The sequence below is a fragment of the Chiloscyllium punctatum genome, chromosome 46 (assembly GCF_047496795.1).
Source record: "Chiloscyllium punctatum isolate Juve2018m chromosome 46, sChiPun1.3, whole genome shotgun sequence".
NCBI classification, from domain to species: Eukaryota; Metazoa; Chordata; class Chondrichthyes; order Orectolobiformes; family Hemiscylliidae; genus Chiloscyllium; species Chiloscyllium punctatum.
In genome coordinates, this window is record NC_092784.1 from 39,734,567 (window position 1) to 39,878,745 (window position 144,179).

The 144,179-nt window shown below is 46.8% G+C and overlaps 1 protein-coding gene across 1 annotated transcript; it reads right to left on the reverse strand.

The window, feature by feature from the left end:
* Nucleotides 1–1,379: 1,379 nt before the first annotated feature.
* On the reverse strand, nucleotides 1,380–80,832 carry LOC140467904 (CD209 antigen-like protein C). Its single transcript, XM_072563980.1, has 8 exons — nucleotides 80,717–80,832; nucleotides 79,895–80,014; nucleotides 52,436–52,510; nucleotides 45,186–45,260; nucleotides 34,405–34,476; nucleotides 24,195–24,343; nucleotides 10,244–10,356; nucleotides 1,380–1,610 (listed from the first exon to the last, which is right to left on the reverse strand). The coding sequence occupies exons 1-8, from the start codon at nucleotides 80,802–80,804 to the stop codon at nucleotides 1,469–1,471; spliced, it is 834 nt and encodes a 277-aa protein (XP_072420081.1). The 5' UTR covers nucleotides 80,805–80,832; the 3' UTR covers nucleotides 1,380–1,468.
* Nucleotides 80,833–144,179: the final 63,347 nt, after the last annotated feature.

Below are 144,179 nucleotides of genomic sequence, written 5' to 3' on the forward strand. Positions count from 1 at the left end.
AAGTGCTGGAGAAAATCAACAGGCCTGGTAGCATCTACAGCAAGCCATACAGATTTTGAGATGAGACAAAATATTTACACTCAGACAGTGGTGATCCTGTGGAATTCTCTGTCACAGAAAGCAGTTCTAGTCAAAACACTGAATATTTTCAAGAAGAAATTTGACAGTTATCAGGGCGAAAGGGATCAGAGAGTATGGAGTGGAAACAGGATACTGAATTGAGTACTCATCCATGATCATATTGAAGAGCTAAATGTTCACCTCCTGCTCCTATTTTCTGCATTTCTGTTTCTTGCTGTCCAACCTGAACTGTCCTTTGAGAAAGTATTGGTGAGTCACAACGAGGTCATATTAGAAATTAATTGATGAAGCAGCATCATAGTTCTTTGCTTGCTTTGAATATGAATTACTCAGCAAGGACAGGGTTATTTTCAGCAAGGACAGGGTTATTTTGCTCTCCCTTCCCTTGCTTTATATTCCCAGCAAGACAATGGACTAGTGGACCAATATCAAATCAGCATAGCGTTCAGTGAGTGTGTGAGATTCAGGATGAATTGATAACTCTCAGCCCTGAGTTACAGACCCATTGATCTAATTAGGTAACCTTGTTAAACAATGGTCTCCCAGGAAAGGGGAGGTGTTAGAGGACATGCAAGTGGCAGGGGCACAGAGTATGGGATTGGGAGGGCTGACAGGCATTGTGGTGGGGAGGAAGAAATGAGAGGCAGAGATGGAGGGAAGAGGGGGAGGAGAATGATACCATGCTGCAGCTCATCTCTCTGAGGTTAGGCTGAAGTAAAACCATGGCTGTGGGCATTTCAGTCCACATACTGAGAGCTAAAGGGGCAAGAATGTCTCATAATCCATTACATCCTTTGAAGGAGGAGGTGAGATGTCATGAATTCTAAACAGCCAACATGTTTAAGATCCCTTTAGTTCCTTTGCTTCAATGGGATTGGGCTGGTGGGTGAAAGGAACAGAACACTTACACTATCCCTTAAACATTGCAGAAATATGGAATAAAAATAGAAAGTGCTGGAGAAAATCAACAGGCCTGGAAGAATCTATGGCGAGTCATAAAGATTTAATGTTTTGAGTCCAGTGTAACTTCTTCAGAACTAAAATATTAACTCTTTGACTTACCACACACACTGCCAGACCACCTGAGTTTCTATGGTTTTTATTACAAATCTCCCAGCATCCACAGTATACCGTAATTATTGATCTGAATCAACATAGTACAGGAATATAGGGACAGTGCAGCATGTGAATCTTCACATCACTGAATTGAGATAAAGGGGAATAGCCTGATTGCTTTCAATGGGATTTTGAAATGTTACGGTCAGGAGAGTGAGGGAGATCACTTGCTACTCCCTTCTCCTGCCAATCCCAGCTTGGATTTACTCAATGTACAACAGACTGAACACTTCAAAGTGATTTACTTCCCTCCCTTTCCACTGGTGGAACATTAAGGAGAATTAAACTGTGCTGGCTTTTCACAGATCCAATGTTTAGAGACATTACATGATCGATCATTCCATCCTCCATTACTGTATATTTCTGCACAGTCTTCATCAGAAGCATTATTTGGTTCACCCTCAGACCAAAACCTAAAGAAAAGAGGAGAATACAATTCATGATAAGAATTCATACTGCAAATTAATGCAAAATCCCAGTGAGACTCAAACAGTTGAACTTCTAAGAATGCCTGAGTATGCCTGTCGGTTGTACTAAACCACAGTAATGAAGCCGAATGGATTAACTGGCATTGACCTGGCACCAGAAAAGACAATAGTTTACCTCACCTTACTAACCTTGAAAATTCCTCCTTCCTAACATTTGGGCTGAGGGTGTGGTGTGGGGCTGCAGACCCAAAATTGTCTCACAGACGAGTCAAGAAATAGCCTGTGACCCTCTTACCCACAGAATCCAAACATCCTAACACCACCATCAACAGAATAGGGTGTTTACCTGTTCCACAGTTAGGTCAGACACATTCGTGATGGCACACTAGTTTCTGGTTGGGAGGGAATAATCTTGGAAAGTCCTCAACCATTTGTCCAGTCAAATGTGGTCAAGAAAACCTCCTGCTGACCATCACCTAATGCCCTCTCTGGGCTAATAAGTCAGTTCTGCAGCATGCTGAACATTACTTGAACTCAAAGCTGAATGGCAAGAGCACAGAATATATTGTGTGTGGGGGAACTATGCCCAGCACTGAGAATGCTGACTGAGCTGGCCAGTGACATCGGCTTGACTGAACTTGAGGTTGAGATAATCAACACGAGGGAAAATCTACTTTTGGCTTTGACCTCCCCAAACTACCTATTGCGGATGCATCTATACATGTCAGTAAGTTAAGAGCAAAAGGATTCAGCACTCGAAACTGGGCATCATTGAGGTGCCATGGGCCATCAACAGCAGCAGAACTGTGGACGATTGTAACCTCATGGCTGGCAGAGCGAAGAGTGCAGGAAGGCATGCTAAGAGTAGCACCTGGTGCATCAAAAACTTGTCAACGTGGTGAAGCCACAGTACAGGGCACAGAAAATTAGAGAATTCAGTGCATGGTAGACAGTTCTAAAAGATCTCAACAACCAACAAATCAAGCAGTGGTTAGCACTGCTGCCTCACAGCGCCAGAGACCCGGGTTCAATTCCCGACTCGGGCGACTGACTGTGTGGAGTTTGCACATTCTCCCCATGTCTGCGTGGGTTTTCTCCGGGTGCTGCGGTTTCCTCCCACAGTCCAAAGATGTGCAGGTCAGGTGAATTGGCCATGCTAAATTGCCCATAGTGTTAGGTAAGGGGTAAATGTAGGGGTATGGGTGGGTTGCGCTTCGGCGGGTCGGTGTGGACTGTTTGGGCCGAAGGGCCTGTTTCCACACTATAAGCAATCTAATCGAATCAAAGCAAAGTACTAGAGTTGCTGGAAATCTGAAACAAACTGAGAGAATCCTGTATAAAGTAGCAACTATAACCCCTCCAGTCAAAAATGAAGAGAAAGAAAACATTTAATTTGATGTCTAGCATAGAGAAGGTGTCAGAATTCATCATGAAGGAGATTACTGCTGAGCATTTGCAAGAAATAAAACCAGGAAGTACTGGAGAAACTCAACAGGTCTGACAGCATCTAAGGAGAAAGAAATAGACAAGGTTTTTCTCCTTCTATTGATGCTACCAGACCTGCTGAATTTCTCCAGTACCTTCAGTACACACACAGATACTGTGCCCCAACTCTTCTGCCATTACATCGATAAGTGCTTCATTACAGCGGCCTGCAAGCAGGCTGAACTGCATGACTTTGTCCACAACTTACTCCCTGCCCTCAAATTCACTTGGTCCATCTCGGACACCTCCCTCCCATTTGTTGACCTCTCCATTTCTGTTTCCAGCGACAGTCTCCAGACGGATGTTCACTATAAACCCCCAAACTTCCACAACTACCTGGACCACACTTCCTCCATTCATTATTCCTTAAGAACCCCATCCCATTTTCCCAATTCCTCCACCTCTGCCACATCTGCTCAGACGAGGAGACATTCCACTCGTGAGAATCCCAGACGTCCACCTATTTCGAACAATGTGCTTTTCCTCCCTGTGATTCAGACAGCCGCCCACCACATCACTTCCATTCCCTGTTCCACTGCTTTAACAACTCCCCCCCACAAACGCAATAAAGACAGAATAACCCTTGTCCTCACCTACCACCCCACCAGGCTCCGCATCCAACGCATCATCCTTAAATACTTCCACCCACCCCAACTAGACCCCACCACCAAGAACATCTTCCCCTCTCTATCCCTCTCTGCCTGCTGCAAGGACAGACAGACCTTGGTTTGTGCCACTCTCCCCACCAACCATCCTGAACCCTTAGGTACCTTTATCTGCAACCGGAAAAGATGCAAAACTTGTTGGTACAGCACCTCCCTCATCTCCATCTGGGGCCCCAAACAACCCATCCAGGTGAGACAGAGGTTCACCTGCCTCTCTTCCAACCTAGTTTACTGCATCAGCTGCTCCCGATGTGGTCCTCTCTACATTGGGAAGACCAAATATAAACTTAGGGAACGGTTTGCCGAGCAACGCAGCCAAACCCGCAGGGGCCAACCTGACCTCCCAGCCACTGCCTATTTAATTTCCCCTTCCCATTCCTTCTCCAATTTCAAATAACCTCCATTCCAATCCAACAACTCCCTTCCTAGCCCCTCCTCCTCACTGCCAGTGCTCCCTGCCACCAACTGGATTCATTCCTCCCACTGACCAACCAGGTCGTACCCTGTACCTGTCGTCACCTCACCCCACTTCACCGCCCTGTCCCCACCACCCCCTTTATCTGCAGCTCCCACTGCACCCACCCCCACCCAAAACTTCAACTTCTCCACCTCCTGACTCTGCCTGGCTCGCTGTGTCCATCCAGTCTCCTATCTGTCTGCTGAATTTCCCCAGCATGCTTTGTTGCAATCAGGTTGAAGTTCTGTCAGCCCACCACATCCAGACGTGAATGGTAGTGGACAATTAAACAACTCACTGGAAGAGGAGGCTCCACAAATATCCCTATCTTCTGTGATGGAAGAGTCCAATACATCAGTGCAAAAGATAAGTCTGAAGTATTTGCAGCATTATTCAGCCAGAAATAGAGTGGATAATCCATCTTGGTCACCTGCAGTGGCCCCTAGCATCAGAGATGCCAGTCGGGAGAACCAAGATGGCGGCGACCTAGCAAGTCTGAGTCTGTAATGCTCTGCCCAAGACTCAGGAAAAATGGGCTTCCCACCTCCATCACATCTGCCAAACCATTCAAAACAAGTTTTATTCAACACATTTAATCATTTTGCATCAAACTTGAGTAGTTTGGTGCTTTGCCAAACTGACTAAGGGAAAGAATGCCCGCAGCTCGCAGCAGGCAAGAACCCCTCCCCCATCCCGCCCCCCAGCTGCAGCAGAGACGTCCGCAGCTGCCCTGGGGGACTTACCTATGGTGGCGAGCCTTGTTGCAGTAATTACCAAACTGGAAGAGAAGATCAACGTCTTCGTAGAGGAGTTCAGAAGCAAGTGGCAGTCGCTCTCGGTCGCGCTGCAAAAGCACGACCGAGATATTGAAAAGATTGAACATCGAATTGGAGGGGCAGAGCTAAAGGCCGTGACCTCTAAAGCTGCTGTAGAATTGGCCATGGGTCGAGTCCGGACTCTCGAACAGCGAGTCCGGGCCTTAGAAGATCACATCGACGACCTCGAGAATCGGGGTTGTCGAAAAAATATTAATTTGCTGGGCCTTCCCGAACGGGAAATGGAAGGCCAGCTTGCAGTGTTTCTGGACCTGTGGCTCCCTCAGATGTTGAAGCTGGAGGCTGGATCAGGCCAGGTGTGGGTAGAGTGGACCCACCGGGTTCCTATACCGAGACCCGGATCGGACCAGCGCCACCACCCGGTCCTGTTCTGGCTCCAGTGCTACAGAGAGAAGCAAAAGCTCTTGGAAGCCTCCAGAACCCTTGGGAAAGATCCCCAGGCCATGACATATAAGGGATCTAGGATTATGCTGTTTCAGGATTTCTCCCCAGCTTTGGTCCGCAAGAAGAGGGCGTTTGATGAAAGAAGTGAAACTATCATGGTATTCGAACAGATGAAAGACTTAACAGACAATCGAAGTATTTTTCAATGTATAATTTCAGTTACATCACACTGTAAATTTTTGCTTTAAATTCTGTGCCTTAGAATTGTGTCCTCCACTATCACCTGATGAAGGAGCGGCACTCCGAAAGCTAGTGTACTTCCAATTAAACCTGGTGTTGTGTGATTTTTAACTTCGTATAGTCAGGGCTGCCTCCCGCCTTCGGTGAGAGAAGCGAATATTTCTCTCATTCTCAAAAAAGGAAAGGAACCAGAAGATTGCGCATCATACAGACCAATATCCTGGGTAAATGTAGATTTTAAAATTCTTTCTAAAACATTAGCATTGAGGCTGGAGAGGGTATTGCTATATATCATAAAAGAGGATCAGACGGGGTTTATAAAAGGCCGTAGATCATCTAATAATATTAAAAGGGTTTTGAATGTGACTCAAGTCTGTCATCGGGAAAAAGTACTGGGAACAGTAGTCTCGTTGGACGCAGAGAAGGCATTTGACAGGGTTGAATGGTCATACCTGTTCTATACACTGAAAAGGTTTGGTGTTGGAAAGGTATTTGCTAAATGGGTCTCAACATTGTATAATGACCCCAAAGCAGCCATGATCACTAATGGTTTAGGCTCAGATAGCTTCAGTGTGGGTAGGGGATGCCGTCAGGGATGACCTCTCTCACCGTTACTATTCACGCTAACAATTGAGCCACTAGTGGAAGCTGACCCTAATATAACGGCCCCAAGGGTCGGCATGGGTAAACATAAAATTACCCTTTATACAGATGATGTTCTCCTTTTTCTTAGTAATCCTTTGATGTCTGTGCCCCGCCTGATCCAAGTTATTAATTTATTTAGTGCACTCTCAGGTTACAAAATTAATTTCTCAAAATCGGAGGCCATGCCGATGGGTGGTCTCGCTAGTATGTCCCACTTATTGGACGGATCTTATTTTCTCTTTCGGTGGTCTCTGGAGGGTTTCTTATATTTAGGTATTTTTATCACCCCAGTATTTGGCTAGCTATACAAGGTCAATTTTATGCATCTACTGGAAAGGATAAGACAGGACCTTCAACGTTGGGGGGATCTTCCAATTTCTTGGCTAGGTAGAATAGCTCTAATTAAAATGAATGTCCTGCCCTGTCTCTTATACCTTATGAGAATGCTCCCGGTGATCCTGCTGAGGCCAGCACTGTGCAAATTGTATGGTTGGCTTGGTTCTTTCATCTGGAATCATAGACGGCCCCTCATTAAGTTGCAGAAGCTACAGCTTCCACAGGTAAGGGGAGGGCTGGATTTTCCAGACTTTAGGAAATATCAGCTGAGTTCTCTAGTAAGCCGATTGGGTCTCATCTGATCCGCAATCACTCTGGCTGGACATCAACACTTCTCAAGAAAAGTGTCCTCTTATTAACATCTTATTTTTAATAAGATGAAAGTTATTATGGAGCATTGTAAAAACCCTATCATATTAAACATAATTAAAGCCTGGAAAATAATGCAGCAAAACGAGGGTAATTCACATAAAACCTCCCCTTATACCCCTATAGTGGGGGCATGGGGTTTTCAACCGGGCCTCACAGATGCCTCATTCAAACCCTGGAGGTCCAGGGGTATCTCCTGTTTAGGGGATCTGTTTGATGAGGGGGTCATGATGTCTTTTGAACAGCTGCACCAGAAATTTGGATTACCTAATGGAGACCTCTTTCGGTACTTCCAAATTCGAGATTACGTACAGAAGAAGACTACGTTATTAGATAGCCTTTATAAATCAGTTATGGAATGAAGAGTGTTGTGGCCAATGGGTTTACCCTCGGTCAGCACTCTCTATCATTTATTACATAAGAAAGTTTCAGAAGACATGTACAATTACTTAGAACATGGGATCAGGAATTGAGGTTGGAAATATCCACAGAAATGTGGGATGACATCTGGGAAAGTGCCAGAAAAATCTCCATCTATAATAGAACCGAAGCCATTCAGTTAAAAATACTCCATAGGACTCATATAGCACCGGACCGATGGGCAAAATTTAGGGCAGGAGCATCTCCAGTGTGTCCCAAATGTAAAATAGAGGTGGGCACTCTCACACACTGCTTATGGACATGTCATAAGATCTGCAAATACTGGGTCAGAGTAGCAAATGCTTTGACAGAAATCTTGGGAGCGGAAATTAGAGTAGATCCAATATCTCTTCTCCTGGGCTTTTCGAGCTTGCCTTCCCTGGATGTGCATGGGAGGAAATTATTTTCCATTCTCTCCTTTTGTGCAAGGAAAAATATCAATAAACTGGGTAGCTGAGGGCCCTCCAGGACTTTCGAATTGGTATTCGAATTTGGTCATGGAATGTATTCCCCTTGACTTCCTTACAAACATGGTGCACCAAAAAACTAAATTATTTTATAAAATATGGCGGCCCTTCCTGAATTATATAGATACAGATATATCAGCCATTTTGTCAAGGGCTTTCATCTAGTTGTGGCAGTGGTTCTGGCTGGTCCGGGGAACCCTGGGGGAAGGAATCCTGCACGAATATGGGTTTTATTATGACTTGATGTTAATTTGTTCTGAGCATGTACTTCAATATTTAATTACTATGTTATCCTTTTTTTTCTCGAGTAATGTAATATATTTTATTACACACTCTGGTTAGTTATAGTGATTAGTAGTTAGTTGAGTTTTGTTTTCTCTTTTTTTCTCTTTATCTCTTCTTTTTGTTTGTTAGGTTTAGGTTATTATTTATTTAATATTTAATTGTATATTAATGTTTGTATTTGTGTTTATTATTTTGTAAGTTTGTAAAAACATGTTGAATTTTCAATAAAAATATCTGTTGAAAAAAAGAGATGCCAGTCTTGTGCCAATGATTCACTCTACCTGAGATCAAGGAATGATGTGAGGCACTGGACACTGCAAAGACTATAGGCCCTAACATGCTGGCATCAGTATTGGAGACTTGTGCTGCAGAATTTGCCACTCCACAAGCCAAGCACTTCCAGCGCAACAATAAACATGGCTTCCAGTTGCAATAATTGTCTGCCAGAAAAAATGATGTTTGGTCAATAGCATTTTGTTTTAGTTATCTAATGCAAAGGTTATTTTAAAATATGAATTTTAAAGTAATCACTGATTTTCAAAGATTTCAAGTCATTATTGATGTCTACAAACATTACTACAATATCTAATCTTCCATCGATCATCTTCAAGTGAGTGGATGGTTTAAGTATCCATTTCTTATTTTCTCCCTCCCTGTTATCCAAAACGAACATTTGCTCTGTTTCATTTCAAACACCTAAATGCTGCTTCCTGCTCTGACAGTGAGCACGAAGACAGTCAAGCTGCACTGTCACTCTATCTGACAAAAACAACCACCAGGTCAGAGATAGATACTGTGAGCAATTTAAAAGGTACAAGAGAATTAGGATCTGCAAACATTGAGCATTGCTGTCGGGTCCGAGAGAATGGAAATCTCAGTTGCCAGCTCACCAGAAGGTGGGTTTACCCTCTGCTATGGCTGTAGAAGATGCAGAAGACAACTTCAATGCCCAGGCTATACAGGGAAGAGTGATGGGTATACACTCTAAAGTGCTCAGGGAATTGAGAATCTTGCCAGAAAGCCTGCATTGAAATTTCAAGGTACATTGAAGAATCTGGTACTAACTTGGCACAGGGCTTTGTGCAGAGATTGGACCCCATTTCTGTCAGCAAAGTTTGGATGGTCACCTTCGTTAATAAATGTGTGGAATTAAACAGGGTCCAGAATCCGTACAACAAATGCACCATTGTTGCAATATCTTTGTGTGGAAGTAGAAGTAAGACTGATGCTATCCCTCTTAATACCAGTATGTAATGCAATTTCAGCAAAACTTGGGAAAAAGCTGTTCTCTATCAAGTGTGCTCCCTTATAAGCTCTGCCATTGTGGTGCCTGTTGAGAATCACTACTCTTATTCTTCCCTTCCTCTTCAAGCAACTTGTCATGCTCTGCATGGCCTCTCCTCACTGTCCCAGTCATTCTCAATGTGAGGAATAAACTTTCCTCAGGCAGCACTGGAAGTAACTGGTTTATGAACAAATCCTTCAGTCACCAAAATAAAATCAGCCAAATTACTCCTTATACTCTATTAAAACATTTAAAAAGTCGAGATATGCCATGGAAAATACACAGAATTGTAGCAATGCGCTGAATAAATATTCCAGCAACTGACCTGTAACTAGTTGTTGGTCTTTTTAAAGAACACTGCTGGGAGGTGCTGCATGCCACTGAGGGTGTGCTCAGATGTGGGAGTTTGAGGTTGGAGGCTAGAGGTCTGGATGAGTTACATCAAGGTCTGCCTGCTTGAAACAAAGCTGGTGTACACTGATATGCGTGTACACAAACTCACAAACAGCAATCAGCACTCTCTACACTGCCCACACACCAGAGATGTCATTTTGCAACTTAAAGGGATCTCATAATGCCCTTTAGACAGCTCCTGTCCTGCCAGGCTTCACTTCAATTATCTCTAAATTAATTTTCCAGTTTAACTAAATAGCTGAAACTCAACATCAAAACACATTCAGCTTTTTGTTTTGTGTCTAATGTCCCAAATATTGTCCAAAATGTACAATCAGAAAATGAGCTCACATTACAGAGGAAGTGTAGTTTGTTCCATCCACCCAGCGCCAATCACCTTCAGAGTCAGAATCAGTGAGTCCAATCCAGTGATCTTTGTTTTGGAGCCACTTTTTTACAAATGCCTGTCAAGAAAATAAGAGTTGTGACAGGGAATAGAATAAGGCAACTTGCTGGTAATGGTAATGACAAGTTCTTTACTTCACAATCTTCCATCTGAGGCCTTAACCCATTTATTTCAAACTAGCTTTGCTCCCTCTGAAACAGCTGTGATTACCGTAAGTCTGTTTCTGTGAACAATTCAGTACTTTTTTCTTTTTATTCTATTTTCTATTCATTCAATGCACGTGGGTAGTAATTGTTGATCATCCCTAATTGCTGGTGGTGAGTCACCTTCGAGAATGGTCGCAGTCTAAGGGGAGTGGTTAAAGGATTTTAACCAAGCAAGAGTGAAGGAACATCGATACAGCTCCAAATCAGGACGGAGTGTTTCTTGGAGAGGAATTTGCCAGTAATAGTCCTGAAAATTTCACAGGTTTGGAAGATGCTGTTGAAGCAGCCTTGATGAGTATGATGTTAGATACTGTTCCCACTGTGCACTGTTGATGGTTGACTGCTGAAAGTGGTGATGTGATGTCGACCAACAACAACAAAGGCCACTTTGTCCTGGATGGTGTCAAGATTCTTGAGCACTGTTGGAGCTGCATTCATCCAGACAGGTGGGGAATATTCCATCATACTCCTGACTTGTGCCTCGTAGAGAGTCTTTGGGGAGTGAGGAGGTGAGTTATTTGCTGCAGGATTCATAAAGTCATCAAGCAAAGAAATAGGCCTTTTGGCCCACCATTTCGATGCTGACCAAGAAGCATAAAACTATGCTTATTCCATTTTCTCTGCACTGTCCATAGCCTACTACGCCCTGGTCCTGAAGTGCTCATCCAGGTGTTTCTTACATGTTGAAAAGTATCTGCATTCACCACCCCATCAGGCAGCATGCTCCAAATTTCTATCACCCTCTCGGTGAAAAATCTTTTTTGTAAAACCCCTCTAAATGACTTAGTCCTCACCTTAAACTTATGCCCTCTGGACTTAATCAAGTCTGCATAGGGAAAAATTCCCCTGTCTATGCCTCTTACAATTTTGTAAAGAGCCTCATAACTGGGATTTTCCATCCCCCAGGCAACATCCTGTTAAATCTCCTCTGCACTATCTCCAGGGCTATCATGTTGTTCCAATAGTGTGGTGATCAGAATTGCACATGGTATCGCATCTATGGACTAACTAAAGTGTTATAAAGTTGTAGTAAGACTTTCTTCCTCCTGTATTCTCTGCCCCAGCTAAAATGAAAGCAACCATCCCATATGTCATCTTCACTACCCTGTCTACCTGTGCTGACACTTTGTCCCTTTGTTTCTCAGTACTTCCCAGGGACTTACCATTCACTGTGTGTACGTTTCCTTGATTAGACTTTCCAAAATGGAATATCTTACACTTATCAAGATTAAATTCCATTTGCCATTGCTTTGTCCAATTTACCAATTGATCAGTATTAGGCTGTAGCCTGAGACTATCCTCCTCACTGTCAACATAACAACAATTATAGTGGCATCTGCAAACTAATTATACTTTCTATAATCACATCCAAATCATTAATGTACATAACAAACAGCAAGGATTGACATAAACCACATTTTCTGCACAACTTTTAATCAAGATAATTAGCCACCTTTTCAAAAAAGCTCAAGTTAAATCCAACCATTTGGAGACAGAACTGGATCGAAGGTAGAAGACAGAGGGTGGTAGTGGAGGGTTGCTTTTCAGACTGGAATCCCATGACCAGTGGTGTGCCACAAGGATCGGAGCTGGGTCCACTGATTTTCACGATTTGGATATGAACATAGGAGGTATAGTGAGTAAGTTTGAAGATGACATCAAAATTGGGCGTGTACTGAGCAAGGAATGATTTGGAGATGCCAGTGTTGGACTGGGGTGGACAAAGTTAAAAAATCACACAACAAAAGGATTCTGGGTAATCCAAGATGCAGGACGAGAAAAATTTCTGGCTGTAACAGTCGCTCCTTTTTTTTGAGGTATTTTTGGTGCTGGAGGCGATTTCCTCGAATTCCAGGAGCAGCAATTACTGTTTTGTATGTTGTTGCATTGTTTTAAACTTTGGGGAAAAAAAAGTCAAAACAACAGCAGTTTTAAAAGGGAGACGAACAGACAAAGGAAGCACATGGTGAGGTCAGTGCAGGAGAGAGAGAGAGAAAACCTGCACAGTTACTGCCTTTACTGTTTTTGAATTCATGTATCACTGGACATCGGAATGCGTCTGGGAAAATAAACAAACAGTGAATTTCACAACTAATCTTGGAGGAACCTGTTTGGGCAAAGTTCACAACACAGAATCGGATAAGTTAGTTGTTGTTTTAAGTTTGTCCAATAGAAAGACTGCAGTAGTGAGTAGAGTGGGTTCTTTCTTGATTATATGTCTTTGGAGATAAGTCTCTTGATTAAACTTAAAATATAAGCCATAACTATTAATTTAACCTGGGGCAATGTTTTGTAGAGGAATAAGACGGTGTTATTTTCTGGGTCTGTAGATTGTGAAGGAGCAAAAATGGCCTTTGCAGTGATATATACTTCTTGTCACATGTGGAAGTTTAAAGAGAGTTTAATGGTTACTGCAGATCATATCTGCCATAAATGTTGTTGGATGCGGATCTTACCAGATCAAATGGATTGGTTGGAGAGACAGTTAGAAACAATGAGGAATTTGCAACAGCAACAGTATGTGATGGATAGCAGTTATAGGAAGGGGGAAAGTCTCAGATAGAGTCGCATAGATGGGTTAACTCCAGGAAGGGTAAGAGAGGTCGGCACCTAGGGCAGGAGTCTTTTGTGGAAATACCAATTTCAAACAGGTATGCTGTTTTGGAAAATGTAGGGGGTGATGGATTGTCAGGGGAATGTGTCACCAACAGCCAAGTTTCTGGTATTGAGACTGGCTCTAATGTAACGTCGGCTTCCAAGAGATCAATTAGGTTAGGGGATTCTGTAGTTCTGAGGTACAGACAGACATTTCTGTGGCCAGCAGAGAAAAAGCAGAATGGCGTGTTGTTTCCCTGGTGCCAGGATCAAGGATGTCTCAGAGAGGGTGCAGAATGTTCTCAAGGGGGAAAGGGGCCAGCAGGAGGTCATTGCCCAGATTGGAACCAACGATATAGGAAGGGAAAAGGTTGAGGTTCTGAAGGGAGATTATAGAGAGTTAGGCAGGAATTTAAAAAGGAGGTCCTCAAGGGTAGTAATATCTGGATTACTCCCAGTGCTACGAGCTAGTGAGGGCAGGAATAGGAGGATAGAGCAGATGAATGCATGGCTGAGGAGCTGGTGTATGGGACAAGGATTCACATTTTTGGATCTTTGTAATCTCTTTTGGGGTAGAAGTGACCTGTACAAGAAGGACGGATTGCACCTAAATTGGGAGAGGACTAATATACTGGCAGGGAAATTTGCTAGAACTGCTTCGGAGGATTTAAACTAGTAAGGTGGGGGTGGGGGGGGGGGGGGGGGGGGGAGGTGTTGGACCCAGGGAGATAGTGAGGAAAGAGATCAATCTGAGACTATAACAGTTGAGAACAGAAGTGAGTCAAACAGTCAGGGCAGGCAGGGATAAGGTAGGACTAATAAATTAAACTGCATTTATTTCAATGCAAGAGGCCGAACAGGGAAGGCAGATGAACTCAGGGCATAGTTAGGAACATGGGACTGGGATATCATAGCAATTACAGAAACATGGCTCAGGGATGGGCAAGACTGGCAGCTTAATGTTCCAGGATACAAATGCGACAGGAAGGATAGAAACGAAAGCAAGAGAGGAGGGGGAGTGGCATTTTTGATAAGGGATAGCATTACAGCTGTGCTGAGGGAGGATATTCCTGGAAATACATCCAGGGAAGTTATTTGGGTGGAACTGAGAAATAAGAAAGGGATGATCACCTTTTTGGGATTGTATTATAGTCAGAGGGAAATTGAGAAACAAACTTGTAAGGAGATCTCAGCTAGCTGTAAGAATAATAGGGTGGTTATGGTACGGGATTTTAACTTTCCAAACATTGACTGGGACTGCCATAGTGTTAAAGGTTTTGATGGAGAGGAATTTCTTAAGTGCGTACAAGACAATTTTCTGATTCAGTATGTGGATGTACCTACTAGAGAAGGTGCAAAACTTGACCTACTCGTGGGAAATAAGGCTGGACAGGTGACGGAGGTGTCAGTGGGGGAGCACTTTGGGGCCAGAGACCATAATTCTAGTCATTTTAAAATAGTGATGGAAAAGAATAGACCAGATCTAAAAGTTGAAGCTCTAAATTGGAGAAAGGCCAATTTTGACAGTATTATGCAAGAACATTCGAAAGCTGATTGGAGGCAGATGTTCGCAGGTAAAGGGACGGCTGGAAAATGGGAAGCCTTCAGAAATGAGATAACAAGAATCCAGAGAAAGTATATTCCTGTCAGGGTGAAAGGGAAGGCTGGTAGGTATAGGGAATGCTGGATGACTAAAGAAATTGAGGGTTTGGTTAAGAAAAAGAAGGAAGCATATGTCAGGTATAGAGTAGATTAGATTACTTACAGTATGGAAACAGGCCCTTCGGCCCAACAAGTCTACACCGACCCACTGAAGCGCAACCCACCCTGACCCATTTCCCCCTTCACCTAACACTACAGGCAATTTAGCATGGCCAATTCACCTAACCTACACATTTTTGGATTGTGGGAGGAAACCCACGCAGACACGGGGAGAATGTGCAAACTCCACACAGTCACCTGAGACAGGAATTGAACCCGGGTCTCTAGCACTATGAGGCAGCAGTGCTAATCATGGTGTCACTGTACAGGATAGATCAAGTGAATCCTTAGAAGAGTACAAAGGAAGTAAGAGTATACTTAAGAGGGAAATCAGGAGGGCAAAAAGGGAACATGAGATAGCTTTGGTAAATAGAATTAAGGAGAATCCAAAAGGTTTTTACAAATATTGTAAGGACAAAAGGGCAAATAGGGAAAGAATAGGGCCCCTCAAAGATCAGCAAGGTGGCCTTTGTGTGGAGCCGCAGAAAATGGGGGAGATACTAAATGAATATTTTGCATCAGTATTTACTGTGGAAAAGGATATGGAAGATATGGAAGATATAGACTGTAGGGAAACAGATGATGACATCTTGCAAAATGTCCAGGTTATAGAGGAGGAAGTGCTGGGTGTCTTGAAATGGGAAAAGGTGTATAAATCCCCAGGACCTGTTCAGGTGTACCCGAGAACTCTGTGGGAAGCTAGAGAAGTGATTGCTGGCCTCTTGCTGAGATATTTGTATCATCAATGGTCACAGGTGAGGTGCCAGAAGACTGGAGGTTGGAAAACGTGGTGCCACTGTATAAGAAGGGTGGTAAAGACAAGCCAGGGAACTATAGATAGGTGAGCCTGACCTCGGTGGTGGGCAAGTTGTTGGAGGGAATCGTGAGGGACAGGATGGACATGTATTTGGAAAGGCAAGGACTGATTAGGGATAGTCAACATGGCTTTGTGCGTGGGAAATCATGTCTCACAAACTTGATTAAGATTTTTGAAGAAGTAACAAAGAGGATTGATGAGGGCAGAGTGGTAGATGTGATCTATATGGACTTCAGTAAGGTGTTCGACAAGGTTCCCATGGGAGACTGGTTCGCAAGGTTAGATCTCACTGAATACAAGGAGAACTAGCCATTTGGATACAGAACTGGCTCAAAGGTAGAAGACAGAGGGTGGTGGTGGAGGGTTGTTTTTCAGACTGGAGGCCTGTGACCAGTGGAGTGCCACAAGGATCGGTGCTGGGTCCTCTAGTTTTTGTCATTTACATAAATGATTTGGATACGAGCATAAAAGGTACAGTTAGTAAATTTGCAGATGACACCAAAACTAGAGGTGTAGTGGGCAGCAAAGAGGGTTACCTCAGATTACAACAGGATCTTGACGAGATGGGCCAATGGGCTGAGAAGTGGCAGGTGGAGTTTAATTCAGATAAATGCGAGGTGCTGCATTTTGGGAAAGCAAATCCTAGCAGGACTTATACACTTCATGGATTTCGCTGCTCGTTGGATGCTGCCTGAACTGCTGTGCTCTTCCAGCACCACTAATCCAGTATTTGGTTTTCAGCATCTGCAGTCATTGTTTTTACCTTGTTGATTTTAACCCGACTGCGAATCCTCTTGCAAGGATGCCTGCCTTGAAGAAGTTTTCCTCCTCTCTCTACAAGAATCTCAGGGAGTCCCTCTCCCACTGCAACTCCCAGGTCATTTCCTCTGCTCTGAAGCTCTTCAACCATGTTGTGAAACAAACTTGCTACCACAGCCACATTTGCTTCCTCAGTGCATGCCTCCGTAACCAACTCATCCCACACGGACTCCAGACCACCTTTAAACCAGCAGAGTTCGGACCCGAACAGGACAAACAGTACAGACTACAGATTCAAAAACACCAGCAACAGTTCTCCTTCAGGATCCTCCGCTCCACGCTTGCAGCAATGCGCCGGCACCTAACCTCTCTCCAGTCAGTCCTGCCTCAGCTGAGGGCCACACTCTCTCAGAATTGCAAAGGACCCACTCTGTACGACATCCTCAGGAGAATTCATACTCTCAACAAACAGTATTTCAATTCCATCTCAAACATCAAAAACTGTAAGTACAACAAACCTTTATCCACCCACCTCCATAACCAGCGCTCCTCAAACATTCCAGAAGATTCCCCTGGCCTCGGAAACGCCATTAGCCATGCGGCTGACACAGCTACCACCCCCACGCTGAGTGATGATGTCACTTCCGCCCCCATCATGGCCACTCCCACAGCCACTTCCGCCCCTCACATCATCGCTAATGCCACATGCTCAGTGACTTCCGCCACCCCTACTGCCATGATCACCACCACTTCCACCCCCACCAGCACCACTCACCTGCATTCTGCTGACACGCCCCCCACAGACCCCACTGTCACTATCCCCACACCCCAGAACCCCGAGGGCAACATTACCCCAGCTCATGCCTCCACCCCCATTCCCCCCACCATCACACCCACTCCAGGTACTGGCTCCGACCCCACTCCCAGCTCCACACCCGCACCAGATCCCAGCTCCCGGCCCTGCCGAGTTTTCACCATCCCTCCAGACCTCCCACTCACTGAGGACGAACGATCAGTCCTCAGCAAAGGACTCCCCTTCATTCCCCCTCCGACAACGCATCAATGAATTTAATACACGATGTGACATCGAACACTTCTTCCGTTGCCTCCGCCTCCGAGCTTACTTTCACAATCAGGACTCCCGCCCACCTTCCAAGGACCCCTTCGCCCACCTCCAACACACTGCATCCACCTGGACACCCCACGCTAGCCTATTACCTGCCCTCGACCTCTTCATTTCCAACTGCCGCCGGGACATTAACCGCCTCAACCTGTCATCCCCCCTCCCCCACTCCAACCTCTCACCCTCACAACGCGCAGCCCTCCAATCCCTCTGCTCTATCCCAACCTCACCATTAAGCCAGCGGATAAAGGGGGCGCAGTGGTAGTCTGGCGCACTGACCTCTACACCGCTGAAGCCAAACGCCAACTCGAGGACACCTCTTCCTACTGCTCCCTCGACCATGACCCCACCCCCCATCACCAAACCATCATCTCCCAGACCATACAGAACCTCATCACCTCAGGAGATCTCCCACCCACAGCTTCCAACCTCATAGTCCGGGAACCCCGCACTGCCCGGTTCTACCTCCTTCCCAAGATCCACAAGCCTGACCACGCTGGCCGACTCATTGTCTCAGCATGCTCCTGCCCCACTGAACTCATCTCTACCTACCTTGACATTGTCCTATCCCCCCTAGTCCAGGAACTCCCCACATACGTTCGAGACACCACCCACGCCCTCCACCTCCTCCAAGACTTTCGTTTCCCCGGCCCCCAACGCCTTATCTTCACCATGGATACCCAATCCCTCTACACCTCCATTCGCCATGACCAGGGCCTCCAAGCCCTCCATTTTTTTCTCTCCAGACGTCCCCAACAGTACCCTTCCACCGACACTCTCATTCGTTTGGCCGAACTGGTCCTCACCCTTAACAATTTCTCCTTTGAATCCTCCCACTTCCTCCAGACCAAAGGCGTAGCCATGGGCACACGTATGGGCCCCAGCTATGCCTGTCTCTTTGTTGGCTACGTAGAACAGTTGATCTTCCGTAATTACACCGGCACCACTCCCCACCTCTTCCTCCACTACATTGATGACTGCATTGGCGCCACCTCGTGCTCCCGCGAGGAGGTTGAGCAATTCATCAACTTCACCAACACATTCCACCCTGACCTTAAATTTACCTGGACTATCTCTGACACCTCGCTCCCCTTCCTGGACCTCTCCATCTCCATTAGTGACGACCGACTTGACACTGGCATTTTTTACAAACCCACTGACTCCCATAGCTACCTGGATTACACCTCTTCCCACCCTATCTCTTGCAAAAATGCATCCCGTATTCCCAATTTCTCCGCCTCCGCCGTATCTGCTCCCAGGAGGACCAGTTCCACCATAGGACACACCAGATGGCCTCCTTCTTTAGAGACCGCAATTTCCCTTCCCACGTGGTTAAAGATGCCCTCCAACGCATCTCGTCCACATCCCGCACCTCCGCCCTCAGACCCCACCCCTCCAACCGTAACAAGGACAGAACGCCCCTGGTGCTCACCTTCCACCCTACAAACCTTCGCATCAACCAAATCATCCACCGACATTTCCGCCACCTCCAAAAAGACCCCACCACCAGGGATATATTTCCCTCCCCACCCCTTTCCGCCTTCCGCAAAGACTGTTCCCTCCGTGACTACCTGGTCAGGTCCACACCCCCCTACGACCCACCCTCCCATCCTGGCACTTTCCCCTGCCACCGCAGGAACTGTAAAACCTGTGCCCACACCTCCTTCCTCACCTCTATCCAAGGCCCTAAAGGAGCCTTCCACATCCATCAAAGTTTCACCTGCACATCCACCAATTTCATTTATTGTATCCGTTGCTCCTGATGTGGTCTCCTCTACATTGGGGAAACTGGGCGCCTCCTAGCAGAGCGCTTTAGGGAACATCTCCGAGACACCCGCACCAATCAACCAAACCGCCCCGTGGCCCAACATTTCAACTCCCCCTCCCACTCTGCCGAGGACATGGAGGTCCTGGGCCTCCTTCACCGCCGCTCCCTCACCACCAGACGCCTGGAGGAAGAAAGCCTCATCTTCCGCCTCAGAACACTTCAACCCCAGGGCATCAATGTGGACTTCAACAGCTTCCTCATTTCCCCTTCCCCCACCTCATCCTAGTTTCAAGCTTCCAGCTCAGTTACTGTCTCCTTGACTTGTCCGACCTGCCTATCTTCTTTTCCACCTATCCACTCCACCCTCTCCTCCCTGACCTATCACCTTCATCTCCTCCCCCACTCACCCATTGTACTCTATGCTACTCTCTCCCCACCCCCACCCTCCTCTAGCTTATCTCTCCACACTTCAGGCTCACTGCCTTTATTCCTGATGAAGGGCTTTTGCCCGAAACGTCGATTTCGCTGCTCGTTGGATGCTGCCTGAACTGCTGTGCTCTTCCAGCACCACTAATCCAGTATTTGGTTTTCAGCATCTGCAGTCATTGTTTTTACCTTGTTGACTGAATGGTAAGGTCCTTGGGAGTGTTGCTGAACAAAGAGACATTGGAGTGCAGGTGCATAGCTCCTTGAAAGTGGAGTCACAGGTACATAGGATAGTGAAGAAGGCATTTATTATACTTTCCTTTATTGGTCAGAGTATTGAGTACAGGAGTTGGGAGATCATGTTGCGGCTGTACAGGACATTGGTTAGGCCACTGTTGGAATATTGCATGCAATTCTGGTCTCCTTCCTATCGGAAAGATGTTGTGAAACTTGAAAGGGTTCAGAAAAGATTTACAAGGATGTTGCCAGAGTTGGAGGCTGGGGGTGTTTTCCCTGGAGCATCAGACGCTGAGGGGTGACCTTATAGTGGTTTACAAAATTATGAGGGGCATGGAGAAGGTAGATAGGCAAAGTCTTTTCCCTGGGTTTGGGGAGTCCAGAACTAGAGGGCATCGGTTTAGGGTGAGAGGGGAAAGATATAAAAGAGACCTAAGGGGCATCGTTTTCACGCAGAAGGTGGTACGTATATGGAATGAACTGCCAGAGGAAGTGGTGGAGGCTGGTACAATTGCAACATTTCAGAGGCATTTGGATGGGTATATGAATAGGAAGGGTTTGGAGGGATATGGGCCGGGTGCTGGCAGGTGGGACTAGATTGGGTTGGGATATCTGGTCGGCATGGACGGGTTGGACCGAAGGGTCTGTTTCCATGCTGTAAACCTCTATGACTCTATGACCAGGTTATAGTCCAACAGGTGTATTTGGAATCACTCGATTTCCTGGCACTGCTTCAAAAGCTACTGATTCCAAACAAACCTGTTGGACGATAACCTGGTGTTGTGTGATTTTAACTCTGAGCAAGGAAGGTTACCTCAGAGTACACCGGGATCTAGATCAGATGGGCCAATGGGCCGAGGAGTGGCTGATGGAGTTTAATTTAGATAAATGTAAGTTGCTGCATTTTGGAAAAAGCAAATCAGGGCAGGACTTACACATTTAATGGTAAGGTCCCGGGCAATGTTGCTGAACAAAAAAGCCTTGGAGTGCAAGTTCCTTGAAAGTGGAATCACCAGTTGACAGGATAGTGAAGAATACTGGATTAGTGGCGCTGGAAGAGCACAGCAGTTCAGGCAGCATCCAACGAGCAGCGAAATCGACGTTTCGGGAAAAAGCCCTTCATCAGGAAACGTCGATTTCGCTGCTCGTTGGATGCTGCCTGAACTGCTGTGCTCTTCCAGCACCACTAATCCAGTATTTGGTTTTCAGCATCTGCAGTCATTGTTTTTACCAGGATAGTGAAGAAGGCATTTGGTATGCTTTCCCTTATTGGTCAGAGCGTGAGTGTCGGAGTTGGGAGTCTTGTTACGGCTGTACAGGACATTGGTTCGGCTACTTTTGGAATATTGTCTCCAATTCTGGTCTCCCTCTGCTCCTTCATCAGGTGGTTGTGGAGAACACAATTGAAAGACAGAATTTATAGCAAAAGTTTACAGTGTGATGTAACTGAAAAATATCTTGATTGTTTGTTAAGTCTCTCATCTGTCAAAATGACCAAGTTAGTATCACTTCTTTCACATGTAAATCGCTCCGAAAGCTAGTGCTTCCAATTAAACCTGTTGGACTATAACCTGGTGTTGTATGATTTTTAACTTTGCACAAAGAAATGAAACTTGTTGGACCACAGCAGTGGTTCAAGAATGCAGCTGACCACCACCTTCTCAAGGGTAACTGGAGACAGCAGTGTGGCTCCTTGGTTAGCACTGCTGCCTCACAGTGCCAGGGACCCAAGTTCAATTCCACCACTGGGTAACTGTCTGTGTGGAGTTTGCACATTGTCCACATGGGATTCCTCTGGGTGCTCTGGATACTTTCTGCATTCCAAAATTGTGCAGATTTGGTGGATTAGCCTTGCTAAATTGCCTATTGTACCCAGGGCTGTGTAGGCAATGTGGATTATCTATGGGAAATGCAGGGATAGGGTATAAGGCTGGATCTGGGTGGAATGCTCTTGTGAGGGTCAATGTGGACTTGATGGGCTAAATGAACTGCTGCCACACTGTAGGGAGTCTATGAACTAGGGAACAGCAATAAGTGCTAGCCCAGCCAGCGATGCACAAATTACTGAATAAGAAAATGTTGAAATTCCATCTGACTAAATCCATGTTTCTCTCACATCTTTCTTTGATTTGCCTACATTACTCTTGCTACATATCCCTGGTCTATTGAAGAGCATTAAGGTGGATAAGTCCCCAGGGCCCAATGGTATCTACCTCAGATTATTGAGAGGCAAAAGGGAAGAGTGCTGGAGCCTTGACCAAGACTTGTCCTCATTAGCCACAGAAGAGGTCCTGAAGGACTGGCGAGTAGCTGATGTTATTCCTTTGTTCAGGAAGGGATAATCCAGGAAACAATAGACCGGTGAGTCTCACATCAGTGCTTGGGAAATTATTGGACAGACTTCTTTGGGATAGGACTTACACACATTTGGAAAGGCATGGCCTGATTATGGACAGTCAGCCTGACTTGGTGCAGGGCAGGCTAGGTCGAACAAACTTGGTTGAAGTTTTAGAGGAGGTGACAAAGGCAATCAATGACGGTAGTACAGTGGATGTTATCTAGATAGATTTTACTAAGACTTTCGACAAGGTCCCTCATGGTAAACTCATCCAGAAGATTAAGATACATGAGACACCTGGCCTCATGGATTCAGAATTGCCTCGCTCATACAAAGTGGTGGAAGGGTGTTTTACTGGCCAGAGGTCAATGACTAGTGGTGTTCCACAGGGATCTGTAAAGGGACCTCTATTTGCGATGATATGAATGAAAATGTAGATGGGTTGGTCAGTGAGATTGCAGGTGACACAAAGATCATTAGAATTGTGGATACTGTAGAAGGTCGTCAAAGGATACTCTGTGATATAGATCAGTTGCAGATGTGGATGGAGTTATGGCAGAAGGTGTTTACTCTGGGCAAGAGTGAGACTTTGGGAGGCCAAATGTTAAAGAAAAGTATACAGTTCATGGCAGGACCTTGAACAGCATTGACATGCAGAGAAGTGTTGGGGTTCAAGTCCATAGCTCCCTGAAAGTTGTCATGCTTGTCAAGTTGTCAAGTTGTCATAAGGTGGTGAAGGAGGTGTATGGCATGCTTGCCCTTATTGGTTAGAGAACTGAATACAAGATTCAGAATGTCATGTTGCAGATTTATAAGGCTTTGGTTAGGCCATACTTACAGTATTGCATTCAATTCTGGTTGTCACATTACAGGAGGCTTTGGAGAGGATGCAGGAGAGATTTACCAGGATGCTGCCTGGATGAACTATAAGGAGAAGCTGGACAAGTTAGGGCTGTTTTCTCTGGAGTGACAGAGGCTCGGGGAGACTTTTTTTACAGATAGTGATAGGAGACTGGAACAGGCTGCCAGGGATGGTGTTGGAGGCAGATACAATCAGGGCATTTAAGGGACTTTTAGATTGGCACATGAATATGCAAGGAATGGAGGGATATAGACCAAGGGCAGGCAGATGGGTTTAATTTAATGTGGTGTCATGTTTGGCACATCATGGGCCGAAGTGCCCGTTCCTGTGCTATGTTCCTTCAGTAGGTTATTTAATTGTCCACCACTTTTCATGACTGGATGTGACAGGACCACAGAGCTTAATTCTGATCCGTTGGTTGTGAGCTCACTTAGCCCTGACTATCACATGTTGCTTATCCTGTTTAGCAAGCAAGTAATCCTGTTTGGTAGCTTCACCAGGGTGAAGTCTCATTTATTTCAGTATGCCTAGTGCTGCTGTAGTATGATCTCCTGCACTCTACATTGAACCAGGGTTGGTCTCCTGGCTTGTTGATAATGTTGTGTGGGGGGGATATGCTGGGCCATGATGTTGCAGATTGTGCTGGGGTATGATTCTGCTGCTGTTGCAGATGGCACCCCGTGCCTCATGGATGCCCAGTTATAAGTTTCCAGTTTATTCACAATCTGTTCCATTTAGCATTGTGATCATGCTACACTACATAATACACAATATCCTAATGAGTACACATCCTTGACATTACCACAATGAGGGATACTGGGCAGGGAGTGGGATTTGATATGAACGCAAATGATTGTCCAAGATTGATTTGAATAATAGGGCAGGATTTGGGCTGATGTTGTTGCACTTCACTTCTTATATTCTCTCTCTCTGAATTTCTGATTTGACATTTACTGTGAGGTCACTGAGGAATTGGTGAGTTCAAAACTGTTTGAATCTCTTACCTGTTTCCAACGCCTATTAATGACAACAAGATTGGCATCCAGTGATGCACAGGATCTCTGGGCTTCTGTCCAATTCTTGCTTTCTAATGAAAAGTAATAACAGTTTCGTTGAAATCGCCTCCAGTCTTCAGGACACTCCCTCGATAGTTCTGTGAGGACATGGAAATAAATGTTTTGAGCCAACAGGGACACAGCAGTACCTCATTAATCTCTTCGCTCACTGAGGTTTTACCCAGTATTGTAACATTACTGGTTACACACCGGTTACACACCATACAGTGCCTTGCCCAAAGATATATTCAACACTGAGACTCACTATCCAAGGTTATGATGTTTGAATCTCAACTGAACTCGACCCAGTCGCCTTGCAGCACATACTGAGGCTGGAAAATCAGTTCACCCAACACAATGGTTTGTAACTGAAGTCCTGTAGATCCCAATCCCAGAAGCAACTCGCCAGTCCCAGGAATCACCAGGATCAGTTGACCTTGTAGCAGTTACTTAGAGAGAGCCAGAGGGGGAAGCAGTCAGAGAAGGATTTACAGCGGAGAAGATTTGGTAAGCAGGATAGAAAATGAGTGGGAAATATAGGGGCCTTGGGTAAGGGTGGTGTAGTGAAGCATGGCGAGGAGAGGCTGCAGAGGAAAGGGACATTTGAGAGCCTAGGGCATCACCTGAACAACAAGCTCAGTGTCATTCAATGACTCAGCTAAAAATCACTTGAGCCACTCCTTTAGGAATAAGCTGTTGAGAAGTTTCTAGGTTTGCTTTACACAGTTTAGTTTCATGAAGTATACATGGGGATGCTAGACTTCACCTGACAAAGGGGCAATACTCCAAAGCCTTGTGATTTCAAATACACCTTGTGGAAGATAGCCCAGTGTAGTGTGACGTCTAAGCTTTTCATGAAGATGGGTGAGAAGGGCTGCTTGTGGGCCATGCATTGACAGACTGTGGAAGTCTATAATTCTGCTCCTGTTGGTGGCCCATAGCATTTTGTGGATGCCCGGTTTTTGCCACCTGGGTTGCTCATGGACTTGGCCATTCTGCGCGGTGACAGTGCCAGACCCCACAATGGAGGGTGTTCTCAATGTGCTAATAGGAGTTTGATTTCTTCAGGACTGTTCCAGTGTTCATTCCTACATGTGTCACAGTGGAGAGACAAAATCTGTAATGCGTGGGCTGGGTGAGGAAGAGTAGCCTAACCAATGATTTCCTCACTGTTAAAGGGCAATTCTGGAGGTTTTCACACTCATCCACTGACTGTACCGCTGAGTAACAATAGACAGTGGGCTCTGAACCACAGCAGGTCACACTTTGTGCACTAGTACTTTCAGCCCATCCTCCCAGCACGATACAATGTCGAGTTGAAGGCTGAGTGGTGTGTGTGACACTGGGAGACACTCTTGTCCACTTGACCAAAAGCCATCATCCTTTGTGAAGACAGAGGTTAATGTTGAGGACTCGGAGAAATTCTCACATGACTAATTGCCCTGAATTGTCAATCTGATTGGTCAGTTCTGTTGACAATTGGACACTTTAAATACAGTTGATCAGGAATTTCGATGCTACATGGAGCTGAATAGGGTTCTGCAGCTTTCAATTTGCTGAGTCTTATCCTTACCAAAGTTGACAGCAGCATTTCACCTGATTTTATAACTGAAGACCTTACTGATCCACTTCAGAGATCATGAGTAAAGTTTGTGGGAGTGAGACAGACTACGTAGGTGCTAGCAAGTTCCTGCTGCCTCAAGCACACTGGATAACCAAGATTACTTTCCTTTGCTAACAACTTGTCCTCAGCATTTAACCCTTCAAACACGGCTAACCCTCTAATTAGTCAGACCTGACCTTAAATAAATAACTGAAGTTGTATTTGGGTCTGTCAGGGCACAAGCTCTGAGGAAATCTCCCAATGGAAGCTCAGAGTGGGGCCCAGACACCTCATTTAAATTCTCCGTGTCAGTTTCCCGTCCAAAATTGATGAAAAGTCCTGATCCCCATTTTACAAAAAGGCTACAGAGGCACTGGAGAATATGTGTGAAAGGTTCATGGGGACGATACAGAAGGTGAGAGGCTATTTCTATCGGGGCCCAGTCTTTTAGAAAACAGAAATCTGAGCAGGGATCCTGCAGAGACGTTGAAAATTATATATGGGTTTGACAACATAGATTTCAAGAAGATGTTTCCCTTTGTTAGGGATCAAAGATTAGAGGAGCTACAATACAGATCTTGCCACTACAATGAAACGGTTTCAACAAATGCCATAAATACATTACAGATGAAAGTAGATGAGCACATCAGGGGGAGTGGAATAGAGGTTACATTGAAAGAGGGAGTTGATGACAGGCTGGGAGATGTCTAAAATGAAGCATAAACATCAATGTGCATCAGTCAATCCAAAGAAAGTTCAAAAGGCATAATTTTATTGATATCACAAATGAAATTTCTTCAATATTATTCGCAATGATGTCCTGGTGATTCATCTTCAATTCCTGAAGAGACTGATGAAACCAGGGTGTGCTGACAAGGCAATGTGACACAGTGGGGCAAATGGAGGGACACTTTGATGTGCCATTCAGACAAAATGAAACTAAAGTGTGCACCATTTGACCTGATCCTCTCTGGATTCCTGGCTTCTGGTCATTAGCAGAGCCCTGGTCTTAGGCGATCGTAGTCACCCAGCAGTAGGGCCGTGGACTGTGTGGGTCAACTGCAGCGCAGTTTTTCTAAGTGGGCCAATGAGAAGACTCCTCTGGACACCAGCATTTGTTAATAAGACTGTTTGGCTGTTGAAAATTTCCTAGCAGTGTCACCAACGTAAGTAGTGAGCAGTAGCTCAGGAAGCACATGGTTGAATCTGATTAGCTACCCTCTGCTACCTGTCATTGTCAGTTAGAGATGGCATCATGACAGAATTTCCTCAATACAGTTAGATCAAATGTTGCTTCTGGTCTTCTCTCCAAGCCCATTTGCTCATTGTGGGATTAATCAGCCACTTGCCTCTGCTGTTGGAAAAATGTCAAAGAATCTGATAGGTTGCTGTAGGGGAGGAAAGTGACTGAACAGCTGACCCAAACTCCTACACGCGGAGGGATCCAAATAATCCCTAAAATAGGGATCTGATGGGGACTTACAGGCTTGATGTGCTCCCTCGCCCCACCGCACTGCAAACACTTCCTCTCCATGCACTCCCCCTCTACACACATCCCATCTTCCACACATCCCATCTTCCACACACACTTCCTCCCTTTCACACACACTCACCCCCCGCCACACACTCTCACCCCTTTCACACACACTCCCCACTTTCACACACATTCAACTCCCTCCACACACTTCTTCCTCCACATCCAGCCACCACTCCCCATCCCTTTACGTCTGGTTCCAATTTGCTTGTTTTCATAAAACAGCCTGAAGAAGCCAGAAACAAAAATTTTTAGAGCATTACTCCGCATCAAGCATCTCTTGTGCTCTCACTTCCTGGCGTACGTACCTTTTGATGTATTTGAGAGTTGTTGACTTTGCCAAATGATTTGCCAGGCTAGGTCTAGAAGGTGATTACCTCCACTCACAACCTATCACAGTCTGTACCTTCCAAGGCCACAAAATCCTGGAGTGAAACTCAAACCCGGACCATGTGGCTTGAGGTGAGGAATGATAAAAATTAAATCCTCCTCACTGAGGAGGGTTTGTCTACTGAGTTAGTATGGGTAAAAGTCATAAATAGGAAAGGAGCAGTCACTTTATTGGGAGTTTTCTATAAACCCTAATACCAACAGAGACAAGGAGGAGGTTGCGAGGCAGGAGTAACAGGGTTGTTGTCATGGGTGACTTCAATTTCCCTACTATTGATCGGAAACTCCTTAGTTCAAATAGTTTGGGTGGAGCAGTTTTTGTCAGGCGTGCCCAGGAAGGGCTTCTGACTCAATATGTGTATAGGCTGACTAGAGGAGATGCCATATAGGATTTGGTGCTTGGCAACAAACCAGGCCAGATGTCAGACCTCTCGGTGGGAGAGCATTTCGATGATAGTGATCACAACTCCCTAATCTTTACTATATTCATGGAGAGGGATAGGAGCAGACAGTATGGGGAAGTATTTAATTGGGGGAGGAGGAATTACAATGGTATTAAGCAGGAGCTGGGGTGCCTAAATTGGGAACAGATGTACTCAGGGAAATGCATGACTGAAATGTGGAGGTTGTTTAGGGAGCACTTGCTGATAGTGTTGGATAGGTTTGTCCCACCGAGGCAAGGAAGGCATGGTAGGGTGAAGGAACCTTGGGTGGCAAGGGATTTGGAACTTCCAGTCAAGAGGAAGAAGGAAGCTTACTTATGGTTGAGGAGAAAAAGATCAGACAGGGCTCTGGTAGGTTATAAGGCAGCCAGGAAGGAAGTGAAGAATGGGCTGAGGAGAGCTAGAAGGGGGCATGACAAACCTTCAACAGGTAGGATTAAGGAAAGCCCTAAGGCATTCTACACTTACGTGAGTGACAACAGGATGGCCAGAGTGAGAGTAGGGCTGATCAGGGATAATGGAGGGAACTAGTGCCTGGAGTCGGAGGAGGTAGGGGAGGTTCTTAATGCATATTTTGCTTCAGTGTTCACTGCTGAGAGGAATCTTGACATTTGTGAAGACAGCGTGAAACAGGCTGATATGCTCAAACAGATTGATGTTAAGAAGGAGGATGTGCTGAACATTTTGAAAAACATAAGGACAGATAAGTCCCCTGGGCGCGATGGGATATACCCCAGGTTACCAGAAGTGAGGGAAGAAATTGCTGCGCCTTTTGGCGATGATCTTTGCCTCCTCATTGTCCATTGGAGTAGTGTCAGATGAGAGGGATACAAATCAAGAAAAGGAACAGGGATAATCCTGGGAATTACAGACCAGTCAACCTTACATCTGTGGTGGGAAAATTATTGGAGAGGATTCTGAGAGACAGGATTTATGATTTGGGCAGCACGTTGGTCAGTGGTCAGCACTGCTGCCTCACAGCACCTGGGACCCAGGTTCAACTTTAGCCTCGGGCAGTCTGTGTGGAGTTAACACATTCTCCCTGAGTGTGTGTGGGTTTCTTCCCACAATCCAAAGATGTGCACGTTAGGTCAAATGGCCATGCTAAATTACCCACAATGTTAGGGGATGCATAAGATTAGGTGCATTTGTCAGGGGTAAATGTAGGGTAAGGGAATGGGTCTGGGTGGGTTACTCTTTGGAGTGTCAGTGTGCACTGTTGAGCCAAATAGCCTGTTTCCACACTATAGGAATTCTATGATTACTTGGAAAACCATAGTTTGATTAGAGATAGTCAACATGGCTTCATGCTTCATAAGCATTATTTAATTCTTTAAGGAGATTGATGAAGGTAGAACGGTGGATATGGTGTACCTGGATCTTAGCAAGGTGTTTGATAAGGTTCCCCATGGTAGGCTCATTCAGAAATGAGGAGGCATGGGATATGGGGAAACTTAGCTAACTGGATAAAGAACTGGCAAGCCCATAGAAGACAGAGGGTGCCAGTAAAGGGATAGTATTCAGCCTGGAGCTCGGTGGCCAGGCGTGTGTCACAGGGATTTGTTCCAGGACCTCTGCGCCTTGTGAATTTTATAAATGAATTGGATGAAAGTAGAAGGGTGGGTAAGTTTGCCGATGACAAGAAGGTTGGTGGAGTGGCGAATAGCATGGAGGGCTGATTTAGGTTGGAATGGGACATTGACAGGATGCAGAATGGACTAACATGTGGTGGATGGAGTTCAACCTGGAAAAGTGTGAAGTGATTCATTTTGGAAGGTAAAATTTTAATACAAAGTTAAAGGCAGGATTCTGGGCAGTACAGAATTCTTGGTACAGAGAAATCTCGGGGTCCATGTCTGTAGATCCCTCAAAGTTGCCAACCAACTTGATAAGGTTATTAAGAAGGCTTGTGGTATATTGGCTTTCATTAGCATGGGGATTGGGTTTAAGAGCCGCGAGGTCATTGAATCCTATTGATTGGGATTCACTTAGTGTTCTTCTCTAGTTGGAGAAGAATTTGTATGGTGCACCCAGGAGGGTTTTATAGAGCAGTCTGTAAATAGTCCAACTCAGGATAGAGCCATACTGGAACTGGTGTTGGGGAATGAGCCCAGCAAGGGGGTTTGAATTTTCACTAGGGGATTACTCTGGGAATTGTTATGAAGATGTGGGTATACTTTACCTTTAAAAGAGTTAAGAGCTAGCAGAACTACCTGACAGCACCAAGTGTTCAGAATAAGGTAACAATGTAACACTTGGTCGAAAGCTAGATTATCTGGGTTGCCTGGAAATGACAAAGCAGATTCGAATTAGGCCAATCAATTTAAATTATGCCCCCCAAAAATACCAAACTCCAATCAAGTTTGAATTCAGCATATTGACAACCTGATGCTTTGGAGGTATAAAGACCAGGGAAAACTAAAAAGATGGGGAGCTACCAAGCCACCAGTGTCTGCAGACTGCTCGAAGACAAGCTCTCTTAAAGGTACCTTTATCGATCAGTAACCTGTGAGACAGAAACTCCCAAGAAGAAGAAAAGAAGACCAAGGAAGAGAAGGTCCGACATCTGGCTGGCTTTGAAAACTTGAAGTTTTGATAAATCTTAGTAGGGTGGTTTTATTGGACTAGTATTGTAGAAGGGGAAGGTAAAAGATAGGTTAGAGGAAGGAGTTGTAAATAGTTGTTAGTTAATTATTCTCTGTTATACCTTAAGAAATAAAGTTGTTAATTTTTACTTTAAATAAATCTTGGCCTCTCAAATTTTCAGATTATTGCACGGGATAAACTTTTTTTTGTGTTGCTGGTTTAAATTAAGCAGGAAGGGTTTACCCCATGTCGTAACAGTTTGGGGGCTCGTTGTCAGAATTTTAACTTGTTCAGACACAATTGAATAAATCTGGGAATACGAAAAATCCCAGCAGATTTAAACACTTGCAGGTTAGTGTCCTTTAACACAGATGAAGTCCTGGAGGACTGGAGAATTGCTAATTTTGTGACCTTGTTTAAGAAGGATAGCAGGAATAATCCAGGTAATTATTGACCAGTGAGCCTGATGTCAATGGTAGGGAAACTGCTGGAGAAGATACTGAGGGATAGGATTTATTTACATTTGGAAGAAAATGGGCTTATCAGTGACAGGCAACATGGTTTTGTGCAGGGAAGGTCATAGTTTACCAACTTAATAGAATTTCTTGAGGAAGTGAGAAAGTTAATTGATGAGGGCTGTAGGTGTCATATACATGGACTTCAGTAAAGCTTTTGATAAGGTTCCCCATGGTAGGCTGATAGAGAAAGTGATTTTGCAAGGGTCCAGGGTGTACTAGCTAGGTAGATAGAAAACTGACTGGGCAGTAGGAGACAGAGAGTAGTCATGGAAGGGAATTTCTCAAAATGGAGAACTGTTTCCAGTGGTGTTTCACAGGGATCCATGTTGGGACCACTGTTGTTTGTGATAGACATAAATGATCTGGAGAAAGATATAAGTAGTCTGATTTGCAAGTTTGCAGATGACAGTAAGATTGGCAGAGTGGCAGATCATGAAGGGGACTGCCTGAGAATGCAGCAGAATAGAGATAGATTGGAGAGTTGGGCAGATGGAGTTCAATCGGGCAAATGCAAGATGATGCATTTTGGAAGATCCAATTTAAGAGCTAACTATAGGGTCAATGGAAATGCCCTGAGGAAAATTGATATACAGAGAGATTTGTGTTTGCAGGTCCATTGTACCTTGAAGGTGGCAATGCAGGTCGATAGAGTGGTCAAGAAGGCAAATGACATGCTTTCCTTCATCTGTCAGGGTATTGAGTACAAGAGTTGGCAGGTCATGTTACCATTGTATAGGACTTTGGTTCAGTCACATTTGGAACACTGCATATAGTTCTGGATGCCACATTACCAGAAGGATGTGGATGCTTTGGAGACGGTGCAGAGAGGGCTCACCAGGAATGGAGGGCGCTAGATATGAAGAGAGGTTGAGTAGATTAGGATTATTTTCATTAGAAAGATGGAGGTTGGGGGTGTGTGGGGGGTGGGGGGGGGTGCGGTACCGTATTAAGGTCTACAAAATCATCAGAGGTATAGACAAGGTGGATAGCAAAAAGCTTGTTCCCTAGAGTGGGGGACTAAATTACCGGTTCATGGTGAGAGGGCAAAATGTTTTTGAAGCTGTGCGCGAAACGCTTTTTATGCAGAGGATGGTGGGTGACTGGAATGCACTGCCAGCAGAGGTGGTAGAGGTGAGCATGATAGCGTCAGTTCAGATGAATCTAGACAGATACATGATACAGATCCTTAGCAAATAGACATGGGTTGGCACAGTGGCTCAGTGGATAGCACTGCTGCCTCACAGTGCCATGGACCCAGGTTCAATTCCAGCCTCTGACGACTATCTCTGTGGAGTTTTCACATTCTCCCCATGTCTGCATGGGTTTCCTCCAAGTGCTCCCACTTTCTCCCACAATCCAAAGATGTGCAAGTTAGGTGAATTGGCCATGTACATTGCCCATAGTGTTCAAGGAGTATAGGTTACGTGCATTTGGGGTAAATGTAGAGTAATAGGGTAGAGGAATGAGTCTGGGTGGGTTACTCTTTGGACAGTCAGTGTGGACATGTTAGGCCAAATGGCCTGTTTCCAATTGTAGGGATATAGGTTTAGATAGAGGATCTGGATTGGCACAGGCTTGGAGGGTTGAAGAACCTGTTCATGTGTTGTAATTTCTTTGTTCCTTGTTATGCTGCAGCTCTTTTCAGTCCTGGTTAGTCCACACTTGGAATACTGTGTTCAGTTCTGGTCACCTCATTAGAGGAAGGATGTGGAAGCTTTAGAGAGGGTGCAGAGGAGATTTCCCAGAATGCTGCTGAGACTGGAGGGCATGTCTTATGAACAAAGGTTGGGGGAGCCAGGGCTTTTCAGGTTAGTGCAAAGAAGGATGAGAGGTGACTTCTCAGAGGTGTACAAGATGATGAAAGGCATCATCTGGATAAAGTGAATAGTAAGAGATTTTTTTCCCAGGGCAGAAATGGCAATCACAAAGGGGCATAATTTTAATGTGATTGGAGGAAGGTTTAGAGGAGAGGTCAGAAGTCAGTTCTTTACAGAGGGCGGTGGGTGCATGGAATGCACTGCCAGCAGTGGTAGTAGTTGAGTCAGATACATTAAGCGACTTTTGATTAGGCAAATGGGTGATAGCAAAATGAAGTTATGAAAGTTAATTTGATTTTAAGAGTAGGATAAAAGGTCGGCACAACATCGAGGGCCGAAGAGCCTGTGCTGTGCTGTATTATGTCCTAAAAACTGCACAAGAGCTTCCAACCCAGGAATACAGAAAGGAGGAAATCATTTACTGATATTATCACAGCACATAGAAGCACATTTTGCATGAAAAACTGGTAATAACTATTTGTGCTGTATTATCAATTCACTTGGTGCTATGGAAAATAAAGAGCATGAAACCAAGGGAAGGGTTAAAGCATGGTTAAAGCACTGCTGATCTGTTGCAAGCGGTCTGTGGAATGCAAGATGGGATAAGAATAATGGAATGCTCTTACACCAATTAGCAGAGTAAGGTTGAGGCTGAAAGGTCGCTTTGGCAAGATGAGATAACACAGTTAGTAAAGTTAATCTCACTTGCTAAGTATCATAACAGCAGGATTGGGACCATAAATATTTGGGACATAACATTAAATATCAAATTAATAGTTAGTAGAGTCAACCTGCTTGAGACTATTGACGATAAATACCTAATCATGACATTAGAAAAATATTAAGTAGGGTCTGGAATGAAAGACCTTTGTTGCAAAAGCTGACACTAAATATCTAATCGTGACATTAGAATAACGTTAAGTAGAATGTAGGAAAAACTATAGGGGCACAACTAAAGAGATAATGGGAACTAACATCACTGGTTTATCATGTAGCTAGAGTGAGGAACTTTAATTAATGTAGTTGGACATGCTAATAAGCTAACAGAAACATGATAAAAAAGATACAAAAAAACCACAGACCCTGAGGTTCATGGGCATTCGAGTATCTGCTTTCTGTGTGTCACAGTTTTTTGTTTGTAAATAGAAAGACCTACTTCCTGAAGAACTCTCAGCGTTTCCTGGTGATTCTCTACATTTTCTCCACGACAATCCCAGTGCTTACCAATTTGATAGATGTTTTACTCTGTAACAGTAAGAGTAACTTACTCTTCTTCAGCTGTGAAATACCATTCCAAAGTTCATCAAGTGATCTGTTAGTCTTCTCAGTTAATCCTGTAACTGAAAGAGGAACAACAATTTAGATGACATGATGGTCTAACTCTAAGAGGTCATCATCAGCATCCTGTGGCAGATGCTTTATGGTCTAAATCAGAAATGAAAAATCAGCATAAAGTGACTGTCCTTCCCTCTGTTCCTATTCTGATTCTTTGAAGTGTGATGTACATGATCAGAACACAGGGTTTTTACGTTTTCACATAAATATTGGTGAATGTTTCCCAAAGTACAGAGGATGGCAGGACTATCCTATAAGGAGAGCTTGATTCAACAGGGCCTGTATTCACTTGAGTTTAGAAGGCTGAGAGGGGATCTGGTTCCAACAGGGATGGACAGACTAGATGTAGAAAGGATATTTTCCTCATTGTGAAGTCTAAAACAAGGGGGGCACAGTCTCAGATACAGGGTGGACCATGTAGGATTTAGATCAGGAAACATTTCTTCACTTAGAGGCTGGTCAATCTGTGGCATATGTTGGCACAGAAGGCTGTGGCAATTGGTCACTGAATCTATTCAAAAAAGAGATTTTAAACACCTCCACAGATCTCGATAACTCATCACCAAGTCACTATTGCCTTACACATGGTTAGAACTTGACTAGTCCAGCTTCCTCACAGCCAGCTCTCAGAGCGAACAGCATGATATTTCTTACACTTCTGTTTATATCTGTCAGCCAGGGGTCCCTGATTTTACAGGTTAACAGCCTCAATCAGGGAACTCATATTCTATGAGTCCTACTGGCTGACCTTATTCCAATCACTATACCCTTCCCCCTCTAAGTCCAGGAATGTAGGCATGTTCTTTTTCTCATAGCCTTTCCTGGGGATTTTTCACACTGGATACGGTTCCTCCGACTCAGCATCGGATATGGGCAGGACGTACTGGACTGTAGTCTGCCTCTTGGACTTGGAGTGTCTCAGAAGATCAAGGCTTCCATGATGTGACATCTACTGTGTCTGACTCAGAGTCCAAGGTTTCTTCAATATGAGGCAGTGGGAGTGATCCCGTGGGTTCTGACAACCTTCCTGGCTGTTCTGATCAGCCGGGTATGTTGAGGAAAGCTTGTCTGCTGAGTCAGTATGGATGGAAGTTAGGAACAGCAAAGGAGCAGCCACCTCATTGGGGGTTTTCTACAGACCCTCTAATAGCAGTAGAGAGATTGAAGATCTCATAGGCTGGTAGATTTTGGAAAAATGCAGATGTAGCAGGGTTGTTGTTATGGATGATTTCAACTTTCCCAACATCAACTGGAGCTTCCTTAGTGCAGATGGTTTCGATGGAGCCATTTTTGTCAGGTGTGTTCAGGAGGCTTTCCTTGCTCAGTATGCAGACAGGTTGACAAGGGGAGAGGCCATTTTGGATTTGGTGCTTGGCAATGAACCAGGACAGGTATCAGATCTCACAGTGGGAGAGCACTTTGGTGAGTGACCACAACGGCCTCACATTTACTATAGCCATGGAGAGGGAAAGGAGCAGTTACCATGGCAAAATATTTAATTGGGGAAAAGGAAATTATTACATTATCAGACATGAGTTGGGAAGTACAGATTGGGAGCGATTGTTCCACAGAAAGGGCACAACAGATATGTGGAAACTGTTTCAGGAACAGTTGCAAGTGATGCATAAATTTGTTCCTCTGAGGCAGGCAAGAGGGGGTAAGATTAAAGAGCCTTGGATAACGAGAACAGAGGTGCTTCTCGTCAAAAGGAAGAAAACAGCTTCTGTAAGGTGGAGGAAGCAAGGATTTAGCACAGCTTTAGAGGTTTACAGGTTTACTAGAAAGAAGCTCAATAATGGATTGAGGAGAGCCAGGAGGGGGCGCAATCCTTCCCTCCTTGGCAGGAAGGATTAGGGAGAACCCAAAGGCATTTTACTCATACATGAGGATGAGAGAATGATCAGGGAGAAGGCAGGATCAGTCACGGATAGCCTAGAGAACTTGTGCGTGGAGTCTGAGCAGATAAGGGAACCCGAAATGAGATTTTTGCTTCAGTTTTCACTGAGGAAAGGGACCTTGTTCTGAATGAGAACTTTGAGGAGCTGGGAAACAGGCTTGAACAGATAGAGATCGAGGAGGATGATGTGCTGGAAATTTTGGCAAACATTAAGACTGCTAAGTCCTCAGGCCCAGACCAGATTTATCTTAGGTTGCTCCGGGAAGTGAAAAAGGAGGTTGCTAAGCTGCTGGTGAACATATTTGCCTCCTCACTCTCCATGGGAGTCGTACTGGAGGATTGGAGGGAGGTGAATGTTGTTCCTCTTTTCAAGAAAGGTAATAAGGAAATCCCTGGCAATTACAGACCAGTCAGTCTTACATCTGTGGTCAGCAAGGTTTTGGAAAGAATTCTGAGGGATAGGATTTATGACTATTTGGAAAAGCACAGCATGATTAAAAGCAGTCAGCACGGCTTTGAAGGGGGCAGGTCATGCCTCACCAATCTTATTGAGTTCTTTAAGGAGGTGATGAAACAGGTTGACGATGGTTGGACAGTGGCATTGATGTATATGCACTTCAGCAACCATTTGATAAGGTCTCCCATGGTAGGCTTATTAATAAAGTCAGGAGGTATGGGATACAGGGAGATTTGGCTATCTGGATTCAGAATTGGTTGGTTGATAGAAGGCAGAGAGCGGTTGTAGATGGAAAGTATTGTGTCTGGAGGTCATTGGTGAGTGGTGTTCTGAAGGGCTCTGTTCTTTGTCTCTGCTCTTTGTAGTTTTTATAAATGACTTGGATAAGGAGGTTGACAGGTAGGCTAGTAAATTTGCCAATGACACAAAGGATGGAGGTGTCATTGATAGTATCGAGGGTTGTTGAAGGCTGCAGTGTGTCATTGACAGGATGCAGAGCTGGGTGAGAAATGGCAGATGGAGTTCAACCTGGATAAATGCGAAGTGATGCAAAAGTGCATCAACTCATATTGCCAGTGGGTTATAGAAAGATGAAGTTGCGAGGTAGTGCATCAGCGACCAACAGGGATGAGAAAAACAGAAGCTAAAATACAAAAGTATTTTTACTGGCCTGGACTGCACAAGGTTGTAGCTGAATTTTCCCAGATATGTCATACATGTCAGGTAATTGGAAAACCACAGGCAGAAATAAAACCTGGACTTTTAATACCTATTCTAGCATTTGAGGAACCTTTTACAAGATTCTTAATTGATTGCGTAGGACCCCTACCTCTAACAAAACAGTGGGAATCAGTATTTGTTAACAATAATGGACGTGTCGACTAGATTTCCATTACACAACATCACAACTGAATGGATTATAGAGAAATTCAAATTTTTCACTAGATATAGACTACCCACAGAGATACAATCAGGTATACGATCAAACTTCACATCAAAATTATTCAAGATGTTATGGACAGCTTAGAAATAAAACAATTGAAATCTACTGCATACCTTCCAGAGTCGCAGGGAAGGCTTGAAAGGTGGCAACAGACATTAAGGACCATGTTGAGGACTTATAGTCAAGACTATCCAGATATTTGGGAAAAAGGAATTCCATTTGTGTTTTTTGTGATCAGAGATGCACCAAATGCATCAGCCAAATTCAGTCTGTTTGAATTAGCTTTTGGGCATGAAGTGAGAGGACTGCTAAAATTGATTAAGGAGAAATTGGTAAGTCAGAATTCAGAGACCACATATTTGGACTGTATGTCAAATTTTAGAGATCAATTAAATAGAGCAGGGGAGTTAGCTAGATAGCATCACAGCATACAATGAAACAGGAAGCAGAAAAGAAACCAAAAACTGGCAATTTTGCTATCGGGAAAAAGGTGTTGGTGTTACTTCCAGTGATAGGTGAACTTTTAAAAGCGTGGTTTTGTGGACCTTATTAAGTCAAAAGGAAATTGAGTGAGGTGAACTATTTGCTAAGGACTCCAGACAAAAAGAAATCTCACAGAGTGTGCAATGTCAATATGCTCAAAAGATATGTTGACAGGGAAGGAAAGCCAAAGGAGACTGTGTTATTGGTTCCAATGCAGAGTAAAGAACCAAATTCAGAGGATTCTGAATTGGACATTCCACAAATTAAATTGGACATTGAGGAAATTGTCATAAATTGGGATAAATTATTGAGTTACTTTCCAGAGAAAACTGAAATGACCTGAGTTATTACTGTCACATGGGGAGATATATGGAAATAACCTGGGAAGTACTAACCTAATTATGCATAATATAGATATAGAAGATGCTATTCCTATTAAGCAACATCCTTATAGGCACAATCCTCCATAGTTGGCACAGGTTCAAAAGGAGATTGAGTGCATGCTCCAAGATGATAAAATTGAAGTGAGTTACAGGGACTAGAGCTCACCCATTTTAATGGTGCCAAAACCAGGTGGTACCCATTGGTTATATGTGGACTATTGCAAAGTCAATGCAGTTACAAAGACTGATGCATATCCGATTCCACATTTGGAAAACTGTGTTGAGAAGGTGGGACAACCAACTAATATTTGTAAGTTGAACTTGCTCAGAGGATGCTGGCAGGTACCTTTGTCAGAATGAACAAAGTCAATTTTGGCTTTTGTAACGCCGAATGGACTGTATCAGTTTAAAGTCATGCAATTTGGTATGAAAAATGCACAAGCCACATTTCAGAGATTAAGCAATAAGGTCATTGCCAGAATACCTAATTATGTCGTGTATATATCGAAGGCCGGGTGATTTTTAGTCACACATGGAAGGGACATATGCAACATTTATCGGACATGTATGATTGACTTCGGAAGGCAGGCTTGGTGATAAACATGGCTAAAAGTGAATTTGCCGAAGTCCAAGTCACCATCCTATGCCATGTTTTTGAATATGGACTAATGGCCCAATGGGATGCAAAAACAAAGATAATTGGGGTGTTTCCCATACCATCGGCAAAAAGAGCAGTACTACGGTACCTGGGATTGAATGGATTTTATTGAAAATTCGTATCAAATTTGAGCAGTGTGGCTGGTCCACTCACTGAGTTGCTAAAGAGAGGCAAGAGGTTTCAGTGTACAGCAGACTGTCAGAAGGCATTTGACAGCCTGAAAGCTGTGGTAACCGATGCCCTGGTACTAGCCACACCTAATTATGCAAAGACATTTAAGGTAGCTATAGATGCAAGCGATGTGGGTGTCAGTGCTGTGCTCCAGTAAGAAGACAATGAGAAAATAGAAAGACCTGTCAGGTATTTTGTCAGGAAACTGAACATTCATCAGCAGAAATATTTGACAGTTGAGAAGGAGACTTTGAGCTTGATGGTGGCATTACAACATTTCAATGTTTATGTTACCAATCACGAATATGAGACAATCATGTACACTGATCATAACCCATTGAAGTTTGTACAGAAATTTAAGGACAAAAATACCAGATTGTTTAGATGGAGCTTGTTGTTACAGCCATTCAATTTGAAAATTGTGCATGTGGCAGGATGAGAAAACATTATTGCCGATGCATTATCAAGACTCGAATGAGAAATGGAGGCATTCAGTGGCAGGAGTACAACAGATTGAAATGGAATTAGTGTTGCATGTTTATAGTCAATGTAATGCATGAGTGTTGTAGAGTAAGATTAAAGAGTTTTAAAATGAAGCCATCTTTGGATATTGATGATTCATCTCTTTTTAAGGGGGAAGGTGTGACGGAGCTGTTCTTTTGAAAAAAGGACCACATAACCTTGTTAGAGAGGTCATAAAAGACACAGACTCCGAAAAGTCTAAGTTTAAGGTTTTTAGGGCCAGTTTGATTACAGGTAACAGATGCTGCCTCAGGCAACAGGTTTCAAGTTTTTGAAAAAAAACTTGTACAATGAAAGGGGAGTGGCCAGTTCTCTCAGCTCAGCTTTACTCTGGTTTGATTTGGTTTGGATTTTAGTAGTAGTGTTGAAAAAGACTGCTGGATCCAAAGGAGCCAGTCCATGTTGATCTGTCCCTGACTTCTCTCAGTAAGAAACTGTGTTTGATTTTATCTTTTGTGCCAAGGGGTATTTATGGAGATGGTTGCAAGTATTTGGAATGGCATCATTAAGTTGGGATGATCTGTTGGGTTTTTGGATAGGTTAAGTTATTTTGTGTTCTGTTCTCTTTTGTGTTTCATCCCGTAATCTTGTAAACATATTTAAAACTATGTGGGTTAGCAAGATGCATCACTCCTGAAATATTTGTGTCATACTTGCTTAAAATAATTAGCAAAGCTAGGATCTGGGCCACTTTCTTGCGGGGGTCCGGCCTGGTCTTCAATGGGCATCCACAATGACTAATAACAAAAAGCCCATTAAACGGCTAGTAAAGTCAACATTCAGCAAGTCCAGGCCATTCTGGTGAATGTGGTGTCATGCTGGTGGTAATTCTTGTCCATGTTAGTGCTCTGAGCACTATCCCAACAATATGGTGATGTCTATATCCAGAGGGGAATTTATGTGTGGAGGTTGCACATTCTCCCTGTGCCTACATAGTTTCCCTTCAGGTGCTCTAGCTTCCCCCACAGTCCAAAGGTATGCTGGTTAGGTTAGGTGGACTGGCCATGCTAAATTGCCCATAGTGACCAAGTGACCAAGTTGATAGATGAAGGAAGGGCTGTTGATGTCATATAGATGGACTTTAGTAAGGCATTTGATAAGGGTCCCCATGGTAGACTAATGGAGAAAGTGAAGTCACATGGTGTGCAGGGTGTTCGAGCTAGGTGGATAAAGAACTGGTTGAGCAACAGGAGACAGAGAGTAGTTTCTCGAAATGGAGAAAGGTGACCAGTGGTGTTCCACAGGGGTCAGTATTGGGTCCACTGTTGTTTGTAATATACATAAATGATCTGGAAGAGGGCACTGTTGGTATGATCAGCAAGTTTACAGATGACACAAAGGTTGGTGGCGTAGCAGAAAGCATAAGGGACTGTCAAAGAATACAAGAGAATATAGATAGATTTGAGAGTTGGGCAGAGAAGTGGCAGATGGAGTTCAATCCAGGCAAATGTGAGGTGATGCATTTAGGCAAGACTAATTCTAGAGCAAATTATACAATGAACGGTAGAGCCTTGGGAAAAGTTGATGGGCAGAGAGATCTGGGAGTGCAGGTCCATTGTACCCTGAAGATTGCTGCACAGGTGGATAGAGTAGTTGAGAAGATATATGGTATGCTTGCCTTCATTGGATGCGGTATTGAGTATAAGAGCTGGCAAGTCATGTTAAAATCATACAAGACATTGGTTCGGCTACATTTAGAATACTGTGTATAGTTCTGGGCAGCAAATTACCAAAAGGATGTGGACGCTTTGGAAAGGGTGCAGAAAAGGTTTCCGAGATGTTGCTTGGTATGGAAGGTGCTAGCTATGAAGAGGTTTAGTAGGTTAGGTTTATTTTCATTAGAAAAAAGGAGATTGAGGGGGGACCTGATTGACGTTTACAAAATCATGAAGGGTATAGACAGGGTGGATATAGGCAAGCTTTTATCCAGGGTGAAGGATTCAATAATGAGAGGTCACGCTTTCAAGGTGAGAGGTGGAAAGTTTAAGGGGGATACACGTGGCAAGTACTTCACACAGAGGGTGGTGGGCGTCTGAAATGCGTTGCCAGCAGAGGTGGTAGAGGCAGACATGATAGATTCATTTAAGATGCATCTGGACAGATGCATGAGTAGATGGGGAGCAGAGGGATACAGATGCTTAGAAATTGGGCGACAGGTTTAGATAGTAGATTTGGATCAGCTCAGGCTTGGAGGGCCGAAGGGCCTGTTCCTGGGCTGTAAATGTTCTTTGTGTCCAGGTGAGTTAGTCATGGGAAATGCAGGGTAGGGGCATGTGTTTGGGTGGGATGCTGTGGACTGTGTGGGTCAGTATGGACTCAATGGGCCTGCTTCTACACTGTAGAGATAATATTCTATGATTCTCATCAACATCTTTGTTTGAGTCTGAGGTCTGTTATTATTATGAATTTACATCCATAAAGGTATTGGTGGAACATTCTCACAACAAAGATAACCACCTAACCTTCCTTCTCTATCTGGGCGTATTTGCACTCTGCATCAGCCAAAGTCCAGGAAGCATACGGTAATGGGTGTTACTCTCCACTGGGTTGTCTGTGAGCCAACACTATCCCATACGATGAAGCACTGCAAGTCAGTACCAGATCTCATTTGAGATCATTATGTGCCAATACATTAGACAATGATAGCTGCTTCTTCCCTTCCCTGATGGCTGTGTCTCGGCTAGGAGACCATTTTTGAGGCTGACCCCTTTTCAATAACCGATGTAAGGGTGACAAGATGGAGCCAAGGCTATTTTTGAACTTCCCGCAATACTTCACTAATGCAAGATTGAAGCTCCTGTACAGATGTGGGACCCATGGTAACTCTGATTGCCTTCCCTTTATCTTGCAACACTTGTAACCCGAACTTCATGACTCTTAGCCCAAATAGGTCACTTGGGGTTCCTGGAACACATTTCTTTTCCCTTCCAAGCTGTATGTCCACCTTGGTGAAATATCTAACAACTATGTCCTAGTTCTCAAAGTGTTCTTTATTGGTCTTCCCTGTTATTAATATGTCAGGCAAATAAATGGAAACCTTGGAAAGACCACATAAAATGTTCTCCATCATTCGCTGAAAAATGGCACAGGCTGACAATACCCAAAATGGCAGCTTGCATTTTGGTACAAACCCTTCTGGGTATTAATTGTAGCATTCTTCTGGCAAGTATGTATTGCTCATGTCCAGCTTTATGAAGAACAGCTCCCTGCCAACTTAAGTCCCTCTATGCAAAGGGTTGGGTATTTTTCCAGCTACCAGAAGCAGTTTACTATTTGGTTAAAATCTCTACAAAGGCCCGTCACAATTCACAATGGGTAAGACAGGTGTTGTCCATTCTACAAATTGCATTAAGGCGAATGGTACTTGGGGGTGGGGGAGCGTGCAAAATCATGGAATTGCCTCCTGGTCAACATGCAAGGTGGCCCTGGCTTCTTTCATAGTCCTTAGACGTTCTGAAAAACATCCAGGTATTTAATTAGGACTTCACTCAGGCAGCCATTTTCTAATCGGAAAATCAAAGGGAATATTTCTCAACCAATTTCATCCCATTAGGTTTGAGCCCGAGCCTTTTAATACAATCAGTGGGAACTGAACCAGCTGCTTCTCAAAAGAGAGCAGAACCAAAGTCGTACCCTGAATCTGTAAAGTTTCTTTAATGTAGGTTCTCAATCTAGTCAAGGTCTTGCAAATGGAAGGGTTGAAGTCCAGTCTGAATTTTGTGAAATACTGGCTCTGTAATCACTGATACAGCCATGTTGCTATCATCCTCCAATGGAACCAGATGTTTATGTTTATTGGCTCTGATTTGGATGTTGCTAACAGTGTCTAGCGAGATGTAGGTGGGCTTTTCAGGGTGTGAACTCTCCTGGATACCAACCTCTTACTCAAGTTATGTCAGACTCTTTTACTGTCTTGAGTCTGCATACTGGCAGCAACTAAAATGGTTTACCAACCCAGATCCTGAAGAAAATGTGAACTGCCTGGCCAAGGCATGGCTTTGTTTTGGGGTTTTCCAGTGGGGCTTCTGTTCAGGATACGTCCTGAGTGAGGCTATGCAATTGCCCTCCCCCCCCCCCCCCCCCCCCCCCCCATGCTCAGTTGGCCTGGCTAGAATATTCACTTCCATCGGTATACCCTGTAACTCAACCTGCACTTGCTGTATTTTCTAATGACAAAGGCAGTTGGGCTTCAGCTCATAGGCACTTTTGCATGGTAACATTATTAGTCCCACATACCAAAAGGTCTCTCAGTATCTTATTAAGGGTTAAACCAAAGTCACACCATCTGCTAGATGTCTTAACCTTATCAAAGGTCTCTGTTTCTAGAACTGGTGAGTAAATTCAATAGCACCTCAGAATTACAGAAGGCTTGGGGTTGTAATAGTCTTTAACTAAATCCTTAAACTCTTGAAAGGTTTTAGTATCTGGTGTCTCCAGGAACATTAGGCTCTTAATAGCTAAAAAAAGCTGTGGGTCCACAAGCTGTCAGGAGAATTACTTATTGCTGTTCATCTGCCCCAAAGGTGTTAGCTTGGAAAAACTAACGTATTCTTTCCATATGTTGGGCCGTGCCTTCGATAACAGGATTGAATGAGTCAAGTTTCCCAAATCAAAGCATGATGCCAGAAATACTAACTACAGCTCAAAGATGATTGTTCTGACAGAATTTCTTCAGAAGCATATTTTTTGTCTCATGTCACCACTGAAATACCTCTGCAAAAGCTGGTATCCCATCACCAAGTTACTTACACACGCATAGCACTTGATACTGATTCAGCTTCCTCAGAGCTAACTGTCAGAGTAAACAGTTGTATTTATATCTGTCATTCAGAGCTCCCTGACTGCTTCAGATTAGACAACTCATATTCTATGTGGTGTACCTGGCTGACCTCATCACAATCATTACACTTTTGATACATTTTTAGATATTACACAGCATTGTACCTGCGCTGACTAACAGTTAGATTTTAGCTCCTGACACAAACCAAACCCCGGTCATAATACCCAATGCTTATTCCAGTTACTGTCACACAAACAGAGCCACCCTCCTTTATACTGCCCATTGGCAGAGCTCCAACCCTCCTGAATCAAAAGGATTTCAGCCCGGTCTCAGAGTGAGTGTCAAGAGAACGACCAGAGGCTATGACAAATTGGGGAACTCTCTGAATTGGAGACATGGTGATTCGTCAGGTCCACTCACCGCTACTTAGCAATTGGGTTAGTTCCATCTTGATGTCAGTTTCTAACATTTTCATGTTGCTGAACAGCTGTGTAACTAAAAAGGAAACAAGATGATGATTCACACATCAGCATAAAGTTTAATTTGTCTCTCATGTCCCACAGGGAGAAAATCACATGATAAGACCTCTATGTGTACCTTGTCTTTAACGATCCCAACTGCTGCGTGTACACAATGTTATTACTCTGTCCTGCTAATAATTCTGCTGTGGGTTTACAAGCTTGACAAATTTAACTAATATAACCAACAGAGTTAATCAATTGATGAGGTGTCAAGAACTACATTCAGTCAGAGTGTCAGAAGCAGTATAGTATTAGTAGAACTAGGTGTTTCTATAAAAAAGAAATTTTGTCAAGGTCTGCAGTTCACTATATTCAGTGATGGATCAAGATGAGGGAGAAGTCAGTAGCATGCCCAACCAAAATGTGCAACAGCTTAAATACATAGAATGTGAAATCAAAATGCAGGACTGGGGGTTTCCCAACAATCTTCACCCTGATGTACCGAATGGGTGATATCCCAACAGACCCAGCCTCACACAGGTCCATCTTCACCTAACCTGATTCATTCCATGTGATTTTGAGAGACTGCTGAGAGCACTCAGTGCAGCAAAGGCTACAGGAGCTGACAATATAACAACAGCAGCACTGAAGACCTGCGTGCTATGATTTGTCTGCTTCAACTCAATCAAATTGTCCCAGGGAAGCTACAACATTGGGATCTCCTGCCTGTGTACTGTAACTGCTGGGGCTAAAGGAGAGTGGCAGTAATGTCACACAGAGGGATAGTGAGAAGAACGAAGGGGAAGTGATGGGACATAGTCTACTTGTAGAGATTAAGGAGAAAGTGAGGACTGCAGATCCTGGAGATCAGAGCTAAAAATGTGTTGCTGGAAAAGTGCAGCAGGTCAGGCAGCATCCAAGGAACAGGAGAATCGACGTTTCGGGCATAAGCCCTTCTTCAGGAATGAGGAAAGTGTGTCCAGCGGGCTAAGATAAAAGGTAGGGAGGAGGGACTTGGGGGAGGGGCGTTGGGAATGCGATAGGTGGAAGGAGGTTAAGGTGAGGGTGATAAGGTGAGGGTGATAGGCTGGAGTGGGGGTGGGGGCGGAGAGGTCAGGAAAAGGATTGCAGGTTAGGAAGGTGGTGCTGAGTTCGAGGGTTGAACATAGAACAGTACAGCACAGAACAGGCCCTTCAGCCCACGATGTTGTGCCGACCACTGATCCTCGTGTATGCACCCTCAAATTTCTGTGACCATATGCATGTCCAGTCTCTTAAATGTCCCCAATGACCGTGCCTCCACAACTGCTGCTGGTAATGCATTCCATGCTCTTACAACTCTCTGTGTAAAGAACCCACCTCTGACATCCCCTCTATACTTTCCTCCAACCAGCTTAAAACTATGACCCCTCATGTTAGTCATTTCTGCCCTGGGAAATAGTCTTTGGCTATCGACTCTATCTATGTCTCTCATTATCTTGTATACCTCAATTAGGTCCCCTCTCATCCTCCTTTTCTCCAATGAAAAACATCCGAGCTCAGTCAACCTCTCTTCGTAAGATAAGCCCTCCAGTCCAGGAAGCATCCTGGTAAACCTCCTCTGAACCCTCCCCAAAGCATCCACATCTTTCCTATAACAGGGTGACCAGAACTGGACGCAGTATTCCAAGTGCGGTCTAACCAAAGTTTTATAGAGCTGCAAACAAGATCTCACGACTCTTAAACTCAATCCCCCTGTTACTGAAAGCCAAAACACCATATGCTTTCTTAACAACCCTGTTCACTTGGGTGGCCATTTTAAGGGATCTATGTACCTGCACCCCAAGATCCCTCTGTTCCTCCACACTGCCAAGAATCCTATCCTTAATCCTGTACTCAGCTTTCAAATTCAACCTTCCAAAATGCATCACCTCACATTTATCCAGGTTGAACTCCATCTGCCACCTCTCAGCCCATCTTTGCATCCTGTCAATGTCCTGCTGCAGCCTACAACAGCCCTCTATACTGTCAACATCTCCAACCTTTGTGTCATTTGCAAACTTGTTGACCCATCCTTCAATCCCCTCATCCAAGTCATTAATAAAAATTACAAACAATAGAGGCCCAAAGACAGAGCTCTGTGGAACACCACTCACCACTGACTTCCAGGCAGAATATTGTCCTTCTACTGCCACTCGCTGTCTTCTGTTGGCCAGCCAATTCTGTATCCAGACAGCTAAGTTCCCCTGAATCCCATTCCTCCTGACCTTCTGAATGAGCCTACCATGGGGAACCTTATCAAATGCCTTGCTGAAGTCCATATACACCACATCCACAGCTCGACCCTCATCAACTTTTCTAGTCACATCCTCAAAGAACTCGATAAGGTTTGTGAGGCATAACCTGCCCCTCACAAAGCTGTCACTGGATTAGTGGTGCTGGAAGAGCACAGCAGTTCAGGCAGCATCCAACGAGCAGCGAAATCAACGTTTCGGGCAAAAGCCCTTCATCAGGAATAAAGGCAGTGAGCCTGAAGCATGGAGAGATAAGCTAGAGGAGGGTGGGGGTGGGGAGAGAGTAGCACAGAGTACAATGGGTGAGTGGGGGAGGAGATGAAGGTGATAGGTCAAGGAGGAGAGGGTGGAGTGAATAGGTGGAAAAGAAGATAGGCAGGTCGGACAAGTCAAGGAGTTAGTAACTGAGCTGCAAGTTTGAAACTAGGATGAGGTGGGGGAAGGGGAAATGAGGAAGCTGTTGAAGTCCACATTGATGCCCTGGGGTTGAAGTGTTCCGAGGCGGAAGATGAGGCGTTCTTCCTCCAGTCGTCTGGTGGTGAGGGAGCGGCGGTGAAGGAGGCCCAGGACCTCCATGTCCTCGGCAGAGTGGGAGGGGGAGTTAAAATGTTGGGCCACGGGGCGGTTTGGTTGATTGGTGCAGGTGTCTCAGAGATGTTCCCTAAAGCGCTCTGCTAGGAGGCGCCCAGTCTCCCCAATGTAGAGGAGACCACATCGGGAGCAACGGATACAATAAATGATATTGGTGGATGTGCAGGTGAAACTTTGATGGATGTGGAAGGCTCCTTTAGGGCCTTGGATAGAGGTGAGGGAGGAGGTGTGGGCACAGGTTTTACAGTTCCTGCGGTGGCAGGGGAAAGTGCCAGAATGGGAGGGTGGGTCGTAGGGGGGTGTGGATCTGACCAGGTAGTCACGGAGGGAACGGTCTTTGCGGAAGGCGGAAAGGGGTGGGGAGGGAAATATATCCCTGGTGGTGGGGTCTTTTTGGAGGTGGCGGAAATGCCGACGGATGATTTGGTTGATGCGAAGGTTGGTAGGGTGGAAGGTGAGCACCAGGGGCGTTCTGTCCTTGTTACGGTTGGAGGGGTGGGGTCTGAGGGCGGAGGTGCGGGATGTGGACGAGATGCGTTGGAGGGCATCTTTAACCACGTGGGAAGGGAAATTGCGGTCTCTAAAGAAGGAGGCCATCTGGTGTGTCCTATGGTGGAACTGGTCCTCCTGGGAACAGATACGGCGGAGGCGGAGAAATTGGGAATACGGGATGGCATTTTTGCAAGAGATAGGGTGGGAAGAGGTGTAATCCAGGTAGCTATGGGAGTCAGTGGGTTTGTTCAAGCCATGCTCTTCCAGATGGTCATAGATCCTATCCCTCAGAATCCTTTCTAACACCTTGCAGACAACAGACGTGAGACTTACTGGTCTGTAATTGCCGGGGATTTCCCTATTTCCTTTCTTGAAGAGAGGAATTACATTTGCCTCTCTCCAGTCCTCAGGTACGACTCCAGTGGGGAGCGAGGATGAAAAGATCTTCGCAAGTGGCGAAGCAATTGCATTTCTCGTTTCCCAAAGCAGCCGAGGACAAATCTGGTCCGGGCCTGGCGACTTGTCAATCTTAAATGTTTGACAAAATTTTCAGCACATCAGCTTCCTCAGTCTCTATCCATTCCAGCATGCACACCTGCTCTTCAAAGGTTTCATTCACTACAAAGTTCATTTCTTTCATAAAGACAGAAGCAAAAAACTCATTTAGGGCTTCCCCTACCTCCTCAGACTCCACACACAAATTCCCTATGCTATCCCTGATCGGCCCTACTCTTTCTTTGACCATTCTCTTGTTCCTCACATAAGTGTAAAATGCCTTTGGATTTTCCCTAATCCATTCTGCCAAGCCTTTCTCATGGCCTCTCCTGGCTCTCCTCAGACCATTTTTGAGCTCCTTCCTCACCTGCCTGTAATCCTGTAGAGCTGAGCTTGACCCTAGCTTCCTCCACCTTACGTAAGCTACCTTTTTCCTTTTGACGAGAAGCTCCACCGCTCTCGTCATCCAAGGTTCCTTTATCTTACCACTTCTTGCCTGTCTCAGAGGGACATGTTTATCCATCACTTGCAACAACTGTTCCTTAAACAGTCTCCACATGTCTATAGTGCCTTTACCATGGAACAATTGCTCCCAATCCATGCTTCCTAACTCATGTCTAATTGCATCATAGTTTCCTCTTCCCCAATTAAATATCCTCCCATTTTGCCTAATCCTCTCCTCCATAGCTATGTAGAATGTGAGGCAGTTGTGGTCACTATCACCAAAATGCTCTCCCACCACAAGATCTGATACCTGCCCTGGCTCATTGCCGAGCACCAAGTCTAGAATGGCCTCTCCCCTCATCGGCCTGTCAACGTACTGAGTTAGGAAACCCTCCTGAACACACCTTACAAAAACAGCTCCATTCAAATCTTCTGCTCGAAGGGGGTTCCAATCAATATTGGGAAAGTTAAAGTCCCCCATTACAACAACCCTACTACGTCCACACTTTTCCAAAATCTGCCAACCTATTCTTTCTTCAATCTCCCTGCTGCTATTGGGGGGCCTGTAGTAAACCCCTAATCAGGTGACTGCTCCCGTACTGTTCCTAATTTCAACCCATACTGACTCAGTAGGCAGACCCTCCTCGACAATGGTAACTTCTGTAGCTGTGATACCCTCTCTGATTAGCAGTGCTACACCCCCTCCTCTTTTATCCCCCCTCCCTATTCTTTTTAAATGTTCTAAACCCTGGAACATCCAGCAATTATTCCTGCCCCTGAGAAACCCACGTCTCTGTTATGGCCACAACATCATAGCACCAGGTACTGATCCATGCTCTAAGCTCGTCACTTTTATTCCTGATACTCCTTGCGTTAAAGCAAACACACTTTAACCGGTCCCTTGGTTCCTTCCCAGGAAATTCCTTCCCACTGGCTGTGCTACCTCTTGCTATTGCCTCATCTGCATCAACTCTCACCTCCGGTATACAGCTCAGGTTCCCATCCCCCTGCCATACTAGTTTAAACCCTCCTGAACTACTCGAGCAAACCTTCCATCCAGGACATTGGTCCCCTTCCAGTTCAGATGCAACCCGTCCTTCTTGTACAGGTCCCACCTTCCCCACAAGTCATCCCAATTATCTACATATCTGAAGCCCTCCCTCCTACACCAGCTGCGAAGCCACGTTATAAGCTGCGCCCTCTCCCTGTTCCTCGCCTCGCTATCTTGTGGCACCGGTAGTAAACTAGAGAACACTACTCTGTTCGTCCTGCTTTGCAGCTTCCATCCTAACTCCCTGAAATCACTTTTTATATCTTCGACTGAGACAAGGTGGGGGGGGGGGGGGGGGGGAGAAATGAAGAAACTGGAGAAATCTGAGTTCATCCCTTGCGGTTGGAGGGTTCCTAGGCGGGAGATGAGGCGCTCTTCCTCCAACCGTCGTGTTGCCATGGTCTGGCGATGGAGGAGTCCAAGGACCTGCATGTCCTTGGTGGAGTGGGAGGGGGAGTTGAAGTGTTGAGCCACAGGGTGGTTGGGTTGGTTGGTGCGGGTGTCCCAGAAGTGTTCTCTGAAACGTTCCGCAAGTAGGTGGCCTGTCTCCCCAATATAGAGGAGGCCACATCGGGTGCAGCGGATGCAGTAAATGATGTGTGTGGAGGTGCAGGTGAATTTGTGGCGGATATGGAAGGATCCCTTGGGGCCTTGGAGGGAAGTAAGGGGGGAGGTGTGGGCGCAAGTTTTGCATTTCTTGCGGTTGCAGGGGAAGGTGCCGGGAGTGGGGGTTGGGTTGGTGGGGGGTGTGGACCTGACGAGGGAGTCACAGGTCTTTTCGGAACACTGATAGGGGAGGGGAGGGAAATATATCCCTGGTGGTTGGGTCCGTTTGGAGGTGGCGGAAATGACGACTGTTTTTACGATGTATATGGAGGTTGGTAGGTGAGGACCAGTGGGATTCTGTCCTGGTGGTGACTGGAGAGGCAGGGCTCAAGGGTGGAGGAGCGGGAAGTGGAGGAGATGCGGTGGAGAGCATCGTCGGCCACGTTTGGGGGGAAATTACGGTCTTTGAAGAAGAGGCCATCTGGGTTGTTCGGTATTGGAACTAGTCCTCCTGGGAGCAGATGTGGCGGAGACGAAGGAATTGGGAATATGGGATGGTGTTTTTACAGGGGGCTGGGTGGGAGGAGGTGTAGTCTCAGTAGCTGAGGGAGTCGGTTGGTTTATAGTAAATGTCCGTGTTGATTCGGTTGCCCGAGGTAGAAATGGAGAGGTCTAGGAAGGGGAGATCGGGGTGGAAGGTGTTTGTAAAATGGATGAACTATTCAACCTCCTCGTGGGAGTACGAGGCAGCGCCGATACAGTCATCGATGTAGCGGAGGAAAAGGTGGGGGGTGGTGCCAGTGTAGCTGCGGACGATGGACTGTTCCACATATCCTACGAAGAGGCAGAGATTGTAGAGATTAAGGCCTGACATCACAAGACAGAGCATGGAAATTTCAAAGGCCCCAATCTCCTGTCCAGCTGAGGCAGAGTTCGGGAGGTTTTTAATTCACTCCAAGCAACTCAGCAAACTTTAATCAGGACGTCATGAGTTAGATGGAACTGCTTCATTTGTCATTTCACTGCTTAGAGTTACAATGGAACAAATTAGACAGTAATGTATCTGTGCTGATTAACTGTTAGAGTTTAGCTCCTGACTCAGACCAAACCCAGGTCCTGACACTGAATGCTTAGTCCAGCTACTGTCATACAAACAGGATCATTCTCCCTTACACCAGCACAGACGGAGCTCCAATCCTCCTGAATCAAAAGGATTTCAGCCCAGTCTCAAGATGAGTGTTGAGAGAATGACCAGAGCCTATGACAAATTGGGAACTCTCTGAATTAACATCATGGTGATAGGTCAGACCCACTCACCGTTACTATGCAATTGGGCAAGATCCATCTTGAAGTCAGTTTCTACCATCTGCATGTCGCTATATGGCTGTGTAACTGAAAAGGAAATAAAATTCATATATAAGCACAAAATTTAACATGTCTCCCATATCCCACAGGAAGAAAATCACATGGTAATTGTGTTGTGTGCGTATCTTGTCTTTAAGGACCTCGTGCTATGTGTACACTATATTGAAGGAATGATGAATGGAGAAATGATACATTGCTATGCTTATATTACAGTGAAATACAACAAAATACAGTGAGAAGCTTCCATTTGTCGCCATAATGCAATGCCATTTTGATGGTTTAAGAATAAGACAAAATGAAAAGAATTAGCTTAAAGAAAATTCTGTCTGAGTAAAAGCTCCAAGCCGGCCTAGAATCACCACTGCCTCATTAGACACCAAAATCGCCAAACCCCCATTGCCATCTTTAGTTGCTGGGTCTACTGTCCTCAGTGCTGGGCTCCCTCTCCCCTTCACACTGGGCTCCCTCTCTGTGCTGGGCTACCCCTGTGTCCAGCATTGGGCTCACTCTCTCCTCTGCGCTGGGCTCACTCTCTCTCCTCCACTCTGGGCTCGTTCTCCCCTCTGTGCTGGAATGACTTTCCTACCAATGGGCTAGCACTCTTCTCTGTGCTATGCTCATCCTCCCCCAACACTGGGCTCACTCTCCTCCCCCCAAACTGGGCTCACTCTCCTTCCCCCACACTGGGCTCACTCTCCTCCCCCCACACTGGGCTCACTCTCCTCCCCCCACACTGAGCTCACTCTCCTCCCCCCACACTGGGCTCACTCTCCTCTCCCCACACTGGGCTCACTCTCCTTCCCCCACACTGGGCTCACTCTCCTCCCCCCACACTGGGCTCACTCTCCTCCCCCCACACTGAGCTCACTCTCCTCCCCCCACACTGGGCTCACTCTCCTCTCCCCACACTGGGCTCACTCTCCTCCCCTCACACTGGGCTCACTCTCCTCCCCCCACACTGGGCTCACTCTCCTCCCCCCACACTGAGCTCACTCTCCTCCCCCCACACTGAGCTCACTCTCCTCCCCTCACACTGGGCTCACTCTCCTCCCCCCACACTGAGCTCACTCTCCTCTCCTCACACTGGGCTCACTCTCCTCTCCTCACACTGGGCTCACTCTCCTCCCCCCACACTGGGCTCATTCTCCTCCCCCCACACTGAGCTCACTCTCCTCCCCTCACACTGGGCTCACTCTCCTCCCCCCACACTGAGCTCACTCTCCTCCCCCCACACTGGGCTCACTCTCCTCCCCCCACACTGGGCTCACTCTCCTCCCCCCACACTGGGCTCATTCTCCTCTCCTCACACTGGGCTCACTCTCCTCCCTCACACTGGGCTCACTCTCCTCCCCCCACACTGGGCTCATTCTCCTCCCCCCACACTGGGCTCACTCTCCTCCCCCCACACTGGGCTCATTCTCCTCCCCCCACACTGGGCTCACTCTCCTCCCCTCACACTGGGCTCACTCTCCTCCCCTCACACTGAGCTCACTCTCCTCCCTCACACTGGGCTCACTCTCCTCCCCCCACACTGGGCTCACTCTCCTCCCCCCACACTGAGCTCACTCTCCTTCCCCCACACTGGGCTCACTCTCCTCTCCCCACACTGAGCTCACTCTCCTCCCCCCACACTGGGCTCACTCTCCTCTCCCCACACTGGGCTCACTCTCCTCCCCCCACACTGGGCTCACTCTCCTCCCCCCACACTGAGCTCACTCTCCTTCCCCCACACTGGGCTCACTCTCCTCTCCCCACACTGAGCTCACTCTCCTCCCCCCACACTGGGCTCACTCTCCTCCCTCACACTGGGCTCACTCTCCTCCCCTCACACTGGGCTCACTCTCCTCCCCCCACACTGGGCTCATTCTCCTCCCCCCACACTGAGCTCACTCTCCTCCCTCACACTGGGCTCACTCTCCTCCCCCCACACTGGGCTCACTCTCCTCCCCTCACACTGGGCTCACTCTCCTCCCCCCACACTGGGCTCACTCTCCTCCCCCCATACTGGGCTCATTCTCCTCCCCCCACACTGGGCTCACTCTCCTCCCCTCACACTGGGCTCATTCTCTTCCCTCAAGTGCTCACTCTCGCCTATATCCTCCTCTCCATGCCCCACAATACTGGGCTCACTCTCACTCATGTCCCCTACACTGGGCTCACTCTCTCCTTCCCCCATGCTGGGCTTGCTCTCCTCCGTTCACGCTGGGCTCCCTCTCCTCTGCTCACATTGGGCTGGCTCTCCTTCACCAACACTGAGCTCACTCTCCTCGCCCTCATCTTCCCCCCCAACACCGGGCTCACCACCCCCAACACTGGGCACATCTACCCCCAACACTGGGCACATTCTTCTCCCCCTCACTTTGCTCACTCACCTCCCCCACATCGGACTCGCTCAAACACTAACACTGGCCTCACTTTCCTCCCTCACCCGAGGCTCACTCTAACCCCAACACTGGGCTCCTTCTCCTCCCCACATTGGGCTCACTCTCCTCCGCCACATCAGGCTCACTCTAACCCCAACACTGGGCTCCTTCTCCTCCCCCACATTGGGCTCACTCTCCTCCGCCACATCCGGCTCAATCTAACCCTAACACTGGGCTCCCTCTCTTCCCCCACATTGGGCTCACTCTAACCCCTACACTGGGCTCATTCTAACCCCAATACTGGACTCACTCTCCTCCCCCACATCGAGCTCACTCTAACCCCAATACTGGGGTCACTGTCCTCGCCAACTTAGGGCTCACTCTAACCCCAACATGGGGCTCACTCTCCTCCCCCACATTGGGCTCACACAAACCCCAAAACTGGGCTCACTCTCCTCTCCCACCCGAGGATCACTTTCCTCCCCCACCCAAGGCATACTCTCCTCCCCCACATCGGGTTCACTCTAACCCCAACACTGGGCTCACTCACTTCCCTCACCCAAGGCGTACTCTCCTCCCACACATCAGGCTCACTCTAACCCCAACACTGGGCTCACTCTCCTCCCCCACATCGGGTTCACTCTAACCCCAACACTGGGCTCACTCACTTCCCTCACCCAAGGCGTACTCTCCTCCCACACATCAGGCTCACTCTAACCCCAACACTGGGCACACTCTCCTCCCACACATCAGGCTCACTCTAACCCCAACACTGGGCTCACTCTCTTCCCTCACATTGGGCTCACTCAAACCCCAACACTGGGCTCACTGTCCTCCCTCACCCGGGGCTCACTCTCCTCCCCCACATCGGGCTCACTCTAACCTCAACACTGGGCTCACTCTCTTCCCTCACATCGGGCTCACTCAAACCCCAACACTGGGCTCACTGTCCTCCCTCATCCGGGGTCACTCTCCTCCCCCACATCGGGCTCACTCTAATACCAATACTAGGGTCACTGTCTTCGACAACACTGGGCTCACTCTAACCCGAACAAAGGGCTCAATCTCTTCCCTCACCAAAGGCTCACTCTCCTCCCCCACATTGGGCTCACTCTAACCACAACACTGGGCTCACTCTCCTCCCTCACCCGATGCTCACTCTCCTCCCCAACACTGGGCTCACTCTAACCCCAACACTGGGCTCACTCTAACCCCAACACTGGGCTCACTCTCTTCCCTCACTCTAGGCTCACTCTCCTCCCCAACATTGGGCTCACTCTAACCCCAAGACTGGGCTCACTCTCCTCCCTCACCCGAAGCTCACTCTCCTCCCCCACATCGGGCTCACTCAAATCCCAACACAGGGCTCACTCTCCTCCCTCACACGAGGCTCACTCTCCTCCCTCACCTGAGGCTCACTCTCCTCCCTCACACGAGGCTCACTCTCCTCCCTCACCTGAGGCTCACACTCCTCGCCCACATCGGGCTCACTCTCATTCCTCACCCTAGGCTCACTCTCTTCCCCTACCCCAAGCTCACTCTACGTCCCTCACGTCGGGTTCACTCTGATCCCAACACTGGGTTCACTCTCCTCTCTCACCCGAGGCTTATTCTCCTTCCCCACATCGGGCTCACTCTAACCCCAACACTGGACTCACTTTTCCTCCCTCACCCGGGGCTCACTCTCCTCCCCCACATCAGGGTCACTCTCACCCCAACACTGGGCTCACACTCCTCCCTCACCCAAGACGTACTCTCCTTCCCCACATCGGGGTCACTCTCACCCCAACACTGGGCTCACTCTCCTCCCTCACCCAAGGCGTACTCTCCTTCCTCACCTCAGGATCACTCTAACTCCAACATTGGGCTCACACTCCTCCCTTACCCAAGGCGTACTCTCCTTCCCCACATCGGGGTCACTCACACCCCAACATGGGCTCACTCTCCTCCCTCACCCGAGGCGTACTCTTCTCCCCCACATCTGGCTCACTCGAACCCCAACACTGGACTCACTCTCCTCCCTCACCCGAGGCTCACTCTCCTACCCAACATCGGGCTCACTCTAAGCCCAATACTGAGCTCACTCTCCTCCCTCACTTGGGGCTAACTCTCCTCCCCCACATTGGGCTCACTCTAACCCCAACACTGAGCTCATTCTCTTCCCTCACTCGAGGCTCACTCTCCTCCCCCACATCAGGCTCACCCTAACCCCAACACTGGGCTCACTCTCCTCCCTCACCCAAAGCTCACTCTCCTCCCCCACATCGGGCTCACTCTCACCCCAACACTGGGCACACTCTCCTCCCACACCCGAGGCGTACTCTCCTCCCCAACATCTGGCTCACTCTAACCCCAACACTGGGCTCACTCTCCTCCCTTACCCGAGGCTCACTCTCCTTCCCCACACCGAGCTCACTCTAACCCCAACACTGGGCTCACCCTCCTTCCCCACCCAAGGCGTACTCTCTTCCCCCACATTGGGCTCACTCTAACCCCAACACTGGGCTCACTCGCCTCCCTCACCCGAGGCTCACTCTCTTCCCCAACATCGGGCTCACTCTCACCCCAACGCTGGGCTCACTCATCTCCCTCACCCGAGGCGTACTCTCCTCCCCAACATCGGGCTGACTCTATCCCCAACACAGGGCTCACTCTCCTCCCCCACATTGGGTTCACTCTAACCCCAATACTGGGGTCACTCTCCTCCCTCATCCCAGGCTCACTCTCCTCCCCCACATCAGGCTCACTCTAACCCCAACACTGGGCTCACCCTCCTCCCCCACATCAGGCTCACTCTAACCCCAACACTGGGTTCACCCTCCTCCCCAACATCGGGCTCACTCTAACCCCAACACTGGGTTCACCCTCCTCCCCAACATCGGGCTCACTCTAACCCCAATACTGGGCTTACTGTCCTCCCTCACCCGAGGCTCACTCTCCTCCCCAACATTGGGCTCACTCTAACCCCAACACTGGACTCACTCTCCTCCCTCACCTGAGGCTCACTCTGCTCCCCCACATCGTGCTCACTCTAACCCCAAACTGGGCTCAATCTCCTCCCTCACCCGAGGCTCACTCTCCTCCCCCAAACCAGGCTCACTCTAACCTCAAAACTGGGCTCACTCTCACCCCAACACTGGGCTCACTCTCCGCCCCCACCCGAGGCGTACTCTCCTCCCCCACAACGGGATCACTCTAATCCCAGCACTGGGCTCACTCACCTCCCTCACCCAAGTCTCACTCACCTCCCTCACCCGAGGCTCACTCTCCTCCCCCACATCGGGCTCACTGTAATCCCAATACTGGGCTCACTCTCCTCCCTTATCCGGGGCTCACTCCCCTTCCCCACATCTGGCTCACTCTAACACAACACTGGACTCACTCTCCTTCCTCACCCGAGTCTCACTCTGCTCCCCGACATCAGACACACACTAACCCCAACACTGGACTCACCTTCCACACCCAAGGCGTACTCTCTTCCTCCTCTTCGGGCTCACTCTAACCCTAACACTGGGCTCACTCGCCTCCCTCACCCGAGGCTCAATCTCCTTCCTCACATCGAGCTCACTCTAACCCCAACACTCTCCTCCCTCACAGTGGGTTCTCTATCCTCCCCTCACAGTGGGCTCCCCCTCCTCCCCTCACAGTGGGTTCACTCTCCTCCCTCACAGTGGGCTCACGCTCCTCCCTCACAGTGGGCTCCCCCTCCTCCCTTCACAGTGGGCTCGCTCTCCTTCCCTCACAGTGGGCTCACCCTCCTCCTCCCTCACAGTGGGCTCGTTCTCCTCCCTCACACTTAGTTCACTCTCCTCTCCTCACAGTGGGCTCACCCTCCTCCCTCACAGTGGGCTCGCTCTCCTCCCCTCACAGTGGGCTCACCCTCCTCCCTCACAGTGGGCTCACTCTCCTCCCTCACACTGGGCTCACTCTCCTCCCCTCACAGTGGGCTCACTCTCCTCCCTCACAGTGGGCTCACTCTCCTCCCCTCACAGTGGGCTCACCCTCCTCCCCTCACAGTGGGCTCACCCTCCTCCCACACAGTGGGCTCACTCTCCTCCCCTCACAGTGGGCTCACCCTCCTCCCACACAGTGGGCTCACTCTCCTCCCCTCACAGTGGGCTCACCCTCCTCCCACACAGTGGGCTCACTCTCCTCCCCTCACAGTGGGCTCACCCTCCTCCCACACAGTGGGCTCACTCTCCTCCCCTCACAGTGGGCTCACCCTCCTCCCACACAGTGGGCTCGCTCTCCTCCCTCACAGTGGGCTCGCTCTCCTCCCCTCACAGTGGGCTCACTCTCCTCCCCTCACAGTGGGCTCGCTCTCCTCCCTCACAGTGGGCTCGCTCTCCTCCCCTCACAGTGGGCTCACTCTCCTCCCCTCACAGTGGGCTCACTCTCCTCCCCTCACAGTGGGCTCACTCTCCTCCCTCACAGTGGGCTCGCTCTCCTCCCCTCACAGTGGGCTCACTCTCCTCCCCTCACAGTGGGCTCACTCTTCTCCCCTCACAGTGGGCTCACTCTCCTCCCCTCACAGTGAGTTCACTCTCCTCCCCTCACAGTGGGCTCACTCTCCTCCCTCACACTGGGCTCACTCTCCTCCCTCACAGTGGGTTCACTCTCCTCCCCTCACAGTGGGCTCACCCTCCTCCCACACAGTGGGCTCGCTCTCCTCCCCTCACAGTGGGCTCACTCTCCTCCCCTCACAGTGGGCTCACTCTCCTCCCTCACAGTGGGCTCACTCTCCTCCCCTCACAGTGGGCTCACTCTCCTCCCCTCACAGTGGGCTCACTCTCCACCCTCACAGTGGGCTCACTCTCCTCCCTCACAGTGGGCTCGCTCCCCTCCCTCACAGTGGGCTCGCTCTCCTCTCCTCGCACTGGGTCCTCTCTCCTCCCTCACAGTGGGCTCACTCTCCTCCCTCACAATGGGTTCACTCTCCTCCCTCACAGAGGGCTCACTCTCCTCTCCTCACAGTGGGTTCACTCTCCTCCTCACAGTGGGCTGACCCTCCTCCCTCACAGTGGGTTCACTCTCCTCCCTCACACTGGGCTCACTCTCCTCCCTCACACTGGGCTCACTCTCCTCCCTCACAATGGGTTCACTCTCCTCTCCTCACAGTGGGTTCACTCTCCTCCTCACAGTGGGTTCACTCTCCTCCCTTACAGTGGGCTCACTCTCCTCCCTCATAGTGAGCCCGCTCTCCTCCCCTCACAGTGCGCTCGCTCTCCTCCCTCACAGTGGGCTCGCTCTCCTCCCTCACAGTGGGCTCACTCTCCTCCCCTCATAGTGGGCTCATTCTCCTCCCTCACAGTGGGCTCGCACTCCTCTCCTCACATTGGGCTCACCCTCCTCCCTCACAGTGGGCTCGCTCTCCTCCCTCACAGTGGGCTCGCACTCCTCTCCTCACATTGGGCTCACCCTCCTCCCTCACAGTGGGCTCGCTCTCCTGCCTCACAGTGGGCTCACTCTCCTCCCTCACAGTGGGCTCACCCTCCTCCCTCACAGTGGGCTCATTCTCCTCCCACACAGTGGGCTCACTCTCCTCCATCACAGTTGGCTCACTTTTCTCCCCTCACAGTGGGTTCTCTATCCTCCCCTCACAGTGGGCTCCCCCTCCTCCCCTCACAGTGGGTTCACTCTCCTCCCTCACAGTGGGCTCACGCTCCTCCCTCACAGTGGGCTCGCTCTCCTACCCTCACAGTGGGCTCACTCTCCTCCCTCACAGTGGGCTCACTCTCCTCCCTCACAGTGGGCTCACGCTCCTCCCTCACAGTGGGCTCGCTCTCCTCCCTCACAGTGGGCTCGCACTCCTCTCCTCACATTGGGCTCACCCTCCTCCCTCACAGTGGGCTCGCTCTCCTGCCTCACAGTGGGCTCACTCTCCTCCCTTACAGTGGGCTCACTCTCCTCCCTCATAGTGAGCCCGCTCTCCTCCCCTCACAGTGCGCTCGCTCTCCTCCCTCACAGTGGGCTCGCTCTCCTCCCTCACAGTGGGCTCACTCTCCTCCCCTCATAGTGGGCTCATTCTCCTCCCTCACAGTGGGCTCGCACTCCTCTCCTCACATTGGGCTCACCCTCCTCCCTCACAGTGGGCTCGCTCTCCTCCCTCACAGTGGGCTCGCACTCCTCTCCTCACATTGGGCTCACCCTCCTCCCTCACAGTGGGCTCGCTCTCCTGCCTCACAGTGGGCTCACTCTCCTCCCTCACAGTGGGCTCACCCTCCTCCCTCACAGTGGGCTCATTCTCCTCCCACACAGTGGGCTCACTCTCCTCCATCACAGTTGGCTCACTTTTCTCCCCTCACAGTGGGTTCTCTATCCTCCCCTCACAGTGGGTTCACTCTCCTCCCTCACAGTGGGCTCACGCTCCTCCCTCACAGTGGGCTCGCTCTCCTACCCTCACAGTGGGCTCACTCTCCTCCCTCACAGTGGGCTCACTCTCCTCCCTCACAGTGGGCTCACGCTCCTCCCTCACAGTGGGCTCGCTCTCCTACCCTCACAGTGGGCTCACTCTCCTCCCCTCACAGTGGGCTCCCCCTCCTCCCTTCACAGTGGGCTCACTCTCCTCCCTCACAATGGGTTCTCTCTCCTCCCTCACAGTGAGTTCACTGTCCTCCCCTCACAGTGGGCTCACTCTCCTCCCTCACAGTGGGCTCACTCTCCTCCCTCGCAGTGGGTTCGCTCTCCTCCCGCGCAGTGGGTTCACTCTCCTCCCTCACAGTGAGCGTGCTCTCCTCCCCTCACAGTGGGCTCACTCTCCTCTCCTCACATTGTGCTCACTCTCCTCCATCACAGTGGGTATCACTCTCCTCGCCTCACAGTGGGCCCACTCTCCTCTCCTCACAGTGGGTTCACTCTCCTCACATCACAGTTGGTTCACTCTCCTTCCTCACACTGGGCTCACTCTCCTTCCTCACAGTGGGCTCGCCCTTCTCCTTCACTGTGGGTTCACCTTCCTCCCTCACAGTGGGTTCACTGTCCTCCCTCACACTGGGCTCACTCTCCTCCCCTCACAGAGGGCTCGCTGTTCTCCCTCACAGTGGGGTCACCCTCCTCCTCCCTCACAGTGGGTTTGCTCTCCTCCCCTCACAGTGGGCTCGCTCTCCTCCCTCACAGTGGGCTCACCCTCCTCCCACACAGTGGGCTCACCCTCCTCTCCTCACAGTGGGCTCGCTCTCCTCCCCTCAAAGTGGGCTCATGCTCCTCCCACACAGTGGGCTCACCCTCCTCCCTCACACTGGGCTCACTCTCCTCCCTCACAGTGGGCTCACCCTCCTCCCTCACAGTGGGCTCGCTCTCCTCCCCTCAAAGTGGGCTTATTCTCCTCCCTTACAGTGGGCTCACTTTCCTCCCTCACAGTGGGCTCACTCTCCTCTCCTCACAGTGGGCTCGTTCCCCTCCCCTCAAAGTGGGCTCATTCTCCTCCCTTACAGTGGGCTCACTTTCCTCCCTCACAGTGGGCTCACTCTCCTCTCCTCACAGTGGGCTCGCTCTCCTCCCCTCAAAGTGGGCTTATTCTCCTCCCTTACAGTGGGCTCACTTTCCTCCCTCACAGTGGGCTCACTCTCCTCTCCTCACAGTGGGCTCGTTCCCCTCCCCTCAAAGTGGGCTCATTCTCCTCCCTTACAGTGGGCTCACTTTCCTCTCCTCACAGTGGGCTCGCTCTCCTCCCCTCACAGTGGGCTCACTCTCCTCCCTCACAGTGGGCTCTCTCTCCTCTCCTCACAGTGGGCTCACTCTCCTCCCTCACAGTTGGCTCACTCTCCTCCCACACAGTGGGCCCACTCTCTTCCCCTCACAGTGGGCTCGCTCCCCTCCCTCACAGTGGGCTCACTCTCCTCCCTCACAGTTGGTTCACTGTCCTCCCTCACAGTGGGCTCACGCTCCTCCCTCACAGTGGGCTCGCTCTCCTCCCCTCACAGTGGGCTCGCTCTCCTCCCTCACAGTGGGCTCGCTCTCCTCCCCTCACAGTGGGCTCGCTCCCCTCCCTCACAGTGGGCTCACTCTCCACCCCTCACAGTGGGCTCGTTCTCCTCCCTCACAGTTGGTTCACTCTCCTCTCCTCACAGTGGGCTCACTCTCCTCCCCTCACAGTGGGCTCACTCTCCTCCCCTCACAGTGGGCTCACTCTCCTCTCCTCACAGTGGGCTCACTCTCCTCCCCTCACAGTGGGCTCACTCTCCTCCCTCACAGTGGGCTCGTTCTCCTCCCTCACAGTTGGTTCACTCTCCTCTCCTCACAGAGGGCTCACTCTCCTCCCTCACAGTGGGCTGACTCTCCTCCCCTCACAGTGGGCTCTCTCTCCTCCCTCACAGTGGGTTCTCTATCCTCCCCCTACAGTGGGCCCGCTCTCCACTCTCACAGTGGGCTCGCTCTCCTCTCCTCACAGTGGGCTCACTCTCCTCCCACACAGTGGGCTCACTCTCCTCCCCTCACACTGGGCCCACTCTCCTCTCCTCACAGTGGGCTCACTCTCCTCCCCTCACAGTGGGCTCACTCTCCTCCCCTCACAGTGGGCTCGTTCTACTCCCTCACAGTGGGCTCGTTCTCCTCCCTCACAATGGGCTCACCCTCCTCCCTCACAGTGGGCTCGTTCTCCTCCCTCACAGTTGGTTCACTCTCCTCTCCTCACAGAGGGCTCACTCTCCTCCCCTCACAGTGGGCTCACCCTCCTCCCTCACAGTGGGCTCACTCTCCTCCCTCACAGAGGGCTCACTCTCCTCTCCTCACAGTGGGCTCGCTCCCCTCCCTCACAGTGGGCTGACTCTCCTCCCCTCACAGTGGGCTCACCCTCCTCCCACACAGTGGGCTCACTCTCCTCCACTCACAGTGGGCTCGCTCTCCTCCTCTCACAGTGGGCTCACTCTCCTCCCTCACAGTGGGCTCACCCTCCTCCCTCACAGTGGGCTCACTCTCCTCCCTCACAATGGGTTCACACTCCTCTCCTCACAGTGGGATCACTCTCCTCCCCTCACAGTTGGCTCACTCTCCTCCCCTCACAGTGGGCTCGCTCTCCTCCCCTCACAGTGGGCTCGCTCTCCTCTCCTCACAGTGGGCTCACTCTCCTCCCCTCACAGTGGGCTCACTCTCCTCCCCTCACAGTGGGCTCACTCTCCTCTCCTCACTGTGGGCTCACTCTAGTCTCCTCACACTGGGTCCACTCTCCTCCCCTCGCAGTGGGCTCACCCTACTCCCTCACAGTGGGCTCGCTCCCCTCCCTCACAGTGGGCTCACCCTCCTCCCTCACAGTGGGCTCACCCTCCTCCCTCACAGTGGGCTCACTCTCCTCCCCTCACAGTGGGCTCGCTCTCCTCCCTCACAGTGGGCTCACTCTCCTCCACTCACAGTGGGCTCACTCTCCTCCCTCACAGTGGGCCCACTCTCTTCCCCTCACAGTGTGCTCACTCTCCTCCCCTCACAATGGGTTCACTCTCCTCTCCTCACAGTGGGATCACTCTCCTCCCCTCACAGTGGGCTCACTCTCCTCCCTCTCAGTTGGTTCACTCTCCTCCCCTCACAGTTGGCTCACTCTCCTCCCTCACAGTTGGTTCACTCTCTTCCCCTCATAGTGCGTTCACTCTCCTCCCTCACAGTGGGCTCACTCTCCTCCCTTACACTGGGTCCACTCTCCTCCCTCACAGTGGGCTCACTCTTCTCCCCTCATAGTGCGTTCACTCTCCTCCCTCACAGTGGGCTCACTCTCCTCCCTTACACTGGGTCCACTCTCCTCCCTCACAGTGGGCTCACTCTTCTCCCCTCACAGTGGGTTCACTCTCCTCCCCTCACAATGGGTTCACTCTCCTCCCCTCACAGTGGGTCCACTCTCCTCCCTCACAGTGGGTTCACTCTTCTCCCCTCACTGTGGGCTCACTCTCCTCCCTCACAGTGGGCTCACTCTCCTCCCTCACAATGGGTTCACTCTGCTCCCCTCACAGTGGGCTCGCACTCCTCTCCTCACAGTGGGCTCACTCTCCTTCCCTCACAGTTTGTTCACTCTCCTCCCCTCACACTGGGCTCGCTCTCCTCTCCTCACTGTGGGCTCACTCTCCTCCCTCACAGTGGGCTCGCTCTCCTCCCCTCACAGTGGGCTCACCCTCCTCCCTCACAGTGGGCTCACTCTCCTCTCCTCACAGTGGGTTCACTCTCCTCCCTCACAGTGGGCTCACTCTCCTTCCTCACAGTGGGCTCACTCTCCTCCCCTCACAGTGGGCTCACTCTCCTCCCCTCACAGTGGGCTCGCTCTCCTTCCTCACACTGGGCTCACTCTCCACGCTAACAGTTGGTTCACTGTCCTCCCTCACAGTGGGCTCACTCTCCTCCCCTCACAGTTTGTTCACTCTCCTCCCCTCACAGTGGGTTCACTCACCTCCCCTCACAGTGGGCTCACTCTTCTCCCCTCACAGTGGGCTCACTCTCCTCCCCTCACAGTGGGTTCGCTCTCCTCCCTCACAGTGGGCTCACTCTCCTCCCTCACAGTGGGCTCACTCTCCTCCCCTCACAGTGGGCTCACTCTCCTCCCCTCACAGTGGGCTCACCCTCCTCCCCTCACAGTGGGCTCACTCTCCTCCCCTCACAGTGGGCTCGCTCTCCTTCCTCACACTGGGCCTACTCTCCTCCCCTCACAGTGGGCTCATTCTCCTCCCTCACACTGGGCCCACTCTCTTCCCCTCACAGTGCGCTCTCTCTCCTCCCTCACAGTGGGTTCTCTATCCTCCCCCTACAGTGGGCCCGCTCTCCACCCTCACAGTGGGCTCGCTCTCCTCCCTCACAATGGGCTCACCCTCCTTCCCTCACACTGGTCTCGCTCTCCTCTCCTCACTGTGGGCTCACTCTCCATCCTCACAGTGGGCTCACTCTCCTCCCCTCACAGTGGGCTCACCCTCCTCCCTCACAGTGGGCTCGCTCTCCTCCCTCACAGTGGGCTCACTCTCTTCCCCTCACAGTGGGCTCACTCTCTTCCCCTCACAGTGGGCTCGTTCTCCTCCTCTCACACTGGGCTCACTCTCCTCTCCTCACAATGGGTTCACTCACCTCTCCTCACAGTGGGATCACTCTCCTCCCTCACAGTGGGCTCGCTCTCCTCTCCTCACTGTGGGCTCACTCTCCTCCCTCACACTCGGCTCACTCTCTTCACCTCACAGTGGGCTCGCTCCCCTCCCTCACAGTGGGCTCACTCTAGTCTCCTCACACTGGGTCCACTCTCCTCCCTCACAGTGGGCTCACTCTTCTCCCCTCACAGTGCGTTCTCTATCCTCCCCCCACACTGGGCTCACTCTCCTCCCTCACAATGGGTTCTCTCTCCTCCCTCACAGTGAGTTCACTGTCCTCCCCTCACAGTGGGCTCACTCTCCTCCCTCACAGTGGGCTCACTCTCCTCCCTCGCAGTGGGTTCGCTCTCCTCCCGCGCAGTGGGTTCACTCTCCTCCCTCACAGTGAGCGTGCTCTCCTCCCCTCACAGTGGGCTCACTCTCCTCTCCTCACATTGTGCTCACTCTCCTCCATCACAGTGGGTATCACTCTCCTCGCCTCACAGTGGGCCCACTCTCCTCTCCTCACAGTGGGTTCACTCTCCTCACATCACAGTTGGTTCACTCTCCTTCCTCACAGTGGGCTCACTCTCCTTCCTCACAGTGGGCTCGCCCTTCTCCTTCACTGTGGGTTCACCTTCCTCCCTCACAGTGGGTTCACTGTCCTCCCTCACACTGGGCTCACTCTCCTCCCCTCACAGAGGGCTCGCTGTTCTCCCTCACAGTGGGGTCACCCTCCTCCTCCCTCACAGTGGGTTTGCTCTCCTCCCCTCACAGTGGGCTCGCTCTCCTCCCCTCAAAGTGGGCTCATGCTCCTCCCACACAGTGGGCTCACTCTCCTCTCCTCACAGTTGGCTCACCCTCCTCCTCCCTCACAGTGGGCTCACCCTCCTCCCTCACACTGGGCTCACTCTCCTCCCTCACAGTGGGCTCACCCTCCTCCCACACAGTGGGCTCACTCTCCTCTCCTCACAGTGGGCTCACTCTCCTCTCCTCACAGTGGGCTCGCTCTCCTCCCCTCAAAGTGGGCTTATTCTCCTCCCTTACAGTGGGCTCACTTTCCTCCCTCACAGTGGGCTCACTCTCCTCTCCTCACAGTGGGCTCGTTCCCCTCCCCTCAAAGTGGGCTCATTCTCCTCCCTTACAGTGGGCTCACTTTCCTCCCTCACAGTGGGCTCACTCTCCTCCCTCGCAATGGGTTCACTCTCCGCTCCTCACAGTGGGCTCGCTCTCCTCCCCTCACAGTGGGCTCACTCTCCTCCCTCACAGTGGGCTCACTCTCCTCTCCTCACAGTGGGCTCGCTCTCCTCCCTCACAGTTGGCTCATTCTCCTCCCTTACAGTGGGCCCACTCTCTTCCCCTCACAGTGGGCTCACTCTCCTCCCACACAGTGGGCCCACTCTCTTCCCCTCACAGTGGGCTCGCTCCCCTCCCTCACAGTGGGCTCACTCTCCTCCCTCACAGTTGGTTCACTGTCCTCCCTCACAGTGGGCTCACGCTCCTCCCTCACAGTGGGCTCACTCTCCTCCCTCACAGTGGGCTCACTCTCCTCCCCTCACAGTGGGCTCACTCTCCTCCCTCACAGTGGGCTCACTCTTCTCCCCTCACAGTTGGTTCACTCTCCTCTCCTCACAGTGGGCTCACTCTCCTCCCCTCACAGTGGGCTCACTCTCCTCCCCTCACAGTGGGCTCACTCTCCTCCCCTCACAGTGGGCTCACTCTCCTCTCCTCACAGTGGGCTCACTCTCCTCCCCTCACAGTGGGCTCACTCTCCTCCCTCACAGTCGGTTCACTCTCCTCTCCTCACAGAGGGCTCACTCTCCTCCCTCACAGTGGGCTGACTCTCCTCCCCTCACAGTGGGCTCTCTCTCCTCCCTCACAGTGGGTTCTCTATCCTCCCCCTACAGTGGGCCCGCTCTCCACTCTCACAGTGGGCTCGCTCTCCTCCCTCACAGTGGGCTCACTCTCCTCCCTCACACTGGGCCCACTCTCCTCTCCTCACAGTGGGCTCGCTCTCCTCTCCTCACAGTGGGCTCACTCTCCTCCCCTCACAGTGGGCTCACTCTCCTCCCCTCACAGTGGGCTCGTTCTACTCCCTCACAGTTGGTTCACTCTCCTCCCTCACAGTGGGTTCGCTCCCCTCCCTCACAGTGGGCTCACTCTCCTCTCCTCAAACTGGGTCCGCTCTCCTCCCTCACAGTGGGTTCTCTATCCTCCCCCCACACTGGGCCCGCTCTCCACTCTCACAGTGGGCTCGTTCTCCTCCCTCACAGTGGGCTCACCCTCCTCCCTCACAGTGGGCTCACTCTCCTCCCTCACAGTGGGCTCACTCTCCTCCCCTCACAGTGGGCTCGTTCTCCTCCCTCACAGTTGGTTCACTCTCCTCTCCTCACAGAGGGCTCACTCTCCTCCCCTCACAGTGGGCTGACTCTCCTCCCCTCACAGTGGGCTCTCTCTCCTCCCTCACAGTGGGTTCTCTATCCTCCCCCTACAGTGGGCCCGCTCTCCACCCTCACAGTGGGCTCGCTCTCCTCCCTCACAGTGGGTTCACTCTCCACCCTCACAGTGGGCTCGCACTCCTTCCCTCACACTGGGCTCGCTCTCCTCTCCTCACTGTGGGCTCACTCTCCTCCCTCACACTGGGCTCGCTCTCCTCCCCTCACAGTGGGCTCGCTCTCCTCCCTCACAGTGGGCTCACCCTCCTCCCACACAGTGGGCTCACTCTCCTCCACTCACAGTGGGCTCGCTCTCCTCCTCTCACAGTGGGCTCACTCTCCTCCCTCACAGTGGGCTCACCCTCCTCCCTCACAGTGGGCTCACTCTCCTCCCTCACAATGGGTTCACACTCCTCTCCTCACAGTGGGATCACTCTCCTCCCCTCACAGTTGGCTCACTCTCCTCCCCTCACAGTGGGCTCGCTCTCCTCCCCTCACAGTGGGCTCGCTCTCCTCTCCTCACAGTGGGCTCACTCTCCTCCCCTCACAGTGGGCTCACTCTCCTCCCCTCACAGTGGGCTCACTCTCCTCTCCTCACTGTGGGCTCACTCTAGTCTCCTCACACTGGGTCCACTCTCCTCCCCTCACAGTGGGCTCACCCTACTCCCTCACAGTGGGCTCGCTCCCCTCCCTCACAGTGGGCTCACCCTCCTCCCTCACAGTGGGCTCACCCTCCTCCCTCACAGTGGGCTCACTCTCCTCCCCTCACAGTGGGCTCGCTCTCCTCCCTCACAGTGGGCTCACTCTCCTCCACTCACAGTGGGCTCACTCTCCTCCCTCACAGTGGGCCCACTCTCTTCCCCTCACAGTGTGCTCACTCTCCTCCCCTCACAATGGGTTCACTCTCCTCTCCTCACAGTGGGATCACTCTCCTCCCCTCACAGTGGGCTCACTCTCCTCCACTCACAGTGGGCTCACTCTCCTCCCTCACAGTGGGCCCACTCTCTTCCCCTCACAGTGTGCTCACTCTCCTCCCCTCACAATGGGTTCACTCTCCTCTCCTCACAGTGGGATCACTCTCCTCCCCTCTCAGTGGGCTCACTCTCCTCTCCTCACAGTGGGATCACTCTCCTCCCCTCACAGTGGGCTCACTCTCCTCCCTCTCAGTTGGTTCACTCTCCTCCCCTCACAGTTGGCTCACTCTCCTCCCTCACAGTTGGTTCACTCTCTTCCCCTCATAGTGCGTTCACTCTCCTCCCTCACAGTGGGCTCACTCTCCTCCCTTACACTGGGTCCACTCTCCTCCCTCACAGTGGGCTCACTCTTCTCCCCTCATAGTGCGTTCACTCTCCTCCCTCACAGTGGGCTCACTCTCCTCCCTTACACTGGGTCCACTCTCCTCCCTCACAGTGGGCTCACTCTTCTCCCCTCACAGTGGGCTCACTCTCCTCCCCTCACAATGGGTTCACTCTCCTCCCCTCACAATGGGTTCACTCTCCTCCCCTCACAGTGGGTTCACTCTGCTCCCCTCACAGTGGGTTCACTCTTCTCCCCTCACAGTGGGCTCACTCTCCTCCCTCACAATGGGTTCACTCTGCTCCCCTCACAGTGGGCTCGCACTCCTCTCCTCACTGTGGGCTCACTCTCCTCCCTCACAGTGGGCTCACCCTCCTCCCTCACAGTGGGTTCGCTGTCCTCCCCTCACAGTGGGTTCACTCTCCTCCCTCACAGTGGGCTCACTCTCCTCCCCTCACAGTGGGCTCGCTCTCCTTCCTCACACTGGGCTCACTCTCCTCCCTCACAGTGGGCTCACTCTCCTCCCCTCACACTGGGCTCACTCTCCACGCTAACAGTTGGTTCACTCTCCTCCCTCACAGTTGGTTCACTCTCCTCCCACACAGTGGGCTCACTCTTCTCCCCTCACAGTGGGTTCACTCACCTCCCCTCACAGTGGGTTTCACTCTCCTCCCTCACAGTGGGCTCGCACTCCTCTCCTCACAGTGGGCTCACTCTCCTTCCCTCACAGTTTGTTCACTCTCCTCCCCTCACAGTGGGTTCACTCTTCTCCCCTCACAGTGGGCTCACTCTCCTCCCTCACAATGGGTTTCACTCTCCTCCCTCACAGTGGGCTCGCACTCCTCTCCTCACAGTGGGCTCACTCTCCTCCCCTCACAGTGGGCTCACTCTCCTCCCTCACTGTGGGCTCGCTCTCCTCCCCTCACAGTTGGCTCACTCTCCTCCCTCACAGTGGGCTCACTCTCCTCCCCTCACAGTGGGCTCATTCTCCTCCCTCACACTGGGCCCACTCTCTTCCCCTCACAGTGCGCTCTCTCTCCTCCCTCACAGTGGGTTCTCTATCCTCCCCCTACAGTGGGCCCGCTCTCCACCCTCACAGTGGGCTCGCTCTCCTCCCTCACAATGGGCTCACCCTCCTTCCCTCACACTGGTCTCGCTCTCCTCTCCTCACTGTGGGCTCACTCTCCATCCTCACAGTGGGCTCGCTCTCCTCCCTCACAGTGGGCTCACTCTCTTCCCCTCACACTGGGCTCACTCTCCTCTCCTCACAGTGGGCCCACTCTCTTCCCCTCACAGTTGGTTCACTCTCTTCCCCTCACAGTGGGTTCGCTCTCCTCCCTCACATTGGGCTCGCTCTCCTCTCCTCACAGTGCGCTCACTCTCCTCCCTCACAGTTGGTTCACTCTCCTCCCTCACAGTGGGCTCATTCTCCTCCCTCACACTCGGCTCACTCTCCTCCCTCACAGTGGGCTCACTCTAGTCTCCTCACACTGGGTCCACTCTCCTCCCTCACAGTGGGCTCACTCTTCTCCCCTCACAGTGCGTTCTCTATCCTCCCCCCACAGTGGGCTCACCCTCCTCCCTCACAGTGGGCTCGCTCTCCTCCCCTCACAGTGGGTTCACTCTCCTCCCTCACAGTCGGTTCACTCTCCTCCCTCACAGTCGGTTCACTCTCCTCCCTCACAGTGGGTTCACTCTCCTCCCTCACAGTGGGTTCACTCTCCTCCCTCACAGTGGGCTCACTCTCCTCCCTCACAGTGGGCTCACTCTCCTCCCCTCACAGTTGGCTCACTCTCCTCCCTCACAGTGGGTTCACTCTCCTCCCCTCACAGTGGGTTTCACTCTCCTCCCTCACAGTGGGTTCACTCTGCTCCCTCACAGTGGGCTCGCACTCCTCTCCTCACAGTGGGCTCACTCTCCTCTCCTCACAGTTTGTTCACTCTCCTCCCTCACAGTGGGCTCGCTCTCCTCCCCTCACAGTGGGCTCACTCTCCTCCCTCACAGTGGGCTCGCTCTCCTTCCTCACACTGGGCCTACTCTCCTCCCCTCACAGTGGGCTCATTCTCCTCCCTCACACTGGGCCCACTCTCTTCCCCTCACAGTGCGCTCTCTCTCCTCCCTCACAGTGGGCTGACTCTCCTCCCCTCACAGTGGGCTCTCTCTCCTCCCTCACAGTGGGTTCTCTATCCTCCCCCTACAGTGGGCCCGCTCTCCACCCTCACAGTGGGCTCACCCTCCTTCCCTCACACTGGTCTCGCTCTCCTCTCCTCACTGTGGGCTCACTCTCCATCTTCACAGTGGGTTCACTCTCCTCCTCTCACAGTGGGCTCACTCTCCTCCCTCACAGTGGGTTCACTCTCCTCCCTCACAGTGGGCTCACTCTCCTCCCCTCACAGTGGGCTCACCCTCCTCCCTCACAGTGGGCTCACTCTCTTCCCCTCACAGTGGGCTCGCTCTCCTCCTCTCACAATGGGTTCACTCACCTTTCCTCACAGTGGGATCACTCTCCTCCCTCACAGTTGGCTCACTCTCCTCCCTTACAGTGGGCCCACTCTCTTCCCCTCACAGTGGGCTCACTCTCCTCCCCTCACAGTTGGCTCACTCTCCTCCCTCACAGTTGGTTCACTCTCTTCCCCTCACATTGGGCTCACTCTCCTCTCCTCACACTGGGCTCACTCTTCTCCCCTCACAGTGGGTTCACTCTCCTCCCTCACAGTGGGCTCGCTCTCCTCTCCTCACTGTGGGCTCGCTCTCCTCCCCTCACAGTGGGCTCACTCTCCACGCTAACAGTTGGTTCACTGTCCTCCCTTCACAGTGGGCTCACTCTCCTCCCTCACAGTTGGTTCACTCTCCTCCCTCACAGTGGGCTCATTCTCCTCCCTCACAGTGGACTCCCTCTCCTCCCCTCCTCAACACTACACTCACTGCCCCTCCCCACGTGGGTTCACTCTCCCCCCTCCAATATTGAGCTTGTTCACCTCCCCCACACTGATCTCACTCTACTTCCCCACAGTAGGCTGGCACTGCTTCCCACACAGCCCTCATTGTCCTCCCTCACACTGGGCTCACTCTCCTCCTCAACACTGTACTTGCTCCTCTCCCATCATGCTCTGCTCACTCTCCTTCCCCACACTCGGCTTACTCTCCTTCTCCCACACTGGGTTCAATCCTGTCCCTTACTCTGCCCACACAACACCACCCCCTTCACACACACTGTCTCACTGTTCCTCTCCCTCGCAATGGGCTCATTCTTCCCCTTCAATGCTGAGCTCACGTCCCCCCCCCCCCCCCCACCAAAGCTGGGCTCACTGTCCCTCCTCATGTGGGTTCACTCTACCCCTCCCACCCCCTCTCCTACACTGAGCTCATTCTCCTCCCCACACCGGGCTCATCTTCCCCTTCCCCCACACTGGACTCACTTTACTCCTGCACACCAGCTCACTGGGCCCACTCTGCCACCCCTCCCTCAACACTGGGCTCACTCTCCTCCCCCACACTGGGCTCACTCTCCTCCCCCACACTGGGCTCACTCTCCTCCCCTACACTGGGCTCACTCTCCTCCCCCACACTGGGCCCACTCTGCCACCCCTCCCTCAACACTGGGCTCACTCTCCTCCCCCACACTGGGCCCACTCTGCCACCCCTCCCTCAACACTGGGCTCACTCTCCTCCCCTACACTGGGCTCACTCTCCTCCCCCACACTGGGCTCACTCTCCTCCCCCACACTGGGCTCACTCTCCTCCCCCCACACTGGGCTCACTCTCCTCCCCCACACTGGGCTCACTCTCCTCCCCCCACACTGGGCTCACTCTCCTCCCCCCACACTGGGCTCACTCTCCTCTCCCCACACTGGGCTCACTCTCCTCCCCCCACACTGGGCTCACTCTCCTCCCCCCACACTGGGCTCACTCTCCTCCCCCCACACTGGGCTCACTCTCCTCCTTCCACACTGGGCTCACTCTCCTCCCCCCACACTGGGCTCACTCTCCTCCCCCCACACTGGGCTCACTCTCCTCTCCCCACACTGGGCTCACTCTCCTCTCCCCACACTGGGCTCACTCTCCTCCCCCCACACTGGGCTCACTCTCCTCCCCCAACACTGGGCTCACTCTCCTCCCCCACACTGGGCTCACTCTCCTCCCCCACACTGGGCTCACTCTCCTCCCCCACACTGGGCCCACTCTGCCATCCCTCCCTCAACACTGGGCTCACTCTCCTCCCCCACACTGGGCTCACTCTCCTCCCCCCACACTGGGCTCACTCTCCTCTCCCCACACTGGGCTCACTCTCCTCCCCTCACACTGGGCTGACTCTCCTCCCTCACACTGGGCTGACTCTCCTCCCTCAACACTGGGCTCACTCTCCTCCCTCAACACTGGGCTGACTCTCCTCCCTCACACTGGGCTGACTCTCCTCCCCCCACACTGGGCTCACTCTCCTCCCCCCACACTGGGCTCACTCTCCTCCCCCCACACTGGGCTCACTCTCCTCCCCCCACACTGGGCTCACTCTCCTCCCCCCACACTGGGCTCACTCTCCTCCCCCACACTGGGCTCACTCTGCCGCCCCTCCCCTCACGCTGAGCTCACTGTCCTCTTTCCACACGGGGCTGTCTCTCCTCCCCTGCACTGGGTGCAACCTGCCACCCCCAATGCCCTCCCCCCACCACCACCACGCTGAGCTCACTCCCACCCCACACTCCACCTCCACTGGGCTCACTCTCCTACCCTCACACCAGGCTCATTCTCCTCCCCCCATGAGTGTTTCTGCTGTTGCTGGGAGGAGTCGAGTCTCTTGTTGTGGCTGCAGCTGGACATACTTGGGAAGCCAGGTCTGCTCTAGCTCACCCGAAGGTGCCGTGCAAGGCTTTTAAAGAGGAAAAATTGGGGAAAGAAAAGTTGCATAAGTGAAAAAACAAAAAAAACAGAAAGCAGACAGAGTGCATTAGCCCTGAACCAGGAACTTGCTGCTACTCCTCCACCATCTTGACAGATTTGCTGTGGGCTCACAAACTGTAGACATACAACACTGCTAAGCTCTTGTAACACCTTCCTTACAACCTGCTTGACAGTTCTAAATAAATTAACCATCCAGAAAAATGTCCATAGTACAAGAGGAGAAGATTGTGGGTGTCATAAAACACAAAAAGGTGGACAATACCCTGGAACCCGGTCAACTGTACCCTAGAACTCAGTGGTAAACTTGGGAAGTGATTGCGGGGCCCCTTGTTGAGATACTTGTATCACCAAAAGCTGAAGGTGAAGTGCTGGAAGCCTGGAGGTTGGCTAATGGCTCGCCACTATTTAAGATATGTGGTAAGGTTAAGCAGGAAACTATAGACCGGTGAACCTGACATCAGTGGTGGTCAAGTTGTTGGAGGGGATTGTGAGGGACAGAATTTCCATGTATTTGGAAAGGCAAGCCCTTGTACCACAGGGCAAGAGTTATAGCTGGGGTAAAGGCAATTCTGATGCGACTAGGCAAGATTTAGGATGCATAGGATGGGGAAGGAAATTGCAGGAAATGGGCACAATTGAAATTTGGAGCTTGTTCAAGGAGCAGCTGCTTTGTGTCCTTGATAAATATGTACCTGTCAGGCAGGGAGGAAGCAATCAAATGAGGGAGCTGTGGTTTACTGAAGAAGTTGAAGCTTTTGTCAAGAGAAAAAAGGAGGTTTACGTGAGGAGGAGATGTGAAGGCTCAGTTAGGGCGCTTGAGATTTATAAGTTAGCCAGGAAGGACCTAAAGAGAGAGCGAAGAAGAGTTAGGAAAGGACAGGAGAAATATTTGGCAGGTTGGATCAAGGAGAACCCTAAAGCATTTCATAGGTATGTTGCGAAAAAAAGAACAACGAGAGTACGATTAGGACCAGTCAAGGACAGTAGTGTGTAGTTGTGCATGGAGTCCGAGGCGATAGGAGAGGTGCTAAATAAATATTTTTCGTCCGTATTCACACTGGAAAAAGACATTGTTGTTGAGGAGAATGCTGAGATAAAGACTATTAGATTAGACAGGTTTGAGGTTCATAAGGAGGTTGTCTTAGCAATTCTGGAGAGTGTGAAAATAGATAAGTCCCCTGGGCTTGATGGGATTTATCCTCTGATTCACTGGGAAGCTAGGAAGGAGATTGTAGAGCCTTTGGCTTTAACCTTTATGTCATCATTGCCTACAGGAATAGTGCCAGAAGACTGGAGGACAGCAAATGTTGTCCCCTTGTTCAAGAAGAGGAGTACTTCAGTTGTGGGTAAAGTGTTGGAAAGGGTGATAAGAGATAGGATTTATAATCATCCAGAAAGGAATAATTTGACTCGGGATAGTCAACACGGTTTTGTGAAGGGTAGGTCGTGCCTCACAAACTTTATTGAGTTCTTTGAGAAGGTGATCAAACAGATGGATGAGGGTAACAGGGTTGATGTGGTGTACACTGATTTCAGTTATGCGCTTGATAAGGTTCCCCACGGTAGGCTGTTGGAGGAATGGGATTGTTGGTGATTTAGTGGTTTGAATCAGAAATTGGCTATGTGGTTGATCGGAAATATTCATCCTGGCATTCGGTTACTAGTGCTGTACCGCAAGGATTTGTTTTGGGGTCATTGCTGTTCATCATTTTTATAAATGACCTGGATGAGGGCTTAGAAGGATGGGCTAGTAAATTTGTGGATAAGACTAAGATAGATGGCGTTGTGGACGGTGTAGAAGGATGAGGAACATAGATAAGCTGCAGAGCTTGGCTGAGAGTTGGCAAATGGAGTTTAATGCGGAAAAGTGTGAGGTGATTCACTTTGGAAGGAGTAGCAGGAATACAGAGTACTGGGTTAATGGTAAAATTCTTTGCAGTGTAGATGAGCAGAGAAATCTCCAGGCCCATGTACACAGATCTCTAAAAGTTGCCACACAGGTTGATAGGGTTGTTCATTAGGCATACAGTGTGTTAGCTTTTATTGGTAGAGGGACTGAGTTTCAGAGCCATGAGGTCATGAGGCTGTTTTCTTTAGAGAGAAGAAGTTGAAAGGTGACTTAATAGAGACAAATAAGATTATCAGAGGATTGCATAGGGTGGACAGCGAGATCCTTTTTCTTCAGATGATGATGGCTAGCACGAGGGAGCATAACTTTAAATTGTGGGGTGATAACTACGGAACAGATGTCAGAGGTAATTTCTTTACTTAGTAACTAGTAGGAGCGTACTAACCTGTCAACTTTAAAAGCATTTAAATGGCCATCGGATAAACATATGGATGATAATGGAATAGTGTAGGTTAGATAGGCTTCAGATTGGCTTCACAGGGTGGAGCAACATCAATGGCCAAAGGTTCTGTTTTGTGCTGTAATGTTCAATTACTTATGTTCTACGATTAGGGATAGCAAACATGGCCTTGTGCATGGGAAATCGAGTCTCACTAACTTGATTCAGTTTTTTGAAGAAGTCACAAAGAGGATTAAAAGCAAATTACTGCGGATGCTGGAATCTGAAACCAAAAGAGAAAATGCTGGAAAATCTCAGCAGGTCTGGCAGCATCTGTAAGGAGAGAAAAGAGCTGACGTTTCGAGTCTAACTGACCCTTTGTCAAAGAGGATTGATGTGACCTATGTGGACTTCAAGGACAGGCCCCCCTGGTGCTCACCTTCCACCCTACCAACCTTCACATAAACGAAATCATCCGCCGACATTTCCACCACCTCCAAACGGACCCCACCACTATGGGTATATTTCCCTTCCCACCCCTTTCCACCTTCCACAAAGACCATTCCCTCCGTGACTACCTGGTCAGGTCCACGCCCCCCCAACAACCCACCCTCCCTTCCTGGCACCTTCCCCTGCCACCACAGGAATTGTAAAACCTGTGCCCACACCTCCTGCCTCACCTCCATCCAAGGCCCCAAAGGAGCCTTCCACATCCATCAAAGTTTCACCTGCACATCCACCAATGTCATTTATTGTATCCGTTGCTCCCGATGCGGTCTCCTCTACATTGGGGAGACTGGGCACCTCCGAGCAGAGCACTTTAGGGAACATCTCTGGGACACCCGCACCAATCAACCACATCGCCCTGTGGCCCAACATTTCAATTCCCCCTCCCACTCAGCTAAGGACATGGAGGTCCTGGGCCTCCTTCACCGCCGCTCCCTCACCACCCGACGCCTGGAGGAAGAACGCCTCATCTTCCGCTCTGGAACACTTCAACCCCAGGGCATCAATGTGGATTTCACCAGTTTCCTCATTTCCCCTTCCCCCACCTTACCCCAGCTCCAGCCTTCCAGCTCAGCACCATCCCCATGACCTGTCCTACCTGCCTATCTTCCTTTCCACCTATCCACTCCACCCTCCTCTCTAACCTATCACCTCCATTACCACTCCCATTCACCCATTGTACTGTTTGCTACCTTCCCCCACTCTCCTCTCTGACCTATCACCTCCATCCCCACCCCCATTTACCTATCGTACCCTATGCTACTTTCTCCCCATCCCCATCCCTCTCTCATTTATCTCTCCACTCTGCAGGCACCCTGCCTGTATTCCTAATGAAGGGCTTTTGCCCAAAACGTCAATGTTTCCTGCTCCTCGGATGCTGCCTGACCTGCTGTGCTTTTCCAGCACCACTCTAATCTAGACTCTGGTTTCCAGCATCTGCAGTTCTTGTTTTTACCTATGTGGACTTCAGTTAAGCATTTGACAATGTTCCGCATGGTTGACTGCTTAACAAGAGCACATTCTCCCAGTGGTAAAAACAATAACTACAGATGCTGGAAGCCAGACTCTGGATTAGTGGTGCTGGAAGAGCACAGCAGTTCAGGCAGCATCCAAGGAGCTTCTAAATGGACGTTTCGGGCGAAAGCCCTTCATAGTGTCTGTGTGGGTTTCCTTCGGGTGCTCCGGTTTCCTCCCACAGTCCAAAGATGTGCAGGTTAGGTGAATTGGCTATGCTAAATTGCCCGTTGTGTTAGGTTAAGGGGTAAATGTAGGGGAATGGGTCTGGGTGGGTTGCTCTTTGGAGGGTCGGTGTGGACTTGTTGGGCCGAAGGGCCTGTTTCCACACTGTAAGTAATCTAATCTAATCTAATCTAAAATTACATCACATGGAATACAGGGAGACCTAGCCATTTGGATATAGAACTGGCTCGAATAGGAGACAATGGACTTACTAAAACATACAGACAGGTGGCAGAGGCAATTTAATATGGAGAAGTGTGAGGTAAGAAGTGAGAAAGAGAAAAATCAGGAAATATGAGCCTATTAAATGTACAGCTGATGTGGGAAAGTTACACAGGGTGACACAGCACAGGAACTGTACATTCATGGTTTGTGACCATGTCATTTGTCTTCCCTCCATTGACCCTGTGGATTTAAACATTATCCAGCTCACTCAGAGACAGTTTCTCACAGGAAGTCACATTCAGTTCAGCAGGAAGAAATAATGAACAAACTAAAACCCAAAATAGGAACCAAAAATTATCAAACTCCACAAAATTAGCAAAACCTTTTACATCTGGCAAATCCCTTCCTGAGGTAGAAAGATTATCACAGAATCATAAAATCAGAGTGCAGGAGGCCATTCAGCCTATCTTGTCTGCATCAGCTTTGCAAATGAGTTTATCCACATTTAGTTGTTGCAGAATCAAAATCTGGCCTGTATCTACTATTAAAACATTTCATCAACAAAGTCTCTAAAATCCTCAATCATTATTTCTATATTGATTAAACCCAAAATCAGTGTAGTCATAGCAATCCATTGAATGAACAGTATTCATATGATCTACACTGGAATATCAACTTAATAATACAACAATTTCACATAAACCGGTTGAATGACAAAGTCTTCCTCTTCCTTCACCGATGACACATCATTGCTACAGTCCATGTTGCTTCAGAAAATTAACAGTTGAGCTGCTCACATTGTTGTGGTCCTCTGAGACGATGTGCTCTGGGTTTGGATTCTGTGAGGACTGTGTGAATGACTGCTGTGCCCTACAGGGGACATGCTCACCCATGAGGAGACAAGGCAGCAACTGGGCTACTGACTGAATTGTGGCATAGATGATGGCACGGCATTGGTGGGGAGGGGGGGGGGGGCTAGTGGTTGGTGGATGGCGGGGGGGTGCAGTGCTTTGAATGGAGTCCAAATCCCAGGTTTCGTTTCACCATTATCATCCAGGCTCATTTCACTGCTGCATTATTAAAAAGTTTAATTAATGCACAACTGAAAATTACATTTGTCAATTGTCATTGGAGTATTCACATAACACTAACGCTACCCCTACAACACAGTTCAAAATGACACAACACTTACACAGTATCACTGCAGCAGTTAGCATCCCCATGGACAGCAGGATGGAGAGACCCAGGAGAATGCAGATGACCAAAGGTGACCATTTTCCTTGGACAGGCTCTGTTGATTGTACACCATGTTCTGTAAAGTGTAAGTTAAAGTCATCACTGAAAAGATTGTGAACTTGTGAGCAACACCGCAAGTGTTTTTTTCATTTAGTGTTAGAGAACATGTAGAATGTTTTAAACATTAGACCTGATTGGCATGCACTTGTTCAGCTCACAAACATTCATTAACAGCAGCTTAAAAATCTCAACCCAGAAAATAATTGAAATGACAAAATGTATGGGCTATTACAAAGAACAGATATAAAATACCTGTACTATTATGAAAACTATTGTGTAATCTACATCATAAAAGAAATAAAGACAATTTTTAAATCACAAACCTCCCTCCTTGTCAATTCTGCAATGTTTCACTGACCCCTCTTCAACATCTTTACTTCAAAGTCTTCCTCATAGATTTCACTGTGAATCTATAACACCATCAGTTAAAAGGGTGGTCTCACAATTTTTTTTTCACCGATTGATTTATTTCATTGTATGTTCACAACACAAACAAGTCAAAAAGATAGTCACAGAAGACTGTCTGACCCTATTACGTTATTTCACTGTCCAGCTCTAAAATCCATCAATTCTGAAGTAGTTTCTTGACAACATTTTGTCTCTAACAATCAAAAATGACACTTACATTGTCGTTCATTGATCTGAAAGTTAATTACTTCTCGTTCATTAACAAAGACTCAATAACTTGTACAATCATGACCAGACCACTGATGTTTACCTGATTTTAGGTTTTGCTGTTTCATGTCTGGTTCCGGTTGATCATGACACAAGTTTTCCAGATTGGTATAAATGTTGTCTAGCTCCATGTTCTCACTCAGGAGATCTTCCTGTCTTTACAGGCACCTAGAGAAAAACGACATTTTATTCTCGCAGTTTCTCTTCCGGAATTTCTGTTTCTTATCAGCTGAAAAGGTAAGGACGTATGAAAAAGACATTAAGATAATTTCATACTTCTGCTTTTTGACGATGGCATGCATTTGTATCCACTTCCTTTAACACAACTAAATTTGTTTCTGCTCTTAACGAATAAGAGTGGCAGGTGGGCGGCACAGTGGCACAGTGGTTAGCACTGCTGCCTCACAGCGCCAGAGACCTGGGGTCAATTCCTGCCTCAGGCAACTCCCTGTGTGGAGTTTGCACATTCTCCCTGTGTCTGTGTGGGGCTGCTCCGGTTTCCTTCCACAGTCCAAAGATGTGTAGGTTAGGTGAACTGGCCATGCTAAATTGCCCATAGTGTTAGGGTAAATGTAGGGGAATGGGTGCAGGTCGGTGTGGACTTAATGGGCCAAAGGGCCTTGTTTCCACACTGTAAGTAATCTAATCTAGTTTCTTATAAAGAATATATTGCTGCCCTGTGATTGATTACTGAAAATGCTGCTGTAATATTTTCCAGTCTGTTGCCCACACAAAGCTATGTGGGAGGTAGTATGGCGAAGAGGAAGTAAGAGGCTTCAAGGCCAACATAGTATAATGGGGCAAGAGTGAAGTCCACTTCAGTTGAAAAGACCAGAATGACAGTTATTATTTAAATGGTGATAGGTTGCAAACGTTTGTTGAACTAAGGAACCTGAGTATCATTGTACACTGGCCACTGGAAGTAAATATTGGTGCCACAAACTCTGCTATGCTATGCTATGTTGGCCTTCAAATACAACAGGATTTGAGTTCAGGAGCAAGAGTCTTACTCCAATCGTACAGCGTCTTAGTGTACTGTGTGCAGTTTTGGTCTCCTCATCTAAGTAAACATACACATGCTAACGAGGTACTGCAGTGAAGGTTCAGATTCCTGGGATAGTAGGATTGTCACGTGAAGGAAGATTGGGTTAATTTGGCCTGTATTTGCAGGAGTTTAGAAACAAAACTGAACCCCCACTATCAACGTCACAGTGCAGTGTACTATGTTGACAGTATCCTCTACAAGACAGTGTGGAGATGGGATACTCCCCACTTGCCTGGATGGATGCAGCTCTCTAGCAACACTCAAAAATCTTGACAACATCCAGGACAAAGCCACTCACTTGACTACACAACATCCATAAACATCCACTTCCTCCACAACTAATGCTCAGTAGCAGCAATGTGTACAAGATGTACAAAAATGTTCCGTAGATTTAGATCTAATGACAATCAGATAATCTGCTGTCAGGGATGTTCCTTAAGGGTTTAAATATTGGCCACAACATTGGGGAGAGCTCCCCAACCCTCCCCCCCCAATTTGCTGGGGGAGCAGAAGTGGTCTTTGGGTGATCGCTCAGTCAAAATGTGGTGAGTCTTTCAAAGCAGCACTCCACAGTGCACTGTCCCTTCATCAGGTGGTTGTGCAGGACAAGACTATAAGACACAGAACTTATAGCAACATTTTACAGTCCTACCTTGTCCCTGCCTGCCCTAACTGTCTGACTCACTTCTGTTCTCAACTGTACCAGTCTCAGATTGATCTCTTTCCTCACTATCTCCCTGGGTCCCACCCCCCACCTTAGTAATTTAAATCCTCCCAAGCAGTTCTAGCAAATTTCCCTGCCAGTATATTAGTCCCCTTCCAAATTAGGTGCAATCCGTCCTTCTTGTACAGGTCACTTCTATCCAAAAAGAGATTCCAATGATCCAAAAATGTGAATCCTTCTCCCATACACCAGCTCCTCAGCCATGCATTCATCTGCTCTGTCCTCCTATTCCTGCCCTCACTAGCTCGTAGCACTGGGAGTAATCCAGATATTACTACCCTTGAGGACCTCCTTTTTAAATTTCTGCCTAACTCTCTGCAACCTCCCTACAGAATCTCAACCTTTTCCCTTCCTATATCGTTGGTTCCAATGTGGACAATGACCTCTTGCTGGCCCCTTTCCCCCATGAGAACATTTTGCACCCTCTCTGAGACATCCTTGGTCCTGGCACCAGGAAAGCAACACACCATTCTGCTTTCTCTCTGCTGGCCACAGAAATGTCTGTCTGTACCTCGGACTACAGAATCCCCGAACACAATTGATCTCTTGGAAGCCAACGTACCCCTCATTGCATTACAGCCAGTCTTAATACCACAAACTTGGCTGCGCTACGATCCCCTGAGAATCCATCACCCCCTACATTTTCCAAAATAGCATACCTGTTTGAAATGGGTATATCCACAAAAGACTCCTGAGCTATTGCCGACCTCTCTTACCCTTCCTAGAGTTAACCCATCTATGTGACTGTATCTGAGACTTTCCTCCCTTCCTTTAACTGCCATCCATCACATACTGTTGCTGTTGCAAATTCCTCATTGCTTCTATCTGTCTCTCCACCCGATCCTCTTGTTCTGATAAGATTTGCATCCAACAGCATTTCTGGCAGATATAATCAGCAGTAACCCTTAAACTCTCTTTAATTCCCACATCTGACAAGAAGTACATATCATTGCAAAGGCCATTTTTGCTCCTTCATAATCTACAGACCCAGAAAATAACATTGTCTTAATCCTCTACAAAACATTGCCCCAGATTAAATTAATAGTTATGGCTTATATTTTAAGTTTAATCAAGAGACTTATCTCCAAAGACATATAATCAAGAAAGAACCCACTCTACTCACTACTGCAGCCTTTCTATTGGACAGACTTAAAACAACAACTAACTTATCCGATTCTGTGTTGTGAACTTTGCCCAAACACTTTGCCCAAACTACACTGCGTACTCCAGAAGAGTGCAGGGATGTGGAAGGAGCAATTTCAATGCAAACTCTTTCATCCTTCAGCATCCCAATTGTAGCCTCGTCATCACTGGTGATCCCTTGCAAATGAAGAAGACTCTTTCTCTCACGGAGAGTTTGTTTTCAGTTTGTTAACCAATACTTTATGTGACACTTCATTAAAAACTTAAAGTATTCCTGTGAGGATGAACAAGAAAGATTCAGGAACCTTAGATGTCGAAAAATTTGTAAGTTCAGTTAAAAAGGAAAAAGATGCATATGTGAGGTTTAGGAAATCGGCAAAACCCTTGAGGAGTGTAAAGAAAGCACTAGTAAATTTAACACACAAATTAGGAGGGCTAGAAGGGGCCATGAAAATAGATTCCTCAAAAGATTTTATACATATATGGGTGGCATGGTAGCTCAGTGGTTAGCACTACTGCCCCACAGCATGAGGGACCTGGGTTTAATACCAGCCTTCGGTGACTGTGTGGAGTTTGCAGATTCTCCCTGTGCCTGTGTGGGTTTCTGCCAGATGTTCCGGTTTCCTCCCACAGTCCAAAGATGTTCAGGTTAGGTGGATTGGCTATGCAAAATTACCTACAGTGTCCAGGGATATGCAGGCTAGGTTGATTAGCCATGGGAAATTCAGTATTATCGGGTAGGGGGTTGGGTATAGTGGGCTGTTTTTCAGAGGGTTGGTGCAGATTTGATGATCTGCATTGTTGGAATTCTATATTAGGAGGCAGAGGGTAACTAGAGGAAAGGGTAGATCCACTCAAGGATAAAGGAGGGAATTTCTGTGTGCAGCAGGAGGGAGTGGGTGAGGTCTTTAATGAGTCCTTTACATTGATATTCACCAAGGACAAAGACATGGATAACAATACACTTAGAGAGGCATGTCAATATTAAGGAGGTGGTGGTGCTGAGTATCTTGAAAAACATTAATATAGATAAATTCCCTAGGCCTAATGAGGTCTGCCCCAGAATACTCAAGATGGCAAAAGAGGAAGTTACTGGGGCCTTGACCGAAATCTTTGTATCTTCTTTAATCACAGACAATGTCCCAGAATACTGCAGAATTGCCAATATTGTTCCTTTGTTCAAGAGGTCCACATGGATAATCCAGGAAATTATTGGAAAAGATTCCAAGGGACACTATTTACTCGGATTTGGAAATGTATTAGGGATATTCAGCATGCTCTTATGCAGGAGAGGCCTAGTCTCACAAACTTGATGAGTCTTTTTTGAGGAAGTGACAAAGATAATTGAGGGTACGGCAGTGGATGTTTGTCAATATTGACTTTACTAAAGCTTGGTAGGCTGGTCCAGAAAATCAAATCACACAGGGTTCTTGGTGAGGTGGCAAATTAGATACAGAATTGGTTTTGTCATTGAAGTAGTTGTGGAGAGGTACTTTTATGACTGGAACTCTGTGATCAGTGGTGTTCCATAAGCATCAGTGCTCGGACCTCTGTTATTTGCAAGGTGTGTAATATATAAATATACAAAATTGACTTAGATAGAAATGTAGGTGGTCTGGTTAATAAGTTTGCGGATGACACAAAAATAGGTGGTGTTGTGGATAGTGAGGAAGGATAGCAAAGGATGCTTATTTAAAATATTTTGGATGGAAGAGTTTTTGTCAGATGTGTCCAGGAAGGGATCCTGACGCAATATGTAGATACGCAGATTAGAGGGGAGATCAGGTCAGATTTGATGCTTGGAATGAGGTATCAGATCTTTCGGTGGGAGACCATTTCAGAGATTGTTTTCACAACTCCATGACATTTACTATATTCATGGAGAGGGACAGAAGCAGACGGTATGGGAAAGTATTTAATTAGGGAGGGGGAATTACAATGCTATTAGGCAGGAAACGGGGCACCTAAATTGGGAACAGATGTTCTCAGGGAAATGCACGACAGAAATGTGGAGGTTGTTTCAGAAGCACTTGCTGAAAGTACTGGACAGGTTTGTCTCACTGAGGGAAGGAAGGGACAGTAGGGTGAAGGAACCTTGGGTGGCAAGGGATTTGGAACTTCCAATCAAGAGGAAGAAGGAAGCTTACTTATGGTTGAGAAGGCAAGGATCTGACAAGGCTTTAGAGGGTTACAAGGTGGCCAGGAAAGGAACTGAAGAATGGACTTAGGAGAGTTGGAAGGGGTCATGAAAAAGCTTTAGTGGGTAGGATTAAGGAAAACCCTAAGGCGTCCTACACCTATGTGAGAAACAAGAGAATGGCCAGACTGAGGGTAGGCCTGATCAAGGATAGTGGAGGCGAACTTGCACCGAGAGTCGGAAGAAGTAAGAGTGATCCTTAATGAATACTTTGCTTCAGTATTCACTACTGAAAGTGACCTTCACATTTCTGAGGACAGTGTGAAACAGACTGATATGCTAGAACAGGTTGATGTTGGAAAGAAGAATGTGCTGAAATTTTTGAAAGATATAAGCATGGATAAGTCCCCTGACCCAAATGGCATATAGCCTAGTTTAAAACAGGAGAAGAGGAAAGAGATTGCTGCACTGGGCGGCACAGTGGCTCAGTGGTTAGCACTGCTGCCTCACAGCGCCAGGGTCCCAGGTTCGATTTCAGCCTTGGGTGACTGTCCGTGTGGAGTTTGCACATTCTCCCGTGTCTGCTTGGGTTTCCTCCGGGTGCTCCGGTTTCCTCCCACAGTCCAAAGATGTGCAGGTCAGGTAAATTGTCAATACTAAATTGCCCATAGTGTAAGGTGCTTTAGTCAGAGGGTCTGGGTGGGTTTCTCTTCGGTGGGTCGGTGTGGACTTGTTGGGCTGAAGGGCCTGTTTCCACATTATAGGTAATCTAATCTTTGGCGATGATCTTTGCATCCTCATTGTCCTCTGGAGTAGTGCCAGATGACTGAAGGGTGGCAAATGTTATTCCCTTGTTCAAAAAAGGGACCAGGAATAATCCTAGGAATTACAGACCAGTCTATCTCATACCTGTGGTGTGCAAAGTATTGGAGAGTATTCTGAGAGACAGGGTTTATGATTACATGGAAAACCATTGTTTGGGTAGAGATAATCAGTGAGGCTAGAGGAGCACAGCCGGACAAGGCATTCAAGAAGGAGAGTTGATGAATAGCTTATTCTTAAAACGTTAACTCTCCTGCTCCTCGGATGCTGCCTGACTGGCTGTGCTTTTCTAGCACCACACTCTTCAACTCTGATCTCCAGCATCTGCAGTCCTCACTTCCTCCATGGCTTTGGTAGGGGCAACTGAGTTGTGGATAGTGTGGAGGGCTATTGTAGGTTGCAAAGAGACATTGACAAGATGGAGAACTGGGCTGAGAAGTGGCAGATGGAGTTCAGTCTGGAAAGGTGCAAAGTCATTCACTTTGAAAGGTCGAATTCGAATGCAGGATACAAAGTTAAAGGCAGGATTCTTGGCAGTATGGAGGAACAGAGGGATCCTGGAGTCTATATCCATACATCCCACAAAGTTGCCACCCAAGTGATAGGGTTGTTAAGAAGGCACATGGTGTGTTTGCCTTCATTAGCAGGGGCACTGAGTTTAAGAGCCGCGAGGTTATGCTGCAGCTGTGCAGAGCCCTGGTTCAGCCATACTTGGAATATTGTGTTCAGCTCTGGTCATCTCATTATAGGAATGGTGTGGAAGCTTTCGAGTGGGTGCAGAGGGAATTTACCAGGATGCTGCCTGCACTGGAGTGCATGTCATATGAAGAAAGGTTGAGGTTTCTAGGGCTTTTCTCAATGGAGCGAAGAAGGATGAGAGGTGACTTGATAGAGGTGTACGAGATGATGAGAGGGATAGATAGAGTGGATAGCCAGAGATTTTTTTCCTGTGACAGAAATGTCTATCACGAGAGAGCATCATTTTAAGATAATTAGAGGAAGGTTTAAGGGAGATGTCAGAGGTAGATTCTTTACACAGACAGTGGTGGGTGCATGGAATGCACTGCCAGCAGTGGTAGAAAATCAGATACATTAGGGACATTTAAACGACTCTTGGATTGGCACATGGAAGTCAGTATAATGAAGGATATGTAGGTTAGTCTGATCTTAGAGTAGAATAGAAGCGCGGCGCAACATTGGGCGGCACGGTGGCACAGTGGTTAGCACTGCTGCCTCACAGCGCCAGAGACCCGGGTTCAATTCCCGCCTCAGGCGACTGACTGTGTGGAGTTTGCACGTTCTCCCCGTGTCTGCGTGGGTTTCCTCCGGGTGCTCCGGTTTCCTCCCACAGTCACAAAGATGTGCAGGTCAGGTGAATTGGCCATGCTAAATTGCCCCTAGTGTTAGGTAAGGGGTAAATGTAGGGGTATGGGTGGGTTACGCTTCGGCGGGGCGGTGTAGACTTGTTGGGCCGAAGGGCCTGTTTCCACACTGTAAGTAATCTAATCTAATCGAGGGCTGAAGGGCCTGTACTGTGCCGTACAGTTCTATGTTCTATGATACAGCTGTATATAGATCAACTTTGAAGTTAGCTGCAACAATGGCAGGTAGAACTTAATCTAGCAGTGAGGTGAGGTGAGGTGAGGTGAGGTGCTGTATTTTGGGAGGTCAAATGCAAAAGGAACATATACAGTAAATGACCGGTCTTGTCAGAGCATTGATAGACAGAGTGATCTTGGACATCCGAAACCATATGTCCCTGAAATACAAGTGGATAAGGTGGTAAAGAAGGCATATGACATGCTTGTTTTCATAGGTTGGGACACCAAGTATAGAAGTTGGCAAGTCATATGCAAGTGTACTCAGACCACATTTTGAGTATTGTGTGCAATTCTGCTTGTCACACTACCGTAAGAATGTGGAGGCTTTGGAGAGGGCACAGAAAAGATTTACCAGGATGTTGCCTGGATTAGAGTATATTAGCCTTCAGAAGTGGGTGGACAAATTCAAATTTTTTTCCTGCGAGAGCAGAGGATGAGATGATGATTTATTGTCACTTATACTCGACAATGAGCCATAGTGCGGAGGTTCCTGTGTTGGACTGGGGTGGACAAAATTTAACACCACACGACACCAGGTTTTCATCCAATAGGTTTCACCAGGTAGCGACTGGGACAGTCACATAGGACACAGAATCTGTAAGTAAAAGATCAAAGCATCAGACACTGATGCGATGTATTACACAAATCTTGATGGCTGTTAAGTCTTTAATCACTAAAATGGGGATGCAGATTTTGATTAATATGTTAATCTTAGAATTTCTTTCAAGTCACAGACCCGAGATAAAGCCTTAAGTTATCAGTGGATTAAAAAAAAAGTGACATCTTAGATTAGACAAAGCATTAAAGTCAGTTTGTATCCCAATCTGGAATCAGACTGATTTTATTGCGAAAGTAGAAATTTATGATCTGTCACACTGACTGACTGTCTACAGATTGCGAGTTTTTTGAACAAAATAAAATGTATGTACAAATGCAAATTTACTTGTTCGACTTATATATGTACATGGGTGTGTGCATGAGTGTGTGTTTGAGAGTGTGTGTATGCGCTTGAGAGAGAGAGAGAGCATGTGTGTGAGAGAGGTTCTGAGCAAGTGTTAAAGTGTGAGAGAATGAGAGAGTGAGAGAGTATGTAGACTGGTGGGGTCACCTGTAATATGACGTGAACCCAAGATTCAGGTTGAGGCCATCCTTATGAGTACCAAACTTAGCTATCAGCCTCTGTTTAGAGAGCCTCGTTGTTGCATATCCCAAAGTCTGCCTCAGAGGACATTCACCCGAAGATCCAAAGCCAAATGTCCTTGACCGCTGAAGTGTTCCCCCACTGGGAAGGAACAATCCCTGTCTGGTGAATGCTGCATGGTGTCCATTCATCTACTATTGTAGCATCTGCATGGTTTCGACGTGGGGCATCCTTGCATGCAGCGTCTGAACTTGACAACATTGGCCGAGTCATACGAATACCTGTCATGTACGTGGTGGGTGGTGTCCCTCCGTGTAATGATTGTATCCATGTCAATGCTCTGACACGTCTTGCAGTGGTGGCCATTACAAGTTTATATGGTGTTATGGTCAATGTTGTCCTGAAGGCTGGATAGTTTGCTGTGAACAATGGTCTGTTTAAAATTTGGCGGTTGTTTAAAGGGGCGAAGTGGAGGCATAAGAAGTTCTTGGCAAGATGCTCATCCTCATTGATAATATGATGCAGGTGCCCATCATCATCTATGATGTGTTGCAGGCTGCGAAGAACATGGTGTAGTCTCTCCACTCCCGGGAGGTACCGAACTATCAGTTGCATCCCGTTCTGTCTCCTGAGGAGGTCATGACCGTTTCTCGCTGTGGCACATTGGAACTGGCGATCGATGAGTTGAGCATTGTATCCTGTTCTTATCCTTCAGGATCCTTCTGGTAGTCATTGCGTTCCTCCTCATCTGAACAGATCCTGTGTATGCGTAGGGCTGTCCATAGGGGTTGGTTGTCTTAATGTGCTTTAATAGGAGGGTGAGATATTGATGTGTACATTCTTGATAGAGATGCACGAATCCAAGAATGAGATTAATTCTAAAGGGTAATCCATGGTAAGTCAGATAATGGGATGAAACTTGTTGACATCAGTATGTAGTTGTTTCAGTGACTCATAGCCATGGGTCCAGAGTACAAAAAAGTCCTCAATGTACCTGGTGTACAGCGTTGATCAGAAACCCTGTGCAGCAAAGTCTTGATTGGACTTGTGCATGAAAATGTTGGCATATTGAGGTGTAAATTTGGTCCCCATGGCCGCTCAGTGTCTGGATAAAGAACACACACTCACACAGACCCTCTCTTATACTCAGGCTCATACACATACACACACACACACTCACACACTCTCATAGGCATATACTTGGTCACACTTGCACATACACTCTATCTAGCATGCACACAGACATACTCACACATTATCTCCCTCACTCACACAGACACACTCACTCCCTCTCTCTGTGTCCTGCATACCTGCCCCATTAACTACCTGACAAAGGAGCACTGCGCCAAAAGCAGGTATTTTCAAACAAACCTGTTGGACTAACTTGGTGTGGTGTGAGTTTAACTCTGTCTACAATAAGCAACAAAGTAAAACATAGTGAAAGCTTCAATGTCACTACAATCCAGTGTCATTTGAATATTTTAAGAATAAAAAGATAAAGCTGAAAGGAAATCCATCTTTGTTCTGTTGCCACCATCATGAATCCTGAGACAGCTGACTAATGACATCTGCACCCCCTATATGGGAATCGCTACTCTTCAGGTGCCATCTCTTCATCACTCGGCCAACCTTGCAGAACGGGCACCCATGCCAGGTCCCGTGCTAGACACACATGAGCCCTGCAACTAAGAGCACCTGACTCTGCTGCTGGCACCTTGTAGTAATCAGCAGTCCCTGTTCCAGGCCTATCACAAGCAGAGGCCCTGGCTCTGTGCTGCTGCCTTGTGGTAACCAGCAGTCTCTGCTCTGGGCCTACTGCAACCAGGAGTCCCTAGCTCTACTGCCAGGCCAGGTCACTGTCGGAACCTCACCAAACGTACAGTTCTGGCTGCTCTCCTCTAAGATATCACGTTCTCCGCCACTCCTGACGGGATGATGATGAAGAAAAAGAAAAAGAAAGAAGATAAGAAAGGTAAGGAAAGAAGGAAGGAAATGACTGCCTAGAGCAGATGGGCCCAGGAGCTGGTACGCACCCTACCATGCCTGCACTGTCATCTTGGATTATAACAGGTGACCTGATAAAAGTATATAAAATTATGAGAAGCATAAATAGGGTGGAAATGTCAAGGGGCCCATAGTTTTAAGATGAGAGGGGTAAAGGGAGACAGTTTAAAGGATATACTGAATGCAAGAAAACTTGGTTACACAGAGGTTGGAACATGCTGCCGAGAGAGGTAGTAAAAACAGATACAATAACAAAGTTTAAGAGGCATTTCAACAAATGCTTTCAGAGAAGCAGAGAATAGAGGGTTACAGAACATGCGCAGTCAGTATCATAGTATCAGGCATCAAAGGCCGAAGAGTTTATTCCTGCATCATACAGTTCTACATTCTAAAACCCATTGTATGCACATCATATATAAAACACGCAAATTAGGAGCAAGAGGAGGCCATTCAGCTCCTTTTAACGAGGTCATGTTTGATCTGATAGCAGCTGTGACAGGGTGGCAGGGGATAGTTGGAGATGAAACCCACAGCAAGAGGAAACAAAGGTCCAATACACAAAGGGATTGAGATAGTAAGCCAGGGAAGACTAGAAGTTAGACCTCTGATAATGGGGGCTATGTGTGGGTTGGAAATGGATTGGCTATGCTGAAAGGAGCCCACATTATGACAGGGCCTGGGGGGGGTGGGTAGTAGAAATCTGCAATGCACTGCCTGGGAGGGTAGTTGAGGCAGGAGGTCTCACAACCTTTAAAAAGTACTTGGATGAGCACTTGAAGTTTCATAACATTCATGGCCATGGACCTAATGTGCAAAGATGTGCAGGTTAGGTGAATTGGCCATGCTAAAATTGCCCGTAGTGTTAGGTAAGGTGTAGATGTAGGGGTATGGGTGGGTTGCGCTTCGGCAGGGCGGTGTGGACTTGTTTTGGCCAAAGGGCCTGTTTCCACACTGTAAGTAATCTAATCTAATCTAATGTGAGAAAGTAGGAATAATGTAGATGGAAATGTATTTTTGAAGGTACAGATTTGATGGGCTGAAAGACCTCTTTTTCACACTGTATGATTCTATGATTCCACAGATCTGCGAACCTTCGCTTTCCCCTGAATCACAAGGATCTATCCATCTTTGTAATAAAAATGGTTAATAATCCCCTCTACTGCTTTCTGAGACAAAGGGTTGCCTAAAAGGATGATTCCTGTTTTTAAAACAATGCCACCTAATTCTGAGCTCACAATTCTGAGATCACAACTCCTTTTCATATTCACCTTGTCAAAATCATTGGGGATCTTTTTATCTGAATCAACCACCCCCCACTCTCCTAATCTCTAGTTTAAAAAAAAGTCCAGCCTGACTAATGTACCCTCATGAGTCAACCTGCTCATTCCAGGTTTCAAACTAAACACTAGCCTTGCCTTTCAGTTCAGAAAGAATTAAGTAGACAAGCTAAATACGTCTGTCTTTTATATTGGCTCTTTGTGCACAGGAGGTGAAAATAATATCCCTTTATACAGCCACTACTGGTAAACAATAGCTGTTATGATTCAAGCTGATGTTATTATTGAACAGGGACTTGACTTTGGCTTTAAAGAAGAGGAAATATAAGCAGCAGATTTTACTTTAACATTAAACAAGTTTATTAACAAAAGAAATGAAGATTAAACAGAATAAACTGAACAATCTACTTATAACACAAATTCAAAAGCGTTTAAACACGTTGTAAAAGTACAAGCCCATTAATTCAAACATGCTCCATTATAAATTGAAAAGAAACAGGACATGTCTTCCATTGTACCCAGAACGCACCTCTGGTACCAGGTTATAGTCCAACAGGTTTAATTGGAAGCACACTAGCTTTCGGAGCGACGCTCCTTCATCAGGTGATAGTCACCTGACTATCACCTGATGAAGGAGCGTCGCTCCGAAAGCTAGTGTGCTTCCAATTAAACCTGTTGGACTATAACCTGGTGTTGTGTGATTTTTAACTTTGTACACTCCAGTCCAACACCGGCATCACCAAATCATGACCGCTGGTACAGTAGCCAAAACATCACTTATGCACTACTCATATTAGAGTCCCTGTATCTAATGACCCAGTATGATTAAGTTCGCTTGTGACTAATTTTTTTTTGACTGGAACTAAAGATAGCTTCTTCTCAGAGCTTCAAAGTACTCACTTGAGTAAACTCTTCAGGGTTTTATTTCAACATTTTTGCTGCAGGCACATCCTAACTCTTTATCCATAAGTAACCGAGTTCACTCTATATTTTTCCCTTCCCCTCTTCCATGGACTTCACGCGACTACCCAACTCAAAGTAAAAAATTGAACAGTAACAGTCTGTTGGCCAAAGGAATGGGTATTTCCTTTAAGGGAGAAAGTGAGGACCGCAGATGCTGGAGATCAGAGTCAAAGACAGTGGTACTGAGAAAGCACAGCAGTCAAGCAGCATCTGAGGAGCAGAACAGTTGACAGCAGGAATGGGGGAGGGGGGACAAGGGGGGCTGAGAGATAAGTGGAGACAGGGTGGGTTGGGGGGGAGGGTAGCTGGAAATGGGAAAGGTAGATGAAGGTTAGGGTGAAGGTGATGAGTCAGAGCGGAGGAAGATGAGGCATTCTTCCTGCAGGCATCGGGTGGCTAGAGTTTGGAAATGGAGGCCCAGGACTTTGCATGTCCTTGGCGGAGTGGGAGGGGTTGTTGAAGTGTTCGGCCATGGGGCAGTGGGGTTGCTTAATGCGTGTGTCCCAGAGATGCATCAAGTTGATGTCCTGCCTCCCCAATGTAGAGGAGGCCACAATGAGAGCAACGGACACAGTAGGTGATGTGCGTGAAAATACAGGTAAATCTCTGTTGGTTGTGGAAGAATCCTTTGGAGCCTTGGATGGAGTGGAGGGTGGAGGTGTCCACCTTCCTTGCCACTATCCGCTTCACCCTTCTCTCTGACCTATCACCTTCCCCCCCACCTTCATCTACCTATCGCATTCCCAACTACTTTCTGCCCATCTCCACCACCTCTTCCCATTTATCTCTCAGTCCCCTTGGGCCACCCCCTCATTCTTGATGAAGAACTTATGCTCAAAAAGTTCGATTCTCCTACTCCTCTGATGCTGCCTGACTGACTGTGCTTTTCCAGCACCACATTCTTTGACAGTATGTCCCTTAAGCCTAGAAAACACAAGTTCCAGAACTTCCTAACAGCCTTCCTAACATTATTTATTTTGCTGGTCACAAAACAACCTAAAATAAATAAAATGCATTAATGGTGCACAAAAAAAAACCCTATTCACCCTGAAATCAGACCTCAAAATTGGTTTTAAAAGAAATCATCATGGCTACAGGAGTTACAATTATCAACTTCTAACACACAAACTCACTGGTTACTCTATCGAAAATTATATTGTAAACCTAAAACATTTGTGATGCTTGTTTGAAGAATCCATGCACATGACGAGCTGAAAGAACTCCTTATGTGCTTTTGTGATATACTGTATATAAACTACAAAGGTTACATCACTCAAGACATTAACAGATCATAAAACTGAGCCATGCAATCCAAATTTAATAAGAAATAAGATTACCAGGCAACAGTTTAAAGCAACAACAGATTTGATGTGAAAGTACTGGAAAATCATCTTGTTTTTATAGACACACTAATCTAATTGGTTTTGCCCAACAGTAAGTAATCTCCCAAGTACCATGAGAAGCTCATCCCCTGAAGGCACAGAATAACGGATAATCTTTTTGCAGGATGATGCAGAGACAGCTGCAAATTCCACAAACAGAGAGCAGTCAGGTGAAGGTGGTAGGGGAAAATTAGGATTAAAGGGTAGGTGAGGAATAAATGGGAGTTGGGAGTCAAGGGAAAGGTGGGGATTAAAAGAGATGTTTGGGACTAAAAGGGGGAGTTAAGGGTCAAGGGAAGCTAAGGGTTAAAGATAATTTTGGTATCGGGGAAGTTGGGGATTAAACAGATTTTGGACGTCAAGGGGAAGTTGGAAATTAAAAGGGAGTTGGAGTAGAGGAACATCCAGGGAAATGGAATGAAGATAGGCGTGATGGGGGAGGGGTTACATTTGCAGGGGGTGGTGAAATAGAGATAGTGATAAAGGTGAAGGAGTGTGTGGATGGAACAGAGAGATGCAGTGACAATGGAGGTTGGACATGTTGGGGAGGTGGGAGACGGAGAGACATGGGGTAGATTGATTGATGAATTGACTTGGGGGAATCCAGGTCCATAGAAGCAGAACAACATCACACTGATTTTTCACAGAGCCAATTATGCTATTCCCCTTCGGAAGTCATTATGTCACAGATTTCATTTCTGTTCCCATTGGTCAGGCCACTCCTCCAAAACCTGAATGTGGAAAGAGAATAAGACAGAATGGATGGACTGTGCATGAATTATAGTGTAAGGACCTTCTCTCTTGTACTCACTACCACAAGAGTTTGTACTGTCAACTGATTGCTACATATTTAACAGAGTCATAGTAACCTTTGAAATAGCACAATAATGACCCTATATATATGGGGAATGCTCTGCATGACCAGCTCATCAAACATTTATCTATAAATTTCTGACACTAATATAAAACATCTTCCTTGTTCCTATCACTCATGAAACTTGACGAATGTCAAACAGTTGAACATATGAATGTGCAGAATCAACATATTAACCAGGGAAGTGGAATGAAGATGGGCGTGATGGGGGAGGAGACCTCAAAAAGGCTGATAAAGCATAAAGTCGCTATGATGATGCTGCTCCTTTAACAAGGTTATGCTGTCTTTGGCTTTTTTGTTTTCTACAGAGATCGTAAAAACAGTGATTCTGCTGTTTTAAGGCAGATTTGATTACAGCTAATAGATACAGCCTCATGGAAAAGAGTTTTAAGTTAAAACAAACTTGTACAATGAAAGGGGTGTGTCCAGTTCTCCCACCTCCACTTTACTCTGGTCTGGTTTGACAAAGAAGCTTGTCCATGCTGATCTTCCCTCTCTCTCCCTCTGACAGCTCTCCTATAGGACCCTATGTTTGATTTTACCTTTTATGTCCAGGGATATTTATGGGGATTGTTTCAAGTATTTGGAACAGCATTATTCAGTTGGGATAATCTGTTGGGTTTTCAGATAGTTCAAGCTATTCTACATTCTATTCTCTTTCCTTTGTCTCATTCAGCAATCTTGTGAGTAAATTCTGTTTTGTTTAAAACTGAGTGGTTTGACCAGCTGAATCATTCCTGGAATATCTACTTTATGCCTGCTTAAAACAACTAACAAAGGTAGAGTTCGGGCTACTTTCTTGAAATGTTTACAGGGGGTCTGGGCTGGACCATAATAGATTGGGGACTCGTCTAGGATTTGGTCTGTCGTTCCAACTTGAAATTAGGGTCACTGGAATAGAAGGCAATTATTGGCAAGTGTATGTGTCTTTTGTTCAGGGTGTTGATTTCAGTTGGGTTAAACAGTGCTTGGGAGAGCAATGGCTCTTTCAGTCACCAAGAGTTTTCTGAGGGTGCAAGTGAAGACTTTGGGGGTTTTACAAAAGGTGACTAAAGCCAAGCTTCTGGAATTAGCAGACAAGCTGGGTTGGAGCTGCCTCCTTCCCTGAGGAAAGGAGAGATAATGTCAGCAATAGCTCACCATTTACGTTTGTTGGAAACGCCGACAGGACCTTTGGAGATGGTTAAAATTCAATTGATGATGAAGCAACATGAGTTAGAGACAAAAGGCAAGGAAAGGGCAAAAGAAATGAAATGGTTTGAGCTACAATACAAAGAGAGAGAGGAGAGAGAGAGATTGAACTTCAGAAATTGGCACTTAGATAGGAAAGCGGGTCAGGCAGCATCTGAGGAACAGAAGAGTTGCCGTTTTGTGCATAACCTCTTCATCAGGAATGTGGGTGGGGGGAAGGAAGAGAGTGACAAACAGATGGGGGGGTGGGGCTGGGGAGAAGGTATCTAGGAATTAGGATCTGAAACACGAATACAGGCTGAAGTGATTTATTGTTGTCAGGTACAACCACTTAACAGATGCTCTTAATAACCTAGGTCTAGATTAGAGTGGTGCTGGAAAAGCACAGCAGGTCAGGCAGCATCCGAGGAGCAGGAAAATCGACATTTTGGGCAAAAGCCCTTCATCAGGAATACAGCTGTATTCCTGATGAAGGGCTCTTGCCCGAAACGTCGATTTTCCTGCTCCTCGGATGCTGCCTGACCTGCTGTGCTTTTTCAGCACCACTCTAATCCAGAATCTGGTTTCCAGCATCCGCAATCATTGTTTTTATCTTCATAACCTAGGTGGCAACAAGATGGCTTCTCGATGCAAATAACATGACAAAATGGCTTCTAGGCGGCAAACTGACAATTCTGCTAAAGATGCATTAAATGGCTTTTAAGTTACTAACTGCTAATTCTGCCAGAGCAGCATAAGTGACTAACCACAGTCTGCTTCAATAGCGATTAGCAGACAATATGCCCTTTACAGCATGGAAATAACTCAAATAGATTAGACATTACTGGCTATCCTGACTGACCTTCAGGTGTGGGTGCAATGGCTCGGATGGTGAGGTAAGAGTGGCCTAAGCATTGGAAAATAAAGTTGGTTACCAGGAAATATCATTGGACCAAGTAACTGTCAAATAAAGTAATACTGTGTATTGACTGGTAATTGCTTGAATGTACAATGTGATTACGGCCTGTACACGGCCTGTGTAAAAATGTCTTCATTTTAAGCCACGTGTGCAGTTCCTCCAAGGAACACGGAAGTGCACAACTCTTTATTTCTGGACACTCTGTACCCGGCCGTATGAAAAATAAAGAGTGAAGTCTTAACAGCCAGACAGATTGCAAGCGTTTATTGACCGATCACGGAACCAAGACACCCCGCATTCTTCAGGAATGCGATATGTAACTTAAGGGGGGGTGTGATAATGATAGGATTCTTGAAGAAGGGCTTATGCCCGAAATGTCGATTTTCCTGCTCCTCGGATGCTGCCTGACCTGTTGTGCTTTTCCAGCAACACATTTTCAGCTCTGATAATGATAGGTCAGAGTGGATGGTCGAGCGGATAGGTGGGAAGGAAGATGGACAGGTCGAGTCATAGAGATGCACAGCATGGAAACAGACCGTTCGATCCAACTCATCCACGGTGGTTCTTTAAGACTTCATATGGGCAGCACGGTGGTTAGCACTGCAGCCTCGCAGCGCCAGAGACCTGGGTTCAATTCCTGCCTCAGGTCGACTCGCTGTGTGGAGTTTGCACATTCGTCCTGTGTCTGCGTGGGGGTGCTCTGGTTTCCTCCCACAATCCAAAAATGTGCAGGTTAGGTGAATTGGCCATACTAAATTACCTGTAGTGTTAGGTAAGGGGTAAATGTAGGGGCATGGGTCTGGGTGGGTTGCAATTCGGTGGGTTGGTGTGGACTTGTTGGGCCTGTTTCCACACTGTAATCTAATCTAAAAAAATGCTATAGTTCATTCTTTATTTCTTCATAAGGCCGGTTACAGAGCATCCGGAAACAGAGGTTGTGTACTTCCATATTCCTCAGAGGATCTGCACATATGGCTTAAAACAAAGACATTTCTTTACTTTTCTTAGAGGAGCATACAGGCCATGATCGCACAGTACATTCAAACAATTACTAATTAATACATGACATTGACTCTATAACTGTCAAATAAGACAGAAATGTACAACATGGAAACAGACCCTTTGGTCCAACCCGTCCATGCCAACGAGGTATCCCCAAACCAATCTAGTCCCACCTGCCAGCACCCGGCCCATATCCCTCCAAACCCTTCCTATTCATATACCCATCCAAATGTCTCTTAAATGTTACAATTGTACCAGCGTCCACCACATCCTCTGGCAGCTCATTCCTTACATGTACTACCCTCTGTGTGAAAAAGTTGTCCCATAGGTCTCCTTTATATCTTTCCCCTCTCACCCTAAACCTATGCCCTCTAGTTCTGGACTCCCCGACCCCAGGGAATAGACTTTACCCTTTCCATACCCCTCATAATTTTATAAACCTCTATAAGGTCACCCCTCAGTCTCCAACGCTCCAGGGAAAACAACCCTAGCCTGTTCAAACTCTCCCTATAGCTCAAATCCTCCAACCCTGGCAACATCCTTGTAAATCTTTTCTGAACCCTTTCAAGTTTCACAACATCTTTCTGATAGGAAGGAGACCAGAATTGCACGCAATATTCCAACAGTGGCCTAACCAATGTCCTGTACAGCCGCAACATGATCTCCCAACTCCTGTACTCAATACTCTTGACCAATAAAAGAAAGCATACCAAACACCACCTTCACTATCCTATCTTGCTGTGACTCCACTTTCAAGGAGCTATGAACCTGCACTCCAAGTTGTCTTTGTTCAGCAACAATCCCTAGGACTGTACCATTAAGTGTATAAGTCCTGCTAAGATTTGCTTTCCCAAAATGCAGCACCTCGCATTTATCTGAATTAAACTCCATCTGCCATTTCTCAGCCCATTGGCCCATCTAGTCAAGATCCTGTTGTAATCTGAGGTCACCCTCTTCACTGTCCACTACACCTCCAATGTTGGTGTCATCTGCAAACTTACTAACTGTACCTCTTATGCTCGCAACCAAATCATTTATGTAAATGACAAAAAGTAGAGGACCCAGCACTGATCCTTGTGGCACTCCACTGGTCACAGGCCTCCAGTCTGAAAAACAACCCTCCACCTCCACTTTGTCCAATGATATTTCCTGGGAACCAACATTATTTTACAACACCCTTATCTCACTAACCGAGCCATTGCACCTGCATCTGAAGGTCAGTTTGGATGGCCAGTAATGTCTTACCTCGTCTAGTTATTTCTATGTCAGCAGACTGTGGTTAGTCAATTATGATTTGGAGATGCTGGTGTTGGACTGGGGTATACAAAGTTAAAAATCACACAACACCAGGTTATAGTCCAACAGGTTTAATTGGAAGCACACTAGCTTTCGAAGCGACGTTCCTGATGAAGGAGCATCGTTCTGAAAGCTAGTGTGCTTCCAATTAAACACGCTAGTCAATTATGCAGCTATCGCAGAATTAGCAGTTAGTTACTTAAAGCCATTTTATCCAGCTTTAGTAGAATTGTCAATTTGCAGCCTAGAAGCCATTTTGTCATGTTATTTGCATCGAGAAGCCATCTTGTTGCCACCTAGGTTATTAAGAGCATCTGTTAAGTGGTTGTTCCTGACAACAACTAGTCATGTCAGCCTGTATGTGGGTTTCAGATCCTCATCTTCCCACTTTAGTCATTTCATGACGACACCATAGGGCGGGAGGACATAGATTAACTCAGTCCAATTGAATGGACACTGGAGCCTGCCATCCTTCCTCCTCAGAGGAGGAAGCAGGGGTGGGCAGAAGGAGCATTTCTGAGGGGAACCACTGTTGTCAACAGAATTCATTAACTTCGCAATAGCACATTTAACGATAGCAATGCCAAAGAGACAAATTAAAATAACACCATACCACATTGCCAGATTTATCAACCAGTTGTACCATGAGCCAAAACCCCAACCTCCCCATCCAGTGTCTTCTGTCATTTGATTGACGAAGATGTGGATGTTATCTACGTGCTTGGTAATATTCTCGATGAGGTTGATAACTCCCATCATACATTTGCCCTTCACTGTGGCGCACACCCCACCTCTTTGGCAAATCCACAGTTGAGGGTGTACTGGCTTTGCTGGAAAAATAGATGTCATTCTGAGAGCATATCCTTAACCCCTGCTAAGGTTGAGGCCATCCCTTTGCCCCAGAGGGTGAGGCCGCAAATAAGATAGTTTCGGTTTTGATGGCGAATAATTCCTGCAGATCCTCCTAACAAGAAAAGCACTAAGAAATGTGTAGCCGATAGACTGGGCTTTACTGTTGCCCAAAGCCTTAGCATCTCTCCAATGTGCACAGAATTCAGATGAAACTGAACCTTTGGTCAGGAAATCTCAACCCCATTCCCAGGTAGTTGGACAGGGAACAGTGGTCGGGAAAAGTGTCCCTACTGTTACAGCAACAGCACGGGGAGTACATATTTCATGAAGAACAAGGAAGTTACTCATTTTGCCTTGGCTGAAAAGATGATGATTAGATTGCATTACTTACAGTGTAGAAACGGGCCCTTCAGCCCAACAAGTCCACACCGACCCTCCGAAGAGCAACCCACCCAGACCCATTCCCCTATATTTACCCCTGCACCTAACACTACGGGCAATTTAGCATGGCCAATTCACCTAACCTGCACATTTTTGGACTGTGGGAGGAAACCAGAGACACGGGGAGAATGTGCAAACTCCACACAGACAGTTATCTGAGGCGGGAATTGAACCAGAGTCTCTGGCACTGTGAGGCAGCAGCGCTAACCGCTTACTGGGCCACCGTGCCGCCCATAACCGGATTTAGTATAGATAATGGAAGGGGCTTCCCAATAAAAAGCAGGCCTATCTTGGTAACTACCCTGAATGAACGGGTAGTCCATGGCTACAAAGTATGGCTGCCTTGGGCGCTTAGAATGAAAACTGTTCAATAAAAAGGTGGGTCTTTTTGTAAGAGATGCGTTATTGTCCGAGACTGGTTCCTTCCATCCCACATGGATGGAACATGGAGGTGCCGTTAATGGTCTCAGTGAACATGGGTGGCGCTGTTACCCATACCACAAACAGCTGGAATACCAGCAATAACAGAGACATACTCCTCCAGTAGGCATACACATGAGATGCAAGACCCCACAGGTGAGCAGTAGCAGTCAGTACATTTGACAAAGGCACGTGGAATAGTCTTAGTCACATTTATATAAGCACACCCCCATTCCATACTGTTGTAACGATTGGGATAGGCTACCCCGGACTTATTAGAGGAAGTTCACAAGCAACTAGCAGGTGGGGTTAAGTGAGAGTCAAAAGAAACATTGTCAGGTAAACACCTTAGATGTATTCCATACTCCATCACTGGGACTTGGGAGAGGGAAAGGGATCGAGTTGTCCTTTGGTGATGTAAGGACATAACAGACCACTTCATCCTGACTGAATATTTTATTGTGACTTTGAAAAAAAAAACAATTTGTTAGTGAAAGACAGCATTTCCCCCTTTTCTCTTTTGTGGCATCCAGATTTAGACCTCTTTGGATAGGGGCAAGGCTTACCAGGGCGTCCCATCACACAATTGAAACCAAACTGGCACAGTGGTTAGCACTGCTGCCTCACAGCACCAGAGACCCGGGTTCAATTCCCGCCTCAGGCGACTGACTGTGTGGAGTTTGCACATTCTCCCCGCGTCTGCGTGGGTTTCCTCCGGGTGCTCCGGTTTCCTCCCACAGTCCAAAGATGTGCAGGTCAGGTGAATTGGCCATGCTAAATTGCCCGTAGTGTTAGGTAAGGGGTAGATGTAGATGTGGGGGTATGGGTGGGTTGCGCTTCGGCGGGGCGGTGTGGACTTGTTGGGCCGAAGGGCCTGTTTCCACACTGTAAGTAATCTATCTAATCTATCTATCTAATCAAACTGGCATAAAGCACCTTGACAGGGTAAATGAACTGTCCAATCTTCTTGATGCAGTTGACCATTGCGACAGTCATTCTTGGTAACGTTCCATGCATCGAAGGAACCAGTCTCTTGGAATACAATTACATCTTTTCGGCATAACTGGTACACAGTCTCTGGTTGTTCAGGATCACATCGATAAACAGCCCCTTCTTGAGCACTGGTGCCGATGACGACGAGTCCACATAACAGGGTAAGTTCAACCTTCATCATCTCCCCCCTTGCAAGGGGCTCATCTGATGACCTTGCAATGGTGGAAGTGCCTGGCAACCTTATCAGCAGTAGGGGTGGTGAGGACAACCTGGAAGGGCCCCTCCCATTGAGACTGGAAGCCACCGCATGTCCATTGTAATAGAGTATAAACCATTCCCTCCTTGCCCAAGTTTATACAATAATTCACATAATCAACTAAAACAGGCAGCAGCAAAGAAGGAACACAAACTTGTCCAGCAGGGGTCACACACATTTTGGTTTCAGTATCGAGGGAGTACCCTTTTTGAGGCCATAGTTTGTGCTGTTCAGCAGGGGGCTACCCCTGTGATTCCTGGACTTTCCCCAGGTCTGGAATACCTATCCCCATAATGTCTCTATCCAGGTTTTGCTGGGGGCCCAATGGGACCAGAAGTTTCGAGGTGTAAGGCTGCCCGCTCGGCAGCAGTATCCACCTGCTCATTACTTTGGAGACCATCAGTTGCATCAGCGTGAGCAGAACATCTTAATAACTGCCAGATTGATTGGACAAAACAGCATTACAATAACACCGCCCCGTGGGGGTTAAAAATCCTGCATGTTCCCACAAGGCTCCAAAATCGTGGGTCATACCAAAAGCACAATGAAGAGTCAGTGTATATGAGCAGATTTTCCTTTTGTTAGGATGCAAGCATGTCGATTCCCCACATTAGCTCCAAGGTAACATTAAAGACACGTCACTCCCCAGTGGCCACATTTCCACAGTTAAAGCAAGGGACAGCCATTTGTCTCTGGGGGATTTTGCTGTCTTGTTCCCATTCTTAAAGGTGTAATACTGGGGCCTGCCTGTCCTCATTTCCAGGGTCCCCTCGTGAAAGGGTTGCTCAGCAATGGTCATTGGGTGGGCATCTGAGGTAGGTTCCACCTCCAGTGGGTATCCTGGTCCCAATCAACCCTGTCACGGCTGGCACACAATATTTGGGGTCGTGAGGGCGCTGGATATAATCAGTTTTACCTGTAACTTGCATAGTACTTCAATTTGGTTCTGGCCATCCCAATAGAAAACCACCACTCACCTCATTTGCGATTGGATGTTTCTGGACTAGTTCATATTGTTTGCCTGGACCATGACAGTGACACCAAGAGGAAAACATTACAAAAGCATAGGGTGAAACAACGCTGATTCAGCTTTTCGATTTTTTTCAATTGCATACCACTTCCGTCAGGCAGAAAGTCACATATTTCAGTCTTGTAACACAAACGAATCATGTTCAGTCTGCTCCCAGAATTTTGATGCGTTTACATCCGTATCACTCTTGGACATGTCGAGCAAATTGGGTCGGTTTGTTCTTGGGGTCAGGGGTGCGCTTCATTAACATGACTCTAATTTGTGAATGGGCCATGGTTTAGGAAGGCGCAGGCCTCATCCCCATGATATCGGCTATGAAGACCGGTTGCTTCATTTTCAAAAGAAGGTTTGTGATGGTGATGGTGATGGTGATGGTGATGGTGATGGGGATGGTGTGTGTGTGCATGTGTGTGTGCATGTGTGTGCGTGCATGTGTGTGTGTGTGCATGTGTGTGTGCATGTGTGTGCGTGCATGTGTGTGCATGCATGTGTGTGCGTGCATGTGTGTGCATGCATGTGTGTGCGTGCATGTGTGTGTGTGTGCATGTGTGTGCGTGCATGTGTGTGCATGCATGTGTGTGCGTGCGTGTGTGTGTGTGTGCATGTGTGTGCGTGCATGTGTGTGTGTGCATGTGTGTGCGTGCATGTGTGTGTGTGCATGTGGTGTGCGTGCATGTGTGCAGGCACGCTGGGGACAATCAGGAGATGTTAGGGGCTCAGCGGTATCCAGGAACAAAATCCCCACCCTCAAATAGGGTTGGTGTGCCAGACATCGATTGTATTCGGAATCCCAAGCCTAAATTCTTTATTTTACAGCACTGCTGCTTAAACCCTGTTTGCATATTTCTCCGCCTTAGCGCCCTTACACTGTCTCTCACGCCCCTTTTATTTTTTCATCCACAGTCAGCTATGAATGTCTCCCAGCTTTTGGGAGTTCCAAATGCTATACATACCTCCATCCCTCAATCACATGCAAAATTCCTTCAACTGGCCAGTAAGGTATCTTTCCACTGTTTAATTAGCAATGAATTACTGCAGCCATGCTTCAAATTAACCATGAAGCAATGAGTCAGGTCACTGAATGTGTAAAAGAATAAAACCAAGCAATCCTGCCAATTAATTCTGATTTTGTGATTCAGGGCTAATAGAATTGATTATTAAAAAATAAATAAAATAATCATTATCTGTAACTCAGAGGTGGAAACGGAACAAGTAACTAAAATATTTTAAAAGTCATGAATATAAACTGCAAATTTATTTATTCAGTATTCAATATTTAAAATCTAAAATGCATACAGTTTCCAACCCTGAAATCCATTATAATTACTTGGTTCTAGTCTCTTAATGTAAATCCCAGATTAGGTTCCTTAAGCAGTCCTGACCTGTCAATCCTCATTTACAATGCTATAAACCGTGAAATAACTGCAGCTGCCTTAAAAGGTCTTGTCTACTCACATGGTAACAAAAAACTTCTAATGAATAAATAATGGCCGAATCCAAAGACACAGATATTAACAATAGGATGTTAATTTTGTTACATGATTTATCACACCATAATGTGAACTGAAGCTTCAATTGTCATTGAGGGAGGGGAGTTGATATAAAATAAAGCTTCAACTGGCACACCGTAATCACCAATGAAACACAGCAGTCTCAAAATTAAGTGGAAACAAACGAGTCTGAAACAAAAATTAAATCTGCTAGTATCATTTCCTGAAAACAATGCTGTTAGTTCAGGATATTTTGGATCTATCTTTAAATTTTGTAAAACCAGAAGTATAACTAAATTAAATAAGGTTCATGCAATTCCGCCACTCAATGGGCAAATGTTAAAGTCTGAAGTGATTTTTCTCAATGTTAGATTTAGATTATAACTAAAATTGTTTCTTTAGTTACAGGATGAGACCTGCTCTCATCCTAAAACAGAATGATTCTGCACCTGAGGCCCAGATTTAGTGCTACTGCTTGACTTCCTTTAGTCAATTCTTTCCTTAGTACAACATGTAGGGGTGAGAGGGGTGAAAATGATCTTTGGCAGGAGTATGACATTATGGGGAATTTGACAACAAGTTTATACTGATATCAAATGGTGCAGAATCGAAGGAGAAGACTTCTTTAAAAGGTTATAGTTTCATCTTCTTCCATATTAAACTGCTTTTAAATTAAATAAGATTGGCTTTCATGTAAGCATAAAAGTGATCAGTTAGAAATTGACATTAGGCAGTCATGGCCTGTAAGAAGAACAGGCATTAATATTACATGTTAAAAGAAATCATGTTACATTCCCAAAATGCAAATCAAATTCAAAACAGTCTCAGATCTCAAGCTCCAGGGTACAAAACATTCAATCACCAACGAGCAAATGTGCATTCAAACCGCATCTCAAAGGGTTAAATTTTCTGCAAGCTGCAGGGAATCAGCGTTGAGTCTCTCTCTCTCTCTCACATACACACATGAACATTTTAAGGGTAATGAAACACTCACATTCCAGAATATGAGGAAGATTAGCCTCATAATTCCTGGTGGTTGCACATAGCTGCTTCACCAAGTGTGGTCACTGACCAGCTTACTTTTTAAGCAACCACCCTCTATATTTCATAAAGAACAAACACCAACACAAACAGTACAAAACCATAGCAGTCAAACAGGACAAAGCAGCAAAGCAAGCCAAGCCAGATACAACAGAGAAGATAATGTCGACCTAAAACTTTCACTCATCAGAAACCCGACAACAAATGAGACGAGTGATTTCTGCAAAACATTGTCGACATTCTAAAACCTTGACAGTCTTGTTATAATATATCGCTTTACTTCTTTGTTTCATCTTTCACGGAATAATTTGGACACCACCAATTTGAGTCCCCGACTTATTTGAAGAACTTCCTTATGTAGGTCCCTGACCTGTTAGTGGAGTTCCCAACCCCTTTTTAATCTCTTCTGAATGCATTCTTAACAAGGCCGATTTTCTCAGGTTGGACTGAGATAATAAGCAGCGAGGGGTTGAGTCAACCGTGACTTGAACGAGAGGAAAACCAAGCGGAGAAAATATTCACGTCTGGCCGGCCAATTCCTCTACACTCAATAGTGGAGGACCCAATGCTCTTACACCGGTGCCCATCTGTCCATACCAAGCCCAAGTCACTGCACCAGATGAAGATCTGGACCCCCTCGGGGGAGAGGGGTCTCTCTGTTCTATGATCAGTCACTAAGCACCTACATTCACCCTGGTTCTTTAAGACTTCATTCTTTATTTCTTCATACAGTCGGGTACAGAGCATCCGGAAACACAGAGGTTGTGTACTTGCCTCATCCTCGGGGGAGCTGCTTCCAATGTCAATTTTAATCTGTGAGGGATAGAAATTGGGGAACAGAGAAATCCTCAGATGGAAAAGTAATTTTCAGTGACAATCATAAGGACATCTCTCCACAGGGTAGAACAGAAACCCTTGAAGGCGAAAGAGAAGTTAAAAACTCTGGAGTTTTCACTGCAATAATGTAAACCATGTGAAATCAGTGTTGTTGGGTTTGGAAAAGCACTGGGAAGCCGAATGTAGGAAATCTGGATAAGCCAGTGAATTTTGTTGGAGTGGTAACTGAAAGCACAATGAAGGCTAAAAAAGTGCAAGGAGGTTGGTTAAGGAGGAAGTGCCAGATCTGCTTAAACAAAAAACTTGCAAAGGGAAAGTTTATTTGCATAGGCCAGGAGCAGCAGATAAAGAGGTTACAATATTAGGAGATAGAGGCTCCTCACAATCTTTGATGTTTAAAAATGAGGAGATATGTACCTCCTGAAGGAGTATTGTCAGAATAGGTGCTAGTAACGGGAATCCATGGTGAGATAAGAAGTGCTCAATTATATGCAGTGAGGTTAGGGTGTCCAGTGAAGAGTAGAGAAGTCGTGGTGAGAGTACTGGGCAAACTCTTGGCTCTAGGAATACAATTTGTCTTTGCTAACGATATAGTTGGTTCACAGGTAGGAGTACTTCCTACTGTGGTTGAAAAGCCAATGGAAACTCGGGCAATTGAACTCATGCAAGAAAACATGCCCTGGAATTTTTCTTGACTGTGTGGTAACAAAGTCACAAAGTCACCAGTTGCCACAGGAGATATCAAAGATTACAATTAAGAAAATTCAAGTGAAGTTAGCAGAGACCCTGTTTGATCAAGTGGTTGAGACAAAATTGGAGTAGATAGATGACAAAAGCAGACATCTTTAGTTCAGAGAAATTAATTGAGTTACAGCAGAAAGATGAGAAACTAATCCAATTGTATTTAGAAAGCGTGGGTAGAAGAAGAATGTGGGTATATCCCGGTATGCTGCGATTTTAAGAATGATGTTTTAATGAGGAAATGGAGATCATTGGATGTTTAGGCAGAAGAGCAGTGGACAGACGTTCATCACATCAGGCTTAGTAGGTTATAGGAAAGAGGTATTGTGGGAAGCACACTAACTACCGTTTGGGTCGTTTGGGCTAAGAAAAACCCAAGCTGAAATGCAAAAACATTTTTCCTGGTCTGGACTGTTCCTCTGCCCTGAAGCTCTTCAACCATGTCCTGAAACAAACTCGACTCCATGCTACTTTCTCCCCACCCCCACCCTCCTCTAGCTTATCTCTCCATGCTTCAGGCTCTCTGCCTTTATTCCTGATGAAGGGTTTTTGCCCGAAACGTCGATTTTGCTGCTCCTCGGATGCTGCCTGAACTGCTGTGCTCTTCCAGCACCACTAATCCAGAATCTGGTTTCCAGCATCTGCAGTCATTGTTTTTACCTGGACAAAGATGTAGTTAAATTTTGCCAGGCATGTCATACATGTCAGGTAATTGGAAAACCCCAGTCAGTAATAAAACCTGCATCTTTAATACCAATTACTGAATTTGAGGAACGTTTTACAAAAGTCTTAATTGATTGTGTAGGACCCCTACCTAACACAAAGTGTGAATGGGTATTTATTAACAATAATGGATGTGTCCACTAGATCTCCAGAGGCCATTCCATTGCACAAAGTCACAACAAAAAGGATTGTAGAGAAGTTCTCAAAATTTTCACTAGATACAGACTACCCACAGAAATATATCAGATTAAGGGTAAACTTCACATCAAAATTATTCAAGGAAGTTTTGGATAGCTTAGGAATAAAATAATTCAAATCTACTGTATATTGTCCAGTCACAGGAAGCACTAGAAAAATGGTATCAGACATTAAAGACCACGTTGAGGGCTTATGTACATCTCTATGACTCTATCCAGATGATGGGGATAAGGGAATTTGCACTTTTTGTGATCAGAGATGCACCAACTGAATCAACCAAATTTAATCTATTTGAATTAAGTTTTGAGCATGAAGTGAGAGGACCACTAAAATTGACTAAGAGACCACATATTTGGACTATGTATCAAATTTTCAGTGATGATTAAACGGAGAGGTGGAGTTGGCGAGGCAGCATTTAAAAGTATCAATGAAACAGGAAGCAGACAAGAAATCAAAAACGCATAATTTTGCTATCGGTGATAAGGTATTAGTGTTACTTCCAGTGATAGATTAAGTTTTCAAAACAAGGTTTAGTGGACCTTGTTAAATCAAAAAGAAATTGAGTGAAGTGAACTATTTAATAAGGACTCCAGACAGAAAGAAATCTCACAGTGTGTCATGTGAATATGCTCAAAAGGTATTTTGACAGGGAAGGAAAAACTAAGAGTGAAGAACCAATTTCAGAGGATTCTGAATTTGACATTTCTCAAATTAAATTAAACAGTGAGGAAGTTGTCAAAAACTTCAATGAATTATTGAGTTACCTTCCAAAGGAAAATCAAAATGACCTGAAAGAGTTATTACTATCACATGGAGAGATATGTGGAAATAATCTGGGAAGTACTAACCTAATGTATGATGTAAATATAGGAGATGCTGTTCTGATTAAGCAACATCCTTGTAGCATAACTGTCTAAAGTTGGCACAGGTTCAAAAGGAGATTGAACACACACTCCAAGACAACATAATTGAAACAAGTTACATTGACTGGAGCTCACCTATAGTAATGGTGCCAAAACCATATGGAACCCAATGGTTATGTGTAGACTATCATAAAGGCAGTGCCATTACAAAGATTGATGCATATCCCATTCTGTATTTGGAAGACTGTGTTGAAAAGGTGGGAACTTGCTCAGAGGATACTGGCAGGTAACTGTCCAAAAGAGAGAAGACAATTTTGACTTTCATAACGCTGAATGGACTGTATCAGTTTAAAGTCATACCGTTTGGTGTGAAAAATACACCAGCTACATTTCAGAGATTAACCAATAAGATTATTTCCAGATTACCCAATTGTGTTATTCATATTGATGATATGGAGGTGCTGGTGTTCAACTGGGGTGGACAAAGTTTAAAAAAAAACACAACACCAGGTTATAGCCCAATAGATTTATTTGGATGTACAAGCTTTTGGAGCACTGCTCCTTCATCCAGGAGCCTAGTGGAGCTGGGTCACAGGACACAGTATATAGCAAAAGATCATAGTGCCATACAATTAATGTGACATATTGAACAAACCTAGCTTGCTATTAAGTCTTTCATATTTTATAAACCTTAAGTTATCTCAGGAATGTAAATTGAAATAAATTCTGGGATTTACATATTAACGAATCGAAACCTGCAACTCATTCTAAAGATGAAAGACTTAACAGCATTCTATTTCTCCAGGAAATTGAACATACATCAGCACAAATATTCAACCGTTGCGAAGGAGACTTTGAACTTTGTGTTGGTGTTACAACATTTCAATGGTTGTTACTGGCAATATATTTGATACAATCATGTACACTGATCATAACCTATTGAGGTTTGTAGAGAAATTTAAGGACAAAAATTTCAGAGTGTTTAGATGGAGCTTGTTGTTGCAGACATTCAATGTGTGTGAATTCCCCCATGAGTTTGAAATTTCATGTTCAGTCCCTATCAAAGAGCACACGGGCATCACAGAAATGGCTACAAATGGCCATTTTTATCACCCAACAAGATGTCCTCCATGCTTCCACTATTCTTTCAGTTTTCCTCCAAGCTTTATACCATTCTGTTAAACAAAGTTTGGATTTTGAAATAGTGGCAAATGGGTAATAGTTACTTTCGTGAAGGTATGTAAAAAGAAAATGATACAGTCCTGGAACAGTGCTTAAACCACTATATGTCATAGAACAGTTGGATGTGAACCCCTGAATGTTGTTGGAGTGTGATATATATTTATCATGGTGTTTACGACCGAGTAAATTTTAATGCCAATAGCTTGTTTTCAGATTGAAAGCTCATAGGACATGTTGGAGGAGACCTGACAGGGATCAGAAACATATTTAGTTTCCCTCAAAGAAAGAGGCTTTTCAGTCCAATTCAGGCAAAACATTCCCTTGGTAGAAAGGTTTGGTTTGTGCAGCTTCCAAGCCAGGCATGTTTGATTTGAAATTTGGCATTATTAAAAGGTTGAGTTAGTTCAAGCTTTCTGCTTTGCATCTTCATATATGAAGTCTGCATGGTTTGGAGGAAAATGTGCAGGGAGATTCAATTCAGTAGAACTTAAAGATTTGATAATGGAGGAATAACTTTTTGGTTTTGAGTCTCTGTAATGATAGTCTTGGGAAGCAGGTTGAAGCTTTGATTTGTATTTTTTAAGATATTTATAACTGTGTTCTATATTTAGGTAGCTTGGTTTTACTTTTTTTGTCCGATAAACAGCTGTGCTGTTCAGCCTCGTGACTACGTTTCAATAACAGACCACCACATTTTTTCATATCATTTCTGTTAAGCTTTGAAGTAGTCGCATGTGTTTCATCTATCTGTCTGAATGAAATAATAATTAATCATAGAATTCCTGCAGTGTGGAAACAGGGCATTTCGTCTGTCAAGTCCTCACCAACCCTCCAAAGAGCATCTCACCCAGATACACCCCATATCCTATCCCTTTAACCCTGCATTTACAATGACTAATCCATCTAGTCTATACATCCTTGATACTATGGGCTATTTAGCACAGCTAATCCAGCTAACATGCACATCTTTAGACTGTGGGAAGAGATCCATGCAGATATGTGTAGAATTGAACCCTGGTTCCTTGGTGCTGTAAGACAGCAGTGTTAGCCATCATGCTACCCCAGAACTGCAGTGTTTTTGTAGCAATGGTTAAAAATCACACAGTGCCAGGTTATGGTCCAACAGGTTTATCTGAAAGCACTAGCTTTCTGGAGAGTTACCTGATGACATAGCAGTGCTCCAAAAGCCAGTGCTTCGAAATAAACCTGTTGGACTATCACCTGGTGTTGTGATTTTTAACTTTGCCCACCACAGACCAACACCGCCTCCTCCATATTGTAGCAACGGTGACAGTTGTGTGAGGGCTAGTCTTCAGAACACTTTGTTCATTATCATGAGGAGGGTTTATGATCTAGCAAAATACACAATTGTGCCTTCATGGTTCTGTTAGAAATTTCTGGTCTATTTTTTGAACTTTGGGGAAGTGCCCATAACTTACAGAGAGAGAGAAGAAGGTTGAGAGGTGACTTAAGTTTACTGAAAGTAACTGATACTTTCAGTTTAAGTATCAGTTTTAGGAAGATCTGAAAAAGGCTTTGAATGAAGGTGATTATATAAAGTTTGTTAACACTAACTTACCTATTAAGTTTCCTATGAATAAGAAATTAATAATACTTCCAGACAACATTCTGAATCTATCCCATTTAGCATGATGGTGGTACTACAAAGAAGAATGCAGGATAAGTTTGTGTGAAGACAGACTTTGTCTCCATAAGGTAAAAACAATGACTGCAGATGTTGGAAAGCCAATACTGGATTAGTGGTGCTGGAAGAGCACAGCAGTTCAGGCAGCATCCAACGAGCAGCGAAATCGACGTTTCGGGCAAAAGCCCTTCATCAGGAATAAAGGCAGTGAGCCTGAAGCGTGGAGAGATAAGCTAGAGGAGGGTGGGGGTGGGGAGAGAGTAGCATAGAGTACAATGGGGAGTGGGGGAGGAGATGAAGGTGATAGGTCAAGGAGGAGAGGGTGGAGTGGATAGGTGGAAAAGGAGATAGGCAGGTCGGACAGGAGCTAGGCAGGAAGTTAGTAAGTCGGAATACAGGGACAACCAACCATTTGGATACAGAACTGGCTCAAAGGTAAAAGAGGGTGGCGGTGGAGGGTTGTTTTTCAGACTGGAGGCCTGTGACCAGTGGAGTGCCACAAGGATCCGTGCTGGGTCCTCTACTTTTAGTCATTTATATAAATGATTTGGATGTGAGCATAAGAAGTATAGTTAGTAAGTTTGCAGATAACCCCAAAATTGGAGGTATAATGGAGAGTGAAGAAGGTTACCTCAGATTACAACATGATCTTGACCATAGAACATTACATTACAGCGCAGTACAGGTCCTTCGGCCCTCGATGTTGCGCCGACCCGTCATACCAATCTGAAGCCCATCTAACCTACACTATTCCATGTATGTCCATATGCTTGTCCAATGACGACTCAAATGTACTTAAAGTTGGCAAATCTACTACTGTTTCAGCCAAAGCATTCCATACCCTTACTACTCTCTGAGTAAAGAAACTCCCTCTGACATCTGTCCTATATCTATCACCCCTCAATTTAAAGCTATGCCCCCTCGTGCTCACCATCACCATACTTGGAAAAAGGCTCTCCCTGTCCACCCTATCTAACCCTCTGATTATCTTATATGTCTCCATTAAGTCACCTCTCAACCTTATTCTCTCTAACGAAAACAGCCTCAAGTCCCTCAGCCTTTCCTCGTAAGACCTTCCCTCCATACCAGGCAACATCCTAGTAAATCTCCTCTGCACCCTTTCCAAAGCTTCCACATTCTTCTTATAATGCGGTGACCAGGACTGTACACAATACTCCAAGTGTGGCCGCACCAGAGTTTTGTACAGCTGCAGCATAACCTCATGGTTCCGGAACTTGATCCCTCTATTAATAAAAGCTAAAACACTGTATGCCTTCTTAACAACCCTGTCAACCTGGGTGGCAACTTTCAAAGATCTGTATACATGGACACCAAGACCTCTCTGCTCATCTACACTCCCAAGAATCTTACCATTAGCCCAGTACTTTGCATTCCGATTACTCCAACCAAAGTGAATCGCCTCACACTTGTCCGCATTAAACTCCATTTGCCACCTCTCAGCCCAGCTCTGCAGCTTATCTATGTCTTTCTGTAATCTACAACATCCTTCGTCACTATCCACAACTCCACCAACCTTAGTGTCATCTGCAAATTTACTAACCCATCCTTCTACGCCCTCATCCAGGTCATTTATAAAAATGACGAACAGCAGTGGACCCAACACCAACCCTTGCGGTACACCACTGGTAACTGGACTACAGGATGAACATTTCCCATCAACCACCACCCTCTGTGTTCTTTCAGCAAGCCAATTACTGATCCAAACTGCTATATCTCCCACAATCCCATTCCTCCACATTTTGTACAATAGCCTGCTGTGGGGAACCTTATCGAATGCCTTGCTGAAATCCATATACACCACATCAACCGGTTTACTCTCATCTACCTGTTTGGTCACCTTCTTAAAGAATGACCAGATGGGCCAATGGGCTGAGAAGTGGCAGGTGGAGTTTAATTTAGATAAACGTGAGATGCTGCATTTTGGGAAAGCAAATCTTAGCAGGACATATACACTTAATGGTAAGGTCCTGGGGAGTGTTGCTGAACAAAGAGACCTTGGAGTGCAGGTTCATGGCTCCTTGAAAGTGGAGTTGCAGGTAGATAGGATAGTGAAGAAGGTGTTTGGTATGCTCTCCTTTATTGGTCAGAGTATTGAGTACAGGAGTTGGGAGGTCATGTTGCTGTTGGGGGAATATTGTGTGCAATTCTGGTCTCCTTCCTATTGGAACAAAGTTGTGAAACTTGAAAGGGTTGAGAAAAGATTTACAAGGATGTTGATAGGTTTGGAGGATTTGAGGATTATAGGGAGAGGTTGAATAGGCTGGGGCTGTTTTCCCTGCAGCATCGGAGGCTGAGGGTTGACTTTACAGAGTTTATAAAATCATGAGGGGCATGGATAGGATGAAGAGACAAAGTCTTTTCCCTGATTGGGGGAGTCCAGAACTAGAGGGCATAGGTTTAAAGTGAGAGGGTAAAGATATATAAAAGGGGCAACTTTTTCACGCAGAAGGTGGTACCTGAATGGAATGAGGTGTCAGAGGAAATGGTAGAAGTTGGTACAATTGCAACATTTAAAAGGCATCTGGATGGATATATGAATAGGAAGGGTTTGGATGGATATGGGCCAAGTGCTGGCAGGTGGAACTAGATTGAGTTGGGATATCTGGTCAGCATGGGAAAATCTGTTTCCATGCTGTATATCTCTATGGCTCTATATTATATAATTTAGTTCACCATAAAAATGTCAGAATACTCATGACTAACTAATACTTATTCAGTGCAAAAATAGAAATACAAACTCACAAGCCAAGAATCACATTTAAACAATGCAATTTCACCGTATTGAAAGCCAAACGCACAGTTATTTTAAAGTTCGTGATAGAAAGTGACTTAGAAAACATTTGTTTAGATTAATTAAGGCTGTTTTTACTGACATTCATAGTGCATGAGCCCTGTGTGAAATGTCTTGCACATGTGGCACATTTATTTTCAAGGGTTTATTGATGTATATGTGTTCCTGAAATGATGACATTGCTGGTAAATGCCATGTTTGACATGTTTGAGGAAGTGGGCAGTTGCATTGTTGATGCGGTATAATGTGGATAAATGTGAGGTTATCCAATTTGGCAGCAAAAACAGGAAGGCGGCTTCTTACCTGAAGGGTGAGAGATTGAGAAATGCGGAGGTGTATCAAGACCTGGGTGTCCTTGTAGACCAGTCGCAGAATGCAACAGACATGTAAGTGCAGCAGACAGTGAAGATAAAGGGTATGTTCTCCTTTGTGGCGAGAAGCTTCAAGTACAGGAGCAGGGAGGCCTTGCTGCATTTATAGAGTATTAATGAGACTACACCTGGAATATTGTGCAGTCTGAGGAAGGATGTTCTGTTAATGGCGGGAACACCACAAAGATTCACCAGACTGATATCTGGGATGGCCGGACTGACATATGATGAGAGACTGGATTGGTTATGATTATATTAACTGCAATTTAGAAAAATAAAGGATGATCTCACAGAAACCTTTTAAAATCCCAACAGAGCTAGACAGGGTAAATGCAGGAAGGATGTTCCCAATGCCTGGGAGAGTCCAGTACCAGGGGTCAGAGTTTAACAATATAGGGCTGGGCATTTAGGACTGAGATGAGACAAAATCTTTTCACCCAAAGAGTGGTGATCCTGTGGAATTCTCTATCGCAGAAAGCAGTTCCGGTCAAACATTGAATATTTTCAAGACAGACTGACATGCATTTTTTGGGATGAAAGGAATCAAAGAGTATGGGAGAAGGTAGGAACAGTACTGTGCCATAATCATATTAATTGGCAGAGCAAGCATGAATGGGTATATACGTCCAACTTCTGCTGCTATTTTCTGCATTTCTGATTCTTTTTGACCGTCAGGAACTGATCTTTGAGAAAGTGTTTATGAGTTACAATGAGGTCATTTTGGAAACTAGTTGATGAGACAGCATCACAGCTCATTGCTTGCTTTGAATATAAATTATTCAGTAAGGGAAGGGTTCTTTTTCAATATTCCATCCTGAATCAGGCACGCTCACTGCATTGAGTTCTGAATGTTGCGCTGATTTGATATTGGTCCATTGTCTTGTTGGGAATATGCAGAAGGAGAGGGAGAGCAAATGGTTCAACTCATAAAGGTCTAATAATTTCATCCATTTTAAGCAGCTTTAAAGCATTTGTATTCACTGCAGATCATAAAAAAAATGCTGCAATTACAATGCCTTGTCGCAAAAAAATGTTCAGATCAATCTGGTTTCAGCTGCTAATTTTCCAATATTTGGCTTTTGACAACCCTCAACCCTGAGTTATAGACACATTGATCTAATTAGGTCTCCTGCTAACTGGGGCTCATCCAGGAAAGGGGAGGTGTTAGAGGACATGCAAGTGGCAGGGGCACAGAGATTGGGATTGGGAGGGTTGACAGGCATTGGGGTAGAGAGGAAGAAATGAGAGGGAGAGTTTGAGGGCAGAGGGGAGGAGAATGATCCCTTGCTGCAGCTCAGTTCTCTAAGGTTAGGTTGAAGTAGGCTTTTCTGTCCACATATTGAGAGTTAAAGGAGCAAGAATGGTTCAAAACCCATTACCATCACTTGAAGGATGAGGAGAGATGTCATGAAATTTAAATGATGTGGAGGTAGTGGTGTTGGACTGGGGCGGACAAAGTTAAAAATCACACAACATCAGATTATAGTCCAACAGATCTATTTGGAAGTACCAGCTTTGAGAGTGCTACCCCTTCATTAGGTCACTGTGCACAGGATCATAAGATCATAAGACACAGAATTTATTGCAAAATATTACACTGATTCATATATGACTGAAAAGATATACTGAGCAAACCTGAATTTTAAACAGCATGACATGTTTAAAATCCCTTTATTTCTTTTGTTCCAATGGGATTGGGCTAGAGGGTGAAAGGAACAAACACTTCAATGCACTGTCCCTTAAATATTCCAGAAAAGTGGAAAAATAATAGAAAGTGCTGGAGATATCAGCAGGTTTAACAGGATCTGTGGACAGCCACACAAATTTAATGCTTTGAGTCCAGTATGACTGCTTCACAGAGCCACAGAGATGTACAGCACGTAAATAGACCCTTCGGTCCAACCTAATCTCATCCCATTTGCCAGCACTTGGCCCATATCCCTCTAAACCCTTCCTGTTCATATACCCAGAGAAACTCAGTTGGTCTGGCAGCATCTGTGGAGAGTTAAAGAGTTAATATGGGGGATAGTGTATCATGTGAATCTTCACATCATTAGATTGAGATAAAGGGGAATAATCTGTTTAAAATTCAGGTTTGTTCAATATATCTTTTCAGTGATATATGAATCAGTGTAATCTTTTGCAATAAATTCTGTGTCTTATGATCCTGCTCCACAGTGACCTAATGAAGGGGCAGTGCTCTGAAAGCTAGTACTTCCAAATAGATCTGTTGGACTATAATCTGGTGTTGTATGATTTTTAACAGTGGGAGTTTGGAAGGTTATGGCCAGGAAAGTCAAGGAAATCCCCTGCTACTCCCTTCTACTGCCAATCCCAGTTTAGAGCTGCCTGTTCAATGTACACAGACTGAATACTTCAAAAGTGATTTACTTCTGCCAGTGCAATGATGGAACATTAAGAATTAAGGAGGCTTTTCACAGGTCCAATGTTTAGAGACATTACATGATCGATCATTCCATCCTCCATTACTGTATATTTCTGCACAGTCTCCATCAGAAGCATTATTTGGTTCACCCTCAACCCAAAATCCAAAGAAAAGATGAGATTACAATTCATGATAAGAATTCATACTGCAAATTAATGCAAAATCCCAGTGAGACTCAAACAGTTGAACTTCTAAGAATGGCTGAGTATGCCTGTCGGTTGCACTAAACCACTGTAATGAAACCGAATGGATTAACTGGCATTGACATGGCCACCAGAAAAAAAAACAGTTTATCTAGCCTTACCAAACTTGAAAATTCCACCTTTCTAACATCGGGGCTGAGGGTGTGATGTGGGGGCAGACCCACAATTGTCTCACAGACTCATCAAGCAATAACATGCCACCACCTTACTCACAGAATCTCAACATCCTAACACCACCATAAATAGAGTAGGGTATTTACCTGTTCCACAGTAAGGTCAGGCACATTCATGATGGCACACTAGTTTCTGGCTGGGAAAGAATTACCTTGGAGAGTCCTCAACGATCTGTCCGGTCAAACATGGCCATGAAAATCTCCTGCTGACCATCACTCAGTGTCCTGTCTGGGCTGATGAATAGCTCTGCAGCATTTTGAACACATTTTGAACACAAAGCTGAATAACAAGAGCACAGAATGTACTATGTGTGGGGGATCTATGCCCAGCGCTGAGAGTGACTCAGTAGGACCTCTGTTGACTGAGCTTGCCAGTGACATAGTGGCTAGAATGAACCTGTCACAAGTGATGAGTGTTCCATCAAGAGGCAAAATCTACTTAACTTTGACCTCCCCAAACTACCTGTTGTGGATGATTAGATTAGATTACTTACAGTGTGGAAACAGGCCCTTCGGCCCAACAAGTCCACACCGACCAGCCGAAGCATAACCCACCCAGACCCATTTCCCCTACACCAAACACTACGGGCAATTTAGCACGGCCAATCTGCCTAACCAGCACTTTTTTGGATTGTGGGAGGAAACCGGGAGGAAACTGGAGCACCCGGAGGAAACCCACGCAGACACGGGGAGAATGTGCAAACTCCACACAGTCAGTCGCCTGAGGCAAGAATTGAACCCGGGTCTCTGGTGCTGTGAGGCAACAGTGCTAACCACTGTGCCACCGTGCCACCCTCAATCTATCCATGTCAGTAAGTTAAGAACAAAAGGATTCAAGACTCAAAACTGGGCATCAATGCAGTGCTATGGGCCATCACCAGCACTAGAACTGTAGTCCATTGTAACCTCATGGCTGGAAGAGTGAAGAATACAGAAGTATGTTGGGAGTAGCACCTGGCATATCAGAAACCTGACAAATTGGTGAAGTTACAATGCTGGACACAGAACATGTGATGATCAGAGAACTAAGGACATAATCGACAGCACTAAATGATCTCAACAACCAACAAGTCAGATCTAATGCAAGAAAAATACTGCAGATTTGGAAATCTGAAACAAACATACAGAATGATGGAGAAGTAGCAAATATGATCGCTTCAGTTAAGAATGAAAGGATGCAGAAAACAGGGATCAATAGGCCACGTTGTTTGACATCTAGCATGGACAAGGTGTCAGAATTTGTCATGATGGAGTTTATTGCTGGGCACTTCCAAGAAATAAAACCAGAAAATACTGGAGATGTTCAACAGGTCTGACAGAATCTCTGGAGAAAGAAATAGACTAGGTTTTTCTCTCCACAATGCTACTAGGCCTGCTGAATTTCTCCAGCATTCTTTGTTTAGGCCAGCTTGAAGCTCTGTCGTCCTACCACTTACAGCCATAAATGGTGGTGAACATTAAACAACTTACTGAAGGAGGAGGCCAGAAATACAGAGTGAGTAATCCATCTCGTCCACCTCCAGTGGCCACCAGCATCGCAGCTGCTGGTCTTCAGCCAATTTGATTCACTCCACATGATATCAGAGGCACTGGATACTGCAAAGACTGTAGGCCCTAACTTTCTGGCAATAGTACTGAAGACTTGTGCTGCAGAACTACCATGACCCAAACCAAGCCCTTTCAGTAGAGGAAAAAGTATCTTTCAGAAGAATCAATGCTTCTTCAATAGTATTTTGTTTTAGTTATTTAATGCAGTCAAAGGTTATTTTAAAATATAACATCTCGAAGTATTACCCATGCAGCTAAGCATTGGATATTTAAAGTTTTGAAGCTTTGATTTAAAGTTTTGATGTGTACAAAATTGTAACAATATCTAATCTTCTGCCAGTCATCCACAGAGTCTTTCAAGTGAGAGGATGGTTTAAATGTCTATTTCTTATTTTCTTCCTCCCTGTTTGCTCAGTTTTATTTCAAACACTTAAATGCTGCTTCCTGCTCTAATGGTGGTAGAAGTGCAGGAAGACAGTGAAGATACACTGTCACTCGATCTTACACATACCGCCACCAGCTCAAAGATAGGCACAACAAGCAATTTAAAAGGTACAAGAGAATTTGGATCTGCAAATGGTGAAGCATTGCTGTCGGGTCTGAGAGAATGGAAATCTCAGTTGCCAGCTCACCAGAAGGTGAGTTTACCCTCTGCTATGGCTGTAGAAGATGCAGAAGACAACTTCAATGCCCAGGCTATACAGGGAAGAGTGATGGGTATACACTCTAAAGTGCTCAGGGAATTGAGAATCTTGCCAGAAAGCCTGCATTGACATTTCAAGGTGCATTGAAGAATCTGGTACTAACTTGGCACAGGGCTTTGTGCAGAGATTGGACCCCATTCCTCAAAGATTGGATGGTCACCTTCATTCATAAATGTGTGGAGCCAAACAGGGTCCAGAATCCTTGCAACACATGCACTACAGTTCCAATATCTTTGTGTGGGCAGTAGGATCTCAGACAGGCGCTGGTATGGCTCTAAAAACCAGAACATAACGCAACTCCAGCAAAGCTTGTGAAAAAGCTGTTCTCTATCAAGAGTGCTCCCTAATAGGCTCTGCCACGATGGTGCCTGTTGAAAATAGCTACTTCTACTCTTCCCTTTCTTTTCTAGCAGCTTGTTATTTTCTGCATGGCTTCTCCACACTGTCCTGGTCATTCTCAATGTGAGGAATAAACACTCCTTGGGCAGCACTGGAAGTTACTGATTTTTGAACAAATCCTTCAATCACCAAAATAAAATCAGCCAGATCAGCTTATACTCTATTAAAATATTTTAAAAGCCCAGAAATGCACTGGAATTGCATAGAGTTGTAGAAATGTGCTGAATAAATATTCCAGCAATTAACTTGTAACTAGAACATAGAACATAGAACAGTACAGCACAGAACAGGCCCTTCAGCCCACGATGTTGTGCCGACCACTGATCCTCATGTATGCACCCTCAAATTTCTGTGACCATATTCATGTCCAGTAGTCTCTTAAATGTCCCCAATGACCTTGTTTCCACAACTGCTGCTAGCAACGCATTCCATGCTCTCACAACTCTCTGTGTAAAGAACCCACCTCTGACATCCCCTCTATACTTTCCTCCAACCAGCTTAAAACTATGACCCCTCGTGTTAGTCATTTCTGCCCTGGGAAATAGTCTCTGGCTATCGACTCTATCTATGTCTCTCATTATCTTGTATACCTCAATTAGGTCCCCTCTACTCCTCCTTTTCTCCAATGAAAAAAGTCCGAGCTCAGTCAACCTCTCTTCATAAGATAAGCCCTCCAATCCAGGCAGCATCTTGGTAAACCGCCTCTGAACCCTCTCCAAAGCATCCACATCTTTCCTATAATAGGGCGACCAGAACTGGACGCAGTATTCCAAGTGCGGTCTAACCAAAGTTTTATAGAGCTGCAACAAGATCTCACGACTCTTAAACTCAATTCCCCTGTTAATGAAAGCCAAAACACCATATGCTTTCTTAACAACCCTGTCCACTTGGGTGGCCATTTTAGAACATAGAACGTAGAACATAGAAGAATACAGCGCAGTACAGGCCCTTCAGCCCTCGATGTTGCGCCGATCAAAGCCCACCTAACCTACACTAACCCACTATCCTCCATATACCTATCCAATGCCCGCTTAAATACCCATAAAGAGGGAGAGTCCACTACTGCTACTGGCAGGGCATTCCATGAACTTACGACTCGCTGAGTGAAGAACCTACCCCTAACATCAGTCCTATATCTACCCCCCCTTAATTTAAAGCTATGCCCCCTTGTAATAGCTGACTCCATACGTGGAAAAAGGTTCTCACTGTCAACCCTATCTAACCCCCTAATCATCTTGTACACCTCTATCAAATCACCCCTAAACCTTCTTTTCTCCAATGAAAACAACCCCAAGTGCCTCAGCCTTTCCTCATAGGATTTTCCTACCATACCAGGCAACATCCTGGTAAACTTCCTCTGCACCCGTTCCAGTGCCTCCACATCCTTCCTATAGTATGGCGACCAAAACTGCACACAATATTCCAGATGCGGCCGCACCAGAGTCTTATACAACTGCAGCATGACCTCAGGACTCCGGAACTCAATTCCTCTACCAATAAAAGCCAGTACGCCATATGCCTTCTTCACTGCACTATTTACCTGGGTGGCAACTTTCAGAGATCTGTGTACATGGACACCAAGATCCCTCTGCTCTTCCACACTACCAAGTAGTCTACCATTAGCCCAGTAATCCATCTTTTTATTACTCTTACCAAAGTGAATCACTTCACACTTAGCTACATTGAACTCCATTTGCCACCTTTCTGCCCAGCTCTGCAGCTTCTCTATATCCCGCTGTAACCTGCCACATCCTTCCTCACTGTCTACAACTCCTCCGACTTTCGTATCATCCGCAAACTTGCTCACCCAACCTTCTAACCCTTCCTCCAGGTCATTTATAAAAATGACAAACAGCAATGGTCCCAAAACAGATCCTTGCGGAACACCACTAGTGACGGCACTCCAAGATGAACCTTTGCCATCAACTACTACTCTCTGTCTTCTTCCAGAGAGCCAATTCCTAATCCAAACCTCCAACTCACCCTCAATGCCATATCTCTGTATTTTCTGCAGTAGCCTACCATGGGGGACCTTATCAAACGCCTTACTAAAATCCATATATACCACATCTACCGCTTTCCCCTCTTCTACCTCCTTAGTCACCTTCTCAAAGAATTCAATAAGGTTTGTGAGGCACGACCTGCCCTTCACAAAACCATGCTGACTATCCTTGATCATATCATTCTTATCCAGATGTGCATAAATCCTATCCCTTACAATTCTCTCTAAGACTTTGCCCACAACAGAAGTGAGACTCACTGGCCTATAGTTACTAGGATTATCCCTACTCCCCTTCTTGAACAAGGGAACCACGTTTGCTAGCCTCCAGTCCTCTGGCACTACTCCTGTCGACAAAGAGGACACAAAAATCAAGGCCAATGGCTCTGCAATCTCCTCCCTTGCTTCCCAGAGAATCCTAGGATAAATGCCATCAGGCCCAGGGGACTTATCTATTTTCACCCTTGCCAGAATTTCCAACACCTCTTCTCTACATATCTCAAAGCCATCCATTCTACTTATTCGTGCCTCAGTATTCATATCGACAACAATGTCCTGTTCCTGACTGAATACTGACGAAAAGTATTCATTCAGCGCCTCCCCAATCTCTTCAGCCTCCACACGCAACTTCCCATTACTATCCTTGATTGGACCTATTCCTTCCCTAGTCATTCTTTTATTCCTAACATACCTATAGATAAGGGATCTATGTACCTGCACACCAAGATCTCTCTGTTCCTCCACACTGCCAAGAATCCTATCCTTAATCTTGTGCTCAGCTTTCAAATTTGACCTTCCAAAATGCATCACCTCGCATTTATCCAGGTTGAACTCCATCTGCCACCTCTCAGCCCATCTCTGCATCCTGTCAATGTCCCGCTGCAGCCTACAACAGCCCTCTATACTGTCAACGACACCTCCAACCTTTGTGTCATCTGCAAACTTGCTGACCCATCCTAGATGTTGGTCTTTTTAACAAATACTGTTGGGAGGTTCTGCATTAAACTGAGGGTGTGCTCAGATGTGGGCATTTCAGAGGGTGGAGGCTGGAGCTCTGGATGAGTCACATCAAGGTTTGTCTGCTCCGTACAAAGTTGGTGTACATCGATGTGCATGTACACAAACTCTCTTGTTAATACAGCAGTCAGCACTCTCTACAAGTGAGTGCCCACACACCAGAGATGTCACTTTGCAACTTAAAGGGATCTCATAGTGCCCGTGAGACAGCTCCTGTTCTGCTCAGCTTCAGTCCATTTGTCTCTAATTTTCCAGTTTAACTAAATAACTGAAGATAAACTTGAAAACACATCCAGCTTTTATTTTGCGTCCAGTGTCCCAAATATTGTGCAAAATGTGCAAGCAGAAAGTGAGCTCACTTTACAGAGGAAGTTTAGTCCATTCCATCCACCCAGTGCCAATCACCTTCAGTGATCGAATCAGTAAGTCCAATCCAGTGACGTTTGTTTTGAAGCCATGTTTTTATAAATGCCTGCCAAGTAAATAAAAGAGTTATTGCAGTAAATGGAATAAAACAGGTTGTTGGTAATATTAATGGCTAGCTATCTATTTAACAATCTTCTATCTGAGGACTCAACTAGTTTCACTCCCTCTGAAACAGCAGTGATGAGTATAAGTCTGTTTTTATAAATGATAAAATACTCCTTTCTTGTTATTCTATTTTCTATTCATTCAAGGGATGTGAGTAGTAATTGTTGATCATCCCTAATTGCTGGTGGTGAGCCACCTTCGAGAACGGTCGCAGTCTAAGGGAAGTGGTTAAACGATTTCAACCAAGCAAGAGTGAAGGATCATCGATACAGCTCCAAATCAGGATGGTGCATTTCTTGGAGAGGAATTTGCTGGTGATAGCCCTGAAAATTTCACTGGTTTGGAAGATGCTACTGAAAGAGCCTTAATGAGTTTCTGCAGTAAATCTTTTAAATGTTAAATACTCTTTCCACTGTGCACTGTTGACGGTTGACTGCTGAAAGTGGTGATGTGATGTCAACCAATAACAACAACAAAGGCCACTTTGTCCTGGATGGTGTCGGAGCTGCTTTCATCCAGGGAAGTCGGAGTATTTTATCATATTTTGGACTTATGCCTTTTAGACAGTCTTTGGAGAGTTGGGAGATGCTTGCTACAGGATTCATAGAATCATACAACATGAAAACAGGTTGTTTGGCCCACCATCTCCACGCTGACCAAGAGGATTAAAACTACATTTTGTTCTATTTTACCTGCACTTGGTCCATGGTCTACTATGCCCTGGTCCTTTGAAGTGCTCATCCAGATATTTCTTAGATGTTGCGAGTGTACCTGCCTTTACCACCCCATCAGGCAGCATGTTCCAAATTTCTACAAACGTCTGGGTGAAAAATCATTTCTCAAAACCCCTCAAAATGACTTACTCTTCACTTTATACATATACCCTCTGATCTTAGTCACCCCTGCATAGGGAAAGGATTCTCTAGTCCATGCTTCTCATAATTTTGTAAACAGCCTCATAACAAGGATTTTCCATCTCCAGGCAATATCCTGGTACATCTCTTCTGCACCATCTCCAGGGCAATGATGTCATTCCAATAGTGTGGTCACCAGAATTGCACACAGTATTCCCGTCTGTGGCCTAACTAATGTTTTATAAAGTTATAAGAAGACTTCCTTGCTCCTATATTCTATGTCCCAGTTAGTGAAGGCTTTACTATCTTCACTATCCTGTCTACCTGTGCTGACACCCTCAGGGATCTGTGGGGCTTGTTAACCAAGGTCCTTTTGTCTCTCAGTACTCCCTAGGGACTTAGCATTCATTGTCTGTATCTTTCCTTGATTATACTCCTAAACTGCAATAGTTTACAAGATTAAATTCCATTTGCCATTGCCCAATTTACCAGTTGATTAATATCAGACTGTAGCCTGAGACCATCCTCCTCACTATCAACAACACCAAAATGTTCATGTCATCAGCAAACTCACTAATTATACGTTCTATTATTACATCTAAGTCATTAATGAGCTGAAAATGTGTTGCTGAAAAAACGCAGCAGGTCAGGCAGCATCCAAGGAACAGGAGAATCGACGTTTCGGGAATTTCAGGAATTTCAGGCTTATGCCCGAAACGTCGATTCTCCTGTTCCTTGGATGCTGCCTGACCTGCTGCGCCTTTTCAGTAACACATTTTCAGCTCTGATCTCCAGCATCTGCAGTCCCCACTTTCTCCTTAAGTCATTAATGAGCATGACAAATAGCAAGGAGTTCAGCACCAGTGCCTGTGCTATACAACTGGTCACAGGCCTCCACCATGACTCTTTGCCTCCTATTTGAAAGCCAGTTTTGGCTTCAGTTTGTCTTTTGCCTTTGACCTCCTTGGCTCTTCCCTTTTCAACAAGCCTTCCATGTAGGACCTTGATAAAAGCCTCACTGAAGTCCAAGTAAACCACATCTTCTGCATGATCTTCAGCAAGATAATTAGCCACCTTTTCAAAAACCTCAACTGAACCAGTCAGACAAGATCTCTCTCCAACATATTCACACTAACTATCCCTACCTTTCGAATTAATCTTGTTCATCAGAATTGTTACCAATAATTTCCCGACCATTCTCATCAGACTAACTAATTACCTGGCCTATCCCTGCTGATGTTCTTAAACAAAGGAATCACATTAGCTATTTTCCAGTCATCTGGCGCTTCAGCTGTGGCAAGTGAAGTGGTGCATGTATGGAATGAGCTGCCAGAGGAAGTAGTGGAGGCTGGTACAATTACAACATTTAAAAGGCATCTGGATAGGTATATGAATAGGAAGGGTTTAGAGAGACATGGGCCAAGTGCTAACAAATGGAACTAGATTAGATTGAGCTATCTGGTCGGCATGGATGAGTTCGACTGAAGGTTCTGTTTCGGTGCTGTACATCTCATAGAGTCCTGCAGCACAGCGACAGGCCCTTTGGCCCAAACTAGTCCATGCTGACCAAAATGTCCACCTAGGCTAACATCATTTCTCTACGCTTGGCCCATATCTTCTAATCCTTTCATATCCTTATGTTTATCCAAATATCTTTTAAATGTTGTTAATGTGTCCACCTCAACAACTTCCATCAGCAGCCCATTCCATATGCATGCCACCCTCTGTGTTAAAAGAAAGTTGTCCCTCAGGTTCCCTTTTATTCTTTGCACTCTAACTGATACCTTTCTAGTCCCCGATTCCCCAACCCTGGGAAAAAGACTGACAGCCTTTACCCTATCCATGCCTCCCATGATCTCATACACTTCCATAAGCTCTCCCCTCGTTTCCAACGTTCGAAAGAAAAAAGGCCTAGCTTGTCCAACATCTCCTATAACTCAGACTATTGAGTCCTGGCAATATCCTTGTAAATTTCTTATGCACTCTTTCCACCTTAATGCATCCTTCCTGTAGCAAGGTGACCAAAACTGAACCCAATGCTCCAATTACAGTCTCACCAACATCCTGCAAAACTGTAACATTATTTCCCAACTTCTATACTCAACGTCCTGACTGATGAAAAAGCCAAAAGCCTTCTTCACTGCCCTCTCTACCTGTAACTCCACTTTCAGGGAACCTTGCACCTGAACTCCAAGGTCCCTCTGTTCCACTGCACTCCTCAAGGCCCTACCATTCACCATGAAACTCATACCTTGTTTTCCAAAATGCAAGACCTCACACTTATCGAGATGAAACTCCATTTACCATTTCTCAGTCCACTTCTCCAGCTGATCAAGGTCCTGCTGCAATTTCTGATAACATTCATCACTGTCCACAATACCGCCTATTTTAGTGTCATCTGCAAACTTACTAACCATGCCTTTGTACTTTCTCATCCAAATCATTGATATAGATTACAAACAGCAATGGCCCAGCAATGTCCCTGAGGCACTCCTCAAGTCACTGCCAGGGTCCTAGCAATCTCCTCCCTGGCCTCCCAGAGCAGCCTGGGATAGATTACATCAGGCCTAGGGTTTTTATACAGTTTATTACCAGGTAAAGCATCTAATATCTTCTTATTAATCTGAACATGTTCTAGAACCTCACCATCCCAAATGAAATCTCCAGCTACAATGTCTTTCGCTGCTGTGAATACAGATGAGGAATATTCATTAAAGACCTTATGTACAGATTACCCCCTCAGTCAGCGCTTAGCATTGCTGCCTCACAGCACCAGGGCCCCAGGTTTGAATCTAACCATGGGTGACGGTCTGTGTGGAATTTGTACGTTATACCATCATCTGCAAGATGGGGTTGGACTGGTTTCCTTTCACAGTCCATAGATGTGAAGTTTGGGTAGACTGGGCATGTTAAGTTGTCCATAGTGTCAACTGATGAATAGACTAGATGGATTAGCCATGGAAATACGGGGTTACTGGGATAGCGTGGGGGGCTGAGTCTGGTCTAAGGTGGGGGATAGGTCTGGGATTGGTTGGGACGTTTTTCAGCGGATCAATGCAGACCCATTGGACTGAAATGCCTCTTTCCACACCATGGAGATTCTATGATTCTAATAGGTCCCACACTTTTCTTGGGAATCCTCTTGCTGTTAATACATTTAGGAGATGCTTGGTGTTTTCCTTAGTTCTATCTGCCAAAGATATTTTGTGGCCCCTTTTGCCAACTTGACTTCTGGTTTAACAACCTCCTACACTCTCTATATTTTTGAAGGGTCTCCAGTGTTTTTAACGTGCTGTACCTGACATATGCTTCCTTCTTCTTCTTTGTCAAATACTCAATAGCCAGGCTTCCCTGGTCTTCCCTTTCACTCTTAGTGGAATACAGTGGCCTGAGTTCTCACTGCACTACTTTTAAAAGGCTCCCACTTTCCAAATGTAGACTGACCTGCAAATAGGTGATCCCACTCGATGTTCACTAGATCCTATTGAATTGGCCTTCCCCGCTCCCCCCCCCCCCCCCCCACCCCCCCAAAATTCTGACACTTAACTGCTGCATTATCCTTATCCCTTTGCATAACACCTTTTAACCTTACTGAGTTATGGTCACTATCCCCAAAATTCCCTTTGAAACTTCAACCACTTGACTGGCTTCATTCTCTAGGATTAGTTCGGACACTTCCCTTCTCTAGCATAACCGTCTATATTCTGACGCTAAAAGATCTCCTGGATGCACTTTAAAATTTCCACCCTGTTTAATCCTTTCACACTAAGGCGACCCCAATTAGTGTTAGCACATCTGGAATTAAGAATCTACCATTGACCATGAAACTATTGCTGATTGTCAGAAAACCCCACTTGGTTCACTAATGTCCTTCATGAAAGGAAACCTGCCATCCTCGCCTGGTCTGGCCTCCATGTGACTCCAGATCCACATCAGTTGTATCAATCACTATAACGTCTCAACAAAGAAATGAAATGGATCAGACCACAGCACATGGCCTGCAGTGGCTCAAGAAGGACAACTAGGGTAGACCAATAAATGTTGGCCCAGCCAGCCATGCCCAAATCACTGAATAAGAATAGGTTTAAATTTCTTACCAATATAACCCTGTTTCTCTCACATCTCTCTGTGATTTGCCTATATATCTGCTCCTCTATCTCTTTGTGAATGTTAGGAGGCCTGTAGTATAATCTCTGCAAAATAATCATCCCATATTATTTATAATTTCTACCCGTATAGCCTTACTTGAAGGTCTTTCTAAGATATCCTTTCTCATTACTGCAGTGATGGTTTTCTTTGTCAATAATGCAATGTCTCTACATCTTCTACATCCCTCCCTGTTGTAGCTGAATGTTGAGCTGCCAATCTTGCCCTTCCTTCAACAATTCTTAATGATTGCAACAATACTATGTATCTCCTGTCTGCTGGACTGTCCTTCCATATCTGATTCCGAGATGCTAACCTTCTATTGTAGCTACTGTATTTATACAGCTCATTCAGTTCAGCATCTGTCAATGATAACCCGCATGATGTTCATTGTGAGGGAATCATTGATGATAATGTCATTGAAAGACAAGGGCTGACGTTTAAGTTCTTTCCTGTAGGAGATAGTCATTGCATTGAACTTGTGCAGCATGAACATCACTTGCCAATTTCCAAACCTGGATATTGTCCAGGTCTTGTTGGATTAACAACTGCTTCAGTATCTGAGGAATCGGGATGGTGTGAATCATTGTGCAATCATCGGTGAACATCCCCAGTTCTGATCTTATAATGGAGAGAAGCTCGTTAATGAAGCAGCTGAAGATGGTTTGGCTGAGGACACTACCCTGAGGGAATCTTGCAGACATGTCCTGGAGCAGAGATGATTGACCTCTAACAACCACAACCATCTTCCGATGTGCCAGATATGACTCTAACCAGCTGTGAGTTTTCTCCCTGATTCCCAATTGCTCCCAATTCCTGGTTTGCTGTGGCTCCTTAATGCCACACTAGCTCTACGGGGACAGCTTATCTAGGGGAGGAGCAAGTTCTGGACCAGAGATCTTTGGCACTATTGTCGGAAATCTGTCAAGAACCATAGCTTCTGCAGTATCCAATGACTCCAATTGTTTCTGGATATCATGGAGCCTGGGAATTTCTGGACAGCAACATGATCCCAGACAAGGCAACCATTTCAGTGATGGGTCACTGCTGCTTTATTCACGCTGGACACTGAGCTGAAGATAGTGAAGGTGAAAGGTTACCAGTATATTTTGTTCCCTTAACACCCTGTTTACGTTAAGTAGGACTTCAAGGGTTGGTCAGTGGTGAGCAGCAGGAGGGTGTGACTGAGCCAAGTTGGTGTTGGGATCCAGGATGTAGTGCTGGAGCACTCTCATGTCTTGATTTTTACCAGCAAACTTGAGGTCGTTGTTAGCTATCTGGATAAAAATAACTATTATGGGTGTAACTGCATCTAAAATTACCAAAGCTCCACGATGTAGGAATCATTCACATAGAGGCTGTGACGTGAAAATGACAGCATCAACACTAATGTTGTTTTCCCATGGATGAGGAGTAGAGAACATTAGGGTACAGTCTGTAGGTTGGGGATCAATCATTTAGAACTGAGATGAGAAATTTCTTCAGTCTTTTGGAATAGTGACCCCTTAGAGGGTGTGGATTGCATACTGAGATTGACAGATTTATGATCTCTCAGGGAATCGAGGCATATTAGGGAGTGAGAGAGAACTGGAAGGAATGCAGATGACTGTCCATGAGCTAATGAATACTGGGGCAGGCTTCAGGCTTGCATTGTTAACTCTTGCTCCTTATGTTCTGTGTCTGTGAATTTCTGGTTTTGTATTGTCCCTGAGGTCTCTGAGAAATGACCAGAGGTTGATGGATTTGAAACTGAATCTCTTATCTGTTCCTCAGGCTTGTTAATGATAACAAGATTGGCATCCAGTGATGCACAGGCTCTCTGAGCCTCTGTCCAATTCTTGTTTTCTGATGAAATGTAATAACAGTTTTGTTGAAATCGCTTCCAGTCTTCAGGACACTTCCCAGATAGTTCTGTGAGGACATGGAAATAAATGTTTGAGCTAACAGGGACACAGCAGTACCTCATCAATCTCTTCGCTCACTGAGATTTTACCCAGTATTGTAATATTACTGGTTACACACCATACAGTGCCTTGCCCAAAGAACATGTGACACTGCGACTCACTTTCCAAAGGTATGATCTTTGAACCTCAGCTGAACCAGACCCAGTCATCCCACTCTGGCTGGGAAATCAGTCCACCCAACTCAATGGTTTGTAACTGAAGATCTGCAGACTCCAATCCCACAGGCAGCTCACCAGTCCCAGGAATCACCAGGATTGGCCGACCTTGCAGAGGTTAATCAGAGACAACCAGAGGGGGAGGCAGTCGGGGAGGGATTTATAGGGAAGAGGAGATGGTTCACAGGGTAAAAAATATGAGAGAAAGGGAGGGGCTTTGGGTAAGGGTGGGGTAGTGAAGCGTGATGAGGGGAGGCTACAGAGGGAGATTTGAGAGATCGAAAAGCAAAGACTTGATAATCACTGATGACCTATGTGAAATTGCCAACTTCCACTTGGCAAGTGTAAATTGTATGTTTTATTCCAGAAGTTTCGAGGGAATTAACTGAACAACAAGCTCAGTCATTCAATTGGGTGTTCCTGGTTTCGCTTTACCCAGTTTAATTTCATGAAGATGGGTGAGAAGGGCTGCTTGTGGGCCATGCATTGACAGACTGTGGAAGTCTATAATTCTGCTCCTGTTGGTGGCCCACAGCACCTTGTGGATGCCAGTTTTTGCCACCTAGGCTGCTCCTGGCCATTCTGCGCGGTGACAGTGCCAGACTCCACAATAGAGGGTGTTCTCAATGAGTTAATGAGAGTTTGATTTCTTCAGGACTGTACAATGTTCACTCCCATCCATGTCACGGTGGAGAGATAAGTCTGTAATGCTGGGGGAAGATGTATTCGAACAGGATCTGTCACCTGTTTGGTTTCCTCACCTGTCAATGGTTTCCTCACCTGTTACAGGGCAATTCTGGTAACTTTCAAACTCATCCACAATTGTACTGCTGATTGTTCTGAAACACACAGCAGGCTACAGTCTATGCACTAGCCCTTCCTCCTAGTACTATCCAATGTAGATGGAAGGTGCTTCATTGAAGGTTGAATGGTATGTGTGACAGTGGGAGATACTCTTGCCTCCTTGATCAAAAACCATAGCCCATAGAACATAGAACATTACAGCGCAGTACAGGCCCTTTAGCAATCTATGCTGTGCCAACCTGTGAAACCAATCCGAAGCCTATTCAACCTACACTATTTCATTATCATCTGTATGTTTATTCAATGACCATTTAAATAACCTTAAAGTTAGCGAGTCTACTACTGTTGCAGGCAGGGCATTCCACACCCTAACTACTCTCTGAGTAAAGAAACTACCTCTGATATCTGTCCTATATCTATCATCACTCAATTTAAAGCTATGTCCCCTCATGCTAGCCATCACTATCCAAGGAAAAAGGCTCTCACTGTCCACCCTATCTAATCCTTGGATCATCTTATATGTCTCTACTAAGTCACCTCTTAACCTTCTTCTTTCGAATGAAAACAGCCTCAAATCGCTCAGCCTTTCCTCATATGACCTTCCCTCCATACCAAGCAACATCGACATTTACTATAAACCGACCGACTCCCACAGCTACCTAGACTACACCTCCTCCCACCCTGCCACCTGTTAAAACGCCATCCCATATTCCCAATTCCTTCATCTCCGCCGCATCTGCTCCCAGGAGGACTAGTTCCAATACCGAACAACCCAGATGGCCTCCTTCTTCAAAGACCACAATTTCCCCCCAGACGTGGCCGACGATGCCCTCCACTGCATCTCCTCCACTTCCCGCTCCTCCACCCTTGAGCCCCGCCCCTCCAATCGCCACCAGGACAGAGCCCCACTGGTCCTCACCTACCACCCCACCAACCTCCATTTACATCGTATCATCCGTCGTCATTTCCGCCACCTCCAAACGGACCCCACCACCAGGGATATATTTCCCTCCCCTCCCCTATCAGCATTCCAAAAAGACCGCTCCCTCTGTGACTCTTTCGTCAGGCCCACACCCCCCACCAACCCAACCTCCACTCCCGGCATCTTCCCCTGCAACCGCAAGAAATGCAAAACTTACGCCCACACCTCCCCCCTTACTTCCCTCCAAGGCCCCAAGGGATCCTTCCATATCCGCCACAAATTCACCTGCACCTCCACACACATCATTTACTGCATCTGCTGCACCCGATGTGGCCTCCTCTATATTGGGGAGACAGGCCGCCTACTTGCGGAACGTTTCAGAGAACACCTCTGGGATACCCGGACCAACCAACCCAACCATCCGGTGGCTCAACACTTCAACTCCCCCTCCCACTCCACCAAGGACATGCAGGTCCTTGGACTCCTCCATCGCCAGACCATAGCAATACGACGGTTGGAGGAAGAGCGCCTCATCTTCCGCCTAGGAACCCTCCAACCACAAGGGATGAACTCAGATTTCTCCAGTTTCCTCATTTCCCCTCCCCCCACCTTGATTCAGTCCCAACCCTCAAACTCAGCACCGCCTTCCTAACCTGCAATCTTCTTCCTGACCTCTCCGCCCCCACCCCCTCTCCGGCCTATCATCCTCACCTTGACCTCCTTCCACCTATCACATTTCCAACGCCCCTCCTCCAAGTCCCTCCTCCCTACCTTTTATCTTAGCCTGCTTGGCACACTTTCCTCATTCCTGAAGAAGGGCTCATGCCCGAAACGTCGATTGTCCTGCTCCTTGGATGCTGCCTGACCTGCTGCGCTTTTCCAGCAACACATTTTCAGCTCAAATCTCCTCTGCACTCTTTCTAATGCTTCCACATTCTTCCGATAATGTGGCGTCCAGAATTGTACATGATACTCCAAATGCAGCTGCACCAGAGTTTTGTACAGCTGTAACATGACCTCATAGCTCCAAATTTAATCCCTGTACCAATAAAACCTAACACACCGAACGCCTTCTTAACAACCCTATCAACCTGGGTGCCAACTTTCAGGGATCTATGTGCATGAACACCGAGATCTCTCTGCTTATCCACACCACCAAGAATCTTACCATTAGCCCAGTACTCTGTATTCATGTTACTCCTTCCAAAGTGAATCACCTCACACTTTTCCATAATAAACTCTATTTGCTACCTCTCAGCCCAACTCTGCAGCTTACCTATGTTCCTCTGTAACTTGGAAAATCCTTCCGCCCTATCCACAACTCCACCAACTTTATTGTCATCCGAAAATGTACTAACCCATCCTTCTACACCCTCATCCAGGTTATTTGTAAAAATGACAAACAGCAGTGGCCCTAAAACAGATCCTGAACTCCAGGGGGCACATTTCCCATCAAACACCACCCTCTGTTCTCTTACAGCTAGCCAATTTCTTATCCAAACCGCTAAATCACCCTCAATACCATGCCTCTGTACTTTCTACAATAGTCTACTGTGGGGAACCTTATCAAACGCTTTACTCTCAACCACTTGTTTGGTCATCTTCTCAAAGAACTCAATAAAAGTTATTGAGGTACAATCTACCCTTCACAAAACCATGTTGACTATCCCTAATCAAACTATCCCTTTCCAGATGATTATAAATCCTAAATCTTATAATCCTTCCCAAAACTTTACCCACAACCAAAGTAAGGCTCCCCATCGATAATTACCAGGGTTAGCTCTACTCCCCTTCTTGAACAACGGGACTACATTTGCTGTCCTCCAGTCTTCTGGCACTATTCCTGTAGACAATAACGACATAAAGATTAAAGCCAAAGGCTCTGCAATCTCCTCCCTGGCTTCCCAGAGAATCCCATCCTGTTCAGGGGACTTATCTATTTTCACACTTTATAAAATTGCTAACACCTCCTCCTTATGAACCTCAATCCCGTCCAGTTTAATAACCTGTATCTAAGCATTCTCCTCAGCAACATTGTCTTCTTCCTGTGTGAGTACTGACGAAAAATATTCATTTAGCATCTCTGCTACCTCTTCAGACTTGACGGACCACTTTGCATTACTATCCTTGACTGGCCCTAATCTTACTCTAATCATTCTTTTATCCCTGACATACCTACAGGAAGCTTTAGGGTTTTCCTTGATTCTACATGCCAAAGGTTTCTCATGTCCCCTCCTGGCTGTTCATAGTTTTGTATGTCGTTCATTCCTGGCTAACTTGTAACTTTCAAACACCCTAATTGAGCCTTCAAATTTCATCTTAAGTCAAAACTGCAAGTGTTTCAGACTATAGCTAACATCATTCCACATGACGCTTGAACCCACAATCCCTGGCTTATCTATTTGGTGGATTCTCACGCGACTAACTGCTCCGAATTGTTCGTCTGGTTGATCAGTTCTGTTGATGATTGGACAGTTTAAATACAGGAGTGAAATGCTACATAGAGCTGAATAGGATTTTGCGGCATTCATTCAGCTGAATGGGCGGCACAGTGGCACAGTGGTTAGCACTGCTGCCTCACAGCGCCAGAGACCCGGGTTCAATTCCTGCCTCAGGCGACTCTGTGTGGAGTTTGCACATTCTCCCCGTGTCTGCGTGGGTTTCCTCCGGGTACTCCGGTTTCCTCCCACAGTCCAAAAATGTGCAGGTCAGGTGAATTGGCCATACTAAATTGCCCATAGTGTTAGCTAAGGGGTAAATGTAGGGGTATGAGTGGGTTGCGCTTCGGCGGGTCGGTGTGGACTTGTTGGGCCGAAGGGCCTGTTTCCACACTGTAAGTAATCTAATCTAATGAATCTTATCCCAATACCAAAGTTCACAGTCGCATTTCACCCAATTTTATAACTGAAGACCTCACTGATCCACATCATTAACACAGTGTGTGGGAGTGAGCCAGCCTGGGGAGGTGCTAGCAGGGTCCTGCTACCCTGAGCAGCACACCGGGGAACCAAGTTTAGTTTCCTCTGCCACCAGCTTGTTCTCATCATTTCACCGTTCAAACATGGCTAACCCTCTAATTGTCACACCTGACCTTAAATAAATAACTGAAGCTGTGTTCGGGTCTGTCAGGTCACGAGTTCTGAGGAAATCTCCCGATGGAAGCTCAGAGTGGGGCACCTTATTTAAATTTTCTGTGGCAGTTTCCCTTCCAAATCCGATGGACAGATCCCATCCCCATCTTACAAAAAGGGTACAGAGGCATTGGAGAAGATGTGTGAAAGATTCATGGGGACAATGCAGAAGATGAGAGGCTATTTCTATGGGGGCCCATTCTTTCAGAAAACAGAAATCTGAGCAGACCTTGCAAATTATATACGGGTTTGACAGCATAGACTTCAAGAAGACGTTTCCCACTGTAAGGCATCAAAAACTGGAGGAGCTAGAATACAGATATTGCTAACACAAAGAAATGGTTTTAGCAAATATCATAGAGACATATACAGGTGATAATAAGGGCTGGATGGTGACTCATTTGATAGCACTGTTGCCTCACTGCGCAAGAAATGCAGGTTCGATTCTGCCCTCAGGTGACTGTGTGGAGTTTGCATTTTCTTCCTGTGTCTGCACAGGGTTTCCTCCAGGTGCTCTGGTTTCCTTCTACAGTCCAAAGATGTGCAGCATTGGATGAATTGCCCATAGTGTCCAGGGAGGTGCAGGCTGTCCAGATGGGTTAGCCATGCAAAATGAAGGGTTACAGAGATGGGAGGGTTTTGGGTCTGAGTAAGATGCTCTTCAGAGGATTGAAGTGGACTGGATGGGCTGAATGGCCTGCTTCAACATTGTAAGGATTCTATGATTCTGGATGAGCACATCAAGGGGACAGAGATAGAGGGTACAATGAAACAGGGAGGTGATGTCAGGCTGGGAGATGTCTACAATGAAGCATAAACATCAATGTAGATCAGTCAATCCAAAGGAAATTCAGAAGATTTATTTTATTGATATCACAACTGAATTTTCTTCAATCTCATTGATAATGAAGTCCTGGTGAGTCATTTTCCATTCCTGGAGACACTGATGAAACCAGGATGTGTTGACAAGGCAATGTGGCACAGTGGGGAGAGATGGAGGGACACTTTGACGTGCCATTGAGACAAAATGAAACTAAAGTGTGTATCAATTGACATGACCCTCTCTGGATTCCTAGCTTCTGATCATTCACAAGACCTTGGTCTTAGTCAACTGTAGTCGCCCAGCAGTAGAGCCATGAGCTGTGTGGGTCACCTGTACCATAGTTTTTCCAAATGGGCCAATGAGAGGCCACCTCTGGACAACCAACATTGCTAATGGGGATGTTTGGCTGGTGAAAATTTCCAAGCAGTGGCACTAAAGTAAATAGCAAGTGGTAGCTAAGGAGGCATATGGGCAAACCTGGTTCGCTATCCTTTGCTGCCTACCATTGTCAGTTAGAGATGGGATCATGACAGAAACCTCCCCAGTACAGTTTGATCAAATGTTACTTCTGGTTTTTTTTCTCCCAGCTCAGTGCTGGGATTAATCAGCCATTTGCCTCAGCTCTCAGTGAAGTGTCAGATTCTAATGGATTGCTATGGAGAGGAAAGTGACTGAACAGCTGACCCAAACTCCTCCATGTAGAGGGATCCAAACAATGCCCAAAATGGGGATCTGATGGGAACCCAGATGCGTGAGGTGCATAACAACACAACATGCACCCCTCCCTCCAGCCCCACACACACTCACAGCCCCACGTACATACATTCCCAAACATACCCGACACATACACCTCATGTAAACTTCACATATACACTAGCCCCACAGATCCCCAATCCTATACACACATCCCTTAACAAACACACCCACACCCCCAAACACACCCTCCCTACACCAAGACACACACCCCACTCCCATCCCTCAACCCCCCTCACATCCCCCCCCCCACGCATCCCCCAGGCCCCCACCTGCCTCACACACACACACCCAACCCCCCCCCCCACAGACCCCCAATCCCACACACACCTCTTAACATACGTACTCAAATACACCTCATACACACCCCCACCCCTACACATCCCCACCCCCACACACATTCCCCCTCCACACGCACTCCCCCCACCCACCTTCCTTACATCTGGATCCCATTTGCTTGTTTTTCACGACACAACCTGAAGAAGCCAGAACCAACAGTTTTTTAGGGCACTACTGCATATCAAGCATCTCATGTGCTCTCACTTTCTGGGGTGGGTGCCTTTGGTATATTTGAGAGTTGTTGACTTTGCCAAATGACTCCGTATCTTGGCAGGCTGCGTCTAGAAGGTGACAATCTATCACAGTCTGTACCTTCCAAGACCCCAAAATCCTGGAGTGTGACTCGAACCCAGAGATTGTGGCTCAGGGTGAGGAACATTAAAAATTGCACAAGAGCTTCCATCCCAGGAACAGGGAAAGGGGGAAATCATTTACTCATATTATCACACCAAATAAATGCATTTTGCATGAATGGCTGGTAATAAGCAGCTGTACTATCAATCCACTTGATCCCAGTGCTTAACAATCTGATAGTTTTCACTCTGAATACTTGAAAGTTAAAGCACAGAGCAATAGTTTTAAACTTACTCATCTTCAACTGAGAAATGTTAGTCCTAAGTTCATCAAGTGATCTGTTTGTCTTCTCAGGCAATCTTGTAACTGAAAGAGAAACAACAATTTAGATAATGTGATGGTCTGACTCCAAGAGGTCATCATCACCATCTTGATGGCAGATGTTTATGGTCTAAGTCAGAAACCAAAATTCAGCATAAAGCAACTGTCTTTCTCGCTGCTGCTATTTCAATTCTTTGAGGTGCGATGTACATGCCCAGAACACAGGTTTTTATATTTTCACATAAAGATTGGTAATTGTTTCCCAAAACGTGGTGGAGGCTGGTACAATTGCAACATTTAAAAGGCATTTGGATGGGTACATGAACAGGAAGGGTTTGGAGGGATATGGGCTGGGTGCTGGCAGGTGGGACTAGATTGGGTTGGGGATATCTGGTCGGCATGGACGGGTTGGAACGAAGGGTCTGTTTCCATGCTGTACATCTCTATGACTCTACGACTCTACTGATGATGGCAGGACTATCCTATAAGGAGAGCCTGATTCAACAGGGCTTAGAAGACTGAGAGGGGATCTGATTGGAATATACATAATTCTAACAGGGATAGACAGACTAGATGCAGGGAGAATGTTTTCCCTGGTTATGGAGTCTCAAACAAGGGGGCGCAGTCTCAGATACAGGGTAGATCATTTAGGATTGAGATGAGAAAATATTTCTTCATTGAGAGGCACATGCTATCATAGAAGGCTTTGGAGATCGGTCACTGAATATATTCAAGAAAGAGAAATAACTCCACAGAGGCCGGTATCCCATCACCAAGTCATCCATTACTTATACGGATATAGCACTTGACACTGGTCTGGCTTCCTCACAGCTAGCTGTCAGTGAACAGAATCTCTGACATTTCTGTTTTAGTTCACAGGTTACTGAAGCTTTATTGACATTTCACCATGGCTTTTCTCACCTCCAGGAAAGTACAGTGTTTATAAAAGCAGCAAATTTACATTTAATTAAAATATTAGAGATGATGCTCCAACTCAGAAAAATATACATCCTTTCTTGTGCAGCTTTCGTTTCTTTGAGCTCCCTGATTGGCCCAGGTTAACAGCCCCAGACCGGGAACTCAGATTCTGTGAGGTCTACCTGGTTGACCTCATTCCAATCACTACATCCCTCTCACTATAAGTCTGGGGATGTAGGCTTGCTCTTTCTCTTGTAGCCTCATCTGGGGCATTTTCGCACTAAGTCCAGTTCCTCCACCTCAGCCGTGAACGTGGGCGGTGTGTAACCCACGTCTTGCACCCAGACTGGTGAGGCATCGGGGCTGTGACATCTACCATGTCTGTCTCAGATTTCATTGATGTTTAGTGGAGGAAGAGAACCTGACTATTTTAATGGGCTGGATACGTTTTGCTCCTTTCCCATTTATGAGTTCGCAGCTTTCATGTGGTCCTCATGCTTGTGCAGTACTGCCTGTCCTAGCCGAACTTTGTATGTCATGGGACCTGATCTTGTGTCCATCCTGCCTCTTACCCATGCAAAGCCATTTCCATGGTTTTGGCACCAAACTTTGTTCCCCAAAGCAAACTGTTTCTCTCACTTAGAGGAGTCTTGTGCCCAGCATTGGCGTTCCTGATGCTGTTTCAGCATCCCTTCCCACTTAGGAGCAGGAAGATCGGATTAAACTGGTATGAAATCTTCTCCCCATAAGCAATTTTGCTGGAGGTGCACGACAGGTGGTCCAACAAACAGATAGGAACTGGGACAGTTTGGTATCGAGTGAAGCTGTGAGTTGTCTCTTTAAGCTCACCTTTAAAGTTTGGACTGCTCATTCTGCCAGACTATTAGACAATGGTTGGTATGGAGCTGTCCTTATATACTGAATGCTGACTTTAGGAAATAGTCGAATTCCATGATGATAAATTATGTTCCTGAAGATCATGTATTGCATAAAGTGCTCAGTGTTTTTTTCATCATTCCCATGTTTGATGAATGAACTCTATACATGTCCAACCACTTTGAGTGGGCATCCACCACAACTAAGAGTATTAAGCCCATGAACGGATGTGTACAGTTGATGTGTATCTGAATCACGAATGTGGGGAGTCTGCTGTTGGTATTTTTTATTCTTGTTGGCACTCTGGGCACTGCCTCACCAATGCAATATGTATACATCCAGCCCTGGCCACAGACTGGCCTATGGTTCACTGATTAGCACCGCTGCTTCACAGCACCAGGGATCTGGGTTCAATTCCACCCTCGGGCAACTGTCTGTGTGGAGTTTGCACATTCTCCCTGTGTTTGCGTGGGTTTCCTCCAGGTGCTCCGGTTTCCCATCACAGTACAAAGATGTGCAGGTTAGGGTGGATTGGCTGTGCTAAATTGCCCATAGTGTTCACGGATGTGCTGGCTAGGTGGATTAGCTATGGGAAATGCAGGGTTATAGGAGCTGGGGTAGGCTACCTGACTGTTTGAGCCCACTCCACCATCCAATAAAATCATCTCCACGTGGCCTCAGCTCCACTTCCCCACCCTCTCACTGTAACCCTTAAATCCTTTATTATTCAAGAATCTTAGCTTTAAAAACATTCAATGAGGAAGCCTCAATTTCTTCACCAGGCAGGGAATTCCACGGATTCACAACCTCTGGGTGAAGAAGTTTCTTCTCAATTCGGTCCTAAATCAGCTACCCATAATATTTTGGCGATGTCCTCTTGTCTTAGTTTTATAAGCAAGGGTTTGGGTGGGTCTGAGTGTGATGCTCTTTGGCGGGTCAGTGTGGACTTGATGGGCTGAATGGCTTGCTTCCACACTGTAGGAATTCTATGATAAAATTCTCATCAACATCAAACTTTGTGAGAAGATTTGTAGTTCGGGTGCTCGTTAGAACATAGAACATAGAACAATACAGCGCAGTACAGGCCCTTCGGCCCTCGATGTTGCGCCGATCAAAGCCCACCTAACCTACACTAACCCACTATCCTCCATATACCTATCCAATGCCCGCTTAAATACCCATAAAGAGGGAGAGTCCACTACTGCTACTGGCAGGGCATTCCATGATCTTACGACTCGCTGAGTGAAGAACCTACCCCTAACATCAGTCCTATATCTACCCCCCCTTAATTTAAAGCTATGCCCCCTTGTAATAGCTGACTCCATACGCGGAAAAAGGTTCTCACTGTCAACCCTATCTAACCCCCTAATCATCTTGTACACCTCTATCAAATCACCCCTAAACCTTCTTTTCTCCAAAGAAAACAACCCCAAGTGCCTCAGCCTTTCCTCATAGGATCTTCCTACCATACCAGGCAACATCCTGGTTGTTGTGGTTCTGTTCGCCGAGCTGGGAATTTGTGTTGCAGACGTTTCGTCCCCTGTCTAGGTGACATCCTCAGTGCTTGGGAGCCTCCTGTGAAGCGCTTCTGTGATCTTTCCTCCAGCATTTATTCGGCATTCATCTCATCAACATCTTTTGGACACCCCTGGTTGAGCCTGGTGGAGTTCAGCCAGTATCATTTTCCCAGAACAACCACTGGCTGAAGAAACTCAACAGGTCTGGCATCTGTGGAAGGAAAGCAGAGCTAACATTTCAAAAAGGAGTGGCATGGTAGCTCAGTGGTTAGCACCGTTTCCTCACAGCACCAGGGTCCCAGGTTCGATTCTAGCCTCAGATGACTGTCTGTGTGGAGTTTGCACATTTCCCCGTGTCTGCGTGGGTTTCCTCCAGGTGCTCTGGTTTCCTCCCACAGTCCAAAGATGTGCAGGTCAGGTGAATTGGCCATGCTAAATAGCCCATAGTGGTAGGTGCATTAGCCGGAGGAAAATGGGTCTGGGTGGGTTACTCTTCGGAGGGTCGGTGTGGACTGGTTGGGCCAAAGGGCCTGTTTCCACGCTGTAGGGAATCTAATCTAATATGTTGTTCTCCGTAATACTATCCCATTCTCTACAGTAATCTGGTCCCTCTGGATCTGGATTCGGTTCTGGATCTGATGGCCCTCTTGTTTCACCAAGCATCACCAGCTGTTTTAGTTTTGCTGGAACCGGATCTTTTTGTGTCCACAGTCTGATATTGTCAGAAGTGACCTGAAGGGTGTTCAGAAAGTTTAAAACCAGGATGGACTCTTCCAGTGGTGGCACTACCAATGGTGTATCTGCCAGCAGGAGGTAGTTCAAAGCAGCCACATTTGTTACATGGCCTCCTGGAATTTGTTCCAATTCACAACTGTGCCCACTTAGAATGAGAAACCAGAAGCTATGGGCAGTACAGCATTGGTAGCGCCACCATTGGAAGAGTCCATTCTGGTTTTAAACTTTCTGAACACCCTTCACGTCACTTCTGACAATATCAGACTGTGGATACAAAAAGATAGCCCTTGTAGGGGTTTGAGTTCTGTTATATTGCAAATTTACATCCATAAAAATATTGGTCGCCAAAGATGACCACCAAACCTTCCTTCCCTATCTGGACATTTTGCAGTCTGCACCAACCGAAATCTGGGAAGCTATTAGGCGTTCCACTTCATTGAACCATCTGTGGGCCAACACTAACACAATACTGTGCAGGAGGGATCACATGTCAGCATCAGATCTTGCGTGGGAGCACAGTATGCCAACACCTTAGATGG

What these genes read in the sequence shown, in the direction of transcription:
- LOC140467904 (XM_072563980.1), bottom strand. Translation starts at nt 80,804, where the DNA reads ATGGAGCTAGACAACATTTATACCAATCTGGAAAACTTGTGTCATGAT. An exon ending in TTAATAGGCGTTGGAAACAG is followed by an intron (nt 10,357 to 24,194) that starts GTAAGAGATTCA and finishes TTTTCTTGACAG; the next exon opens with GCATTTGTAAAAAAGTGGCT. An exon ending in AACTACACTTCCTCTGTAAT is followed by an intron (nt 1,611 to 10,243) that starts GTGAGCTCATTT and finishes TCTTTTCTTTAG; the next exon opens with GTTTTGGTCTGAGGGTGAAC.